At 34.8% G+C, this 137,665-nt stretch overlaps 3 protein-coding genes across 5 annotated transcripts; 1 reads left to right on the top strand and 2 right to left on the bottom strand.

Annotated features, from left to right (window-relative positions):
- Positions 1 to 15,978: 15,978 nt before the first annotated feature.
- On the bottom strand, positions 15,979 to 76,191 carry LOC123672909 (inhibitory POU protein). Of its 2 annotated transcripts, none has more exons than XM_045607244.1 (5): positions 76,123 to 76,191; positions 43,765 to 43,821; positions 33,765 to 33,938; positions 19,558 to 19,874; positions 15,979 to 16,712 (listed from the first exon to the last, which is right to left on the bottom strand). In XM_045607244.1, the coding sequence occupies exons 2-5, from the start codon at positions 43,792 to 43,794 to the stop codon at positions 16,265 to 16,267; spliced, it is 969 nt and encodes a 322-aa protein (XP_045463200.1). In that variant the 5' UTR covers positions 43,795 to 43,821; positions 76,123 to 76,191; the 3' UTR covers positions 15,979 to 16,264. The 2 variants fall into 2 exon arrangements, with proteins under 2 accessions (XP_045463200.1, XP_045463201.1); XM_045607245.1 differs by having other exon boundaries at positions 19,570 to 19,874.
- LOC123673430 lies at positions 66,823 to 68,249 on the top strand. Its single transcript, XM_045607911.1, has 3 exons — positions 66,823 to 67,467; positions 67,524 to 67,605; positions 67,912 to 68,249. The coding sequence occupies exons 1-3, from the start codon at positions 67,066 to 67,068 to the stop codon at positions 68,247 to 68,249; spliced, it is 822 nt and encodes a 273-aa protein (XP_045463867.1). The 5' UTR covers positions 66,823 to 67,065.
- A 39,408-nt stretch (positions 76,192 to 115,599) lies between the features above and the next one.
- Positions 115,600 to 118,376, bottom strand: LOC123672944. 2 transcript variants are annotated; one of them, XR_006746391.1, is made up of 3 exons: positions 118,151 to 118,376; positions 117,947 to 118,032; positions 115,600 to 115,814 (listed from the first exon to the last, which is right to left on the bottom strand). XR_006746391.1 is itself a non-coding variant. In XM_045607312.1 (2 exons), the coding sequence occupies exons 1-2, from the start codon at positions 118,286 to 118,288 to the stop codon at positions 115,650 to 115,652; spliced, it is 303 nt and encodes a 100-aa protein (XP_045463268.1). In that variant the 5' UTR covers positions 118,289 to 118,374; the 3' UTR covers positions 115,600 to 115,649. The 2 variants fall into 2 exon arrangements, 1 of the variants encoding a protein (XP_045463268.1); XM_045607312.1 differs by lacking the exon at positions 117,947 to 118,032 and having other exon boundaries at positions 118,151 to 118,374.
- Positions 118,377 to 137,665: the final 19,289 nt, after the last annotated feature.

The raw sequence follows: 137,665 nt of genomic DNA, 5'->3' as shown, positions 1-137,665 counted from the left end.
GAAAAGTCCTACTCCACCCACCGTTTTCTCCAGATGTTGCTCCCTCGGACTATCACTTGTTTCCATCACTAGCACACGGCCTGGCTGACCACCCCTCCAAAGATGACCAGTTTTTTCAAAGCAGGATTCGTACGCTGCCCGAAAAAAGAGAGAAAGTATTGGCCAGCGATGGACAATACTTTGAATCATAAATGTATAACCAGTTTTTCACAGTAAAGCTTCGAATTTTGGGAAAAAACGGCAGAAGCGAAGTTATACGACTATGTATTTATGGTCAGCTTTTGGTGAAAAGGAGAGATGGGAAAGATTTTAGTTGAATGAAGAAGAAGCCCTTCAATATAAATATGTGAGCTTTTTCTGTGAGCAAATACATAAACCAATCACTACACTTATTCGGGGAGATAGTTTCTGCTGGGGTTTATCTTTGCTTTTTCATCATAGGTTGAAATGTTTACATTTACTCTTCTAATACTGAGATTTTATCTACACAAACTCTATTGTGCAACAATTTTGCACGCTTCAATCCATGTTATACTACTGGAATTTTCGAAGACGCGGTAATTTGTCAATTAATCGTATACCATCGGTTGGAACGCGGATACGAGGATCTAGAGAGAATTTTCTGAAAGATTTTCAATAATTATCGAGACTTCAGGAGGGATACGTACCTAAGTTTTAGATTTCAGCCATTATTAGTTCAATTTGGAATTTGGAATTTAATTTATTTGTCGTGATTCTCGGTAAGTGTTGACATGACTATTTGTATTCAACAAGTAATGATCTCACCAGAACGAATTAATTTAATTTGAAACAGTAGTTTTCTTAAAGTCATCCATCTTGTCGAAACGTATTTCAGGTTTGGTAGGATCCTTTTTGTGTCAAACAATTTCAACAAAACTCGTTCTCGGGTTTATTTTATGATAAATGTAATGATTTCTTTATAATGTCTTGTTAAGAAATCCGAGAAGGAGTTGTAAATTCAGTTAACATATTCTAATATCGTTGATCATTTTCTCAAAGCATCTCCCGTGGGAATAAAACAACAGAAACCTCTCTTAGGATTGAAAAATATCAAGAAGTACTTCCTTGAGATTCAGAATTTGGAATAGTACGTACGCTAAACCACTTTAGTTCCTTAATCTGAAAGAATACCTGCGTAATACCTGGTATTATCACATCAACTTCACTGAATGGGGATTGGAGTACTATAGCTCCCTGATAAGATCTGGTGTTCAGAAGGCTGAAAATAATATACAGAAGAGGTTCCATCCTTTTAGCAGAGTAACTCATTAAAAACCGAATTGAGTTAAGTTTTTATTTAAATATTATTTGTTTAGTGTGAAAAGGATCGATTTTTGTATATTTTGATTTTATTAAATTTGTAAAAACCTGGGTAGGAGTTTGTTGACAAATAAGCCAAACCACCCCTAGAAATTAGTCTTTAGAGTCTCTTGGGCAATTGTAACGTTACAATTGTTTAAAGTTAATACTTTTCTGTATTGTTCTATCTCGAAAGCTATTAGGAGCTTAATTTTATTTATGATTTCCAGACTACTATGTCGTGACATTCAGACATCCTCTATATCCAATTCCAAGACCTGTTATTTCCGATATAAAAATCAGGGATTATCGATTTTCCTTCGCCGAACGAGGATCAAAGCGAAATAATTCCGAAATATGTCATTCTCAAAGACACCCTCCTGAGTAGTTCAAAGCGGAGCAGTTAAGCTAATGGCCGAACCTCTTCAGTCTCCCCCCACCCCATGCGACCGCTAAGTACTTCGCGATTGATTTGCGTGAGTGTCGTCAGGTGTGTGCGTGACTTTAGTGGGGTAATATTTCCCAACTTCGCCCTCTTCAACTTATTATCATTAATTTCCTTCGCCGAGAACTCCTCATGATTTGTCACTAAATGCCTCTTGAATTGTCCGGACGTAGTTTACGATGCCTATTTGCATGCCTGTCGTCCAACACAAGCGACTAGATCGATCGGAAATGTCCCCTCTGTCGGATCAAATCGAGATATGGGGGGAAATTGAATTTTTCTGGTCGATTTGAAAACATGTCGGATTGATAGGATGGTTACTGCCTAAGTGAGATGTGGCCACGCTAATTTGAATGTGTTAAATTTGGCATTGTCGGCGTTGAGTTTCACATTTTTAATGGTTATATCTATAGAACCCCAACATGGCTAGGTTAGGTTGTCGGATTGTGATATATTTTCAAATCCACAATTTTACTATATCGTTATTGATGTATAGGAAAACAGGGAGAGATGACGCACCTTTTGGAAAATGCGCCGGAAATCTACTGTTTTGAACTGATCGTGGTCCTAAAATCATAAATAATTCTTTGGTCATTGATATTTTATATTATAACATCAACATGAAAAAAAACATTTCTCAAAAATGAAATAAAATACAAAATTCTGATTTGGCAATCTCTCCCGCATCCCATGGATGAGACGACGCATTGGGTTTGGGCTCGACATAACAGGCTTACTTTTTGGCAATTGTTTTATTCCCACAGGGCATACAGTAGTTTTTACAGGATGTGCACGTGTCATAAAGCCACCTGCGTCACTCCACGTACTGAATCCATTCCACTGTAGATTTGGTATTTTCGTAGCGCTCCAAGCAACCTAAGCATTCATTCTCGTCAAAAGTTTCGTCGTCTATGGAATTGTTTGTAGAAAACGCACCATTTTCTTCGGAAGAAGAACTTACCAACGTTGTACACGTTTTATTCTAGTAAGGTTGTTTTTCATCAACTTCTTGGGTATGTTTTTTCTGATGTCTTTTGTGATGTTTTTCTAATTATTTTTTCTGACGTTTTATTCTTCTTACGGTTGCCTTCTTTTTACCTCTCCAATCTTTTTTTTATCTGCAATCAGTCAAGTTTTGTGCAGAAAAAAGCTCAAAATATTTATGCGTCCTTTTTTGTTCATACCTTCAGCTCGGGACATGGATACATCTTTGGCTTTTCGAATGCTGGAAGTGGAATTTTTTTTTGAAAATAGTGTAAAAAGTCGGTATTTTGGGTCTGAAATTAAAAACTATTATGCGTCATCTAACCCAAACCCATGGGATAGATGTTCAGGTTACAAAAAATTTCGAAAGATAGAGTTAGCTTAGTGAATACTGCTTTTATAATAACCCAACTTCAAACTAAATTCGTCAGAACGTCGACTTTTAGCGGATTTCTAATTAATAGTGGATCAAACTAAACACCTTGCAATCTTTTTAGCCTTTCAGGTACTTATCAACTATATATCACCAAATATCTTGTAAGTCTCTCAACATGATTTTTTTCCAACGGCAAGAGTATGCACCTGTCTTGTGCAACCGGCGCTGCGTGTATCAAAAACGCGAATGTTCGAATTGCGTCTTCTCTCCCGCCGCGTCATGTCTCCCTGTTTTACCCTATATTATATTGAATGAAATATATTTATTTGAGTGATTCCCGAATAAATATGCGAATTAACATATTTGGAATCCAATATTTTTCCTAATTGTTGAATTCATTTTAAACAAAATATTTTTTATTTGCTGTACCTATATATCTGCTGCAATCCAACTATCGAGAAACTGAAAACGTTACCGAAAGACCAAGAAGCTAGTGGACGCTCAAGATATACCACTCATTCACAATATCTGTTTCTGACTATGCCTATACGTAGAGAGCCTTTGAGTACTTGTCAAATCATGCAACAGCAGCTTTTAAACGCTTCTGGTCTTCTGGTTTCGATTGAAATACTTCATCGAAGACTTTGAGGCATTAATCTACATTATCGACGACTTTTGATATGGATTCCATTATTTCATAATCATATGCGACTGCGATTGAAATGGACCAATGAGCATGTGAATTGGAACAATCAATGAAGGTCTGCATTGTCCACACTGAGCCGAAATATGGACGTTTCTTTGATATTCGGCGTTTTCAGGTATGGACCCATCCTCTGGTGCCCAGAAATCACATATCGGTTCAGGAAATTCATCCGTCCAGAGGTGGTATATTTACTGCTTGGGGAGGCATTTGTTTAAATGGACGTACATAATTGTTGGTTCTTGATGTCATCATTAATGTGCAAATTCACAATAAGTAAGTTAATGACAACATTATTCCATTTTTTCATGCTGCTAGTAGGCTGGATTTATTGTTTTTAGAAGATAATACTTTAGCCCATCGTGCGAGAATTGTCCATGATGCTCTGGAAATCCACGATATTCCGTACTTGGCCTTGCCTTCTTGATCGCCAGACCAAAATTCCATTGAATCAGTTACAAAGAGCTTCAGATTCTCATCAAACATATGCTTCAAGGAATTCAGACGACTTTTACTACAACCCTGGATGGAAATGGATTGGCAAGCTGTGGTTGATGTTCGAGGAGGAGTTTTATTGTTTCAATTGTTCGAGTGAACTAATTTTGTACTACAAATATTGAAAATGAATTTTCATCTGGAACTTTGAAACTCATAAAGGAATGGGTAAAAATAATTTAGATAAGTGAGTAAACATTTAGATCGATCATATTTAAAAAATTGCTGAAGAAAAAAGAACATTTTCGAAAGAGTTTCTAAAGCTCTGAATTTCTTAACTTTTATGTAGCAGTGAATTCTATGGAATTCACGTGCTACTGTTACCATTCTTTATTGATCCATTCGATTTATGTGCGCATTCCACTCCATTTTTCTACTTAATCGTTGATTTTGTTCACTTTACATGTTCGCCCTATGTGGTCACTTTGTTCTCTGTATTGTATTTTTTTCCAGCGATTCTTCGTGAGACTTTATTTCTCCAACCTCCAAGACCCTTCTGGTTGTTGCTGCATCTGGTCTGGTTTCAGCTGTGTAAGTCATTATAGGTCTAACGGCAGTTTTATGAATTCGTGCTTTAGTCTCGATATGTATATATTTATGTTTCCATATTGTCATTCAAGCAACCAGCCACCCTCAGTGCTTTGTTTGTTTGTCTCAATTCCGACTTAACATCACCATATCCAGAGAGCTCTATATATGCCCAGTTATTTTAACTTCATCTTCTGCTGTATTATCTGATCATCGACAGCAAGTTTGCACCTAATTAGTATGTTCTATTTGTTTGGATTATTACTTTTATTTTTCGATATCTGAGATTAAACCAACAACAGTGTTCTGATCAACTCGTTCTGACTTTTGGTAATGATTCATTATCTAGATCCACTGTGTTCTGTTTGTATCTGAATTCAATAGCAGCAGGATAACATTCGTGAAGGTCGTTTAAAATCGATTATTGGGCCAGACAACATTGATGCTATTCTTTCTATTTTCTTGTCCTCCATAATATTTGCTGTGGGAAATGCCGTAACGTTGAGATAATATTTTTCATATCCAGTCTACCCTCAGGCAACAAATTCCGATTGCAATAATTAAAAAATCTTGTCAACATCATCTTCACTTTTGGTCGATTTTGTCAGGTTCGTTTTGGTTGCGAATCAGCTGGAAGGCTCGAAAATTCTGCCCAAAATCTGTCAAATAGTTTATTTATACTTTATAGGGAAAACTTTTTTCAAATGAATATATCACCAAAAGAACCGGTTTGATTTTGCAAGTTATTGAACGTAACTCATACATGCAGATCTCATATCTATGCTATTTCTGGGTTTTTCTTCACATAAAATATAGCATTTACGATGGAAAGGTTATTGCCTAGCAAATCCTGGTCCCAAACAATTAAAATAAAGTAGATTATAACACGTCAATAATGATATAAATATGCATTGTTGGTAATTTCAAAAATTGTATTTTTTAACATCAAGGTTAAACATTAGGGGGAAGTGGGGTAGATTGATACAGAAAAATTGAAATTGAAATAATATGTGAATAAATGACATATTTTTGATTAATTTTCAAGTCAACATTTAGCTAAATGTATATATATTATAATGCCAAGGGTAAAAATAGTTTAAGTAGTAGAAGAAAATTATTAGTACGTGTTTTGTAAAAAATGGCTTTTGAATCATTCTGCCCCACTAACGGGGCACTTAGATACATCACTTGGGGCACATTAATACAAAGTGGAGGTTGCATGAAATTTGATAAAGTATAACACTTTTATAAAAATTATTCTTTATTATTCTGAAAATATTGTAATCAGTCTTACAAAATGCTTGAAACTTAATTAAATTAAGAATTAAGAACGTCTGATTTCTTCACAACAGACTATCCTTTTATTCAAACAAATAAATCTCAGAAAACGAAACAAACACAATCATATAAAACCTCTTATACGTTAACAAAATAGTAAACTCAAGTAATATTATTAAGAACACTTGTATTGCTACTTTTATTGCACATTGTATGCGCTTAAATTAACTGAAAAAGTATACATAGAAGATGTTCGAGCTGTGCCCTTCGTACAGTTTGGTTTAGACAAGTGTAAAACAACATCTCTGAAATCAACGCTTGCTTGGTCTTCTACATCAGGGAAAACAAAAATATAAGAACTTTGATTTTTTCTAAGATATAACACTTGGTATTCAGTCAAACTGTATTTAGAAATGACTTTAGCTACATAATGAACTACAGTTTTCTTCTTTTCAAATTTAATAAGAAGGAAATCCCCAATATTTATATTTTTAGGATTAGGGATTTCAAACTCTCCACCTTCTTCACTTTCATCTGACACTTCATCATCGTCATCATCACTTAATTTCAATAGCTCATTCTCACTAGAGTCCGAATCCGACATTGGCTTCAAACGAAGACATACTCTTTTCTTTTTAGATTTTTTAGTTCGTGTAAGTCCCAATAAATTTCTTGCTGTTTTCAGCTCCTTTGCTTTTTGCTTCATCAATTTAACTTCTCGTTTTCTTTGTTTTTCCTCATATAGGATTTGTAACCGATTTTTTTCTGGTGTGTCAGTATAAACCCTGGATTTTCCTTTTTCTCTCCTTTTCTTAGATGTCTTTTCATTCAAAGCCTTTTTTGGATATGGTCGTACAGCTGCTGGAGACATTGTGTTATCATTAGTCTGACAGCTTGTTCCTGCCTTTGGAAATGGTGAAACGTTGAGAGGTGGACCAATATTCGCAGATGTATCAAAATCCGATCGGTTATCAAAAGGGTCCTTTTGTGTTTGGTCTCTGTTGCAGCTTTCATCCAGAATTTCTTCATTTGGACTTATTTCCAGCTCCACACAATCTACTTTCTGTCTCTCTATATCCTGGTTATTTTCTTTGTTTTCCTCTTGGAAACTCTCACTGTAAATTTCTATAGGTGCAAAATCGTCATCCCCGAATGCGAGTCTGTTAAATGGCCAAATACCTGGCTTTGAAAAGCCGCTTGTGATGTTCTTGGGTGTAAAAGACTCCAAAAAGGCAGATTTTGAAAGTTCTGCAATGTTATATATGGATATGGTCTTACCAATATTTCGAATGTGCCAATCATTAAATGCTGTTTTTAGTTTGCTTTTGAATGGACCAAAAACACTGACATCCAGCGGTTGTAATTTGTGTGATGTGTGTGGTGGCAAAGAAAGATAGATAATCCCATTGTCACGACAATAGTTGACAGCTTCAATAGAAATGTGTGACTCGTGGTTGTCGCAAATAATTAGAATTGGGTTATCTTTAGAGCATGAAGTTTGTCTTTGAATGTGTTTAAGAACTTGTATGTACAATTCTGCCGTCATCCAGCCGCTCCTGTTTGCCAAACCAAGACTGCCTTGGGGAGCCCCATTTAAAAACGGGTCTTTAAAATGAACTCGAGGAAAAATATAAACAGGAGGAAGAGCAGAACCTGTTGCTGTGACTATTCCACAAAACGTTACCAATTCTCCACGTTCAGCTGACACAGTTTGTCCTACTTGCCTTTGTTTTTTATCAGCCAAAACTTTAGGAGTTGGTAATACTGTATTAATACCTGTTTCATCCAAATTGACAATACGATCAGGAGTAAATTTATAGCGTAACATTACACGCTCAAAATTATTAAAGAATTCAGCCACAGCAGTCTTATTGAATGCAAAACTTCTAGCAGCGCTTGTATTTTCAGGCTTTCTCAGGCTTAGCTCTTGATTTCTCTTTCTAAATCCTGCTGCCCAGTCTTTCCCCGCGCATTTATTTTTTTCCATGATTCTGGATATTTGCATCCCAAATGTTCTGCATACTCGTATGCTAATGTTAAAAGTTGCTGCAAGGATAACCCATAATGCATCTTGCTGCAAGTTAACAAATATTCGGAAAAAAGTTTCTCTTGCTGGGCAGTAAATACTTGAGCAACAGTATACTTTGACCCATACAAATTAGAAGATGACGATTGGTTTTCCTCTGAAGCTTTTCTGAATTTTTCAACACGATGCTGCAGAGTTGCAGGTTTGATACCATATTTTTCGGCTGCTTTTCTGATAGATAATACCTTCGATGCAACTTCAGATACGGCGCTCTTGATCCTCTCTTCATCTAAACTACGTCTTTCAGTCTTGGGCTTGTATGTGCGCACCATTTTCTGATGACAGAATAAAAAACTACCTATGTAATTTTAATTCGAAATATTTTACAATTTTATTGGGGCACATTGATACACATCAAAGTGCCCCGTACTTTGTTGTATCTAAGTGCCCCAAGAGATTTTTTTCAAAATGAAAATTATACAAAAGAAACTAACTAAATCATTTTGAATAAAATACTAAATCCATAATATTAGATTCCCCAACTTACCTTTGGTATATATAGATCCTCGCAAGATGGTACAAAACACCGAATAAACACTTTTATATTGCACGTCCCTTTTTAGTTGGTCGCACTCAAAACACGTTACTACTTGTAGAGCGCAAACGGCTGACTGTCGGTCGCCGCGAATTAATAGGAAGCGTTCAAACATTTCTATGAGCGTTTTAGAGATGGCAGCACTCGAATACATCCAATTGATTATTGGATAATGCCTGCGTATCTATGTGCCCCTTGCATCATTGTGCCCCCTCTCCCCCTAATAGTTGATAAAACAAGTAAGTATTTTGATCAGTAAGCGAATCATAAAAGATGTTGGTATTATCTTACCAACGATTACTTAAGTTAATGATTTCTTAATGACTCAATGTTTTTATACCCTAACCTAACCTAATAATATGATTTTCATAATCATAATAGGAAATTGATATAATATGTTTCGAATATTGGCTAGTATGTATTTTTTTGACTTGATGCCCAATACGTATTTGTGATTTTCGTTATGGATGAATAAATTATTATTATTAATATTATTACTTGGTTATCATCCATTGTTGATTAATAAATAAAAAGAATATTGGAAATATTGGACAGGATTTTATTATATTGTTTAATTTATAACAACGCCGACGTTTCGAAACAGTTCGTTTCTTTTTCAAGGCTAAAAAAAATAAATAAATATATAAGGTATACAATATGACATAATATGAGAACATGTGAGAACGTTATGACAAACAATATCGTACGCTTAATAAAATCATTAAGACAATTTTTCAAGGAATCAAAAATCTTCCACACCGCAGATAATCAACATTAACATCCATCAAGTTATTTCCAATATGACAATGACATAAACATACGATTACGATAAAAAATATTAAATTGACTTAACACTATTGATGTTGCCAGCAATCATCTTCTAATTATAAGCACGATTTATAACAATATAATTAGAAGATGATTGCTGGCCACATCAATAGTGTTAAGTCCATTTAATATTTTTTATCGTAATCGTATGTTTATGTCATTGTCATATTGGAAATAACTTGATGGATGTTTATGTTGATTATCTTTTTTTTTTCCTTTATATGTGCTAGGCTACATTGGCCATCTACACAACGATCATTTCATTATCTATAAAATTCTATTAACATTAACCAACACCAGACATGCCCAACATACATGACCTAGTAAGGATTCGAACCCGAAATAAATGTCTTACTTCTTCTTTATCATTTACCTGAAGTTGCATTCTACATGGTTGGGTCAATTGAGGAAGTTGTAGAAAAGGCTGAAAGATTAGCTAAGGAAGCTAACTAAAAAGCACTTAAGCACTGTGAAGTCTAATAATAACTTAGATTGGAATTTTCTTACATCTTGTATCATTTGATCGGAACCTCATCTTGTATACTATAAAAAGTGTATGATTTTATACTTAACTTAACTTATTATTTCTTTGAAGCAAAAGATGGAAAAGGTGAAATGGAATCGTGTCTCATATATTTTGCTTTCCTCTGTGTAATCAAGAATATGATCGGAGGAGGAAAAATAATGCCTGAAAAATCTAAGAAGCCTCCCCAAATACACAAAAAAATTCAGTCAAGTTCAGCAAAGGGAACGCCGACAATCCTGATAAGTATGTGTTTTCTAGCATCAATAAACAATCGTATACAGTAGATACTATGAGGGGGATTAGGCGACATCTGGATATTTATGAGTACAATGCATAATGAGGCACCTTGGATGGTTTTTGATGTCAATTAAATTTGTCGGTATTTCTTCCTGTTATTTCTGACCGAATTAAATCTCATTCGGTATTGAATTTCTCCAAATGTGATTTTTGTTAATCAGCCTTGACATGCAGTCCTTGACTTTTGGTTAACATGGTTATCTGAATTTATTCTTTCATTTTTTGCTCCGATTATAGCTTGATACTATTCCATTAATGATTTAATAATAAGATGTCTTACGAGTGAGTATTATGGCATTATACTATTGTTGAATAGATCTGATATGATCAAAATTTTCTCATATTATGTACTCCAATAATATAGTCAAGATATTCAAGGGAAGCAACGTTTACAATGAAACGTTAATGGGATTCAAGCAACTGGGTTTGAGGAATATGTGTTAGATGTTCACCCAACAGAAATGAAGTTGTAAATATTGAAACATACATCAGGTAACATCAAGATTTATTGATTGTGATTTTTACATGACGATACTACTTATTCTCCATATATTACATGAGAAGGACCAATAAAAAAGTACTTACATCATTGACATCTTAGGATGTTCCTACTGTAATTTTTTATTTTACATGGGAAGCGATAACTTTATTCTATTCACATTACTTTAAAAATTCAGTTGTATTGAAACCTCTTTTCATTTATTTTAATTATCTAAATCTATAATCTTAGCCTAAGGGAGATATTTACAAAATAGACTATTTACAACAGTTTTGTAGGATTCATTGGAACAACAAAGATAAATCAATGAGAATATCAAATGTGCTCTTCTAGAAAACAAAATGAAAGGTTGATTTTCAATGTTCTTGATCATCGGTTTAAATATACATACTAGTTTATTCCTAGAAGAATGATATGTGTTTCATTTACCCTGTGAAATTTGTTCCAATTTACAACAGTGAGCTCAAGTCATGAATTAATATCATTCATATTTATTGCTCCAAAAGAAGAAGTTCTTAACACATAAATAAACAGAGCTTTTGTACATAGATTATATTGCCTAAAATATTGCACTTGAAAATATTAATATAACTTAGTAGATATTATCACTACAATGTCCTTTACAATACTGACGATTCATTGTTGAATACTGTTTCAATTTAGGTACAAATGACTAGGTGGGTTTACAATTTTTACTGTTATATCCACGATTTATTTTGGACAAAGGAAAAAATATTCTTGGTGTCCAAATATAGTTACGATTTTTTTCTACGAATTCTTCAATTTTTGAAAAAATTCTGGTGGTTTATCCTGGATGTAACAGATTTGACTCTTTTGGAAATGGAGTAAGCATTTGAAAACTTTTTTCGATTATAATATAGAAAAAATGTTTTATGACAGTTTAATTTTATCTGTGAGTTGTACAGGAAAATGAATTGGGGAATTTAAAATTTATTCCAGTTATTAGCCATATCAGCAACCAACTTGTAGATCAAGTATAAGTCCGCTAGATACCTACTGAAATAGAAAACCGTTCGAACTGTATAATTTCCAATTACGAATTCAAAAGTATCCAAACATTTCTATCATTATAATCATCCGTCGACTAGCTTCAATGATGTCCCTGTTCATTGAATATTTTATAATATACGTGTGAACTGTCAGGATTAATAGTTTCTATCGATTCAAACGAGCATTCCCGTGTTTATTCGAGAATATTATTTTTCAATTCATTCACTCGGATTCCAACGAATTATATTCGGTAACATCGACTGAACTCAAATTCCCTAAACTAGTTGACAGTTAATAATTCGGACAATTAATATGACACTTTGGAATGAAACATACCGACGCAATAGTATATTTTGCAACGAATTTGAAGTTATATTTGCTTCGAAGGCATTTAATTATTATCTGATTATTGTAATTAGAATGGCTACGAATGAGAGATGAAATCAATTTTCTGTTTTTTAAAAAAATTCGGCAATTTATACTTGCGATATTGTTTCCAATGAATAAATCCACAATTTCGATAGTATTCAACTTGAATAAAGCAAGATGCGTCTTTTTTTTTGACAAAAAGTAGAACTCATTAAAGTGAATCACACAACCCTGTATTTTTCCTAAAAGTTATTTTGAATTAATGACATGCTCCGTGTTTACCGAACACGAACAGTATAGACAACTTGTCACATTTCGAATTTGAATCACTGCAATCTTTTTATCTTGGATTATTCAATATTTTACATACAGGGTGGCCACTTTTTCAATGGGATTGTATTGGTAACTTTTAAACCATAAGAGTTAGAAGGTCGGTCAAATGGAGAAAAAGTTGCATGCATAGAAGCATTATCAAGCAGTTCAAACAAATCGAGATTATCAGGGCCGGATTTCGAGATATCATAAGAAAAGTAAATTATGTCATTTTGATTTTTCTTTTTTTCCCACTTCATTTCAAATATTATCAAAAAATGTTACAGGAACTTTCTATTCGACAGTAAATTATCCTCAATTTGACGTAACCAGATTTCGTATCCAACGTTTCGTACTCTCTGGGCCACCCTCAACCTCATTTTTTTCAATACGGACCTGCATATTTTATGACATTTTTCGAAATAACTTTTAACGCTGAATTCAACGATATATCATACTATGTCATTCAAAGTAGATTTTCAGGTGATTTTGACCCTTATCCAATTTTCTTCGGGTCGGATCTGTATTACCTTCATTTAGTTTAATTAACAACATGCAATATGCAATAAATTTCGATAAGAAAATCAACTTACCCATCTTGAACTAAATGGAACATATTAGAATCAAAGCAAGAAACCAGTATACTGGTTTCTTGGTTCTTCTTTTATAATAATCATTTGAAAATTTCAATTCATAATAATTAAACGAAAGTATCATTTAATGAAAGAAAAATCAAATGATTATTCGAAAGTGAATGAAAATTAATGAAGTAAGTGTTCGAAAAGTCCACCATTTTGTAAAATGCACTTTACGGTTCTGGAACCCATACTTCTTATACATTTGCTTGTTTGGTCTCCTTGAATACCTTCCAAAACATTCTCAATTTTCTCGCGAGGTATCACTATTGTTGTATTTGTCATTTGAATCGTTGAAACAAATTACAGAATCGAACTTTATTTTGAGATCATTACGATATAATTTTTGCAAGGCTTGGTATTCAAATTTAAAATCATTGTATTCGCGTCTCTTGACTATTTTATTACAAGCAGTTTTTTAAAAATTCCATTCATTGGCCACAGTCCTCGATTTTTTTTCTGGGTTCGATTGAATTTGGGTCAGAACATTGATATCGTTAATAGACTTGTTTTTTCTTACATAAACACCATTAAATTTGGATAAGGGTCAAAATCACTCGAAAATCAACTTTGAATGACATTGTATGATATATCGTTGAATTCAGCGTTGAAAGTTATTTCGAAAAATGTCATAAAATATGCAGGTCCGTATTGAAAAAAATGAGGTTGAGGGTGGCCCAGAGAGTACGAAACGTTGAATACGAAATCTGATTACGTCAAATTGAGGATAATTTACTGTCGAATAAAAAATTCCTGTGACATTTTTTGATAATATTTGAAATAAAGTGGGAAAAAAAGAAAAATCAAAATGACATAATTTACTTTTCTTATGATATCTCGAAATCCGGCCCTGATAATCTCGATTTGTTTGAACTGCTTGATAATGCTTCTATGCATGCAACTTTTTCTCCATTTGACCGACCTTCTCACTCTTATGGTTTAAAAGTTACCAATACAATCCCATTGAAAAAGTGGCCACCCTGTATATAACGAGGTTGACTCAAGTCACAGTATCATCGTAACCTTTGTGAAATTGTATTATTGGTAATATTGTGTTGAATATGAGTAAACAATTTATATTAATTCAAGGACAACTTCTGAGAATTATGTGGATCAATTTCGATGATAAAGTTTTCAAACTCCGTTCGTTTTATTTTTTATATGACCGTTTTCGAAGTTTAGGTTTTTTTCGGTGTTCACTGCAAGACCAATGTTGACCACATTTTAATTTTGGATTTTCAGAGAAATGAACACATATTTCCTTAATTCGTATTCTATGTCAGTTCTAGTGAAAATTACTCACGATGTAAGGTAATATTATTAGGGTTTATTCTATTGATTTCATTCCAATTTTATCATTTTGTATATTTTCTACATAATGTCCCTGAATTTGGAGTACAAATGAAAATGACATTTAAGAAAGAAAAATTCCTATAAATGTGGGCCCGCAATAGTTTTGTTTTCGAGATACAAGGTGTAAAAGTTTGAGTTGTTCTCATAGTACATTTCCTTCACAAGGTATTTAACTTAAATTTGGCATAGATATTCAAATTTGAAGTGTCCATAATGTGGTAGGAAAAAGTTTGTTCAACTTAATCTTATCTATCTTAATTTTGAATGCAAATCAACAGGGTGAAATTTTCTCTGGAACACTGTCCTTTTCTTTCCTTCAGAACCTTTTTTTAGTAGACAACAGGTAGTTTAGAAAAATGTTGAAAGAAATATTTGGTCCAGTACTACATTTTTTGGTTTTTGATACTGATTTCAAGCCAAAAAATTCAATCAATTATCTAATAATGATCAGGAAACGCCAAATTATAATAACATTCACTGATTCACTCATTGAGCTGTGATGAATGAATAAATAATAAGTTTTGGTCCTCATTCACCCAATATATGTATAGAGAATATTAATGAAGATTCGACTAACTGGTATAATCACAAAAAAATGGGATTACACCCTGTATCTCGAAAACAAAGCGTTAGAGAGCAATGTGTTCGGACTTCCTTTTATTAAAATTACCCAAGGAATTTTTCTTTGTACCCCCAATTTAGAAAGTCCCTACATAGACCATTTCTGATTGAATTGTTCATTTTGACGAGTTCTACTACCTTTTGAAAACACCTTGTACCTATTGCTGAATGCCCGAAAGTCCTGAAATGTGAAAATATGCCATATTTTTCACAGTAAATTAAATCCTATTAAAAGAATCCTATACATCACACACCTTTGATAAAATTTGAAACTAAACAATCATTAGGAATCAGTCTTGTAACACCCAACAAATTCAGAACAGCTAATCACATTTGAAAATTATCAGTTCATCATCAGTGCCAACTAAGATGTCTTAGACACTGGTGTGCTTATTTACTCTTGAAAAACCTTAAGTTTAAAGTGGTGACTTTTGAAGGGACTAGGATTTTGATGGTATTGGTCCCTTTTCACTTGATTTCCGCATCGTTTCCTGTGGCGCTCACGTCGTCTTTCTGTCAATGTCTTAGTTTGGAGGTTGAATCAACAATAATGACAAGATCAACGACTTTTGATAGAACAAATGACAACTTTAAAAAAATGTCGTTGATTGGTCAATCCTTTGTATAGCGCTACCTTAAAAAAGAAAAGGGACCAATGCAGAATCGAGTCGCCAGAATTATCTTAAACAAAATCTAATCAGTGAATACCTCAGTATTTTAGACATCTTAGTACCAACTATGGAGATTGATATGAACAAAACAGATATAAAGCCTTGAGTGCAATCATGGCACAACAGCGCCACCTACCTGCTCAGTCTTGAAGAATTTTTCAAACAAGTTTGTTTGCAGTTGCAATTGACTGTTTTGATTTTCTCTAAGGTTACTCAGACTGACGAAAATTGTTTTAATTTCAAATTAAACTTTTCCGATTTCTGTTTTCAAATGCTCAACGTCTTCCCTCCTCGAACCACAGAGTGGTTGGACCACAACAATTCACATGATGATCACAAAATATAATTTTTCCCTATGGCTAATTCACCGAGTAACCGAAGTTGACGTCTGGTCAGTGTTGCGCGGCGAACTTCATTCGTTTCTGCTTCTGTCTCTGGTTGCAAAACCATACGCGCACCACGTTCTTCTTCAAGTCCAATTTTTCGGCGATGGCGGCGATTTTTTCGCCAGACGGTCGCGGTTGGACGGCGAAGTAGGCCTCGAGGCTTCTCTTCTCCGGTGCCGCTATAGAAGTTCGTTTTCTCTTCTTTTCTCCGGCCGGTAGAACGCTAGGAGCATCGGGGTCTCTTCTCTTATTCTTGGCTTGAGCCTCCGCTTCTTCCAGCCACGCTTGAAGGATTGGTTTGAGCGCTATCATGTTGTTGTGGGACAGGGTTAGGGATTCGAATCGACATATCGTTGATTGCGACAAGGCTCCCACCCCTGGAAGTTTGAGGTTAGCCAAGGCCTTTCCAACGTCGGCTTGGGTCACTCCCAGTTTTATCCTTCTCTGCTTGAATCTAAGAAGAAATTGGAGATGAGACTAAGGAATCATCCAATAGCGTTCTTTGAAAATTAATCAAATTTTTATAAAAATTATTTTGATCTAAACGTTTGCTCTATAGATATGTAGATTTGCTCTAGAAGTATCCAACAATTTTTCCGCCTAATTCTAATAAGAAGGGTGAACCAATTACAACTTTCTGAAACACTCTTCACAAATAATAGTATTTTTGAGTGGAAAAGTTTATGATGGGAAGAAATTTGAAATGAGACAAAGAAATAATCATAGAATGTTCATTGAAAACTGATCAAATGTTTAGAAAATTCTACGAGATATATCATACCAAACGTTTTTTCTATATACATTTGGTCTAGAAAGTATCCAAGTATTTTTAAACTAGTCTCAATATGGTGGGTGATCTAACTTAAATTTTCTGAAGTGAAATATAAGCACACTTCACAAATTACAGTATTTATTATTTTTGTATGGTTTATTTTAAATTTCTTTGCATCGACGATCTTTCAGTCGTTAAATCTGGAGGATCTATTTCTAGTTCTCTTTCAAATGGAATATTTGACGCCACACAACAATTCAAAATAATTGAAATTTGTTATTAACATTGCTTCATTACTACAAAACTACAAAACCTCAATTACGCTATCTGGCAGTACCTGAAAATTTTGAAGGATAATACTTGGTACACCCATTCTACTGAAAGAAACCACCTGTTCGGTATAGAATTCCAGCAAAAAGTAAATTTGTGTTTCTGTAGACTTAAGAAGTCGAATTCAGTTTATAAGATCTAAGCTATTAACAGGAACTTGGACAATAAGATCAGTCCCCTCCTTGAGTAGGTAAGAGAGAAGGTGATCCAATGGCAATTCAGTTTCCACAAACAAAGTCATTATAATTATATAGACCCGATTCGTCATTGTCACATAAAGCCATTGAGTACAAGTGAACGAAAAAAATTATTGTTATCAATAAAGTGATTGGTTCTGGAGTAACTTTGTATATATTTGTTTCATCTAACTAAGAATTCCGAAAATACTAGTTGAATCACCTCTTTTGTATTATCACTGAAGTTTTGCTTTGAATAGCTGACTAGAATTACATGCCTACACATAAACATATCTGTTTTTACCTAAGATTAAAAGTGTTAGAATATTAATGAGAAGGAAGAAAAAAAACAGATTACGATTACATTTGAAAATGAAGTCCTGAGGAAATGGAATGTGAAAATAATCAAACATAGTTAAGAAACATGGACATTACACATAGAAGCAGACATACGATAAAAAAGGAATAAAAGACTAAGGTGGGATATATCTCGAGGAAAAAACCTTTAGGAAGACCACGATTAGGGTGATAAGATCAAGTTTGACAGGATATTTAAAAAATTAACATTACTGAATTCGAAGCTAGATATCGACTGAGGTATGAATTTGGGTATAGGTATGATAATATGGGAGGAATAGTGGTATAAGGTGAAGACCAACTAGTCAGGTATCTGAGGTATCAGCAAATCTAATTGTGATTGTTTCCAAAAACATCATTCTGAATGGTTTCAAAAAGAGCCCACCTTATATATCTAGAGAGGTATTTTCAGCAAAATGAGCTTCACAAAAACTAGAATACTAGACCGCTAGACTTTTGTATGAATACTTTCTAGACTAAATACATTGATGTGAGAAGTGCATAAACCACAAAATCCAAAGGGTCTTCATACATGGGAATTATTATTATGAGTTATTTGAAAAAGTTATAACCGAAAAATATCAACAGAACCAACGCACCCTCAATATTTCCTAATGAAACATGAAACACATTAACTTTTTTCATTGATATTCTTAACAATATTCAAATTATGCATAGATGCATCTAGACTTCATAATTCATTCATTTAAGGCCTTCGGTTTTCTCTAACACCTAAAATTAATCCCTTGTTGAAATACCTTTTTTGGTCACATGACTGCACCGATAAAACTCGATACTGTTGAAGCGTAGTATAGAAAAAAATTGATCACAATTGACCACCGAAATCTTTAACACCTTCAAAATTTTTTCTTTGGGGATATGTGAAAGGTATTTAATTGATTCAGTCCTTACTTGATGGAAAATCATATTGATTTGGTGAAAAATAATTGTAAACACTTACTACTTTCCACAGTATTACTGTAGAACTGTGGAAAGTAGTAAGTGTTTACAATTATTTTTTACCAAATCAATATGTGAAAGGTCTATCCCAATGATTCACATTATAATTTGTTTATTGATGCGTACCTTACAAATTAATTGTATTTCAGAAACTGTTTTTCGTTTTATTTTTCTGCTTCAATAAAGTTATTTATTATTTTTTATTAATGCTTCACAATCGATTATCGATTCAAGACCTTAAAGAAGAATCCGTGAAATTATTGACAACATACAGCCAAAAATGTGCGAATTGGTCTGTAAATTTCCATGAAAAGAATATGGTGCTCCAACCGTAGCTATGGCGGCCATTGGGCTCATATTTTTTTCGATCGTTAGTTGCATACATCTTCTCAATAAGCATCAATTGCTTTCTCTGGTTTTCCACCTTCAGGTCAGTGGGCTGAGGTTTATTCATAACATACAAGCCTATAACGTAGTCACATCTAAATTTGGTGTCAACACCTGTGTCATTAGGTACTTTCTGAATACTTGAAAAGATGAGAGATAATGAAAAATTGTTGTAGTTTGAAAACAACTAATTTTGACATTCGCCCATTAAAATTTTTGTCAATATCTTCCCACTGTGAAATATACTCTTCTCACATCAACGCACCGAAACAAAACATCTAAAGTAAAAATATAGGAAGAAAAAAAATTCAACCAACATTTCTACAAACCTTTCGGCAAAGGCCTCCAGTTCCCTGGGATCGGTGTCGGCGTCGGGATGTAAGCCTGCAACGGCTGCTGCAGCCGCCGCGGCGGCCATGGCCGGATGGTGTGCCCCAGGGTGACCTCCGTGGTGTCCCGGATGATGGCCGGGCGCACTGTGGGCCGAAAGAGGACCGCCGTGGTGATGGTGATTCATCATGTGGTTCATGCCGTAGGAATGCATATGGGATGGAGTTTCAGACATTGGCGTGAGCGTCGTCATCGAGGAGGTGGATATGGGGTCGAGCATCTCCAGACCGTCCATGTGGCCCATCTGAAAAGGAAGATAGAGTGGTTATCAAATATATGCTATTTTCTTGATTCTAATAACAGTACAGTTTTGTTAAAAAAAACCTGAAAGTATTGTAAATTTGATGTGTTAAATTTTAAGAAATATTAGTTAGTTTTATGGCTCTTGACACAAAGATTCGTCAGTTACTCAGGTATTATTTGAACACGTTGAATAATTTAGAATAACACAGTTCTCTTTATACATTCATAATTTAAAAACTATTTATGTTCACTAGTTTATAAATTCTGATGGATTCTTATTAGTTCAGTCTCCTGCCTTTTGATTCCATATGTATAATTTTTTGTTGACAACTGTGGAGAATAGGTGATCATTATCTATGCAATGTGTTGTAGAAGTGGAGAATCTCTCATTTTTGGTAGAATGCATGTTCATTAAATCTAGTTTTGAATGAACATCCTGTCTGTTCTATGTGTTTCATATTGCAGATGAACATGTTAACTCATGATTTACTTCGGTTTGAGTTCTAATATTTTGCTTTCCAGTTTCAGTTTCGAAAGACAGTTAGCTACTTTTTCAATTACATCAACAACATATATGAGAGAGGAATGCATCCGGAGTTTATGGGTTAAGTTTTTCTACTTGCACTATAAAATATATAGAACAGACAGGATGTTTATTCAAAACTTGATTCAATGAACATCTAATGTATTTCACCGAAAATAAGCGATGCTCCACTTTTGCAACAAATTGCATACATAGTGATCATCCTTTCCCCACAATTGACAATACAAAAATTATACATGTAAAATCAAAAAGGAAAAAACTATTTAAAATCCATCGAAATTGATTATCTAGTATTTATAAATAGTTTTGAATTATAAATAAATAAAAAGGTATGATTGGATAAACAGAATTGTGATATTCCAAAATATTTAACGTGTTCAAATAATACATGAAACCTCACTCATTTTGCATATCTAACTTCAACTCCATCTTCGCCATTTTTTATGGCCTACTTAGTTTTTTTATCACCTTTTTTATAAACCCTTATAAATACCTACTCTGTATTGTAGAATCTTCAGTGTGATGATGAACTTGAAATTAGTTCGAAACTGCTCGATTACACAATGTTATCCCCAAATCGCTTTCACCACATTTTCGATAATAAGAACATAGAAATTATAAAACTTGTTTTATCTTGATTGCTATATTTGATTTTAGATTGGTCAAAAATGATTCATGAAAATTTTACTAGTAGGTGAAAATTGATATTTTTTCAGGAATTATTAATCCATGGTTTTATTTTCGTTTTTAATATAGATTTTTAGTTTCCGAAGAAAAATGTTCTACTTTCTTAAACCTGATGATATTTAGTGACTTAATATTACGAGGGAGAAGATTTAATATTTTATACTCTGATCTCTAGGTGACATTTCGAATTTAGAAGTTCTACGTTTGGGTATATATAATATTTCCTTATTTCACGTATTGTGGGAATGAAAGCTTGACAGTTCAATAATATTACTCTCATTCTCCTTCCATAAACAAGGCTTCTGAAGATAAAAATACAGACCAGTGTTAAAATGCTATATTTTGTAAATATTGGTCTACAAGAGGACCCCGGAGCTACATTGAAAATCAAACACAAAATCTTCTTTTCAATTATATAGATTGAAGTAATTAGCTGTCAAATTTTTCAGACAAATCGATCTATAAAAATTTATAAGAAAATTTTTTTTAAAGATATTTCCAACATCCGATATAACCTTAAGTTCCATAATAATGGAAATATTTCAGCCAAGATGTCAACATGCCAAAGCCACTATATTCCAATTTTCATTATCGAATAAATAAATGAATAAAACTTTATTTCCAGAAGAATGTAGAACATTATGGAAAAAGTCAAACAAAAACAAAGAATTCCATTTGGTTCTTCAGAAACACCTATTGATAAACCTTTCGTGAACAATCTTCTACATGAAAAAAAATATATGTCGAATATTCTCTGAAAAATTATTTTTTTATAATTCTTCTTCCAGAATAAACCGAAATTAACATCTAGTCGAAATGTGCTATCCCGGCCCTTGCAGCCCCAGATCCTGGATCCTTCCAACTCCTCCAGTGTGTGTTTATCTACTAACATAAAGCGGCCGTTTGTCAAATGTTACACACTAACATTTGTTTTTCGAGTATTTGCCCTGTCCCTTCAGCGTCGAGCTGTTGTATGCCGTCCTTTGTTTCTTTGTCATTATTGTGTTCGACTTGAGTGGCAAGGGACTTTGCATGTTGGACAAATATGAGTAGTTGATGTTAATCGCAGAATCCTTTTGGGCTGAATACATATGACGTGAATAACTCATAACTTTGACTCACATATTGTTTTCAAACGAAAGATTACAGGTGAGCTATATATATATGGTTATATACAATTGTTGAAAAGATGGTATAATACCACTTGATTAGTTAGAAAATTCAAATGCGAAACGGTTTCATTTTGATATCAAAAAAATAACGAATAACAATAACACGATAACACTTATTCCATTTTTGAGTATCTTGAATCGATTGTTGAATATTGGCATAGATATTATCCTTCACGTGGACCCAAAGAAAAGAGTCTAAAGGAGTTAAGTCACAAGATATCAATGGCCAAGAAACTTTTCTTGAAAAATTACGATTGTTCAGTTGCTTGTGCGGAAACTTATCTTGTTGAAAAAAAAATCGTTCATATCAATATCTCCCAATTTCGGCCTTGAAAAATCTTCAATCACACGCAAAGCAAGCCATTCACTGTTAACATTTGTACCAACCTCATTTTCAAATAAGTAAGTTCCAATCATACCACCAACCCAAAAAACACACTAAGCAGTGACAGTGGGGATGGAGAAGCTTTTCAACAATCATTCCTGGATTTTACGTGCCCCAAATGCGGAAATTCTTCCTATTAATGTAGTATCCGATGTGGAATTTGGCATCATCGCTATAGATAATTTTTCGATGGAAATCCGAATCATTTTGACTCATTTCCAGGACTCAATCAGCAAAAATACAACGTTGCTAGTGAACGACCACTATGAATTCTTAGGTTAACTGTACTTGAAAAGACTTGAGGGAGATTACCTCCGCGTGCTTTTTCGCATATCAGCCAAACTTTGGTACTAATTAATTTCCCCTCTGGCGCTCCTGCGATGACCAAACTTTTTAATGCTTCCGAAGTTATACATTCACTTCATCTTCTATCTTTTTTCAAAGCAAATAAGTAGAGGGCAACACTGTACGAGGACTTTCACGAAATTATAGTTTTACCTCTTTTGTTATGATTTTTGGTAGGTTTCTTTCACGAATATTTTGAAAATATATCAGTTCTTTGTAGAAACTAAATATTATCAATATTTTTGCGGAAAACGGAAAGATACAAAAGGTTTTTTTTTCACAAATTGAAAATATTCACTTTCCCTCATGAAGATTATTGGAAATTATGTGAAAACCCCATAAAAATCGTTGATTTGTAAGAAGAAATATGTATAATTTCGTTTTAAACTGAGGGTGTTTCCTCTCAAGGCCAAAGTCTTTTTGAAAAATACGGTGTAATATCGTGCAGAATGCTCATTTCCCAAGATCGTCCAGAAATCGATAAACCTGAATTTTCTTCAACACTACTGGCTCACTACAAGTCAAAAGTGCTTTAATTTCGCGAACGGTGACTGCAAAGTTTTTACCATTTTGAATTGAATTTTAACAATTTCAATGCGCTATTGAAACGTATTCCTTCCATTTTCAGAAATGTCGTAGGTTTAACTTGAAAAATGTCAAAAGATGACAGCTGCCCAGATAGCACGCTATTCAAAATGCAACCTCTTATCGGAAAACCTTTTACTATCTTCTCCTGAGCTCAAGCAACGGGCCACTAGATCTGCAATTCTAATTTACCTAAATTATAAATTATAAATATTCGACGTTATACTACTACAATGTACTATTTTTGTTGAAATTTATATTTAAGAAGTAAATTTAGGATGTCATTATATCCTAGTGGGGTATTTGAAAGAGCATAAATTCACTAAGCGCCAACAATTAATTTTAACAGTTTTCGGAATCCACCTGCTACATTCACGCATAGAAGTCGGCCAACTTGGCTTGTCAAGCAAAGTCGGCTATGAAATATGTTATTCTCTGCTATTTCTACATGTACCAAGATACTCGGCGACTTCTACAACGACTTCAGTACGGTACGATAGCGTACAGAACAGTTATTTGTTTTACCATGCAGCAGAGTACTAGATTCACTGCCGCGGCTGATAGTTCAGCCAAGGTAGTCAATCTACTTTTCTGCCTAATTTAACATATAATTATTTCTTCGATTGTTTATGATACATGTAGAATATCTTATTTGCAAATTATCACAATATCCACAATCTTTTTATTTTTCCTGTATTGATAAATTAAAATGGAATTTGATGGAAATCTCAATTGTTGGAATGGCTGGTTGGTTGTCAACTTATGAAATATATCTGACAGTTCTTTGGAAAAATATCGGATATTTTTATATTATGGACAGTTGATTGTCAGAAAATGTCGAATGTTTTATTCGCATTGAGAATAATCATTTTGCTGTCTATGCAGGAAAGTAGTTAATTTGCTGCCTTGGCAGGAAAAGTAAGACTTTGCTGATTGATGTGTCTGCAAAATCAATATTTGCTGTTGCAACGATTTTGCACGCTTCAATTTATGTTACGCTACTGGAATTTTTGAAGACGCGATAATCTGTCAATTAATCGTATGCCATCGGTCGGAGCGCGGATGCGCGGGTCTAGAGAGAATTTTCTAGAGGATTTTCAATAGTTGTCGAGACTTCAGGAAGGATTCGTACGTTGTCGGCGAGAATTGTGTCGGGATTCTCGGTATTGTAGTATTGTAGTATTGACATAAATATTTGTATTCAACAAGTAATAATCTCACCAGAATGAATTGATTTAATTTGAAACAGTAGTTTTTTTAGAGTCATCCATCTTGTCGAAACGTATTTCAGGTTTGGTAGGATTCTTTTTGTGTCAAACAATTTAAACAAAACTCCTTCTCAGGTTTATTTTATGATAAATGTAATGATTTCTTTATAATTTCTCGTTAAGAAATCCGAAAAAGAGTTGTAAATTCAGTTTAACATATTCTAATATCGTTGTTCATTTTCTCAAAGCACCTCCCGTGGGATTGGAACAACAGAAACCTCTCTTGGGATTGAAAAATATCAAGAAGTACTTCCTTGAGATACACTATTTGGAATAGTACGTACGTTAAACCACTTTAGTTCCTGAATCTGAAAGAATACCTGCGTAATACCTGGCATTATCACGTCAACTTCGTTGAATGGGGATTGGAGTACTATAGCTTCCTGATAAGATCTGGTGTTCAGAAGGCTGAAAATAATTTACAGAAGAGGTTCCATTCTTATAGCAGAGTAACTCATTTAAAACCGATTTAAGTTAAGTTTTTATTTCATTATTTGTTTAGAGTGAAAAGGATCGATCATTGTATATTTTAATTTTATTGAATTTGTAAAAACCTGGGCAGGGGTTTTGTTGCCAAATAAGCTAAATCACCCCTAGAAGTTAGTCTTTAGAGTCTCATGGGCAATTGTAACGTTACAATGTCAATCGGAGAAAAAATATGTATTGCTACAGCTGTTGCATTATACAGGGTGTGGCGTAATTAATTTTTCTAATCGTATTCTATGGAGCGACGAATCTTCTTGCAAAAAAGATGGCTTCTTCACTTGCATAATTTGCATAGTTGGCAGATCTCTAATCCACATCTAATGAGACAAGAAAGATCCCAGTACCAATTTAAAATTAATTTGTGGACTCGAATTTTTGATGGACAAGTGATCGGCCCATTTGAGTTGCACTAACAGCTGACCGATACCTTCATTTTCTAAGATATACACTGCCACTTTTACTAGAAAATTTGAATTTAGAAGACAGAAGACGGATGTGGCTGCAACATGATGGCTGCCCTGCACATTTCGCATGACAGGTACGTGATTTTTTCTTTTGTGGATGTCTTTTATTAGAAGATGTTTAGCGTTCGTTCGTGCAGAAGGCGGACATTTCGAGCACTTACTGTAATTTAAAATAAATAGTGAAAATATTACTGTGTATTATTTAACCATTATAAGTTATCATCAAAAATCCCTAAAACTCTCTTTCACTGAACTAAGTACCTCAGTTGTTATAATAAAACGTAGTCCGAGTACCCAATAAAATAATAACATGTATTATACCATTTCGGAACCGCAATAAAATAGACAATTTGTTTATGAAATGTTCACAAAGGTCTCAATACATTTTTTCTTCTCCATAACGACTGAAACTTAAAGAAAAAAGTAAGTGAATTTGCAAATATGAGGATTATCCTACTTTTTTTTCTAAATTATGCAAGATAGTAGGAATTTGGTAGTTTATCTCATAGTACAGCTATTTGAGAGTAAAATAAAAAACAATGCCCAAAGAAATAACAAGATTTGTGATCACAGCATTGAAATTAGTGAGTAAAGGTGCACTTTTTAGAAAAAAATGAAATTGTACGATATCTCGAAAACTATGATATTTTTACTGAACATAGCTTTACATTTTCTGGTCGGCCATGACCTCCCCTATTCGCCAGTAAAGGATTATCCATTAATTACGCCACACCCTGTACATATGTAAATCCATAATCCAGAAGGAAGTCATCGTGGACTTTCATTACGCAATCAGTTTTATCCGAATTCCTACAAACCCAACTTCCAGCCCAACTCAAGCATCAACTCTCATGCAAATATCTCAATTTAGTCTGCTCAAGCCAAGTTGACCGCCTGCATGTAGCAGTATTTGACGAGATCTCGCGTTTCAAATCCCATCCCGATCTAAAAAAAAAAAAACGACCGAAACCAACGGAATAAGGGAATCGAAGTACCATCGATCTTCCCATCCCTCCGTTTCAAGAAAACCCATTACCGTCCATCTGTATTCATCCGGACCCCACACATCGGATAGACATTCGGTTGGTGACCGTTCATTTCTGCCGTTTCCCGAATTCCAATGATTCAAGTTTGCCGCGTCCCAAAGGGCGCATATTTCATCATTACGCCGCGCATTGGTGTAAAGTGGTCATTTGAAGTGTAGAACACGGCCGGCCCGGTCGTTACTCCGCAGGGAGGCCGGCACTGCACCCCCGGGAACCCTCTCCTGGACCGGGCTGGCGACGGAGAGATGGCCTCTCTCTCTCCCGTCTCCCCGACAAATAACTAATACCGATAGGAACTCTGCGGGAGGTGTATTTATTGCGCGTGTTATGACAACAAAAGGAGCTAAATTGGATACGAAGGACCAGAGGACTGTTGCGATTTTGGGGTTCGATCTTGTCGATCGGGGCATCGATCAAATGTGACGTTAATTGAAATTGGAGAAGGATGAGGTCAAGTCGGAAAGTTTTGAATACCTCTACTCGTTGAACTAATATTCCACATTTGAATTATGTAAGTTAGTTGGTGACTTTTTAAATGAGAATTTTCTTCCTCAAATGGTCTCCATTAGGACGAAATGATAAAGGGATCGTTTAAGAGGACGAGCACTCAAAAATGAGAATAATAAATCAATTATCAATCATGAAGAATTGGAATAGATTTGTTACTTTGTATATGTATTGTTATGGATTTCCTCAATCAGAAATTCGTATCCATCAAATTTTAAGTAAAATCAAAATAATTCAATATTTCAGTTGGTTTCATAAATAATAATTGATTTTATGCATAATATTCAGAATTAGAAATAGTCGTTGAAATGTTTGTTATTAAAGTTAAGTTAAGTGAGAAAAAGAAAAGTTGAGTGACAATGTCATAGACAGTGCCATAGACACTACATAGGATAGAGGGGGAGCATCGAAGGGGGAAATGAAAAGATTTTTGATTGAAGAAGTCCATAACAAAATCCCCTAAAATTGGTTGACACTTTGAAAAAAAAATTAAGCAAATGGAAACAAATTTTTCATCTTCTTTCCATTTTTTTCTTCTTTCTGCTTTTGTACTTTCTTCTTTCTTTCTTCATCTTCCTTCTGTCTTTCTTCATACTCCTTCTATCTTTTCTAACATTATTCCTTCGAAATTTTTGCCACAAATACTTCTTGAAAACTTCTGGATGAATAACTCTACTATTCCTGCCATATTTTTTCATACTTTGCATTTATTGAAACATTTGGTATTTATATACATATTCGTATTTCTCTCCATTTCCACTAGTAGTTTATTACTTTTCTCCTGTTTATCTTCTATATATCATTTTTCTTGTTGTTTCCCTTTTCTAAAATTCTGTGTGAAATTTCTGTCATGTTGTTCAATTTTCATTATATTGTCCCTCGTATTTTCCTTACAACTCTTCATTTCATCCCCCAATTTCTGCATCGTTTTGTCAATAACTTCTACTCTTTCTTATTTTTATTTAATTTTCAGGTCAGTATTAATTATTCTTTCACGTTGTACCTTTATTTTATTAATATTGTCATCTTCAACTTCAACAAAATTTCATGTACATTTGTTTATTTATTCATTTGTTTTGAATGTTTTTTGTTGAATTCAAGTTTAAACTCGTCGATATGCTGCCTCATCAACTTGTTGAGCTTTGCCAGAAAAATATCAATTTCGATTGGTACTTCTTCTCTAGATGTCCCCATTTGATGAGCCATTTTATTATTATGGTTATACAGGGTGAGTCTTTGACTTGTACATATATTTTAACCCAAGATTCCTGAGGTCAAAAGAAACACTTTTTTCCTTTACCATTTTTTCCGATTCGGCCCGGTTAAAAAGATACAGGCTGTTGAAAATCGTTAAAAAAATGTGATTTTCGGCTATATCTCGTAAATGGTTGTATCGAAGGAAATGATCTTTGAAATATAGCTTTTTTTTGATGTGATACATCTTCTCCGAACACCAGATTCCATACACATTCTTCTGTTTCTTTGTTATGAACATAACATACCATAAAAATACCAGAAATTCGAAGAAACCAACTCTTAATAGTAATTTGAACGTTCATTGAAGAATATATGGCTAATTTGAAAAATAAAAGTATTCTTCATATTTTCTCGTACAAAGCGCCGTTTTCGAATAACTTGATCTTAAAAAAAAAAATTATCTGTGAAATTCAAAAAATTGGGTACTTTGGCTGAATGCAACTCTGTTCTATTGTGGAGAAAAAAACCACAGAAATGAATATTTACTATGAAGTCATGTCTCAGATTTAAGAATTGAAGTACTAGCCAACTTAGTTTGAAAATGAAGTTATTTGAATAAGCTCACCTCAACTCCTCGATTTGATTAAAAATCACTGAGCTTTGGCACAGCTCTGATAATAAGAAGATACTTCACTAAAATCAACATTCTTTTTGAAAAGTCCAGATTATTCATAAAACCCATGTTTAAAAAAGTTTTCACAAAATAGTCCCATTATAATGACAACAATCAATATCCCACTAAAGACTGCTGCTATCGAACAATACTGTATTCTTCTTCGGCTCATTCAAACTCACATCGAAACATACCACTAGGACTAGGTACATACTAGACAAATTTTCATGTGATTGAAATTGAATAATTTTATTCTTTTGCTATTCCATAAATTCATCCTAAGAGCTTATGATTGACATACTTCCAAGAGGGCCATAATTGTTTTAATGTGAAAACAAATTAGGTGAGTTGAAAGTAACCAAATATTCTATTGTGGATATTTACATTGAATACTTCTCATTTATTTTCAATGCCAAAATCAAGATGAATTAAGTCGTAAAGTTGGCTATAATGTAGGTACACATTAACAACAAATTTGATTACAAGTGGAGTCTAACATTTTCCATTGATTACAGAGCCAGAATATTTTACATATTTCCATATTTTCATACTGATGGTTTCAAAAATATTGATGCATTTCAATATTTTTATGAGATAGTTGGAACAAATCAAATGCTTCATTTCATAACAAATATCTTATAACAATAACAGTGTAAACTGTAAATGAAAATTTTAGGTTAGAACATAGATTATTCGAACCGAACTGCTGTGTTTATATTTGGCATCACTCGAAATTTGAAATTCAAACTTAAAACCACAGATTACTATAGTCTGTGTTAGATCTTTCATAGATGAATATTATTTATTTGAGATTTTAAGGTTAATTCTTGCACGAAAAATAAACAACGATATCATATAAATGAAATATAATGAATGAATGGATATGAGTATCAGAGCTAATATGAGTGGTAGCGAGCTCAATTCGTTATAATTATCGAAAATGAAATAGAAATCAAGAGAAGAATATTTAATCTTTAGCGTCAACGAAATTGGAATAACTCATTTATTTGATTATAAACACTACTTTGTTCAACAAATGGAATGTTAAACGTGAGTTTATGATGGTTTTTCTAATTTAGTAGCTTATTTCCAAGGTTCAAGAGGTATATCTTATGCTTGAGAAAACTTCAGTGTTCCGGTTTTCAGGGGTGAATTAGCTCATTTTGAAAATTTAAAATGGCTATATCTTTTTAACAGGGCCGAATCGGAAAAAATGGTAAATGAAAAAAGTGTTTCTTTTGACCTCAAGAACCTTCGGTTAAAATATATGTACAAGTCAAAGACTCACCCTGTATAATGAAAAAATTTTAATATAAAGTAGAATATCTGATGTGAATTATGTAAGGCTGAAATTTAATGTATTTCAGCCCCACATTGGGCGCCAATTGTTATGGATCTCTTCAATATGATAAGATTAGAATAGATAAGAATAGATCCAAACATAAATGAATTTCTACTTAAAAATAACTCTTTTCCCAGGTGGGTTCAGAGAAAAATATACTTATAAACTTATTAAAAATTCTAATTTTTCTAATTATCTGCTTGACGTCTCCCCTTTAATTATTTTTTCTCCGCTACCGTGGATTTTTAGTTTTCATTTCCTTCTTCGATGCTCACCTTCTATCTATGTATTGTCTATGGCACTGTCTATGACATTGTCACTCAACTTTTCTTTTCCCAAGTATATATCAAAATAAAAATTTGATCGATATTCTAAATGAGAAAGTGGGTTATTTACGTTTACTTTCGTAACCACAAGATGGATAACGTTTTACCAGTATAGTTATGAAGTAAATATTGAAGAGTGTTTGGGGCTCAAACATTTTTCAGAGCCTTAGCTAAGAATATTACATTGGTTGTTCGAAACCAATTATCAAGGAATTCCATCAATTCAACACAAAAACTCGACAACCTCTCAGACTCCACGAAACAGCCCCAAATTCATGGCATCTCCACAATCGATCATCCCACAACAAACAATCGCCAAATTGCGACAACTGTCCCTCTCTAATCCTACGCTCCAACCCTTCCAGACCGAGGCGATTCCTCATCCACGCTTCATTACGGCCATATTTCGTCATATTTTCGAGTTTACACGCCCGATATCGATAATAAAACCCGAAATTCCCCAGGCCCGCATGAAAAATCGTTGGGGGGTGGTGTTGTTCCAGAACGTTTGGCGGAATGAGCAGCTGATACGGCGTGAAGTTAGTTACGGAAAGTCATGCTACAACGTTTTAACGGTCCCGGGGGAACGCCGTGAAAATAAGCGTTAGCACGAATGTAAATATTTATGTCGATTATTTCCGACCGAATGTGGAACGTACCCCCATCGGAGGAATGTTTTGTGCGCGCCGTCGGTTTTATCGCACGACGGAATTGGGAGCGTTGCGACGCCGTTTCGCCTGTAGCTGCCGTGAGTTGGCCGGCCGTTGGGAATGTTTCATTATGTTCTGTAATTTGTCACGGAAATCGATAGAGGAATGGAAGGAACAATTTTTCGTATTAAGCAATTCGTTGTGCGGTTAATAGTTCGTGATGAATAATAAAAATAAACTCTGGTCAACACTCGAAACTTCATCGATAGTTTCCCGGACTCTTGGGTAGTAGACACAAAAAAATAAGAGACGAGTCAAAAGTGTTTTAGTTTCGTGAAATGTGACTACAAAGTTTTGACCATTTTCGAATTGAATTTTAACAATTTCAATGTGCTATTGAAGCGTGTATTTTTTTATTAATGACGTAGGTTCTACAAGTAAAATGTCGAAAGATAACAGCTACCAGAAAGCAGGATATTTAAAATGCAACCTCTTATCGGAAAACCCTTTACTATCTTCTCCTGAGCTCAAGCGACGGATCACTTGGTCACTGGCATTCTAATATATACAGGGTGTTTCCTAAACATGCGGCAAAAATTCAGGGGGTTGTTCCTTGGACTATTTTAAGCATGTTTTGTCCTTGGATGATTTTTGAAAAACCTCTTTGTTTCAAAGATACAGGGCGAACAACATTTTTCATATTTTTAAAATTAATAATAGTTTAAATAAAAATGCGTACCGCACTGTGTTTACTAAGTAGGTACAATTTATTTTTAAATTTGTTTAACAACATTCCAATTACTAAAAACGGCCAGTTTTTTGACTAAAAATTGATAAGTGCAGATGGTAAAGGAATACAAATTAAACACGGTTTTCATTTGAATTCGTTTTGAGATGTATTAGCAATTTTTAGTCAAAAAACTGGCCGTTTTTAGTAATTGGAATGTTGTTAAACAAATTTAAAAATAAATTGTACCTACTTAGTAAACACAGTGCGTCATGCATTTTTATTTAAACTATTATTATAATTTCAAAAATATGAAAAATGTTGTTCGCCCTGTATCTTCGAAACAAAGAGGTTTTTCAAAAATCATCAAAGGACAAAATATTCTTAGAATAGTCCAAGGAACAACCCCCTGAATTTTTGCCGCATGTTTAGGAAACACCCTGTATACTTGCACCTAGCATAAATATTCGACGGTATACCACGTTAATGTACTATTTGTGTTGCAATTTATATTTAAGTAGTAAATTAAGGATGTCATTAATTCCTAGTGAGATTTTGAACGAGAATAACTTGCAGGATGGTTGTATTTCATTCTGGTTCAGTGAATGTAAATACTTTCATATTTAATTAATTTGCAAATCTTAAGAATTCATACCCATATCACGACTGGGTAATGCTATAGTCTCATTTCTATATATTTTATTCGATCTGCTGAACAGAAGTTGAATGTCTAAACTTCCTGGTCTTTTAGTTCTTGATATATTTATCCCGAAGTTCAATCTTGGTGGAAACAAATACTGAATTAAGTTGCAAAGTGGCATGACATGCAAAAATAGAATTACACTACCTATTTTCAAGAAAATATAATTCACTTTGTCAGAAAAATGTTGTTAAGGAAAAGAAACTAATTATTAAAAAAAATTGAAAGTACCGACCACTGCACATTCCAAAAAAAATATCTTTCTAACTTTCAAATGCCTTATTGAACAATTTCAGCCGAGAATGGAGAGATCTCTACATGATCCGGCCAGTTCGACCCAAGAGAAGGCTTTTTGCGTTTTTTCGATATTCTTCTTGAATTTTCTATAGTTATGAATGATCATCAGTGTGAATTTACTTCTTTTTAGAATAATATATTCAAAGTGATATGTTTGAAGTACAAATGGGGTGCAGTGACAAACTCTACACAGAACCCAACTAATACTCCTATGTCTAATCTTCTGAGGGTTTCCTCAGAGTCCTATGAAATCGGAATAGAAAACATTGAATATATATTTACAATATTTCTACATTTGGTGGAATATATTTTCTAATGTTTTTTTCATTCTATAATAAAGTTATACTTTGATTTAATTTTTGTTATAACACTGGTTGATTGCATATCCGCTCAAAACTGAAGTCTACTCTTAACTCCCTAATATTCCGAATAATGATTTATCATGTTCAGGAGAGTTCGTGGTATAAATTCAGATTAATTGATATGTTACCTGATGCGGTCTGCTAACAGGGGGTGGTGCGCCCATGGTGTGGTGGTACATCATATCGTGCTTAAGTTGTGGCAGTCCACCTGGTCCCCCAGATCCCTGATGTTTGATGTCGACCGCTGCCAATGCTTCCGCCCTGCTGATGAGACCATCATTCAGTCCGGAGAAGAGGTCACCCTGAAAATTAAACATATTTCTTGAATCTGCACAAATTGAGGAAGTGTTTAGAAAAATCTTAAATATGCAATTTGAAAAAAAACTTTTATTTTATATTTATTTACATTTGGAACTCTGATCAATTATTGCAGATTTTCAATTTCGGGGATGCTGTATATTTTGCTGTAATTACAAATTTTTTCGTACCTAGCCAATTAAGTTTTCTGAAGAAGCCTACTAAACTTTTTATCGAAAGATACTCTGAGCGCACTTCATTACATGAAATTTATTCCTAGATAAAGTAAAAACCCCTCTATCCGGACTAATTGTTGTCGTTAGGTATAGAATGTTTGCGAAAATTATGATTTATATATTCATTGAGGAAAACCAAAATAACACTCAGCAACACATGTATTCATTAAAAAATAAATAAATTGACTAGATCATTCCTGACTTAACGTAGGTGCTTGTCCTATTTTCTTTTTATTAACTTTAATAGAAATCGTTTGTTTTTCGAATATTCATATATTGTGAATCGTGCATTTCAATCTTTCCCAAAAGATATATCAGTTTCATCGGGATAGAAAAGAATAAAAATTTCCATTTTACCAGGTAGTTTTGCAAAATGGCGTATGCGCCGGGGCTTAAATTCAGTGAATGCTAAAAACATTTTTCATTATGTTTCATGAATTGATGCTATATAACTAAATGTTATTGAAAGATATGGAAACCTTCTGAAATTATATGTCAAATTTATCAGTTTTGTGAAAACTTATTGGATCAAATAGAAAGAAACCAAAGAATTGTCGATTATTGGTTTATTATTTCAAATGATATTTTTATTTCTTACCATTGTAAGAAATACAATATTTTTGTACAATTCGAAAGTTCTAACATTTAGAACTTTCGAATTGTACAAAAAATTGTAACCTCTCTTGAAAATATCACTGTGTTTGGATTGGAATGTTCGTAATTCAAATATCTAATAACACACCATGGATTATTTTCTTTTGTTCGGAAAGGACTCCAAATCCGGAGACTAATCAATGAAAAACAAATTGTGAGATAAAAAAGATGCAACTTAAACGGAATCAAACCGTGGCCACGATATTTGTACGACGAAACAAATTAAATTAAAAGATTCATTCATATCATAAGAAACATACATTATATTTTTTCTAAGTCAATCTCTTTTTTTTTTTGAGTTTTTACTTTGCATTGAGAACATCCACAGTTATGTTATAATTATTTCATTATTATGATAAGTTAAGAATCTTGAGGTATTTAGATAATGAACAAAAAACAAAACACGAAAATTACAGAACAATTTTCAAGATATATTTCTTGATTCGATTTTTAGATTGTATGCATTCCAAAACGCAAACTGTGTAAATTTCAAGTGGGTGGAATATTTTTTCGAACAACGATTCCAAAGGTAAATAATTTCTTCATTATTTATTCAACAAAGTATTAAAAACAAGAAGCAATACTTCATAATAAATACAATAAAAATTTCAATAACGGTAATTTGAAAACAAAATAATGTAAATAACAACACAATAAAAGAAAACTCAATATAATGAAACAAATATAATTTTTGGTCGATATTATCATATTTTTTCTTCATTATTCGAGATATTTTGTTTTTGGAGAGAAAATAATGAGTCATAGTATGAGTTTCATAATTTCCCTTAATTCTGCATACTAGATTTCTGTTTCAGAATGGATTATATTCTATTATTTTAATAGCAATCAAAAATTCTTTGGGAAAAAGTCGTTATCAATTCTTAAATTATCAACAAACATCGATTTCAACAAATCTGTCGACTGACACAATATAACGGTTTGTTTCGGTCCGATTGACGACGGGACCCGAAAATGGGAAGAAACGGCGAAAGAAGAAGAGCAGGGAGAAACACAGTGCAATCGCGATGTAAATATTGAATCACCCCGGCGCCGAACTCCGAACTCAAGCATGCCTGCTTCGAAATTTATGCGATGGAATTATGATAAAATGATACGTTAAATTATTTATGATTTTTTCACTAACTTTCTCAAACGTTTAACAGACTTTAATATTTATGCGAATGAGGAAGTGCTCGGCTTTTCCGAGCTGCGGTGAGGATGTTTCGGTTTTGTGGATCTACGAGTTGAAAGAATATTGACAGGATGGTTTAATGGATGTACTGACTTCTATACTCATCTATCATCAATTCAAAAATCTAATTATTGAAAAATATTTTTTCTTTAATTATGTAGCAAATCAGTTCATTCTGCCGTGCCTTTGTAGAACAAAATAGTGCGGGGATATCTCAGTTTTACACATGGTTACACTTCATTTGAATATGTTGTTACTCGAAACTTTCCTTTCTTCTACACTTGTATTATAAATAGCTATTTCTGTGGATGTGGGTGAGAAAAATTTATTTCTCTAATTCTGTGGAAAATCCGTTCATTTCACTTCATCTTGTAGAACAAAATGCGAGAATATCTCTGATTCACACAGATTTCCTGGTAATATTTTATTATTATATGTTAGTACTCGGAAATTTCCTGTCACGGTTCTATCTATTATCTGTCAAATTTATGATGCAGAAATCATTTCTGTCAGTGCCAACCAACATTTATCAATGCTCAAATCATAAAACGATATTTATGGAAATTTTCCATTAATTTCGATAATAATTCAGTGAATCGAAGAAAATAATGTATAATACTCGTACAGAAAGCTCATTCTATCACTCGTGAAACGATATCTACTGTATTATATTAACAGGAAATTCATTCTGTTTGGATTTCGTTTTGAGAGTGTAACGACTGAAGAAATACTCAAATTAACTAATAGGTGTGTATTCAAAATTGATGCAATTATTTTCACAATTTATTGGATACACAAAAAGAACTGAATTCAAAATATGTATCTTTATCAAATATATTTTCAAAACCTGTTGAATTCTGCAAATCAAAACATTAGTGAATGGGCCATTATCAACTTAATTTCAATTTTCCACAGCCTCCCGGGATGTCAATATTTCCAGAATATATATAGTGACTGATGTTTGATCGATGGGATCACAAAATCCGGCACACAGAGATGTATGAAATCGGCCCTCAAAAGCGATCCCTGTCTTAATATCCCATTTCTTTCAGATGTCCGTTCTTTCGAAAAACCAGTATAGTTTTAATAGGAAGAAAATGAATATAGCAACCGAAAATATCCCTTTTATGCCGCCTCGATTGAAAGAAAGATTCCAAATGTGATAAAATAGTATTATACTCAAAAAGGGAGATCAAACGTACATATTAAACTACCAAGACAAAGTAAAATTGTTAAAATTATCAACAAAAAGGGTGAGAGTTTTTCCACACACAATTCGTAAAACTATAGCATTTTTGGGTCGTTGTAAAGCATTTTCTCAACCGGCAATAGTCAAATTGGAGGAAAAATTTGAGCTATCGAAACAAGTAAGGGATGAGAAGAATTGAAACTATGTGCGTCGCGCTCATCAAGAACAACTGAGAATGTTTTCTCCGTAGTGTAGACAAATACCCAGGTTTGTCGATTCCACATTGATCCTAGGAATTAAACCTTCCGCGAACACCATTACACTTCATTTTGTGTAAAGACTTAGGTGTTAAGGCGTTTAAAATACATTCAACAACGAAACAATCGCAATTTTGCGAGAAAATCTGACCGTATTATTTCTCTAAGAGGCGAATACAATCGGCCACCTCTAGGTTTTTTATTTAGGACAACGTGAAAGATAAGATCTTTGCCAATGCTCCACAATCGATTCAGACCTTAAAAATGGAATTTGTGAAGTTATCGAGGACATACAGTTGCAGTCGCAAATGTATGAATTGGTCATAGAAAATCTCATATAGAAGATCAGCCATTTGGCTGATATCGTTTTCCGTCGTTAATGGCATACCTTACTAGACATTCACCAAGCCAAGTATCTTGATATTTCAACCAACTACTTGAATTGAAATTCATACTAGCGACAAATTACATACTTGAACTTGACTTGACTGATTTGTAATGAACACGAGTTAAAATGTCCACTAGTGGGCGCGTGGCGTTAAATTTAAGTCTGTAGCGCTTTTTTCAAATATCTGCGTTTCGTATCAATCAACGAACATATCACCATCATCATTTCATAATAGCCTCCATAAACCAAACATAAATAGACTCACACTCCCCCCAAAACTCCACAGGTACAGAAGGAAACTGATGAAGAGTTATAATGAAAAAGACAAGTGATAATCGACCGTAATCCCATCGCCGTTTCCCATTTGTTTCGGTGGCAGGGCGAGTGCGCCGTTGATTTATCTTGGGTCTCAACCCATTTAACAACTGGGTTATGTTTTCCCATTCATCTTCACACTGCGTCTGCAAGTGCTGCTGCTCAACGGCAGCAGCCCCACTTCCTCCAATTATCTCATCTGGGACTGCGATCCTAATTTTCCCTTGCTGTTTATTAGCTTTGTGATTAATCCACGGAATCGGACTGTATATCAACAAGTGAACTGGTCGGTGATGAAAACTTTGGATGTCTTTACGCGGTACATACAAGTTTAGTTTGGATGCTTATTTAATGGATTGGCCTCGTGGAGAAAACATGACTTTGGGGAAAAGAATGTCATTAACGACGCTTTGGTTGAAACAGAAAAAAGCATATTTCCTCCGTTAAATATAAAATTGCGCCAAATGAAGCAATTTGTAAAGGCTCTTGATAATAATGGGTCATTTTTGGCATATGTAGGGGTAAAAATGCATCAGTTGAGCACAGAAAGCAGGGATATTTGACGGCCCACAAATATGACGATTAATTAAGGTTCCTGCCTTTATAAATTCAATGAATCAAGTTGAACGAGGCTTGGCATCATTTTTTGCAGTTGTAGAAAATTTTCTAGGCAAAAATAAAGCTCAAAACTATGTTAAAATGGTTAAGAAGATTTTTAATACTTTCAATTCCTTAGGGTGCAATATGAGTATTAAAATACACTATTTACACAGCCACTAGGACCGTTTTCCAGAAAATTCAGGAGACATGAGTGAGGAACAAGGTGAAAGATTTCACCAAGATATCAAAGTTATATAAGACCGCTACGCTACCAAGGAAGATGAGACTTGCACATGATGGCAGTTTACTGCTGCAGTTTAAATAGGAACTGTTTGAAAAAACATTCAAGAATGTCGCAGAAAATACGTTTTTGAAGTGTTGAGTGACTATTTGATTTCTTCAATGTTTTTTTTGTCTGTAAGTAGAACATTATATTGTATTCTGTAAAACTAGAATAAAAATTTCGTATCTACTTTTATTTACTACACTTACGGATTTGAGTTAAAACAATGTAACTTATATTTCTTAAGAAATTGAGCTCCTGGGTAAAAATGAAAACGTTATTTGAATTCAGGACATCAACTTATTAGAGAATCCGCTCAAAAGACCTCGACACCAAAACAGCTGTTTCCCTGTGAATAAAAAACAAAGTGACTGAAATCTGGAACTTTACCTGAAGGATCAACTATTAGATTTTTGTTGAAAACATTACAAAAACTCCATTCCAAACGCCATATTTCCTTGTCACTTTCATTAGATTGGAGGAAAATATTAATTCATAAAGTTTTGCGTGACTTTAATCTGGCATTTCTAGTATCTGGGAGGTAAGATACAATTGGAAATGAATTCGTGTAGAAATGAAATTTATCCCAAAATTTCTTGACTGCAACATATCTACGAATATGAGGAGAAAGTATATTAGGTGCAGTGAAAAGGAATCCATTATTTTCCAATAGATGGTATTATTTAGCTGTATCTCACGTGATATAAGTCCGATCGGGTTGCACTAAATAGCGTTAGAAAGATGAGATTTCGTACTACAAAATCTTTTATGACAGTTTTGTGATTAGTTGACTCAACTTTCGTCGATACCGTTCCAGTAATTTCGATGTCAATAATGCACCACGCACTGAAAGTGCAATTGTCGAAAATGACGATAAAATCATGGACATTGTCGAGTCCGACCGTCTTGTAAGCAATGCTCCAATTGCCCAAGAGCTAAAGATTGCACAAAATACCGTTTGGAACCAATTGCATGAGGCTGGTCTCAAGAAGATCCTCAATGTATGGGTTCCACACGACTTAACGCAAAATAAAACTCATGGACTGAATTTCCATCGGCGAATCGCTGCTGAATCACAATAAAATCGACCCATTTTTGAAACGGTTGGTGAATGGTGATGAAAAGTGCATCACTTCCGACAATGTCATGGTCGAAACGCAATGAGGCGGCGGAAACGGTGGATGCTAGGATTCACGGCCAGGAAGATTTTGCTGTGTGTTCAATGGGATTGGCCGGAAAATATCTACTAAGAGCTGCTCCCCTACAGAATAACTGTTAACTCGGAACTGTGCTGTCAAAAATTGAACCGTCTGAAGGAAGTAATCGCTCAGAAGCGACCAGATTTGGTCTGTTGACCAAATTCCTCTCCTATTGGAGAGGAATTGTGTTTCCTAGACCAATAATTCGACCTCTTTAAAATTAACTTAGCTGGCTATAAATTCGGCGTACTTGTGTTCTAGGCATTTTCTCAACATCGACTTTGGATCTCCTCGAACAGCTGGTTTGTTGTAAAATTAAAAAAAACTTGCAAAAACGACAACATTATTTGAGTAAAACAAATTGTTAACTTTAAAAAACCTTTACGATTTTCTTTTCCAAATTGAATCATTTACTCCTTGCCATACTATCTATGTTTTACCAACAACAAAAATTCAATTCAAATAGCTCCTTCTGGGTGTTGCAGTTTCTTTGCCAGTTAGTATGTATATAACCATGAAATATGAATATGTTCCCGCACGTGTTTTTTCGACAAGGTATTGCAGAATGAACGAATTTGACACAGAATTAGAGAAGTTCTGTATCCACTAACTGCATCAGACACAATAAAGATGCAGTAACCTAAGTGGTCTAATTTCAAGAATGATCAAATACAAAATAGTTGATTCCGAACAATTTTCGGGTTCGAAAAGTCGCAGAACTTGGCAGGAATTTGCGTTATCCAGAAGTTGGCAGGCAAGTTGGGACAAGGGCAAGACAGAGGGACTCGACATCAGCGAAAGTAGAAAAACACGGCGAGCACCCCCTACAGCTGCGTAAGTTTGTTCTTACGGAACATCAATTATTCAAACTGGGGCTCCACTTGTTAGACCGGGGGGGAAGAATCGGCTTCAACCCCGCCGCCTCCGCTTCCGTCCCGAGCTTCATTCGAAGTTTCCGGTGCTCGACTTATAATTCCGGTTAGAAGGAGGATAATGATAAGTTGGAATTTTATCGCGTAAAAAAATTTACTTATCGGAATCCGTGGAGGAAATGGAACTCGTGCCAGGTTTGTTATTATTTCATGAATTATGCATAACGGTGAAAGTTACGTAAGTCGGGACGACTGGGAGGCGTGCCTCCGATGGGAGGATCCGTCCGAAGACGGAATGAAATAATTTCAGCCAACTTCGACGGAGTTGGGGTATTATTGTCGTGTCGTGAGAAATCTTCTTGTTGTCGTATTTATTATGCATTATGGCGACGTTTTGTGACTTGGTCATTCTGAAAGATATATATGGGGTTGAAAAGGGTAGGTGTCAAGTTGTCCCCTATCAATACGTAATTTTCACGAGAATCGAAACTAGTCAGGAGCAAAATTCTATTCTTGGTATTTCCAGTGTCGGTTTAAGGTCCTTTTGGAACCTGGGCGCAGAAGATAGACGGACCTCCTTGACGGTCTTGTCACTCGTGGATTTTTTGGATGCGCTAAAAAATAAATTAAAAGTAAAAATTAAATATGTCTCGGTTCGTCTAACTTATAAGAACATTCTGGTTGTATTCATTATCATTTTTATTGTGGTTTTTGGTAATTTTCTATTGACCTCCTCCTGAACTTTCTTGTTTTTCCTCTTTTCTTTTCCTGATAGAGGTCTGAAGCTCAGAAATGTAATATAGCGCTATAGTCCAACAGTCAGGGATCGTATTCTCGACAAGTGATCTTTCAAAACGTATACGTTCATTCAGTGTTCAGAGCACTGAAAGCATTGAGCCCACATCGATTCTTAGAGACTTGCCACAATTGGAGCACAAACTATTTTCATTGGTCCAAACCCTTTCTGTAGTAATGTACCTACAAGAAATAGTTTCAGGAGAAGGAGAAAACCAAGAGAGAAGCACTCTGGCGGAATCTTCCTGGGTTGGATCATTCCAAAAAGTTTCTTTTAAACTTTGATACTGCGGGATATAAGAAATATATTAATATCAACAAGAAGATGTTACACCTCCTCACTGAATTCTTTACAGAGCATTGACGCTTGAATCAGCTGCACCTCAGGAGAATGACGAATGCAGATTCTATAAGGAGGAGGAATAAACTAGGAAGCACCTGGTAACAGAATGCCACACCATAGGTAAAAACACAAAAAATTCGAACAAGAAACATGTAGAAGTGAGGAAATAACCTCCTTGAAGCAATCCCAGATACTGGAGTTCGTTAGAACTCTGGAGTGCGAGCTGTAGAGTACGACATCTAATGGCCAGTACAGTTCTGGTGGGGGACACAACAGTCCATAAGGTCGCGGTGCAATGAAACCCTCATACAAATCTAAAATTTCAAAGCATTTGTTCATAGGACTTTTCTCTTAAAATTACCCTTTGAATCTTTCATTTTCTTTTGTACCTCCAATTTAGGAACACACTCACCCTATATACATAGATATGAAATTCTGGCATTTCGACGTTCCGAAGAATGCAAATACATGATGGTCCATATTTTAGAATAACTTTGGCGTCGAATAGAACAACTCTTTTCATGAAAAAAAGTTCATATAAACATAAATCCTCACAAGCTTCGTTTCAGAGATACAGTGTGTTAAAGTTTGGCAAAAAAACAGTTTTTTACTTATAACTCTAGTATTATTACATCCATTGTTTTGATTTATAAGTATTGAAATCTAGACAATGTAATGCTTCGAATTAGGTAAGTGTCTCCGACCAGTATTATCAAGTGGCGTAGATATAGAGGTGCGATGATCCTTTTCCTATTAAAAAATTAACATCTACAATAAAAAAATTTAAAATTTTTTAAGTGTTTAGGTGTCTGACAATTGTTTTTTTTTAAATGTTCAATTGAATGCTATCTGAAAGCGTTATAATACACTGCGTCAATTTTTGTACTTTTATTTATCACTAATGGAAAAATTTGAAATAATTAATTTTTGTAGATTTGCGAGAAAAGTATTTACTTTTTACTCTCAAAAATGATACATTTTATGAAAAAATCAACAGATTTTTTTTTTAGTAAAGCTGTGTTGATTTCAGAAATGAAATAATTAATAATTTTCTGGAAAAAAGACAGTGGTGTAGATTTTCAATAGGATAAGGATCATCGCACCCATATATCTAAACCACTGGATAATTCTGGCAGAAGACACTCACCTACGAAACATTTCATTATCTAGACTTCAATACCTAAAAATCAGAGCAATAAATGTAGGTAATAATACTAGAGTTATAGGTGAAGAACTGTTTTTTTTTTCAAACTTTAACATGCTATATCTCTTAACCGAAGCTTGTTAAGATATATTTTTATATTAACTTTTTTCCATGAAAAAATTATTCGACGCCAAAGTTATTGAACTTAAATCTGGACCACTCTGTATAATTATTGCTGTCCATTGGAGTCAAGTGATAATTACAATCATTTGTGCCACCTAAATGAATGCTGAAAAACTGATATCTCAACATCTGCTGGGTTCGCTAGTAATTAATACAAATAAATTTATCTTGTTCTACTTACGTTATGCCTAGGCGACCAACTATTGCACATAATGGAAGCATCCTCCAATATCCGACTCTGCAAAATGAAAAAGAAGCATGTAGTGGCAATTCCCAAGAAATTTATAGCAAATACTTGTTACACGTAATAAAGATATATCGTCAGTCAGGGCGAGGGAGCATTAAAATTAAGGCCCTTTTGTTCGGGATCTTCAGACACGTTTCACACAAAAGTGGCCAGGTCTGGATTCAGTCACGGAATTATATACTGTACTCGATTAAAAAAAAACACCAGGCTAGTCTATTCTTCTCCATATCAAAAGTTTTTGCGTAGGCTCTAATTGTGGAATAATTAATAACAATTATAAGATAGATGGTTTTGCACGAATATTTATTGCTGAGAAAATATTTTCACGTTTTCCACGACTTCGATAGACAGATCGAATGCAATTAGCCCAATTCATCATTTTCACATGATTGGAATTTGACATTTCTAAATTTAGCATTCAAGCATGAATTGTTCTTGGATTATAAACATCATCATAAGTGTTCTCATTGAATGAGAGTTAACCGCAATATAATTGGAAAATTTACCCTTATGGATAACTGTTCTCTAACTTTCTTTGGTATTGAAATAAATTGATTTTATTCAGGGTGGACCACGTCGATGGTACCCTGAACGAAGGTCTACCATATACCTGAAGGTAAGATTTTATTGAAATTTTGGTTTCTTGTATAGGCACCACTGCTTCATTACCAAATTTATTCAGCGGTGTTGCCATATATATCAAAAAGTACTAACAACGATATTTCAAATGAAACACCCTGTAGGTATAGGTATTATACCTTTTTATGGTTTGTCGTAGCATTTTCCCTGTCTCTATCTCTAACAGTTTTCGAGTAATTGATTGATTTACTTCGTTTCTGTGCAAAACAGCTTCAATTAAACATTCATCACTTCGGTACTCGGAATCCTAGATAGCTGAAATTTCGGGTATATATTACCAATATCTCGTTTATCATTTACATGAAACAAAATACATCTCTAATCAAACTGGGTTCTTCAAGAAAACAGTGAAATGATAAAAAAATGCGTTTTTGAAATTGAGCATATTAGCTATAAGCTGTATTGAAGGAAAATTTAATTTCCTTTCATATAATATTTCCTTATTCTATGACTAAATTGTGAAGTTTTTTTTTTAACGAATATTTCACGGAGAAACGATTCAACTGGAATGCAATAAATGATTTGAACAAGTTATAATGAAAATGTTTCTTCTGACCATACGATCAAAATTGTAGTAATAACATTCAGAATGCTCAATGAGATGAGTATGCCGAATTAGAACCAAAGAAATTCATGCACATTGGTCTTGAAGAATGAAAATTGCCATCAAATCCTCATTTTTGAAATTAATGCTATCTACTTATTTGAATCGACCATCAATTGAATATTCGTAAGTAATATCATTAGGGCATCTAATTTTTCCGAAAAGAATCGAAAAAACACGTTGCTAAGTAATATTTTGACAAGAAGCATGAGTGCTGGTGGCAACAAAAATCCGAGTCGAAGACGAGGATTTTTGCACCTGCACGAATGCTTTTTGTCAAAAAATATTACGTTGCAATGTGTTTCTTCGATTTTTTTCACAGGAAAAATTAGATGCCCGAATGGTATTTGACAAGACTATTTCCTGAGTAACATATTATTCTGCATGCATTACCTATGTAGAGGTATTAATTTGAAAACTGAAAAACAGATACTCAATTTTATTTCATCCAAAATACTACAAATTTAATTATTTATGGTACAATTAAAATATAAATTGCAATTTTGGTACACGGTAGGGGTATTGTTTGAAACTTTTGTTGATTCATTGAAGATGTGGGGTGTAGGTACATCATTAATGTAATCTGTTGAGTGAGAAGCGGGAGGAGTGACTGCAGGATCTTCTGTTTTCTGCTTTTTAGCTGGAGGTTCTGAGGCGTCACTTCTAAGGGTGTTTATGATGTTGGAGTAGTGCTCATTATCCATTTGCAGATAAGGTTTAATTGAGTTGGCTGAACTGTGGCCAGTAATTTTAATTAATTGTTGTTCACCTACCTCTGCTTTAGCTAAGTTACTGACTGCTGTCGACCGCATAGAGCGGTTTGTTATTTTTATTCCTTTTGTATTCAATCCTGCCTTCTCTGCCGCTTCTTTAGTCCATTTCGAAAGTTCATTTTTTCCCACTTGAGTGTTTTTGTACCATCCACTTGAAAGTTCTTTGTTCCATGATGGGTTAATCGTTAAGAATAATCTATCAGTTGTTATTCTAGATGAACGTTTAACCATCAGAATTTTAAATAGGCGGACTGGACAAAAGGTTGGGTTCTTCGTGTTAGGGACCAGCCATTTACTTTCGGCCATTTTTTTTTCTCCACCCTGTGCCGTTTTATTGAAGAGAGGATTATATTCTACTCTTCCTAAAAATTTGGATTTTTGAAAATCAGTTATTATCAGTTATTATCCCAGAATTATCCACTTCCTCTTTAAAATAATGAACTTTGCAGTTTACTGCTTCTCCACCTCTCCAGGCAAGTTCCACTGAAGCGATATGGTAAAATTTCCGTTGGAGTCCTGCTGGAGTGTTTTCATCCCATAATGAAACCATTGCATAATACTCATCCAATTTCAATGGAGCAGAGCTGCACTTCCTTTTATTTGCACACGTCTGCAAATTCCTTCTTTTCGCATTACGAGCTTCCCTACTAGACTTAAAGATAATGTCTTTAAATGGGTCAAAAATTATTTTCCACTTCACAAAATACATTTCTTGCATTTTTTTTGCAACGGTGTTCCGCATTGTCTTCACAACTAGTTCTTTGTAATTTTCACCGTTTTTCTTCTTCATATTCCACGCCTAATCTTTCAGAATTAGGTTTAGTTGTTCTAAAGTTGTGTTTTCCATAAGTTCATAGTTCTTTGCTTTGCAGAATGTCATGAACTGTTTCCATATTGAAGTATGAGTATTATACGGTATACTTTTCTCAATCGCCAGATCAATATTAGACAAAGAATCGCTTCCAAAGCGACTCATTTTCACGATATGAACTGACTAACTAGCACTTGACAATAAAATCAGAAAAAATTGTTGAGCGTCGTTTTCTGGTGTCCTTGGAGATTATAATTACGTTTGTTTTCAAAGGTATTGTAATTTTTGGTGACAACAACTGTCAAGTTTTGCCGCGGGTAAACTCGAATAAACTGCTGACAGGTCCTGCCAAACAGTTTTTCCACCTAGAAACCATTTGTAATTCAAAATTGCGCGTTTCTGATTGGTGCAAATTACGACGAGGGAAATAGTCGTTGATAAATTCAACTATCGGTGATGATAGTCAAATTATCATAATAAAAGTTCTATAACATTTCATGTATCTAAAACAAATGTATCTTGGTATTGCCATTGATAAAGTAAATTGAGTTGGTTGAGTTTAACGCCCCACGCATTTATAACGAGATTCCAAACGAAATAAAAGAGATACAGAATGCTAAAGAACGAAAAGGCAGAATCAAAGCATGGAAATGAATGAGAAAGACAGACAATATTTCCATTTGCTTATCAATCCTTAATAGATGATTCTGGGCAATAAATTACATTTGTTCCTGGATAATAATATTGGTAAGTACTGGTGATCCTTGATTTGTTAGTTCTTACATACTTTTTCTTTATCTTTTATCCTCATGGAAATATGGAGGAAGTTTCGGTTCATTTTTGTGTTCGCAGCACTTCATTCTTTTTTTTTTATTTTTTTTTCTCTACTCATTGGCTACTATGTAGAATTGTAAATTATTAATCGCATACAGGCTCTTGCCTCTGCGATCAATGTTTATGTTTGATAAACTATATTATTATTATTATTATTATTAACGAATTTATGTGAAGGACCAGGCAGCATCAGCCTAATGGAAACATCGTCAACAATTAATTTTTCTGAATTTTTGTCATTTTATAGAATATAATCTCCTGAACAAGAAAATCAAAAGGGTCCAAATCAATCATATGACTAGTTTTCAAGATGCAGGGTGTCGAAGTTGGAAAATAACATTTCTTTAAAGTAACATTTCTCGTGGGAAAACATCTCGAATGAAACACCCATCGCGACAAATATTGCTTAACTATAAAGTTTCAATTTTAGACTTGTTTTTAATAAAAATCATTATAAAATACGTGGTGAGTCCAACATTATTCAAAATATTAAATTAATTTTACGGCATTCAGACAATTTTTCAATTCTGGAAAAAGTACCACCTTGAGCGGGACTCGAACTCCAACCTCCGAATTACTAGTCCGATACTCTTCGACTCTTAGTAATTCGGAGGTTGCGGGTTCGAGTCCCGCTTGCTTAGGTACTTTTTCAAGAATTGAAAAATTGTCTGAATGCCGTGAAATCAATTTAATATATCAATATACAGCCGTTAAACCATTATTTATCTATTATTCAAAATGAAATTCACCCTGTAATTGAAAAATTAATTCGTGTAATTTTCCAAGTTTTTGTCATTACTCTCAGTTCGAGTACACTATTAAAATTAAATTTGGGGCACCCTCTACAATGTTTTTTATTGTACAATGACAAAATAACTAGTAAGTAAGTGATCGCCAACCGTTACTGTGTACAACTTTTTCACAACTTTAGTAATAACGGTCGCCTTTTTTTTATATTATCCTTTCTATCTCGAAAATTGGTCATTGGTCATTATAATAGTGTACTCGAACTAAGAGTTATGAAAAAAATTGGAAAATTCCATGGACGACTTTTTTAATTACAAAGTGAATTAGGAACTAAATGAATTTCATTTCAAATAATGTTTGACTCACAACATATCTAACAATAATTTAAATATTAAAAACGTGTCTAGAATTGTTTCCTTAGCAAGCAATATTTGTCACGCAAAAGTGTTTCATTCAAGATGTTTTCCTACGGGAAATGTGAAAAAAATGCCATTTTCCAACTTCGACATCATGTATCTCAAAAACTAGTCATAGGGTTGAGTTGGATCAATAGACTTTCTTATTCTGGAGGACATATCCGACACCAAAATTCAGAAAAATTAACCGGTGACAATTTTTCCATCAGGCTGCTGTCTGGTCCTTGTGATTGAAAAATCCATAACACTACGTCCACAAGAAGACTCCAAAAAAAGCTACAGACGCACTAATACAACAAAGAACCGACGTTATTCTCGCCCCCCTGAACCTGCCCTGTCTACCGAGCGAAGTAGACGCCAGCCACGCGTCAAGATCCCCTCAGGACACTCGGAAACGATATGCACGTGCCGAAAAGTGCCGTGTAATCAGGCTACGATTCGCTCATTGAATTAGTCGCAGCCATCGGGATAATCGAGAGCGCTACTGACCTCAACCGGTGGCCGCAGTTCGAGCGCCCCTTAATCGACTGTCTCGTTATGGATTCTGATGATGTCCAACAACGTTATGGACGGAAGCACGGAACGGACGCATTTGCATTCGTTGAAATCGATGCTCACCTCCCCCACCCCGCCCCTACGGTGGATCAGATTGTGTTCTGGTTGTCGCCGCGGTGGCTTCGTGTGTTTCCCGAAGAAATAATCAGATATTTATCGATGGGAGGGTTGGGCGCGAAAGATACACGGGTTTTTAGGTTTATTGAAGGAATATATTAGCTGATGACATATGCATACATTTGAAAACATAATTCTTCACGAATCGTCGAAACGACCTTAAGAGGGATTACCACCACGTGGCTTTCCGCGATCATTCAAACATCAGGCACTCATTCATTTCTCTTCTGGCGTTCCTCTGATGACCAAACGGTGTATGGTGTTCGAATTAATTTAATTGAGTAGGTACTACCATAGTATAAGGAAAGGATTCCTTTTACTATTGTGTGGATGCATGCATAGATAACAAATTACCTACTATGAAATGTTTCAACAATTCATACTCCATTCAGAACAGGGGCGGATACAGGAGGGGGGCACGGGGGCCATGGCTCCCCCCTCACAGACCTTATAAATATAAAAATGTATCCTGAAAAATCGAAAGAATTGCGTGGGCACTTAGGAGGGTGAAAGATTGGATATGATCTAGAATGGTTGAATGGATCTAAAAATGTTGAATGGATTGGCATTAATGCATATACACAGGATCATTTGCAGCAGTCTGAATGTTGAAAATATTATCTAAAGATACAATAGTCAAAAAAATAGGAGACTAGAATTTGTTATTAAGTTTTTAATATTTGATCATATGTTTTTATTCAATAGTGCAGTAAAAAGGAATCCATTATTTTTCCAACAGATGGCTTTAGTTATCTGTATCTCGCGTTGTACGAGTCCGATCGGGTTCCACTATATGGCGTTATAAAAACGAGATTTCGCTCTACAAAATCATTCTGACAGTTTTGTGATGAGTTGAATCAGTTATGTCTGAGCGCGCCACAAAGATAAACACAAGCAAAAAAAATACGATATATTTTATAGTTTTTCTTAGATAGAGGCAAAAATACAAGGCAGCTGAAGATGTGAATAGTGTTTATGGACCTGATACTATAATAGTCAATCATGTGCAATATTGGTTTCGTCGAGTCCGTTTCGTAGTTTCGATGTCAAAGATGCACCACGCACTGAAAGGCCAATTGTCGTAAATATCGATAAAATCATAGACATTGTCGAGTCCTGTTTCGATTGCTCAAGAGCTTAAGAGTGCACAATAAACTGTTTGTAATACTATTTGCATAAGGCTGATCTCAAGAAGATGCTAGATGTATGGGATCCACATGAATTATATATAATAAGTTTATTTACCATAAACTACATACATCCACAGAGTCATTTCGACTGTACGTGGTAGGAATTCGTTTACAGGTTGCAAACTTAAAACTAAATGATCTATTCTGACAAAACATCACTTTGTGTAAAAAAAAAACAAGATTTTCTATTTAAGTCGTAATCGGTTTAGAAAGTCACAATCGGTATAAAAAGTCATAATCGGTTCAACAAGTCGCAATTGGTGTAATAAAAAGTCACAATCAGTACATAAGGTCACAATCGGAACAAAACATTGAAAAAATTACATACTGCTCAGGTTAATGATTCCGTGAATAGTTTTTTTATCTGTATTCAATATCCATTGTTTAGCACTTTTTTTGAATTTCACATAGTTCTTAATTAACATGAGTTCTCCCGGAATGAGATCCATCAATCTTGGGGCAATATGTGCGTAGTACCGCTGCCCAATTTTTTTTTGCTCCTAGGCCTGCCATATCTATTTTCTCCTCTTGTGTTGTAGTGATGCTGTAATGTATCCATGGGAAGTTTTTTCTTGTATATATCGCATACAATTTTGAGAGTGTATATTTGCCGGGCGTCCAAAACTTTTGACAATTCATATATCAGGTGGCTGGGGTAAGTAATTTCTTTTTGATACATTATTTTCAAAATGCGTTTCTGCAATATGTTGACTTTTTTCAGTTGATTATCATAGAGCCCACCCCATCCCAAAATTCCATATGATATTTGCGAGCTCACCAAACCATCGTATAATATATGCAAGTTTTTTCTGTCCTCCACATATCTTGTAACATATTTAAATCTATACAGCAATCCTCTCAGTTTTCTGTTTATATATTTCACGTGCTCATCCCACTTCAAATGTCGGTCTATAACAATGCCGAGATATTTTATAGAGGCTGTTTCTGGAATAGATACTGTAGATGAAATATTCAGTTCTTTGAAATTTGGTAATCCTGGGGTGTATGACGTGAACGGCAGGTATCTGGTCTTTTCTACATTTAAAGTGAGCAAATTATATTGAAGCCATTGCATAATTTCCGAAAAGTCTACCTCGCTTATGTGTTTGAGATTTTCCCAAGTTTCACCTTGATGGAATACGGCAACATCGTCAGCAAACCCAACCATTTCCCCTCTAGTCCGTAGCTCGAATAGGCTATTCACATATATCAAAAATAATAGTGGTCCAAGAACAGTTCCTTGAGGAACTCCATAAGTAACCACACGCTCTCCACTTCTATGTCCGTTAATTTCCACTATTTGTTTTCGGTTAGACAGGTAACTCTTCATCAAATTATATGCGACACCACGAAAACCATATGCATAGAGTTTATCTAAAAGTTTATCATGAGATACCGTATCAAATGCTTTCGAAAGATCTATAAAAATTCCCAAGCAAGGTTGTTGTTCATCCATACAATTATAGATCTTTCCTATCAGAGCCTTCAGCGCATCCTCTGTAGATTTACCTTCCCTAAACCCAAATTGATTTTTTGAAAGAATCTCATATTTCCCCAGAAATTTCACCATTCTTACCTTCAATATTCTTTCAACTACCTTAGCTAAGGTGCTCAGCAGTGTTATGGGTCTGTAGTTGTTTATTCTGGATTTATCTCCATTTTTATAAATCGGTCTTATAATGCCGATTTTAAGTATGTCCGGAAAGATTCCCTCAGATATATAAAGATTCACCAGATGTGACAGAGGTTGTGCAATTTCTCTTCTTATCCGTTTTAAGGTTTCTGCTCGCAATCCATCAAATCCCACTGCCTTTTTCGATTTCAACTCAGCAATTATTTTTTCCACCTCAGTAGGATCAGTCGGGGAAATGAAGAACGAATGCGACAAAAATGGTATTTCAGGAGGGATTTTTTTTGGCGATTGAATTTTCTCAGCGTAAGACCTGCCCAATGAAGTGTAGTAATTATTGAATTTCTCAGCAACATCAGTACTATCAGAGATTTCATCATCAAGAAGCTCAGCAAACTGAACATCTGGTTCGGGTTTCCTGTCATTACATAAATCTTTCACTTGGGCCCAAAGTGCCTTCGAGTCAGACTGTTCATTATGTATATATTCTTGCAAGTATTTTTTCTTTGCTCCAATTATTTCATACTTCAATCTGTTTCTGACCGATACATATTCCTGTTGAAGAGATTCATCGAGTGGTGTTCTTCTCAGCCTCATGTACAGTGAATTTTTCTTATTTATCAACTTGAGCAAAGCAGGTGTCATCCATTTCTTCCGTCCGACCTTCTTGTTATTGAATTGAATTGTCTTGGTGTTGTCTTCTATATATTTTTTTAAAATGTTAATAAATTTTTCCGTTTTATAATGCACATCTCCTTCCCCATAGATCTCTTTCCATTCCTCATTCAGCAGACCTTCCCTCAAACCTTCATAATTGGTGTATTGTTTACACTTTCTCTTACACATTTTCTCGGATTTCTTAGAGATTTTCAAATCAGCACACATAATGACTGGAAAGTGGTCAGTTATCAAACATTCCAGGACAAGTCCGTTAAGCTTATTGTGTTGTGTATTCACTCCTTTAACAAATATGTGGTCAATGCAGCTACCGGTTTTCGGACGGGTGCATCTGTTTATTATCGATTCGAACCCATAAGTGTACATATTATTCAAATATTCCTCAACGACAATTTCATCCGATAAAAGATTAATATTGATATCACCTGCTATAATATGTTTATTGCATTTTTCCGTTTTATGAAGGTAGTTAGAGATTTCTTCGTTGAAAATTTCGATTTTTATCTGGGGAGATTTATAAATAGATGTTATCTTTACTTTTTGATCTTTTTCCCCCACGTCCGTTTCGATCGCAGCTATTTCCCCAATCATCACTATTCGGCTAGAATGTTTAATATCCTCCCTAACGTAAACCACTATTCCATCATTTCTATTGTACTTTCCTTCATTATAAATACAGTTGTAGCCATAAAATGAAAAAGTTCTAATTCGTCTATTTGAAAAGTTTCCGTGAGAATGAGTATATCAAATTTATGTGTTGAGTGCTCTAAAAAGAGAGTAAACTCTGCAAAGTTCATCAGTATGCTCCGGATGTTCATCTGTAATATTGTGAAATCTTTATCAATGGCATATTTTTTTAAATCCTCAGCATCTCCGATGACTTCGGTTACGAAATTTTCGTTCTGATATTCCCTTACGTATGAGTTCATTCTGGCAGATCGAAAAACCAATCAGATCTCCAATGCTATTCAGATAGTTCGAACGTAAAATATTGTATACATATATGAGTAATAAAAACAAGGCCAAAAACCCACTCCCAAATCTCCTCAACAAAAACAAAAAATAAAGCAATACAACAGTCCCAAATATAATAGCAATCTACCACTAGAATTAAAGAGTCAACCCCACTCAGCAGCAATAAAAACAGTGAAATTTAGTCCAGCTGAAAAGTATTTCACAGCTTTCACTACACTTAGGACAACACTTACTGTTTAGTCGGGTTATTTCTCAATTTCATTCCACGCGTGACTGGTAGCCCTGGGGAAGCTCTATTCAGGTACAGTAAATTTTTGGCATGGGTCTTTAGAGTGGGTGTTTTATTTGATGCCTGTGCAACAGCTGATGGCTCATTTAGAATAATTTCTTCATGGCTATGCTCAATCTCGGTTGCATTATCTACTCTAATTGGGGTTTCAGGGGCGCTATTCGGTCTCTTTGTAATTTCTTGCTGTTCCAGCTCATCCAAAGTATATACTTCTTCTCCTATCACCAGAGTTCTTCCTTTAATGTAAGATATGCAAGAATAATTGGCCCTTGCTTCAGTTAGATGCTTCTTGAGTTTTCCGAGGTCATCCCGCTGTTGAGAAGTCAAATCACTTTTTATGGAAATTCCAGTGCCTTTTAGTTTCTTAGCATTACTCAAGATTGCCCTCTTTGTGGAATAAGACACGAGCTCCACCTTTAAAGGACTTTCATCAGATCGTCCTAATGGATAGAAGTCACTAACATCTTCTCCCTTGATCTTAATATCTAGCAAGTTTGATAGCTTCTGACAAAGGTTATCCGCAGTTATATCAGTCGTCTTTCCTCCGATGCCAAAAATTATTAAGTTTTTCTTATTTGATGATCTCTCTACTCTCTCCAATCTTACTCTTAAGGTTTCGTTTTCCCTTTCCAAATGACTAACTTTGCTCTTAAGTTCCGTAATTTCGAGAAGCAATCTAGTTTCGCTGGCCGAAATGCTATTCCTCAGTTCGTTTTTGGTTGATATAATTTCATTTTTTGCCGATATAATTTCATCGAAAACATTTTCCAGCGTTATACTCCTTCCTTGTTCTGACATCATCAATCAAATATGTCAGGCTATGTTCACCTTTAGTTATTGCGACGAATATCAACAACTTCTTGAATGGAATCGAAAATAACACTATTATTTCTTTTCCTTTATTTTCTGGGACCGCCTACAGTTAACTGAACCAAAAATCTTTACTTAATAACCTTCTCTTCAACTTATAGTAAAATTCAAATTTAGATTCTGTAAAAACCGTATTATTTTCGCTGTTATTAGTCAGAGATATCACAATGCAACCGCTTTGATCGAGTATACACAAACATATACGCAAAAAACATATATACGCAAAACACCGCATGGACCAAATTTCCACTGCGAATCACTGCAGAATCGCAACAAAATCGCCACATTTTTGAAACGCTTGGTAACTGGTGATGGAAAGTGGATCATTTACGACAACATCAAGCAAAAAGGTTCGTGGTCGAAACGCGGTGAGCCATCGGAAACGGCCGAGAAGATTTTGCTATGTGTTTAGTGGGATTGGAAGGGAATTATCTACGAAGAGCTGCTCCCCAAGGCAGAACTGTTAACTTAAAACCTCTAGTTATCAAACGAAACAGCAGATATTGGACCTAAATTGGATCATTCTAACTATGATAATTGAAACCTTGTTCTTCATGCAAAAATAATGGATTTCTTTTTACTACTCCTTTTACTTTCATGCGCCTGAGTTTTCTTGTGAAATAAATTTACATATGTTTATGAAATATGTGGAATTTTTTGAATATAAAAAATTTCGGAAACTGAATATGATATGATTTACAAAAATACATCTTTCTATAGAAAAACACTTGAACCAGTAGGTACCAACAAAAAAATTCCGCCATTTTGCTAACCTATATGAGCCGTGACTTTCTATGCCCCCCCCTGAAACATCGCCTGGATCCGCCCCTGATTCAAAAAAAAATGCATTGTTACATTTATACAGTGGCGACGCTAGGGTGCCCAGGGGGGGCGGGCCGGTCAACCAAATAAAATATCCATTTCTGTGGGTTTTTTCAACAAAGTTGCATTTAGCCAAAGTACCCAATTTTTAGAATTTTACAGTTAGCATTTTCGAAATCAAATTGATCAAAAACGGCGCATTGTACCAACGAGAAAATATGATGAATATTTTTATATTTCGAAATCATCAAAAATTCTTCAATGAGCGTTCAAATTACTCTTAAGAGTTTCTTTGAATTTCTGGCATTTTTATGGAATGCAAAACTCATAATGAAGAAACTGAATTATTTTGATGCAATTTTATGTTGGGAGAAGATGCATCATATCAATAGAACTATATTCCAAAAATAATTTTTTCGATTGAACCAGTTGAGAGATATAACCGAAAAAAAATTTTTTTTTTGGATTTTCAACAGCCTGTATCTTTCCAACCGAGCCGAATCGGAAAAATTGATAAAAAATAAGTGTTTCTTTCGACCTCAAGAATAATCTACTGTTGAAATATATGTACAAGCCAAAGTCTCACCCTCTATAGTACGTTTTATCTACGAGTGCCTATAATGAACAAAAAAACTGAACCGAAAATATCCCTTATTACATTTAAGTGAAATTTAAAGCTGGTATTTGATGTGTTTGGCCGAAATGAGTGATCCAAAAAAAGGACCGAATTTGGTGGTCAAATAGCTTCAAAATGAAGCAATCGTAGATGAAATTATTAATGACTTGGATTATTATGTTCATCATCCGTATCGTCAAATGTGTTTGGGATGTTATCCCACCCTCAACCCATCATCTGGTCCATTCTTGGTACCCACTTGGACTAGCAAAAGACGAATAGAGGAAGGATACACTGGTATACGAAGCATAACCGAAAGACAAAGATACAAAGAAGCGAAACGCCCTAGCGCAGAAAAACAAAGTTAGTCCCCCCATTACTAATTCATACGTTCAATTAAAATCCAAGGGGTTAAAACGGAAACGAGGTCCGTATAAAGCAGCTTCACACTCCTGAATTCTCTTTGGCAACGTAATTGTTTCTGATGAAATTGTGAAAGTTGTTTTCCGGAGAAATTATATCAAAATATGCAGATGTAAGTAATGCACTATTGCCCCGAGGAGATGCATTAGAGTTGTTGTGATCGCAAAAGGGCAAAAAAGGGGCTTTGATCGTTTGAGTTGGCTGCGAGGTTGGATGCTAGAAGAATAACGAAAAAAGAAAACTATGGGGAGAGAAAGATGAATAAGTGAAACCTTCTTCAGAGAAGCCTTGGCGTTCTTGGCAGAACAATGAACCTAAATTATACTTTTATAAAGCGTTTTCCAATGAGAGGTTTCATTTTGATATTAAAATAAACGAGTAGGTATATAAAGAAATAGATCTCTCGCTCAACACTTGGTGAAACATCGTTATTAATAAATAAATAAAAACACTTGACTATACGTTCACAAATTTAATAAAATATTATATTACGTTGACATGCATGTTTCGGGTTTTACCCCATTCTCAAAACTAAACAGAATAATAAACGGTACAAATTATACATCAAACAAAACAGATGTTAACACCGGAGATAAGCGGAACTCCAGCTGATCGTTCACAATTGGCAATTTTTGTTTATGTGCTGAAGATATTTCTAAACATTCTAAAAGATCTAATCGCTTACTTTTCTCTCCTTCGTGTAAAATTTTGGTTTTATTGAAATCTATAAAATGGTTACAAGAGATACAATGAGTTGAAAACCCCGTTGTGGATTTATTTTGTAAAATAGATTTTTTATGTTCTTCAACCCTAACTTTGAGAGAACGACCGGTTTGACCAACATAAAAAGCAGGACATTCGTCACAGAACAACTTATATACACCACTTTTTTCTGAATCACTTAACTTATCCCTACCATCAGAAAACATTGATCTCAAATTTTTCTTGTTTGTACACACAATATCAACTCTGTTTTTTCTTAATCTATTACAAACTATGTCGCTAATCTGTGGAATATAATTAATATATACAAATCTCTTCATTTGATCTTTAGGTTGAGGTGGATAGATACAAGTTAAAAGTTTTTCACGTTGTTTTTTCAATATTAATTTATCTATTATGTCAGGAGAGTAGCCGTTGTTCTTTGTTAATAACTTTAACAACTCAACTTCTTTTTTGAAGTTATTCTCCGATAGAGGAGTGGAAATAAGTCTGTGCACAAGGGAATGAAACGCAGACATTTTAATTCTATAAGGGTGTGAACTACTATTATGAATGAGAACATCGGAAAAAGTTGGTTTTCTGTAAATATCAAAATCAAGATGGTCATTTACGATTTTTATCTGAATATCCAGGAAGTTGAGTGATTTATCCACATTTTCCAATTCCAAAGTGAACTGAACACCGTCATAAAATGAGTTAATAAGCTTTAGAAATGATTCGAGTTCTGAATCCGAGCCAGTCCAAATACAAAATACGTCATCAACATATCGCTTCCAGTACAGTACATATACAGTCAGATTATTATTCATTATGGAAAATATTTTCTTTTCCAAATGTGTCATAAAAATTTCACTGAAAAGGGGGGATGAAGGAGAACCCATTGGTAGACCATCTAGTTGTTGATAAAATTTCCCATTGAACTTAAAATAGCTCTGTTCAAGACATATTTGTAGTATTTTCATTGTTTCTTCAATTATTTCCGTACTGAGTGAAATATTGTCATGGAGTTGTTCACTGACTAAATTTTTGATTTCTGCAGTCGGTATGGATGGAAATAAATTCACTACATCGAATGAAATCAACCTGGCATTTGAGGGAATTTTGAGGATCTTTAATTCGTTTGTTAATTGAACTGTATTTTTGATAGAATAAATAGGATTATGTTGTATCATACCTGGTAACATCGAATTCAAGAATTTACAGAGCTTCAAAGATGGTGCATGAGTATATGAAACAATGGGTCTCATCGGACAATTTTCCTTATGTATTTTAGGAAGAGCATATAATAAGGGTATTCTGGGGTTCATTATGGTCAGAGGGAAACTCACTTGAGATAACAAGTTAGGGCAGCTCTTAATTGTCTTCTTCACCGCAGTTTGGAATTTTGATGTAGGGTCAAACTTCAATTCTAAGAAATTATTAGAATTCAATAAACTTTCAGTTTTTATCAAATAATCATTTCTGTTCAAACATGTGACTGTATTGCCTTTGTCAGCTTTTGTTATGATCAGGTCATTTTCTGAGGCTTTCTTTTTGATTTGTTTTAAAACCAATGACTCATTTTTATTATCTTCCACGGTAGCTTTTGATATTATTCTCGCACATAATGATTTTTCGAGATCTCGATTTTCAGGAGGTTCAATTTTATTTAAAGCCAATTCAACATTTACTGCAAATTGTTTGAGGTCGTTTTTACTGAACACATTCGGACAATGTTTCAAACCTTTTTCCAGCAATTTAATTTCAGTTTCTTCGAAATGTACGTCTGTAAAATTTTTCACTTTTTCGTAAAAGATTTTGTTAGTTTCACTCACGTAATTCAACGAGTTAGGTTCGAATTTGTCCACATTATTCACAAGAGCTTCAAGTTTTTTAAGTTGATTTTCATATTGTTTATGTCCCAAAATCCTTACTTCTTCTCTGATGGTAAAATCCAAATGGTCGAACTCAGCAGGGCTAATGCGGTAAGTTAATTCACTGTGTATCACTTTCAGGTGTAGTTTGTTGTTGTCTCTTATCTTATACCACTTTTTCATCTCCAGCTTGATCCAAGTTCTAATTGCGGATTTTAAGGCAAGTTTTGCCTGGGGTGAATTGTTTTTACAACTGATCTTCATATATTTCATGCATGTCAACGTAATATAATATTTTATTAAATTTGTGAACGTATAGTCAAGTGTTTTTATTTATTTATGAGTAGGTATATATTCAGTTGTAATATCTCTAGGACATTGATAATAGACGAGAAGACGAGCTAATTACATGACAATCGAAACCAAGATAAGAGCTTGAGCAATTTGTCAAAAAATTATAAGACATTTGTCAATGCCAAAGGGATATAAAGCAGAATTTTTTTTTAATTCATGACTTTATTAAAATTCAATTATAAACATTAGATTTTTCATTGTTCTCTACTATAGATGATCTATTACAATTATGCATCATTAAATACTATATTGTTAAACGGCCAATCATAATGCTTTAGTCATTATAGTACTTTCTTGCAAGAGTTTGCACAAAACGTTTCACATTGTCTTTTTTATAATCGGTCCCGTCTTTTTTCTCATATTGACTATTATAAAAGATTAGGCTTTTAGTATCAACGTCAATTTTTTTAAACTCCTATGTTTATTCAATTCATATTCTCGTTCGCAGTAAAAATCCTTAAATATTCCCCCAATATATTTGGGAATTTTTCTTTGATTATCGCATTTCTACTACTAAAAATATATCTATGACATTCATGATGATATTTATAAATATGATATATATTTGATTTTTTGTCTGTAAACCGTTTACTCTTCCCGTTATTACACTAACCTCATAATATGTCAAATTTTTCGAATTTGGCAGATGAACCCAGAACTTAGATCAAAAAATAACATGAACCACTCAACAAGTTGGTCATTTTTCATAACGGAAAATTGTGAATGCCATCTTATATCAGTTGTATCATCATTATTTCAGAAAAAAAAAGATTTTGAGATTTCTTCAATTCTTTTATTCACAACATAAGCAACCGAAGAGATTAATTCATTTTGTACGGTTTCAGATGTACCAGGAAAAACTGATCTACTGCTAATATCATTGCAAAAGTACGGCCAACAAAATAATTCATTCAAAGTTATACTGCCAGTGCGCCAGTCGTACATTCCATACTGATTTGATTTTCCGACCACATCCATTGTCACAAGACATTTACTTAGATCTGGAAAAGGTCGCTTTACTTAATTATGTATAATTTATCCTAATAGGAACCACTCCAAAAGATGTTACTGATTTATTAAAAAATTTACGAAATCACAAGTATTTCGAATATTACCAATTATCTTGAGAATTTGAGACGATTCACTCGGTCCCGCTAAATCCATTTCACCTTCCTTATGGTAGTAATTAAGTTAATTAACACGAGACACAGCCAATCACAACAAAGCGAAAACTAACCCGATTTCCCGCTTCCCGAATAGTGCAGATAATTGCAGTTCGCTTTGCAGCATCGGCATGCCTCAAATCTATTTTGAAAGCCGCCTTCAAAAGCGTAGGAATATTCTCGGTTTCTCGCCGCGCCGATGTACCTATGTAGATGAAGCACTAGACAAGGAAACGCGGTAGGCATGCCTCAGACCGTTTACTTCTTAAAGAGAAAGTGATATAAATAAACAAGAATAGTGAGATTGAAATGGATATTATGGAAAAGAGCAGGGCCGGCGTTAGGGGTGAAACAGTGAAGCGACTGTTTCAGGTGCCTCTTTTCGAAGGGCGGCAATTTAGCCCAGTTTGTGGTCGCCCTTTCATATTTCTGAAAAAATATAGTCTTTATTCTTAGAAACAACATGATGTTGGTCCGCTTTGCTGCGTTTATCCAGATTCCCTGCAATAAAAATCTCCAAACCGTCTTTACTAAGCCGCCTGTTCAATAAATAACACATGGCAACCCAACCAATATAATCAGCATTGCCTATTACCCTAATTGAATGAGGGATGGAATGTATTTCATAAAGACGAAAAACAACTCTCCGAATTACGTGGAAGTTGTTTACGCATACAACATATGGAAAATTCCTACGATTCTGAATTCGAAACTAGTTACTGATAAATGCTAAATGTTTTCAGCGGAACATATGTTTTTAATCCCATTTAGTTTTCGAAGCTTTGCATGCCTCACCGCCCTTTGTATCTTGTGGTGTATTAGGTAATCTTCCATCGATCGTACGCAGTGTCTTGTGAATGTGAGAATCACATCTATTACTTACGCATTGTTCATCGGCGTCGAAAAAATCCAGGAATTTATTGTAGGTAAAAGTGTCCGAAAAAAAAAATCAGTGGAAACGACTTCGAAAAGAAACGATTAGCAAAAATGCTAGAGAAATCAAAAATGGCGAATTATCATCGGGGCAGGTGATGTTTTTTGTTGGGGGGGGAGGGGGATTTATTGATACTTTTTCACCAGGGGCGCCAAGAAATTCTTTGCTTCACAAAGACCCAGTGCCGTACGGAATGGTGTGAAATTGCGGTTAAAATGGATTAATAAAGTATTCGATTAATACGTGTAATTTCCAGAATTCATTTGATAATTTATTTGGTGATGATAGCTTATACAAGCAATCCAATACAAACTATGATATGAAAGAAGAAAGATATTGAAGTATGTGCTCTCGTTTTTCTATTCCTTAGTCGTTGCCTCCTAATCTAATCTAATCAATTTTTTTTTTCATCTTGTCAACGTAGCAGATTTAATGTCCTCTTCTGTCCGTGTAATCTAAAATCTATGTTCCATACAGTTTTTTGTTGGGGGGGGGGGGTGATTTATTGATACTTTTTCACCAGGGGCGCCAAGAAATTCTTTGCTTCACAAATACCCAGTGCCGTACAGAATGGTATGAAATTTCGGTTAAAATGGATTAATAAAGTATTCGATTAATACGTGTAATTTCCAGAATTCATTTGGTAATTTATTTGTTGAGGATAGCTTGTACAAGCAATCCAATACAAACTATGATATGAAAAAAGACAGATATTGAAGTACTTATGTGCTCTCGTTTTTTTATTCCTTAGTCGTTGCCTCCTAATCTAATCTAATCAATTTTTTTTTCATCTTGTCAACGTAACGGATTTAATGTCCTCTTCTATCCATGTAATCTAAAATCTATGTTGCCATACCTACTTAATTTTCGTTTCAAAAGGAGAATTCATTATTGAACACACATCGTTCTCAAGGACAATGCTCCCTGACATAAACACATCAAAACAAGACGCAAACGAAATAATGAAATGATGTGCATCAGTGCGGGGGGGACCGAAATCAGTGATAGCGAAATTATGCCACAAAACCCTTCGCCCCGCCCTACGTGCGACCGAAACCAATCATCTGTTGTGTTATATCGATCGCTACGTCACTTCCTCACCCACTCCAGCGGCCATTTTATCCCCGCTCTCCGAAGGGCTTCGATCCTTTGCTTTGGTTAGAGTTTTGTGCCACGCGTTCCCTTTTGCGGCGGTGGCACGGTAATGAAAATTTCCGTTTTGTGCCTTCGTCGTACAGTTGAAAGTTCGTTATTTTATGTTATCGGATAAATTATGCTTTGTTGGTCATTAAATTACTTTTTTCTACATTCATGCAAAAAGCAAAACTTTATTGAACTATATTTAGTGGAAAAAGAAGTTCTTTATTGCACTAGTGCAATAAAGTTTTTATTGCACTCATCTGTCATTCTACTTCAACGTGCTGTCATCATGACAAACAAATATTTCAGCCTGAACTGAAGGAAATAACGATGTACAGTTACCAAGTGCTAGTACGTTTACAGCAGTAACAAATCAAGAAGAGGATTTAAAAAGTACTTCACTACGAAATATTCATATTGAAAATTGCACCAATTGTTCATGCACTTTCAATATTGAGGGTAAAAATAAAGTTTGTGTTAAATTGTTCATAACGTATTAGTTCCTGTTTCAATGCTAATCGATATTAATAATAAAGTATTCAAGTTGCGCTTTTCATTTTCCTACACCTAATACCGCACCTCAATAAATCATTTTTTGCTTTTTGCATGAACGTAGAAAAAATGTTGTATGCAACTCGTGCAATAAACATTCACTTTTTGCACTCGTTGCATAAATAACTATTTATTGATTTGACGGGTTGATTACGATGTAGGTAGGTGTAGGTATACAATTATATGTATATTATGAGATTTTCAATGCCAAGTGAAGGTCATTACGGGTCCTGGTACCAGAAATACGTTTCTTCTACGAACTGGCGATAAATGCAGTTCAGCTGTATTTTGGATCAGGGCCGCCGCCAGGACCGGCAAACAGGGCCGCCGACAGGAGCGGCAAATCTGATATTTTGCCGGGGCGCCAAATTGTAGGGGCGCAAAGTTAGTCAATCAAGGTAGACATACTCTTTGAAACAGAAATGTTTTTTTAGTATCATGCAGTTTTCAATTTGATAAATGACGTCAATAATAATTTACAAGGTAAAAAAAAAAGTTTGGCTTTATTTTTGGACCTCTCGAAAGCCTTCGATACGGTGTCACACAAAATTTTATTCGGTAGACTGGAGAGAGTGGGCATTAGAGGCGGTCCCTTGGATCTATTGAAGGATTATTTATCTGATAGAATCCAATGTTAAAATAAATGATAAAATTAGTAATCCTAAGTTTATTAAATGCGGAGTACCACAGGTACTGTTTTAGGGCCATTGCTCTTTTTAGTATATGGGAGGTATACTGAAGGACTGTAGTGTAGTCTCGTATGCTGATGACACAGTGTTGTTGTTTGCGGGTGACTCGAGGCCGCAAGTCTATGACAAGGCTGAACAGGGTCTCAAAGATGTTTATTGTTGGCTGAGCAATAGCTTGTTGAGCCTCAACTATAACAAAACTTTTTTTATGACATTTAGTGCCACGTCAGTAGATCAGTCGATTATAAGTGAAATCAGAGTCCATAATAAAAACTGTTCAGATCAGGATAAAAAAAGTTGATAAAATAAAGTATCTTGGGGTAATGTTGGATAATCACCTAAAATGGGAGGAACATGTTGCTCTCTTAAATAAAAAAATTAGAAATATATTCTATAAATTTCATCAACTCCGTGAAGTTTTAAACTATAAGTTGCTGAAGTCATTATACCATGCACTGATTGAGTCGAATTTGACATATTGCATTGTAATATGGGGATGTGTCTATAATAGCACCTTGAAAAAGCTATCAATAACCCAGAACGCATCTTTGAAAATATTGTTTAAAGGACCATATAGGTTATCTTCAGAAGTTTTGTATAGTGACCTCAATGTGCTGAATATCAGAAATCTTTATGTTCACTCAGCTATTGCATATTTTAATAAAATTAGTCATCCGGTTGATATGGCACTGAGAAAATATAATACAAGATCAACAAGGGAAAAAACTTTCAGCGTTCCGTTCAAACCTACAAACGTCACCCAAAGATTCATATCATACTATGGTCCAATTCTCTTCAATAGGCTGCCTACAGAGCTTAAAAATAGTTATCAAGATCCTAGAAGTTTTAAGATCAAAGTAAAACAATTTTTATTAGCGCACCAGAGCTTTTTTAATGAACTTTTCTAGAAAAAAAAATCATTTTATATGGTTTCATTCTGGACTTTTCCTCCGATCCGTTCCTGCCGCCGGGCTGTTGCCTTCATCTCAAAGCCTATGAATTCAAATGTAAATTTTTTGGGAAGAGATACTTAATTGGCACACAAGATACATTTCTTTATGTAGCTTAGGTCGATTTTTCTTCCTCAATATATACTCATAAAATTTTGTTTCATTTTAAAATTTATAAGAGTTTGTAATTGTTGTAACCTACTTCTGAATAAACTTTCTTAGATGTCTTTCTTCTTCTTCTTTCTTCTTCTTAGTAGTAAAATAATAAAATTTTCAATAACCAATTTTTCCGAAATCGAATAGGCTCTCTCAACTATATTTATGAAAATACAAATAGGTACTAAAGTGCACCTTAGATTTAGATTTAATTAAGGAAGTTTCGTTTCACTGCGACCTAATGATCTATTGTGCCCCCCTCAGAGCTATTCTCTCCATAACGTGATCTACAGGCTAATTCCTCACTTCTATTAGTTTCGTGTCCAAGGCAGGTTTTGCGTTGGTTAGCGATGGCGGGGCATTCCGTCACCAGGTGATCCGGAGTTTCTTCCTCCTCCCCACAGAAACTGCACTCGTCGATTTCTGTTAGACCCATTCTCATGAGGTGTTTCCTAAGGCGGCAATGCCCTGTGAGGAATCCAGTAAGGAGGTGTAGCATATCATATTCTTACTAAGATCCAGATACTTCTTGGATCTTGTAGAGTCAAAGTTTCGAAGAAAGTTTTGTAAGTGATCCAAACCAGGAAGATTCCGCTAGAGTTCTTTTCTTTCGGTTGCTTTTCCTGAAACTCTTACTTGTAGGTACCACAGAAAGGTTCCGGGCAGATGAAAGGAGTTTGTGCTCCTTTTCTGGCAAGTGTGTTGGCCTCCTCATTCCCTCTGATTCCCGAGTGGCTGGAAACTCAGACTAAAAAGACCCTATTATTCTTACCCATTTCAATAAGTTTTCTTCGGCACTCCAATACCATCTTAGAATCGATGATATGTGAGCTCAGAGCTTTCATTGCAGCCTCACTATCGGAATGTAAGTATCACTATGTCGCATTTCTGATAGTTTCTGGCTATGTTAATTTCTACACTTTTTTCTATTGCAAGAATCTTTGCCTGAAAAACACTTAGACAGTGGCCTAGTGATATTGCACTTTTAAGAACTATGTCGTTTCTTACTATAGACTCATAAAGCGTCGTATTTTCGAACAATGCAGGAAGTTTTTTCATGAAATCGACAAAACGTCCTTCGATGAATTTGATAAGGTGATTTTAAGTTAGAAGAAGACAATTTCATGTGCAATTGAAAAGATACGGAGAATGACCATATTTTCAAGTATTCACAAACATTTGGAGATTCTGGCGATAATACCTGTCACCACATGTAGGTACCCCTGAAAGGACTTTATCTTCTAACAAAAGCCTCAGAACTTATTGAAGAAACTTCAGAAGCCAGAAAAAAATTTAATGATTTGGCTTTGATGACATTCCATTCTTGTGAAAGCTAGGAAATTCAATTTAATTTTATAGTGAGGTCTTTATTTCTATAATGGTTTTCTAATGATAATAGTATATTATCATATAAGTATACCGCGGGACTGAAGTAGTACATTTAATCCTGAAGGTAAAGTTTATGGCCCGACCGCAGAGAGGGCCATAATTTACCTGAAGGATTAAATGTACTTCAGTCGCAAGGTATATACGATACTTTTCGTACTTCCGGTATGATTTTATTAATTATTTCAATAATTTCAATCAGTTTTTTCTCTCTTCAACTCATTTAATAAACTGTCTTTAAAATAAGTTACCATAGTAACATTGCGTTGTGACAATTATAATTTAGAAACATTGTCATTACTAGTGTCATTGTAAAGAAACATTGTTATTGATAATTATTGGTATCATGAGTGAAGAAGGTGTATCTGATATTGATAAAAGAGCAGCCGAAGTAGGTGAAGAATTGTTACCACCGAAATCTAGAAAACTATACGAGCAGCAGTACGATGCTTTTAAAAAGTGGTGCCGCTTAAAAAATGTGAGACAACCTACTGAAAATGCGCTGTTAGTCTACTTCAATGATAAATCAAAAGCGGTTTGTGCCTCAACTCTCTGGGCACATTACTCAATGCTGAAATCGGTTATTAACATTAGAGAAGATATTGATATAAGTAAATTTCCAAAATTATTAGCTTTTTTGAAGAGAAGAAATGAGGGATTTAAGCCAAAGAAGTCAAGAATTCTCACGTCTGAGCAGGTAGATCAGTTCTTACGGGAGGCTCCGGATGATAAATATTTAATGCTTAAGGTAAATTTGGAAATTTGTTTATATTCAGAAATTTTAAGAAATCAATTTTTTTGTAGGTTGCACTTATTTTGGGCGTTGCGGGAGCTTGTCGTGGACAAGAGTTGGTTGATTTAGAAATCGACGATGTGAGAGATTTGGGCGATTCCTTCCTTATTGCGATTAGAAACACCAAAAATAAAATTGACCGAAATTTTGTGATCAAAAATTCAGAAAACAGTGCCATCAGTTTTGTGGCGATATTTCGAAAATATGTGGCATTGCGAAAGACAGGGACACCTCATTCAAAATTTTTTGTTCAATACATCAACAAAGAATGTACTACGCAAGTAGTAGGAAAAAACATGTTTGGTACATTTCCACGGCAAATAGCAGCTTTCTTGAAATTAGAAAATGCGACGTCTTATACGGGACATTGTTTTAGACGCACATCTGCGTCTTTGTTAGCTGATTCGGGAGCAACAATAGACGTGCTGAAGAGACATGGAGGATGGAAATCCTCCAACGTGGCCGAGGGATATATTGAATCGTCTATTAAAAATAAACAAAAAATTTCAGATAAAATATTTGGTCAAGTCGCCGATTCGTCCACTATAGTTATGTCACAGTCCTCATTCTCGCTTCCTGTTTCCGCAGGATCTTCGAAACAAACACCAGTTCAATATGAAAAGGACCTATCTGTTACTCGTCAGTTACCTGGTGCATTAACCCAGGAAAGACTGGTCAATATGATGAACTGTCACAATATTAATTTGAATATTAACGTTAATTACCATTCTAATTAATTATATTTTTCAATAAAATATCCCTTAAATTCGTTTGTTTGTGATTTAATCGTTCCGGGAGTTTCGTCAATATTTAATCCCGGAGGGATTAAATGTGACACTTTAGTACCTGTCACAAGGGAGTGAAGTTGTCACTTTAGGCCCGGAAGTACGAAAAATATATAACTTATATATTATTAGCACACTTTTCTTTCTTTCACTGAAACAATTTGATGTTTTCCTAAATGAAACCGAAAACACACCACACCTCTACCTGAAATGTTTTTCTGGCTACAGCCTGATGTATAGGCAGTGCACGTGAGAGGATTTTACAGAGAGTGCCAAACCCCACAAACCAAAGACTTTGAAACATTATTTCGCTTTTGAAGGATAGGTTAGGTAAGGTTAGGTTAGGTTAGGTTTTGAAGGATAGTTTAGGGTTATCAAACTACTTTTTAGACTAAGTTGAAGAGTGCCCAGCACCCTTTGGCACTCTAGAGGTGCTATCTCTTCGGAACAACAAATGAAGGTATTCTTGCGATAACTAAAAAGGCTTGGGTGGAATCAGAGAGGAACTATAGGGGTACCACAAAGTATGATGTCGCTAACTGTGAGTTCTGTCGTTAATATAATTATTGAGAAGGCCGATCGGTAGATCTACTTCTGATGAAATTTTGCAAGCTAACGAATTAGTGCAAAGTACTTTTTCCCATTTTCAAATATTACAACCTCATTTTCAACTATTACAACCTAATCCGCGGATAGACAGATTACTTGGAAAATTAAACGATAACCGAAATTGTTTAACTGGAATGGAACATTATTTTTATAAAACCGTTTTTGATTCGAAAAGTGCCAATTTCCCGCACTAGTGCGGAAATAGTATTAGTAGGTATATTGTGCACCAAGTAGGGAAATTTCAACTTTTTTCACTAGTGTGGAAGTTTGTGGGTCGAGCCCTTTCATAATTGTTTTTCGAGTATTAATTATGGAAACAAGATTAAAAACGTATTAATCTGATGAGTATGTCATATTGATGGCCAACCCCAACTAAAGAAGGCAGTTGATGGATGAAATCTGATGAGAAGCTACCAGAAGATATTTTAGGAGCAGCTGAGGAAGCAACTATGGATTTATTGCCTGAAACATCTAAAGAAAGGCACGAAGGAAGCAATATGATATTTTTTTGAACTAGCGCAAAGATAAGAATGTGAACTGAGGAAGTATACTTTTGGTGCTCAATGAAGTACTCTATCCAAATACACTTATTCAATGATTAAATGTTTATTGAAAATTAAATCAAACATTCATATAAAGTCTTTTTTCAATGCGTAATACGCTTGTAGAAAAAATTAGTCCTATTTTGAGGGGAAAGTATCTTTCTCTAATTCTGTGGTTATTCCGTTCATTCTTCCACATCTTGTAGAACAAATTCGTGCGAGAATATATCTGAAACGCACAGTTTTCATGGTTATATTTTATTATTCTATGTTGGTACTCCGAACTTTCCGCCACGTCTTCATCTGTCAATTCATCAATTTGCCTTAAAGAAATCAATTCTGCCAACCAACATTTTTCAATGCAAAAATCACTAAAATATATTTATGGAAATATTTCATTAATTTCAATGAAAATGCAATGAATTAGAGAAAATAATGTATAATACTCGTACAGAAGGCTCATTCTACCACTCGTTCATTCCAAAACTCGCCACTTCGTGGCTCGTTTTTGAATTTTGAACTCGTGGAAGAATATCAATGCCTTCTGCACTTGTATTATAAATAACTATTCCAGCACTGGCTTGTCCGAACTCCGCTCCGCGTATCAATCCAGTGCGGGAAAGTACAACTTGCCGCTCTAGATAGAAAAATATCTATTCTGCTATAGAATATTCTCAACAATCAGAACAGCTGTATTCCACATTTCAACATGTGTTACTTCCGAGCAGAAGGATTTGCTTGCAAGTAAAATTAAAAAAAATTAAAATTATTAATACGGATTCAAGGATATGTTTCAATTCGACCTTTTACTAGAAGCAAATGCTTTTTCTACTTCCTATCACCGTTGGGCTAACTTTTTTTCATCGATATAGCTCTATGCATAAAACATTATTTTGATTTTTTTTTATCTACCTATCATACCTACTTAAATGTAAGTCTGACGGTAGTTCTTGAGTGACACTCAAATAAGAACACCATATCATCGATATTTCCACCCATTGTGGGAACTATTTTCAACAGAACGTCATAGTGTTAATGCACTGGTCAGCCGACCGGCACAATCTCGACCATTCCGAGATTTGAGATGAAATAATAATAAAAATATATCATGTAGTGCAGAATATTGTCGCGGTACGTGTTCTCGACCATTCTACCCTTCCAAGATAGTTTGCATAGTAGTGGTATAGGTCAAAGTTTTCGCGCTAAAAATTAGTTTATAATAGTCTATCATAGAAAAGGGTTCTTTTTTCGTCCTCTCTTAGAAAAGTGCTTTGTGATATATGACCAGAAAATAGTAATTATTTCTTATTTTGAATGAATTATGTGTGTATATTTTGTTCCATATCAACTATAAGATATATTTTTGAGTGTATTTCAATCAAGAAGCAAATAAATATATATTTTTGTTCAATACTCGGCGGTCCCGAACTGGTATTGGAAAATTTGTATCTTTTATTTCTCGACCAAATTGGTCGAGAACCAATATGTTACTTCAATAATTGTTTATTTGAACCGATATATTTCTGTTGGATCATTTTCGTTTTTTTTTTCGATACCTTGATTCATTTATATATCTTCTTTCTGAATATTAGTTTGCGGCCACCGAATTAACGTTGAAACACTTATTTCTACCCTTTATTTATTCGCGGTCGAGAACCAATTTGATTGTACTTAATTCTCGACCACTGGTGGTCGGTCTTTTATATTTTATTTACTCATTAGTTTCTAAATAGATATTAAGAGCAAAATAACCAAATAATGTTGTATGAGTTGCTATTTTGAAATATTTATAGAAAGTGGAAACTTTAGCAAAATAATTTTTTTTTACGTTCCGAGTGTTTCTCACTTGATTACCTCATCTGAAACCCATCTGAGTGATAGGTAGTGATGTCGATGGTACGGTACGAAAGTGAGTACTATTCACTCATCTCGCTCTAAAGTTTTTTATAAAATTTTTAAGTGGAGCGGCCACTATTATTGGTGGTCGAAAACTAACACAAAAATGGTCGAGACCTCTGCGGCGTGGTCGAGAACCGAGGGTTGTTGAGATTTTTTATATGTTTTCACATTTCAAAGTTTGAATGCGGAAAGAACGCTCAAAATTATATTACAAATCATTTAAAACTCGCCAAAGAATCGATGAACACCAACACCATTAAAATTTGATGAGTTTATGTGTGAAAAATTCGTGCTCGAAATCGATGTTTCTGTTAACTGGTCGAGAACCAGTGCATTTACCCTATCAAGTATAAAAAAAAAACTTCCAATCTGACCTTAATGAGTCTAGTTGAATACTTTTGGTCCGCCTCATCAGAAATTGCATTGAGAAACGAAAAACTCCCTTCCCGCGTTTTAGCTTTTCGCCATCGAAAAGTAATCAGAATCGAACGATAAAGATTCAACGCCGTCTGAGTATAAATAATTCCCGAGATCATGAATGTGTAATGCACAACTGAATATTTGATAGGTAAAGTACACTGCCATGAAGTGCTAATCATATATCTTACGTGATGGTATACACACACTGGCACACAGACGACTGATCTAATTCTATCGGAACTGATTGACTTTTTATTCGTCGATTTTTATTTATGAATCGAGGTTTCCGCACTGGGATTCTTGAATGATTAATCGCCAGCTGAAATTGGATGTTATGGGCTTATAACGAGTTTTGTATCGGATGAATACCTAATATGTTATGACAGTGGAAATGATATTTTTAACGGTATACATACAGATGGGGTGCGACTATTTGGTTGGTTATATCAAAGGTTCAGTATTTGCGAAAATTTAACTTTTGGAATAAAAAATATGTTAATTGGTAATACCAAACTGGCGGTTTTTTCAGTTGAAAGGAATCAGTGGCGATTGTCATATGAGGCAGATGAGGAAGTGCCTCACCAAATAAATTCTGAAAATTATACGTTTTGATCGAATTAATCGAATATTTTATTAATCCATTTCATCCTAAATTTCACATCATTCGGTACAGCACTGGGTCTCTGTTCCATAATATCTATTCTCAATCTCACGATTGTTGTATATTCATTATCTACTTCCTCTTCAAGAAGTAAACTCTTTGAGACATGCCTCACGTGATTCCTCGTCTAGCTCGTTATCTAAATCGACACAGTTTGAAATCGAGAAAATTCTTACTCCTTTGGAGGCGGCTTCTTAAGATGAATTTGAGGCATGCTGCATGTCTCGATCCGCGGTCATCTCCTCGAGAGGACCAAAGGGCGAACTGCACTTATTCTGTATATATATTCGGGTTATCGGGAGCAGTAAATCGGGTTAGTTTTCGCTTTGTTGTGATTTGGTGGTAGCGTTTGATGTGTCTCGACTGTATCGTATTCGTTTGTCTCCGTGTTCTTGTGAACTTTTTTCGAATCGTGTTAATCGACTTAATTACTACCAGAAGGTGAAATGAGTTTTGCGGCAGAATGAGTCGTCTCAAATTTCCAAGGTAAATGAAAATATTCGAATTACTTGTGATTTTGTAATTTTTTAATGAATCGGCAAACATTTTTTGAGTTGTTCATATGAAGATAAAGCGACCTCTTCCACATCTAAGTAAATGTCTTGTGACTATGGATGGAGTCATGTCGGGGATTTCAAAATACTTGGTATAAAAAGTCAACTGGTTTACTGGCAGTATTACTTAAAATAGTTATTTTTTAGGCCGTACATTTGTCGTGCGGTTGCTTTTGTTGTGAATAAAAAAATTGTAGAAATCTCAAAATCTTTTTTCCTGACAAGTAGATGAAACAATTTCTCGTTATGTAATATATGATCAACTTGTTTAGTGATTCGTGTGATTTTATGATATAAGTTATGGACGTCCTGCTGACGATTTATTTCAATTTTTATATGCCAAATTCAGAATTATTTTTCAAAATTAGTGGCTTAAACATATGATGGGAATGTCGGTAGGAGAAAACGGTTTACAGGTAAGAATCAAATCATTAGCGATGTTCACACATTGCTATACACACGTATTCAATTTGGTTTTAAGCAATGCGTGCTATTCATTTCAACAAGTTAAAGATTTTTTCAACCCTTTCCGGATTTTTTTCATATTATCATCTATCATTAAAATATTTTTTCTGTAATGATTATTATTATGCAACTGACAAAATGAAGTTCACTAGAAAAACTTCTTCCGTAAACTTAAAATACATATGTATATTACAATAATAATAATTTTTTTCAGATGTGCCTCACCACCTTATACTGTCACTGGCCTCCACCGAATGGGTGTGCCAAGTATAATTCTTTCAAAACTTTCGGGTAGTACAATCTGCAGTTTTGGCGCATATAAGTTAACAACCTTAAGAGTGGTTTAGACCTCGTGGCATTCACGTGATCTGCCAAAATTTAACTAGTCCTCTCTTCTCAGCGTTTTTGAGATCCCACCACTTCTCAGGATGAGTGATGCAATCTCAATTCTTTGATTTAACGTCCTCTTCACCACATGCAAGAATTCAAAATACCGTTTTTACGTCTTCATTTTAAATTTTAGAACAACCGCTACACCTATTATGCACGCTCCTAATTCATGTTATGCTACTGGAATTATTCGCAAAGCACGGTAATTTGTCAATTCGTCGTATGAGATTGGTGGTCGATGAAGAGCTACAGATATTCGTAGCTATAGAGAGGATGGAGAGAATTGTCTGGAAGATTTTCATTAATTTTTTAAACTTCAGTAAATATACGTACATGTATGGTGAAAAGTGTTAGGATGAACGACACTTGGAGGAAAACAACAAACAAACGGAATCAACAACAGAAGCCAGACGCTCATTTGTGGCCTTAGGCAGACCCAAAGGGTTTTCAGGCAACAACCAACGTCACCACGTAAGCAGCTATAGCTACCTGCGTGACATCCGAGTCTTTTTACGCATGTTTGTTGTTCCTGAACTCAGATGTCACGCAGGTAGCTATAGCTGCCTACGTGGTGACGTTGGTTGTTGCCCAGAAACCCTCTAGATCTTCCTATCCAAGTCTGATATGAGTTGCTGGCTTCTCCAAGTGTTTTTCATCCTAACACTTTTTCTCCGTACTGATAAGGGCCGAAAGTCCGAAACACACGTGTCAACGGTTTGGTCAGGTTAGGTTAGGTCCGGAAATATTTGTTGACAGATGAGAATACGGGATTGACGTATTTCATGGTCTGAATGTGCATTCTTGAATACTTAAATCTCAGTAAACGGTCTTGAAAGATTTCAGAAAAATTTCAACCAAAAGTGCGCATTTCATTATTTCGTAAGTAGTTCAATAAGAGAAACTCCTTTTGGTAAAAAATACTCACTATTGCTGGATCACCATAAATTCAACGACCACTACCACACTTCAATCAAAAAGGGTAAAATCCCCTTATTATTATTCCATATGGCAATCTGACCAGATAATGATGTGTTTTCTATGGTATTACAAAAACATCTCGTCGAAATTCACATTTTCACGGTACAATACTGTTCGACACCTTCCTTCCTCTTCAAATTTCACTAATTATATGCCTGCTCCAAATCACCCTTCGCACAAGGGTGGGGTGCCAAAGCATTATACAGGGGACTCCCGAACCGCGTATACAGGTGTATCATTCTATTAGTAGAGTGGCAAGTAGGGTGACAAGGCAGAGGGACAGATAGAAATCTGGGAATCATCATCAGATGCTCGTCGTATCGTAGTGACCATATGCTCTTCCCTGTTACACTTGAGTGACTACATTATGCACCCCTCTGTATATTGTGGGCACACATCACAAATCAATTTTCCAGTCGTTAAAAGGATTAGTCATGAATATTTGATTCGTTTTTTGGATGCCGGTATGTATGTTGGTATTTCACGCAGAGCTGGTCAAAGGTGATGCTGATTTTTTTATGTTTCAATTTCAACAGTGATAGTTTCATACATATTATTATGTTCGATTTCCAGCGGACTAGTAGAATATTTCTATTTTGCTCCTGAGAAACTCCCAGCTAAAACTTGGGTGATTCATTCTGTTTGATGACATATCTCTTTCATAAATGCCAACATAATAATATGTATGAAATTCTCAATTGTATTTCTATATCGAAAGTAATGATTTTATATTTGAATTGAAAAATCTTCATCAAGTATAGGCTTCTACAGGGTGTTTCCATATTGAATGTCAATATTTATGGGGGTGGTTTTTGGGCCCATTTCAAGAAAAAACTTCATATGAGATACAGGGTGGTAAAGTTTTCAGTCAATAAAAAAAAGAATCCCCATAAATGTTGACATTCAATTAGGAAACACCCTGTATATAGGTATAGAAAGATGGAATTCATTTAGGTCTTAAGTTCAACTCAATGTAGAAATTTATAGGTTTGGAATTTGATGAAAATTTGGAACTAAAAGGTCTGATAAAAAATATTTTAAGCCATCTGAAACAGTTACAATGAAGTTAAACGCGTTATGTATCAATTAGTAATGAAAATCTCAATCAACGCAAAAAGTTTTTTATCAAATGATTACAAAAAATAGGTATAATTATAAAAAAAAATTCCGAAACGTAGGTCAGTCTTCATGTTAATGCAGTTATACAAATTATAGGCTATTCTTTTTCGTGAAATGTAATTTTTAGTATATAGTTTTTGGTTTTCATGTCATCAATAAGTGAATAAAATAGAAACAGGAATATTTACCTTGAATTTCGAATATGGAAATATCTCTTCATGTTGGTTCTCCTGAAAAATAAATTAATTATGAGTCATATTTTCCGTTGAACATTCAAAATCAGAAACAAATAAATAAGTACACTCCATAGGTTTATATAAAAGCTACTCATTTTCAATATTTTAGATGATCTATCTATGAAGTTGTTGGAGAAAAAGTCACCATGTCATTCAAATCCTCAAGAAAATAAAAACAAAAATTAATCAAATTATTTCATTTTCGAAATATATCATGTTTTGATTCTGAACTGAATATGGTGTAATTTTGAAGAGTAGTGAAAGTGAATAATAAAAATATACGAATAATCCAGATAATTCACAAAATGTCATTTGTGTTCCAGGAACAATCAACATTATTTACAATAATGATAAATTCCCAACATTTTCACAATTTTATTTATAATATTTTTTTCAGTAGGCGAATTGTCACACAAGTAGAATACGCTTTAGGAGCTCACTCAACTACAACAAGGTATAATAGTAACTGTTGGCTGCTAAATCTCAATTCTGCTATCTACATAACTCAATTTAAGTTTATCAATATTTGTCGATGATTCAGATTGTTGTGTATTGCAGTTCGTTGAGGTGATCCTTATATTTTTCATTAGTTGTCCCTGCTTCTCTACAGGGTGGCTTTTCGTATATTTGAGTTTAGTTAGTTTTTTTAAGTTCCAAAAAGGCATTTTACATATCAGATTTTATGAGAATCGTACAACTGTTTAGTCTATTTAATTTTTCTTCATTACTTTGTGCTCCTCAACTACAGCCACTACTGTTCGGAAAATTGTAGCAGCATTTTAGAAGATTTCTTGCAAAAAAGTTTTTTTTTCTAAGACTCTTTCATGATTATTTGCAGTCGAAAGAAATATCAACAGAAGAATTGAGGAAAAAGATAACACATTCAATCATAAAAAGTACCTCAAAATGTCCTCTAGCAATATCATCAAGTAATATCGATCCCCAAATCGTTGTTCCTGATAAGTTTCTAATTATGCCACGTCAATTCGATCAATTCCCCATAAATAATTCAGCAAGTCGGCGTTTTTTCAATCAGAACCACCAATTTCACCATATGCCATCCGGCAAATCACGGATTGTAATCCGTTCTGGTCTTTTACGATGAATATAGGGTAGAAGGAATAATAAAATAATTTGCGTGCGTGTATAAGGATAGATACAACTGGACACGCTAATGAAATGTCCAGTAATTAGGTTATAAAGCACCGGCGAAGCCATATGTTGGTTTATCTGGACGCAAATGTTGCTTGCGTTTGGCCAGTTTTGTGGTATTGTGGTCGGCGTAACTCACCGCTGAATGACAACGCTCATATTTTTTAATGGGGATGGGGAACTGGCGAATTGTGGAAAATATATGATGATGAATATTTATTCATTTATGGACAAGCCATTTCACATATTATTACATAATAATTAACAAAATTATCGAAAGAGAAAAATATCAAGAAAACATCAAATAAATCAAAAATTGATAAAAGAGAAAAAATATCAGCAGATATATCAAATCACTTTGAAATATCTTTGCAATTGAATGATTGAGACTGAAAAAGATCTATCTCCACCGAACCAGCAGCTCGCATTACTCTATCGAGAGGATTGTGCCTTGAGTAGTTGGTTTTGCCAAATTGAAGATTAAATTGTTCCCAATTACTGAGATTGCCTTGAGGAACATTCAAATTAATTTTTGTAAAAGATGGGGAGAGTCGATGTAATCGTGCAAAATCTTATATACGACCTCCTTGAGTTTCCATGAATGAGTAGATTAGAGAACAAAAGATCTACATGGTCGCAGTTCCCGGAAGGCTGACCGAACCACAACGACCCAGTTCAAATAATATATACAAGCATTATATCAAAATTGTGCCATCTCGTTTCAAGGGATGTAAGGGATATTTTGTTACGAATTTCTACGTATTGAACAGATTCAGAGGTTAATCGGCATTTGTGCCTTATCCAATTCAAACATTTATTTTGGATCCTTTCAATGGATTGTTTGTGTACACGTAAAGAGATGACCATATTACATAAATGAATATTCAACAATACTTTTCATATGCCCTATGTACATTGTATTTATGGAAGAGACACTAAAGTCCTATATATGTCTTTTGAAGCAGCCTATCATTTTAAAAGCTCTCGTTGATACTCTGTGGTTCTCTGTGTGCTCTGCTAAACTCAAATCAGTATCCAGCAAGATTCCAAGATCTTAGACTATGCTGACCGATTGAAGTTGGAACGCGTTTACTGTATAATTCAACAATATTATTGAGTGGTTCGGAAAACTCGCATAGTCTCCCACTTGTTTATATTAATTTCCATTCCGTTTCGAATACACCATTCAACAACGTTGTCGATATCTCTCTGAAGTAGTAAGCAATCATTCAGGGAATTTTTAAACCGAAATAATTTCAGATCGTCTGCAATAAAAGAAAATCACTAGATTTTATAACATTCGTTGATGAAGCATAAAAATAAAAGTGGCGATATAGGCGACCCTTGTGGAACTCGCGAACTCAGTTCAACACCGACGGACAATACATCAGAAATCCTGACGTATTGTGTCAACCCAATCAAACTTTCCGGAATCCACTTGAGTAAGGTTGGCCTGAAGCCTAATGATTTGAGTTTGGTAATAAGTAGCCAATGGGCAACATATCAAAACGTGTAACGTGAAGTCTGTCTCCTCTTCTATATTCAGCATACACAGTCGACATACCCAGTCTGACCAAACTCCTCTAGCCATATACGAAGATGACACTCATATCATGACCAGGTTGAAACCCTCCAATTCGCAACCAAATACCTTTAGGCTGTCTGGAAGAAGCTAATCAAAGTGAACACAAAAAAAAAGCGCTGCGCTTTTGAAGATTAGTGAAACCATTCGGTCATTTCCGAATGTATGGACGTGATATCCCCTGGAAACCCCACATCAACCATCACCTGGACTATGCCGTCCAAAATAGTAAAATTGTACTTGCCAAATTGTCTTCGCTGCTCTCTCATCGCAGCAACAAGCTTATCTTGTACAAAACCATTGCCCGTTTCATTATAATTTGTGCTTCAACGTTTTGGCTAGGAAGTTCAATACATTACAAATCATTTAGAATACATCTCTTAGGACCGCCTGGTTTGTTCGCACTACCCAATTCCATCCTGAGGCGAACCCACCACCGTTGAAGAAATTTCTTCATGAAACAGCTGTCAAAACTCTCGGGAGAATGAAAGAATACCCCAACTGGTAAGTCAGAGAATTTCTCGAATACGACTAATCTTTCAACACCCAGATACCAGAGTCTAAATCTTCTACTTCAAATCTAGTCTTTCGATGAACGTCAGTGAATGGTGTATCATTCAATCTCCCTAAAGACGTATTCAGTCGATGAATCTTTTCTAAAAGCTTTTTAAAGGTGACAAGCAATCCCAATAAAGGATTTTCCAAGCAGCAGGTTAGATTTAGTAAGTTAGAGTCTCACTCTGTTCAACCTTTCATGAGGCAGTTCGTCCATGAGGATTCCCCCTGCTTCAACAACAAAAAAGTGGTCTACACTGGACAATTTTTGAGGCTATAGTGCGGCGGCCTTACCAAGTTTTTTCTTCAGTGTTCGCTGGCAGATTTGCCTGTAGTTATCAGGTAAATTAATCTTACTTATAGAATTCGAGTGGAGTGTGAGTATAGATCTAAATATCATAAATTGTATTTCGGTATAATAAAGTTTATCTCAAAATCATACTGTATAGACCTGACCTATATAAGATCTTCAATATTTTACAAACACGTGGTATGTACGAATATCGAAATACCAGTGAAGAAATCACCTCCCAATCTCAATCAATCCTTCCTAAATAGTTGAAGTTATCGAATCTATAATCATCCCAACGACGAGCCAAGCTCACAGCTCTCCTGAAAAATCCAGAGTATATTTTCACATGAAAAATGTATGAGCGAACTCAATCCGATATCGCGAGTGAAATGAAGGGTTTTCGTGTCGTCGCGGCCCTGTTAGAGGCGGTGTTTCATCAAGAGGATCACGGAATCGGACGTCTCTAGTTATTAACCTAATACGATTATTGCACGACCAACGAAACTTGCTACTCTATGCTAATCTCGTTGATGCGAATGAAAGAAACGTTTTTTTAAATGTCATTGTTAATGTACCTCTTTACTCTCCTCATTCTAGGAATCTAATACAGTATTGAAACAATCGGAATGTACATAGTGCTCAATTTTCGCTTATTCAGCAGTTTTTTTTAAATTAGAATTTTAGGATTCGGAACCAAAATTTTCCAATTGAATATTTTTATACAGGTAGTAACATGAGTCATGGCCTATTGGTGAATGCAGGTTATCCAGGCCTTACAGAAAAGTAGCTTCTTGTGTATCCTAAGACTGTTTGTTTTATGAAAATTGGCCTAAATTCCTGATATCCATAACCTGGAAATCAACTGTCCGATTTTGTTAAAATTTTGTGAATTTGTTTTTTTCATTCAACCCTTCGAAACGTTCATGAAATTTAAATATTTCTAGGGCAGCATTCGGATTATTGAGTTTTTTCATTCAGACTCCGAAATCTATGTTTTCACACATTCTAGAGAATGTCATCATTGCCATGAAAAAATACATAATTTAATATAATATATTCCATTTTTACTTTGAATGGCAGACCCTTTTCAGAAGATTAACAAAGTGTTTTATGTAATTTTTTCTAATTTAGTCTTGTTCTAGTGATAATATTTGATGTTGTCAGCTGAGATTTTAAATTTTTTAGCTTTCTATTCAACTTTTCTTCATTCCGCTACTATCAGCACCTACCGAGTGTTGTAACACGCTTTAAAAATATAAAATAAAAATTAGAAGTATGCACGTTCAAACTGTGTTATTTCACGTGGACTCTATAAAAAAATTGAAGATATTAAATCACAAGTAAGGTTCAATCACCCAAAATAACACTTTGAGGATGAACAGGCTTTTCAAAAATGATTTTTGGATTTTCCGAACCCCAAATGTGACAATTCTGCTTATTAACGTAGCATCCTAGGTGGAAATGGACCTGATCACTGAAGATTATTTTCGAGGAAATTTCGGATCATTTTGATGCATATTGAAACGTGTATCTTTCCAATTTAGTAATTTACTCATCAAATGTCAAAAAGATGCCAGCTCTAATAGTGACAGCTGCCCAGATAGCAAATCATTCAAAATGAAATCTCTATTGGAAAACTCACCAAATTTTTAAACTGAAAGGTTCCATAGCCACTACCGAGGCCACTACTTATATTGATACTAGAAGTATTATCCAAACCAAGAAAAGTTGTTGATCAATAGTAATTCTAATTCTTAAGAATTAAACAATGAAGAAAAAAATTTTAAAAATGCAAACATTTCAAAAAATTATATATCAAAAATTGAGAAGTTGCACAATTCTGCAATAATTCAATATTTTCAACAATAACTGGGAAATAATTCACATTTCTACATTTCATTAATTTCTTCGAGAATTTTTCTTGTCATAATACTCTTTCAAAATGAAGAATGAAATTTTTATTTTTCTCCACATATTGAAGTTCATTCCACTGAATTTTTTTACAATGTGAATAATTTATGATTCTCTCCAAAACTTGTCGAAACCAGTTTTCTTCAATTAAGTACTATATTCTCCGATTTTCTGAACATGGCACTCACTTAGTTGAGACAAAATAAATAATCAAATTCATATCGACTTAATCAAGCCTTGAAAATTATCATGATGCTCAAAAAACAAGACCTTTATTATAGTCTTAATTAAGACTATAACATTATATACGGGCGCTTAAGAGTGTTTTAAAAAAAAGAAACTTTAAAGTGCGCTTATTCATATCAGGCAACGTTGAGGTTTCTGGAATCTCTGCTGACATGATAGTGTCGTTATACCATAAAGCAACTGTCAAGGGAAATTAGGTAACTCTAAGATTCTGGGGCATTCTGTTATTGAAGGAAATGAAATAGTCTATGAAAAGAGCATCAAGGTTAACACCTTTGACTCTCAGCCATTTGTTGACTTGAAAAAGACCAATATAAGGGAGCGGTCCAACAATGGTAGTTCTACCATAGAATAACCTTCTGGGGAACACCCTTGGTCTTTCTCATGTAGAGAAATTTGAGGTGCTTTCACTGACTAATACTAGAAAACTCTTGAAGCTGCCACGAGCTGAGCTTCGGTTAAGGGTGGAACTGCCGACATGCCATTGTCGTTGCAAATATTTTTCGTAGCGCATGAAAAAGTTAGCAGATTAGATTTGCAGGCTCTGTACGATGGAGATAGATACAGCTGAACACATGAATTGGCTTAAGAACGACTCATGTGAGAAAGTCAGTCATAAATACTCACGAGGCAACAGCCAAGGCTCCTAAGGATATTATCAGTTTCGTCAACATTTCGGCTTCCTTGGGTTTGTATGAATGAGTAGAGTTAAGAACTAAAGATGCATGTGGTCGGAGTTGCCGGAAGGCTGATCGAGCAGCAACGACCCCAATTCAAAATAATAATAACGAGATTATCTTCTATAAAAAAATAAATAAATTGTTCCAAACTACGAAATACAAGAACATTTTCGTGCACACTTACTCAGCTTTGGAGAGTCACCAAAACCTAGGACTATCAGAATGAAAACCACTTGACTCAAATTATTTCTATGAATATAGGACTCATATTAAGAGTCTAAGGGCCAGTTGCATCATTTGCCTGAACATTGATCAAAAATTTAAACGTTGATTACTCTATGATTTCTCAAGAGAAATCAGAAATTAATCAATGTTTAGGCAAATGGTGCAACTGGCCCTGAAACTAGACCAAGTTTCTTTCGAAAGTTCAATTGAAACAGCTTTCAAAGTTCTATATACCTTTTACAATAAAAATGGAATTGATTTATTTCGATCCGATTATATCGCCCTACAAAATTGCCCTCCTAGCAAGGTGAAGAAATGGACACAGCTATTCATCCCAATTATTTATCCTTCTCCTCTTCATATCGCCATCTGTCCAAGACTCACCTCCAACCGACTAATCTTCCTCCACCTAGACAACTTTACTTCCCCGAATTTAGCAGGAGCATCTCCCAGAGGTGATATAAATTGTGGCCGGCAAGAACCACTAAAGTTGTTAAATGAATTTACGACCACTCCACGTCGGACTTTGGTCATTACCGAATTTATAGGGACTTTATGTTCATTCCCCTGCGACGACTCGATCAGATAAAAAGAATGTTTAACATTGGATATTTGCCGATATTTCATCGGTTATAAGTCTGAGTGGAAGGGCAGGAAGTTTTCTATTTGGATCGATTTTTGTAGACCACTGGCGATTTGAAATGGAATTTTTCGTTTTGCCCTTTGGGCGCACATATTATGTATATTCGACTAATACTTCTGTAACACTATGGACTCAAATAATTGTGGTATGTCACCATCATCATTAGTTGCTGTTGAATCCATAGTCATTACATTCTGACGATATATACACACAATTTTATACTGATGGCTCCAGAAATACCAGAAATATTGAAGTGAGTGAAGCAAATCAATATTTCATATGGGATAAATGTTACAAATGTTTTATTTATACATTTTATAAGATAATTGCTCTCTGTCTGAATAAGTACATTACATAGAAATTCGTTTGGCATCCACATAATTTTTTGGAAAGCAGGGCACGATTAATCAATTATCTTAAATCTCTTGAAATTATGTGAGGAAATTCGATATTTTGTTTCTTTGAATTTGATAATGTTTTTTTAGTATAACATAACTTCAAAACTAAACGATGTGAATATCTCTGAGCACATAGCAAAGCACACATCTGAGCGTATATACAGGGTGTTTCCTAAACATGCGGCAAAAATTCAGTGGGTTGTTCCTTGGACTATTCTAAGAATATTTTGTCCCTTGATGATTTTTGAAAAACCTATTTGTTTCGAAGATATAGGGGAAACAAAATTTCAGATAATAACATTTTATTATGAAAAATTACATGAAAATTCAACTCAACCTACAAAAACTGTTGAAAATGACCACCTCTAGCCAGCATACAAGCATCCAATCTTCTCCTCATTGACTGCCGAACCCTTTCAAAAACACCAGGATCATTTCTTATTAAGTTACACCCAGCAATGATCCGATTTCGCAAGTCTTCCACATTTTCTACTGGAGTGGTATAAACTAATGATTTTAGATGGCCCCATAGGAAATAATCTAAGGGGTTTAAGTCCGTTTCTAGTAATTGGAATGTTGTTAAACAAATTTAAAAATAAATTGTACCTACTTAGTAAACACAGTGCGGTACGCATTTTTATTTAAACTATTATTAATTTTAAAAATATGAAAAATGTTGTTCGCCCTGTATCTTCGAAACAAAGAGGTTTTTCAAAAATCATCCAAGGACAAAACATGCTTAAAATAGTCCAAGGAACAACCCCCTGAATTTTTGCCGCATGTTTAGGAAACACCCTGTATTATATTATAATTTTGAAGGGAATTTTTCTTATGGGTGTCAAAAGTGGAGTTTGCAGGTTTCCAGGGGAGGCATAGCTCATTATGAAAATTTGATCTTCATGTAGGCCGAGTCGGAAAAAATGGTAAAGGAAAAAAATTTTTCTGATGATCTAAGGAATCTTTTGTTAAATATATGTACAAGTCAAAAACTCATCCTAAATAAGTAATAATTTCAATGTTACCTTTTTATCCTTGTAATGAGATTTTCGTGGTCTGTTAGGATTTAATAAATAAATATACTATTTCATTATTTCTTATAGCTCCGAGAGACAGTAAATAGTAATGTTTTTGGATATTTTTTCGGATTTTCTATGATAACGATACCTGACATTTTTCAGCGGTTTACAGTGGCTTTCTTTGATGCTAGAGTAGAGCGGCCTTACGGGGATGCTCCTTCCTTATTGGCTCACTATCTGTCGGCTAATTTTCGAATTTTATGGCTAGTTATATTCGTTCTTTTTAGGGCGTCGACTAATAAGGAATTGCTGGTATCCCAGTGCAGTGCATTTCTGGTGCTTTCTGTAGAACTTGAGGCTAATGTAATACGTCTTGATTCCTTGTTGGTGTCTGCCGGCAGATTTGTTGAAGTCTGCTGTCAGTTATGATCGTTCCATTTAGAGAGCTGAATTTGAAGTGTCTCAATGTCATGGGTTTCTTGTTTTCTTTCTTTGTACTGACACCTCACATTTATCTGCAGCGTACAGTTTATAGTGTACAGCGGTTTTACATGCAGGGGTGCGCATTGGCTCACTCATTGACATCAGATTTGCTGAGGTCTCTTGCTGGTTATAGGAGTTCTTATTGGAAGCCTGTCTACTTGTGAATTATTAGTGTGTCAGAGTTTTCTCTATATTATAGTTGTACTTGTACTTTTTATGCTTTCAATATCACCAATTTATTACACTCTGATATCATGTGTTCGAATGAATCATTCAGGAAATTGGCAATTGCCAACACTCTAGTTCACATCTGAACCCTTCTCCACTGTTCAAAGGCAATACGGTGGCATTGAAAGACTAGTCAAAGTGCTACAGCCTTGGTTGTCCGAGTAGTTTTATGAACCAGACCGGTGTGCCTCGTTTTTTCTACTGATGAAACCAACTCACACATTTGATAAAAACTTAACACTGAACTGATCTGGCAAAAGGTGGAATTCCCAGAATTTCAAATTCAAATGTAATGTGCTAATGTGGGCAGCATTCGGCAAGCTCAGTTTCATCTTTAGGGATAAAACTGTACCAGTACAGTTAAAACGTTGAACTTTCAACAGTTGTATTTTTCTCTAATTCTGTGGTTATTCCGTGCATTCTTCCACATCTTGTAGAACAAAATCGTGCGAGAATATATCAGAAACGCACAGTTTTCATGGTTATATTTTATTATTCTCTGTTGGTACTCCGAACTTTCCGCCACGGCTTTACCTGTCAATTCATCAATTTGCCTTAAAGAAATCAGTTCTGCCAACCAACATTTTTCAATGCAAAAATCACTAAAATATATTTATGGAAATATTTCATTAATTTCAATGAAAATGCAATGAATTAGAGAAAATAATGTATAATACTCGTATAGAAGGCTCATTCTACCACTCGTTCATTCCGAAACTCGCCACTTCGTGGCTCGTTTTTGAATTTTGAACTCGTGGAAGAATATCAATGCCTCCTGCACTTGTATTATAAATAACTATACCAGTGGTAACTTATGGTCTAGAGACGAAAAAAGTGGCAAAACAACTGAGAGTAACTCAAAGAACTATGAAAAAGACTATGCTTGAGTGTGAGCTTGAGAGACAGAATGCCAAACTCGGAAATACGTAGAAGAACTGGAGTAACCGACATCATGGATAGAGTGGCTAGGCTTCGGTGGCAGTAAGTGGCACATGTAACAAGGCAAAATGTGCAGAAATGGTCAACAAGGTGACATTTTGGAGATCTCGAGAAACCAAGAGAAGCGTAGGAAGACCCAGGAAGAAGGAGAACGACAAATGACATAGAAGCATGGAAGAAACTGGAAGAGACCTATATTCGACACTGGATGAGTGAAGGCTGAAGAAGAAATGTAATTTCGTATTCCTTGCAATTGAGCACTTGAACTGCCAACCGCTATATTCATTCAATTGATCGAAGTTCTTTCAAGCCACCACTTGATCTATCAAACGACAGCTAAAAAGTGAATACATCGAAATAGGATCTCTAAATCATCTCCGATTTTGGCCCACCGTTTTCTATAGTAGTCATAAATTCACGGTGCCCACAGCCTGTTGAGCACATAAAAGGGGTGACACTGTCGGCGTAGGGTTGCAGGTAGGCGAATAATGAAATAACAATTTTCCCCTTCATCTCTGCATGCGTCGGTGTCGCACATGCCGTCCCGACGGCTACTGCCGGCCGTCGTCCTCCGCAATGATGTATATCGATTATCAATTACTCATTTTTCAATCCCGAACCGACGGACGGCGTCGCCTCTGAGATATGTTGGGAGGACGTCGTTCCTGCTACGTTCCCATGAAGGTGAATCTGTTCTCGACTGAAACGGTCTGGTATAGAGAGATTCTCAGTTTCACACAGATTTCATGCTTATATTTCATTATATGTTGGTACTCAGAACTTCACTGTCACGGATTTCTCTAATATCTCTCGAATTTGTGCCCTGCCAACATATTTCAATGTAAAAAATCACTAAACGATATTTATGGCAATATTGTATTAATTTCAATTTTTCAGTGAACTGGAGATAATAATGTTTATCTACTCCTATTGAATTATATATTCATTATTCAACTGCTTTTCATCGATTAATAGTATCTATTAACAAACAGCGTGAGTTATAATAACTCACTACTATAACTCACTATAATACATCGGAAAAGATGGCTCTGTGTTCCTATACTTCTATTCGATTATTGAGGGGAGGAATGTCACTTTAATAATTTTTACGTTTTCAAATTAGTTTCATTACAAATTGTGAATGTTTTGCTGAAAAAGTTGATTCAGATAGCGAAGATGAATTTTTAATCATATACAACTTCAGAAAAAAAGGAAACAGCTAATTTATTGCCCGAAAAATCCCAAAAAGATATAAACATTTTCGAGATTATTGTTAAGTTTTGATCAAGGTTCATAGAACTCAGCGCCGCCATTGTCCAAAGATTCACCCCTGAAGTTAGTTATAGATAATTCCGCGCACTTTATTTGTGTGCTACGCGCAGTCGTCCTTTAATGACGGCTGGCTATAATGATAATTTAACTATGGCCGTTTTATCTGTAGCACTTCTATGTTCTTAACCCTTTTCGATGGTTCGACAAAACGGTCGAGGGGGGGTAAGAGATCGAACCGTCACTTCAATTAATTCGAGTTCAAGTCAGTCAGACATATTCAACACACAGTCTAGTAAGTACAAGTCAAGTACAGTATAGTATAGTTCGTCGTTGCTCTCGTCCCTTGAGACACAGTGTTCAGCTTGCACATTTCAAGTTAGTTAAATATTGGCCTAGTCGCCACGTGGTTAAAAAAGACCCTTCAGTCGGTCAAAATCTTCGTTAGTACCCTAGTCGGTAAATTGATATTGGATAAGTGCGTGGAACTGATTCATAGTTTTCGATAACTAGTTAAGCGAATCTTGTAAAGTGTACATTGTGTAATTGTATATATAAATCTACTTCAATAAATAGTGTGGAAAATTTCATGGTCCTTCGAACTTCAACAACCCAGCACCTAACAGTCCAATTTATGTATGGATGTTCTCATCTAATAGTTACATAATTTGGTCCTTCGAGCCGGATATAAATTTGATCCTTCGAGCCGGAAATAAATTTGATCCTTGGAGCCGTATATAAATTGGAGATATCCCTGAAGAAATTATCAACTTCCACAATTGAAGTATCACCCACGTGCCTGAAGCAGACATATTGGTTAACTTAGAGGTTAACTTTATCAACGCATGCGCAAAGTGTGGTTAATTCTTTCGCAACAAGAGGTCGCTGTCTACGACGTATCGTTCCTGTCCAGAATCCATTTTGGTTCCAGTGCAAGCAGTTTTGGAGAGTGATAAGTCAATTTTAGAATATTTATTTAGTTTATATATAATTTTTACAATTCTATATATTTCCTTAATTATTTCTTTTGTTCAAAATGTCTAATATCGATAATTTGATTAAACAAAGAACCATACTTAAGAGTAAACTAACTAGAATGGCCAATTGGTTCGGCCAAGATAATAATAAAGATAGAGAAGAATGTAGTGCTCGAAAATGTCAAATAGAGCAAATCTTCAAAGACTACGAACTTGTTCAAACTCAGTTGGAGTTATTTGACTCTGCCTCATATGAAGAGGACAGAGATATTGTAGAAAATAAGTATTTTAAGGTTATATCTATGGCAACGAGAACTATAAATCAGTTCGAAAACTCGCAAAGTCAAAATCCTAATCCTTATCATGCTAACACGTCGAACAGAACGAACAAAAATAAATTTTTCAAATGTCTTATGTGTAATACGGATGAACATAAGATATATTCGTGTAGGAAATTCATGAATTTGTCTCATAACGATCGTCACAGTCTTGTGAAAGAAAAGAATGCTTGTCTGAATTGTCTTACGTTGGGTCATAGTGTACAATCGTGTTCTAGTCAACACACATGTTTCAATTGCCATGAAAAGCATCATAGTTTGCTCCATTTCAATAGGACTTCAACTCGCCATTATTCTAATGAAGTTCCTAATCCAAGATCCAACAACGAAGTATCCAGATCAAATAATCTGTCACAAATTCAGAATGAATCTCTAGCAGTTTCTCATTTGTCTACTAGTGCTCAACCATTCATTACAACTCGTAATGAAAATATTAGTCCAGGTCAAAACGTGTCTAGTCTTTCATCTCTATCTTCTAATGACCAAGTTCCTTTAGCTACTGCCTGTGTAAAATTATAATATGATTCATACAACAATCAAGTTATTGTTCGTTGTTTGACTGACTCCGCAAGTCAAACGTCTTTCATAACTGAAGATCTGGTCAACAGACTTCATCTCGAACCTTACAATCAAACTATTCAAATTTCTGGCATCTCACAAAGTTGTTCTATGTCAAATAGAATGATAGATCTAACAATTCATCCATTAGTATACCCTCATCGAAAGATTAAGGTCTCCTGTGCTATCCTCAAGGAGATATCTAACCAATCTCAACACATTTTATCTTCAGCAGAAGAGAATGCTGAACGGATATTCAAAAACAAAACCATTCGGTTACCATCGGGTAGATTTCAAGTTGACCTACCCTTCAAACCTCCAAACGAACCATTTAAATTAGGTGATTCGTATTTGCAAGCGAAGAAAAGATTCTTGAATCTCGAAAGAAGACTACAAAATAATCAGGAACTGAAACATCAGTATTCGGAAATTATAAAGAATTATATATCCCTAGGGCATGCAAAATATTTCTTCCCTCATCATTGTATAATGCGTGAGCAAATCCTCACAACTCAACTTCGAGTAGTTTTCGACGGTTCAATGAAAGCTTCATCTGTCTTTTCTATTAAAGGTTATATAGTACGACCCGACTTGTTCGATATTTTAATTCGGTTTAATAAGCTCAAATATATCATGATTGCTAATAATTCAGTCACTTCAAATCTAATTACAGCTAAAAGTCGTGTTGCACCTTTGAAAAAATTTACTATACCCAAGCACGAACTAATAAGTGCACTACTTCTGTCTAGCCTTGTTTCAAAAATATCAACTTTAGTACCAATTCACTTACGAAATATACATTCTATGAATCTATGGTATGATTCGGAAATAGTAGTAGCATGGATTCGATCACATCCATCACGTTGGTCTGTATTTGTGTCAAATCGAATTGTGCAAATTCAGGACAATTCCAAAGATGCTACTTGGCGACATATTCGATCGCACCTGAATCCTGCAGATATACTTTCGAGAGGGTCATTGCCATTACAATTACTTGTCTCAGATTTATGGTGGCAGGGTCCCGATTTTCTTCTTCAATCAAATCTAGATCTAACACCGCCGCTTAAATGGCCTTTAGCCCGTGTAGTAGAATTGATTCCCGGAAAAGATTCACGCGTTCGCATTGTTCGTGTTAAAACTCAAGGAGGAACATTCACTAGAACAATCACCAAGATATCTCCACTTCCATTCTGCACGGAAAACATTGACAATCAAGTATGATTATCAATATGACTCTTTCTTTACTTCCTTTATTTTTTATTTATTTTTTGTTTATTTTATTTGTTCCAAGAAATTATTTCCTTTATCACTACATCAATTTTTTTATTTTTTTTTTTTTCTCATTTTCACTTTTATCCTTAACCTGGACGGTTCAGCCCGGGGAGTATGTTAAGTTTTGATCAAGGTTCATAGAACTCAGCGCCGCCATTGTCCAAAGATTCACCCCTGAAGTTAGTTATAGATAATTCCGCGCACTTTATTTGTGTGCTACGCGCAGTCGTTCTTTAATGACGGCTGGCTATAATGATAATTTAACTATGGCCGTTTTATCTGTAGCACTTCTATGTTCTTAACCCTTTTCGATGGTTCGACAAAAAGGTCGAGGGGGGGTAAGAGATCGAACCGTCACTTCAATTAATTCGAGTTCAAGTCAGTCAGACATATTCAACACACAGTCTAGTAAGTACAAGTCAAGTACAGTATAGTATAGTTCGTCGTTGCTCTCGTCCCTTGAGACACAGTGTTCAGCTTGCACATCTCAAGTTAGTTAAATATTGGCCTAGTCGCCACGTGGTTAAAAAAGACCCTTCAGTCGGTCAAAATCTTCGATAGTACCCTAGTCGGTAAATTGTTATTGGATAAGTGCGTGGAACTGATTCATAGTTTTCGATAACTAGTTAAGCGAATCTTGTAAAGTGTACATTGTGTAATTGTATATATAAACCTACTTCAATAAATAGTGTGGAAAATTTCATGGTCCTTCGAACTTCAACAACCCAGCACCTAACAGTCCAATTTATGTATGGATGTTCTCATCTAATAGCTACAATTATTGTAGCAGGAAAGTAAGTCGACGTTTACAGATAATGTTATTTTGACATCGTTTTCTATGACAACTATAAATAGGTCTCCAAATAATGCTAACATTAAACATTCTAACTACGAATGAAAATTTAAATAATAATATTAACCTGTACAAATTGTGAAATCTTCTATCATTATGAGTAATGAATCCATAAGTTTTACTGACAGAGGAAATGAGTTGATTCAAGTGTGACAAAAAAGAACATTGGCTGTCACACAACACTCCCAAATCAGTTACACGGGATAATACATGATTATCGATTCGATAATTATATATCTTAGTATATGACATTGCATAGCACATTCGGCGGCAGCCTATTCGTTTCACACCTTTTAAGAGAGTATCAAGTGCCCCCTGCAATCGAACACAATCAGCAATAGAGAATATCCTACAGAAGAGCTTCAAATCATCAGCGAACATCGAAATAGAAATGTCTTTATCATCGAGAATATTATTTATGAACAGAAGAAAGAGCATGGGTCCCAAGTTAGAGCCCTGAAGAACGCCAGATATAGCATAAAACTCAAATGAGCCAGAAATTGTTGAAAATAAGTGTCGTCTACATTATTATCTTCCAATTCTGGTCAAAGAAATCAATGATCACAGATCCACGCAGGCCATTTACCGTAACACAACCCAAGCAGCAATAGAGAATATACTACAGAAGAGCTTCAAATCATCAGCGAACATCAACATATAAATGTCTATATCATCGAGAATATCATTTATAAACAGAAGAAAGAGCAAATCGTATCGAGAGTATCGAGAACTCATCTCAGGCTGCATATCTGAGGTATACATTAATATTTTGTGGTAATGTGCATGGTGTTCCTGATAGACAAAGATGTAGAATCATGTTGCCCAGATTCAGATCGTTTCAAGATCATTCATAGTCCTCATTTGATTTTCGAAGAAAAATTTCAATTTGAAATTCTTTACCTAACCGTTCTTGGAGTCATATTTAACACGACTGAAATATTCGACCCTCCAAAAAGACGAACTTGCGACATGGTGAATTGATTAAATTCCGTCCATCAAGTAGAAAAATGGGAAAAGTTATGTGAAAAATTTACCCAGTCAGGCGAAGGTCTGACGGAACATTTAATGAAACCTCGTTATTGAGTTGATTAGATTTTTCAGGGTTGAACTTTGGTTATTCATTTTGATTTTCATGAATTCGTCTAGAAGTCTGTCCCATTAAGACACACAACACAATTCAACATAATTAGTCCTAGCAAAATTCAGTACTTCTTAAAATGTTTTGTTTCAAATCGTACTCATATTTTCTCACATCCTCACTCTGGTGAGAATTAAACTTGAGTATGCCTCTTTCATTTGGCAGCCTACTTATTCCTGTCTCTCTCATATAGAGAAGAAGGTGTCTATCAGGGGCAGCTTGTCCTATGAGGCAGGTGAGGCACTTCATCACCAAATGAATTTTGGAAATCAGACGTAATTATCGAATTAATCAAATATTTTATTAATCTATTTCAACCTCAATTTCACATCATTCGGTACGGAACTATAGGTCTCTGTTCCATAATAAGCATCCCAATCTCACGATTTTTGTAAAGGGTGTTTTTTTTTAGAGCTATAGAACTTTAAATTGCAATAAAACAACGATGGATTATTCGATTGACATGAATTTTATTTATCCGCAAGATAATCTTATGGCATTACATTTTAAATATGATTTCTGGCATATGACCGCCACGGCTGGTTCGGATGTAGTCCAATCTGGACGTCCAATTTTCGATGACTTTTTCCAACATTTGTGACCGTATATCGGCAATAACACGGCGAACGTTGTCTTCCAAATGGTCAAGGGTTTGTGGCTTATCCGCATAGACCAATGACTTTACATAGCCCCACAGAAAGTAGTCTAGCGGTATTAAATCACAATATCTTGGAGACCAATTCACAGGTCCAAAACGTGAAATTAGGCGGTCACCAAACGTTTCTTTCAATAAATCGATTGTGGCACGAGCTGTGTGACATGTTGCGACGTCTTGTTGGAACCACAGCTTCTGGACATCATGGTTGTTCAATTCAGGAATGAAAAATTTAGTAATCATGGCTCTATACCGATCACCATCGACTGTAACGTTCCGGCCATCATCGTTTTTGAAGAAGTACGGACCAATGATTCCACCAGCCCATAAAGCGTACCAAACAGTCAGTTTTTCTGGATGTAACGGTGTTTCGACATACACTTGAGGATTATCTTCACTCCAAATGCGGCAGTTTCGTTTGTTGACGTAGCCATTCAACCAGAAGTGCGCTTCATCGCTAAACAAAATGAAATGGACGAAATAAAATTGCACTATTTGCAAGCGTTATTCAGGCGTGAGTCTATTCATGATGAATTGCCAAACCAAACTGAGAATAAATCACTTGACGGCTGTTGAATCGGTCGCCAGCTTGAACAGTAATGCCAACTTAAAGTTATATACTTAGAAAAAAAACACCCGTTAGTTCGTCTTCGTGGCATATGTTAGTATTGGTCTGATGCATGCCTTATTATGTCTTTATTTTGTGGTGTAGTGGGGTAGTTGGTGGTAGTGTTGATTGTCCATATCTACTAGAATGGCTTAATCTCTATGATGCAAGGTTCAACATTAGATCTGGGCCTTCGTTTTATTTGGTCCCTCGTTGGAATAAGTGAATGATTCGAACGTCCATTCAGCATATGTGTAGCCTAATGGTCATCTTGTGATATTTTCTTTGACAATTTGACCAATGTTGAGCAAATACCTCTCATTTGTATCAAATAGTGGTAATTTACTTTCGAGCTATAAATTTTAATTTATTTTGTTAATTTTTCTGTAATGGGGTTTTTTAACAATAGAAAAATGAAGCTGCTCATTTTATTGTCTCACCTACGGACATTTTCTTTTTTATGGGAATATAGTGATTATGATGTTCGCCAAATGTCTTCTATAATTTCCTGCTTTTCATTCCTTCCAGAAATCCAAAAATACGAGTACAGTCTATATTGACGAAATATTCCGACCCCAAATTGAGACTTCACCATAGCATTTAAGTGACCGCAGAAAGCTCGTTAGAGCAGAGAATATATCGAAGCCATTGGAAGTGAATCCCTCAAACGGCAAAACAATAGCGTGGGTAAAGTGGTCTAATAACAGTAGGCCATGGGGGTCTAAGTGACGTATAATCAGGTGGCAACACTTGTGGCTTTCCCACGGTGCTCCTCAGTTGCCAACCTATTATTAATATACTGTTACTGCGGACAGTAATTATTTGTGTTGGCTGCTTCATGTCCTGCGAGGCTATCGTCATTTCTTTTCGTGACATGCAATTTCGTGCTCTCGCGAAGTTCCAACTATCATTACCATCCAGTGAAAAAAAGGAAAACTCGATATAGGACAACCGTGAAGTTTCAACGCTCTGGACGAAAAATATTCGAGCTCTATATTCGAAAAATCAATGTGCTTACTATGTCGGTAGGTTGGCATGTCGTTCTTTACACCTGACATAAATTTCACACCATCTGGCTCATCAAGCTAGAAAAACTGCAGAGTGATAATATTATAATAATGACAATTCCATTATATTGATGAAGTGATCACCAATCAAGAAATTAGTTTGATGAAACAATGACAAGTAATGAATTATGAAGTGAAAGGACATGAATTATTCAGAACAGAATGTGAAAGATTTTTCCGCAATGGTATATATATCTTCCACGTGGACCCAAAAAAATATAAAAGTGTTAAATCACAAGATCTCGGTGGCCAATTATGATCACTTTTTCGAGAAATAACGCGGCCAGAAAACTTTTCTTGCAGAATTGCGATTGTTTCGTTGCTTCCTGAAAATAAACGTCGTCCACATCAATGATTTCCAATTCTGATCATAAAAAAATCATTAATCATAACTCGGTAGCCCAATACATTTACCATAACAGTTTTCGAATGAGTATGGTTCAATTACACCACCAACTCAAAATCCTCACCATAAAGTGACCCGTTGAGGAAGAAGAGGCTTTTCAACAATCTTTCTTGAATTTCCAAGCCCCAAATGCGACAATTCAGCATATTAACGTTGCTGTTCAGTACTGTGCGATTGGCAACATCGCATCGAATATATCGCTGAAGTAGGTACCTACCACTTGAAAAGGTTCGACCCCAGGCAACAAAACACCCCATGCAAGAGACAGTTCCAACCGTAATCTCGAGTCAACCACCCACAGTCTAACGAAACACAACCAATTAATACTCTCTACTCAATTCTATCCATATATATAAGCGTCAGGCTGGTGCAACTTGTATGTGATCTGTGCATCAATAAACACCTATTCATAAAATTAGAATTTGTGTTTCAAAACAACCACACCCCAATTCAGTTGCCTCTGACGTTAAAATGGGCCTCATCAATGAAGATGATTTTTCTATGAAAATCCGGATGATTTTGATGAATTTCAAGGCCCAGATCAGTAAAGATATAATGTCGTTGGTCATCGACCCGCTTCAGTTCTTTAAAACCTAAGTCCAAAATGAGCTGTAATGTTGTTTATGGAATGCCTAATTCCCAAGATGAACAATGAATCGACAAACCTGGGTTTTCGTCAGCACTACAGGCTCCAGCATCATTATTTTCATTCCCAACTTGTCTCAACTCAAATTTTTCCACCAGTTTCACTTTTACCGGCCCAGAAGCTTTACTTCGACCCAAAAGTGCTTGTGACTGCAAAATTTTCACCATTTTTACAATTTCTTTGTGTTGTTAAAGCAAGTATCTTTTTAGTGATGGGGTAGTTTTTACTAGTCAAATGTCAAAATAATACAGCTTCAGAAGTGACTGCTGCCCAGTTAACGGGCTATTATAAAATTAATCCTCTTATTAGAAAACTCTTCATGAGGATGCAAGATATGAACCAGACTAAACCAAGTTATGAGATATGTTCCCAAAGAAAATTTTCTATAAGACTGAGTCCTGTTTATAATGCAGTGCATTTAAGTATACAGATGAAACCTTAGCCAAAAACTCTCTCTCCCCATATAATGCAGTGGATTTAAGAGTACAGATAAAACCTCAGCAAAAACTCTCTCAACATATAGGTGCAGTGAATGGTTTATGTATTTGTTTGCAGAATAAGCTTTCTCTTCATCCAAACAAAAATGTCTACATCTTTTCTCTTCACCAACGCCAACGGTTGATGACATGATAATTAAATCTAAAAACAAAATGAAGAGAACCAGAAAAGAGTACTAAATGTTAGTTTCCATTATATTGTTTGAAGTTAGCGGCCTATTTGAAAAAAAAATCTGAAACTGAATAGATAACTTGGAAACCACCATGAAATTTATAAATTGGACAAGTATTCACCAAGTGGTCCATGGTTTCTTCTTCACCACACTCACAATTTGGGGCTATCAATAGAATGCCATTTGAAGAGCATACTATTGCAACGACCATGACAATATAAAATACAACAAATTTTCCTAGGAAGATTGAAACCTATAACTTCCTCTGAAAGATCAACGATAAAACTTTTGTTGAAGACATTACAAGAAATTTCATTGTCACTTTCATTAGATTGAAGGAAGGTATTAATCCATAAAGGTTTGTGTGATTTTAATCTTGTAGTTCTAGTATCTGGTAGGTAAGATACAATTAGAAATAAGTTCGGGTAGAAATGAAAATTTTCCCAAGATTTCTTGACTGAGACCTGTCTACGAATATGAGGCGGAAGTATACATGATAGCACTGTCCATGAGAGTTAGATTAGATTTAATTAAGGAGATTTCGTTTCACTGCAACCTTATGATCTATTGTGCCCCCATCAGAGATTTTCTCTCCATAACATGATCTAGAGCTCGCCTTCCAGTTCCAGAGTTCTGATGAACTCCAATATCTGGGATGGCTTCAAGAAGGCTAATTCCTCACTTCTACAAGTTTAGTGTTCAAAGCAGGTTTTGCGTTGGCTATCGGTGACGAGGCGTTTCGTCACCAGGTGAGTTTCTTCCTCCTCCCCACAGAATCTGCGCTCGTCATTTTCTGTTGGACCCATTCTCATGAGGTGTTTCCTAAGGCGACAATGCCCTGTGAGGAATCCAGTGAGGAGGTGTAGCATATTCTTACTAAGATCTAGATACTTCTTGGATCTTGTAGAGTCAAAGTTTCGAAGGAACTTTTTAGAGTGATCCAAACCAGGAAGATTTTTTCTCTTTTGGTTACCTCTTTTTCCTGAAACTCTTTCTTGTAGGTTCATTTGTCTGTTCCGGGTCGATGAAAGGAGTTTGTGCTCCTTTTGTGGCAAATGTGTTGTCCTCTTCATTCACTCTAATTCCTGAGTAGCCGGGATTCATGAAAGTTAACAACAAAATGAAACAACATCCCTCTTTCTGGGTAAAGCTTCTTTTCCAATGATAACGATAAAGGTTGTTGTTGCAAATAGTATTTTGAGTTTTGAAACTCTGAACCATACTATATTTTTCACTGCAACAACGCATAGATAATTTCGGAGATATATATTCTATGTTTTGAGGAGTTCTTTCAAATGAGGTGAAAAAAAAAATCTTATTTAAAATCAACAGTAATTTTTTTAAAGCAGTATATGCCAACTGATCCGAGTATTCAATGGAAATTCCTCCTCGGTTTGATTCCAACCGAGTATAAAAATCCCTCTGCTGGTGAGATCGGCGAAGTAACGTCGCCGTTAACTGAATCCGTTAACTAATGCATGAGGTGTTCCGATCCTACGACGTGGTTCAGTTCAAACGCACATTAATGATGCAACGCCATGAGTAGGCCTCAGCACCGACGATCCCGTAAGCAGACGACCGCGTGCTGTTGACAAATAAACCGTTGACGTTTAACGATCGCATCCCTAAAATTTCCTGCTTTTTCCGCTCTCGAACTCCGAACGACTTGCCCAGTTTTTTTTCACCGCCTAGCTCCGATCGAAATTTTGCTATACAGTCCACGTTTTTGGCAACGAGGTGTTTCTTCGTTGTGTTGGTATCTTTGTTTTTTCAGTTCAGTGTGAGGTGATCCATAACATAGAAGACTAAAGGTACATAGCTGTTCCACACAATCAATCGTTGACCTAAAATTCAACTATCAGTATCAAAATACCGAATAGTATTAGGCTAATTGAAAAGTCCCCGGTCTGATGCTCAGATTGCGGTGCTAGTATTAAATCCGTATGATTTTTAATTAATACCAACCTTCATACGATACGTGTCAAAATTTGACAACAGTCCGACCATTAGTTTGTGAGATATTGCGTTGTGAGTGTAACTACTTTTGTCATTTGAAAAAAGATGGAAAAAAGGAATTTCGTGTACTGATAAAATATTGCTTTTTGAAGGGAAAAAATACAGTTGAAGCAAATCTTGGCTCGATGCCATCATTGATAGGTATGCTAAGTTTAAACGGGGTGAAATGAGCACCGAAGACGGCGAACGCAGTGGACGCCCAAGAGAGGCTTGCACCGACGAAAAAATCAAAAAAGTTCACAAATTAATTTTGAATGACCTTAAAGTGAAGTTGATCGGGATAGCAGACATTGTGAAGATATCATCTGAACGAGTACATCATATCATTCACGAATATTTGTAAATGAGAAAGCTGTGTGCAAAATGGGTGCCACGCGACAGTTAGCTGAGTGGACTGCACACAATAAACCAAATTCAAACCGAGGAAAAACACAAGAGTCAGCTGGCAATATTATGGCATCAGTATTCTGGTATTCAAAAGGGCCAGACCATCAACAACGATTATTATTTAGCTTTATTGTTATCGTTTAAAGGATGAAATCGTCAAAAAACGGTCCCATTTAAAAAAAATTGTGCGGTTTCATCAAGACAAAGCGCCGTGTCACAAATCAATGAAAACAATGGCAATATTTCATGAATTGGACTTCGAATTGCTTCTGCGTTCACCTTATTCACCGGATCTGACCCTAAGCGACTTTTTCTTGTTCTTAGCCCTCAAAAGAATGGAAAGAAATTCAGAAATTTTAAGAAGTAATCACCGAAACTGAGGCCTATTTTGAATCGAAAGACAAATCGTACTACAGAAATAGTATCGAAAAGTTGGTAATCGCTATAATCGCTGTATCACCCTCGAAGGCAACTATGTTGAATAATAAAATCGAATTTTGCCATTTTTTTATGGTAGACCGGGAACTTTTCAATTGGCCTGTTAGTTGTTCCGCACAATCAATTGTTGAACTAAAATTCAACAATCGTAATCAAAATACTGAATAGTACCTTTATACCTACACATGGATTTAAAAGTTTTCATCACCCTATATCTCCGAACTTTTTTCTGTATGAAGTATATGCTAGTCAATTGATTAGCATGTACATATACAAAACGATTTAAATAAACAGAATCTATGTTAGACCGGAATTGGCATACGCAATAGAAATAAGAGCTGACAACAAAAAAACGGAAAATATCCTTTGAACAACGGAAATGAAACGTCTCAGGGTACACATTAAAAGATCCAAAAAGAAACTCGTACATAATTCACGAATTCAAGGTGAAAGATATAATCAGGTAGGGACGTAAACGTAGAAGAATCTGGAATGATCACTTGGACAGGATGACTAGAGGAAGACTAGTCAAAATCGTGCTAGAGATGGTGTACCACGCCCCTCAGGAAGACGTCCGAATAGATGGAAAATTACTGGTCTTCAATATATCAGGATTACTGAGAGTTGAAGAATACATGCCTAAGGCCTACAATACGTAGAAGAAGAAGAAGAATTGATTAGTTTAATGTGAAGAAAGGAATTCCCTAGGCTTGTTTCATATATCTTTGGAGTGCTGGTAATACTATGGTCGGATTCTCCGGACAGTTAGGCAGATATAATAATTTTGTCATTGATTAGTGACACTCCTTCTACCACTTCTTGGTCTATAACGAAGAAAATTAGTCAGGAGATAGAGATTCCATGTCCGGGGTACGTCAATTTGCGAAACACCAACTCTATTAGTCACAAACCTTTGAGCATGGTCTTCTTCAATTAGAGCCACAAGTTTCGAATGACCAATCCCAATTATAACTTTACGATTCATGTCTGCAGTCAAAATTGTGAAATTCAACTTCTTTTATCAACGAAATAATGGCACTGAAATTGTCATCTCTGAAAAAAAATGTGAACATACGATCATCACGTGCTAGTAATGTAGTAATTCATGGCAGCTCTGAGGGGGGCTCCAGCAGGCTGGAACAGGTAAGGGAGGACGTGGCGCTTGTGCAGTCGCTGTTGAAGGAGTGTAATGTTCCTGATCAAGTTGTTACTCCCATTAGACTCGGAAAATTCGATCCCACCAAACAGGTACGATCTCGTCCCATGAAGGTGCGTTTGTCTTCCCCGGAGTTGGTTTCTGTGGTGTTGCGCAGGTTTCAGAAAGTCAAGGATAAATATGCGGGAGTATTAATAATAATAATATTTATTAATCCTGTGAGACATATAACAATGTATAGGACAAGTCAATACAATTTCAACGGCTTTATCCAAAATTACAATAGTAAGATTTCTTAACATTTATTTTTTTATGTAGTATTTTCATCTTGAATATCTCTTCACATTGTTCACTTGTATGATTATTGAGACTTAGGGTTCTTCTTCTCTCCTTTTTCGCTGGTGAAAATAATGAACTGTGGATCTATTTGGCCAATTCGATTCTATCATCACTTTGTCATTTTCACCAGTGGGAATAAGGACTTTAAAAGACGAGTAACTATTTGGGAATCGTGATTTAATTGGCTTACATATCACTTCAGAGAAATTCTGCTTTAAAAACGTTGTAAGATCCTCAGCTGCAGTGTTAGGTTTAAGGTTTGTTACATGCAGTGCCTTGTATTTCTTGATCCCCTCTACAGCTGATGGACCCGAGAATGTTCCTGTAACTAATGCAGGACGGGAACTTTTTCTATTTCGTTTTCGAGAAACTTTTTTCCATTCATTATTTACCTCACCATCAAAGGAGATGTTTTTGATATCTACACTCGTACTGAGACTGACCTGTTTATTTAGAGGAGGATCCTGATCTTTCTTTATCAATATTTTCTTGTTCATACTTTTTATTTCAGGTGTTTTATTTTTGTTTACTATTTTTGACATTGTTGGCGCTTCTGCAAGTGGAGATCTCGCCTCACAAATTTCTGCCGTGTAAGTAGATAGCATTGTAGCCTCGGGAGCATCAGTTACAGTATGTCGATCACGATCGCTTTGCTGAACCTTAGCGTTATTCCCGTTGCCTGCGTTTGTTTGTTTATTTAATTTTTTGTTCAATTGTGTTATAAGGGAATCTTTTTTTGTGATGTTATCTTCTAGGATGGAGATTTTATAATTCATTAATTCGATATTTTCTTCCAGTATAGAGTTTTTACTTTCCAGTTCGGCAATTATCTTAAACAAGAGTTCTTGTCGGCCTGAATCTTTATCGATCAAATTAGACGGAGTTTTCACTTGTAGGTCGGTTCCGACAGCTGTATTCATATCTGAATTGTAATTAACCTTCTCGCCAGTCGATGAAATCGCAAATTTCTGGTCACAACACTTCGAAATTTTCAATCCACAACTATTATGAAATACTTTAGTGCATGAATTACACTTTACACTAATTTTCGCAATATTTCTTTTGCAATAAGCGCACTTGTTTGCAATACTTGGAAGATCGTCGCTTACAACATCGTTATCTGTTGAAGCCATATTGCATACCTCCATAACTCCGGACAGGACTCCACAGCAGATGGGGATGTTTAAGGCTGTTAAGGCTGAGATGGAGCTGCGCGTGGCCGAGGGTGAGACTGGTCTCAAAATAAAACATGTAGGGGGTGTTCCTACGATAGTGAGCTCTGGCTCGAAAAACTAGTATCTTCCAACAGGAATATTTCTTCTGTTTCGGCCGGTGAGCGTCCTGGTGTTTCTATTTATTACCAGAATTCCAGGGGGCTCAATTCTAAATTACCTCAATTTTTCAAATCAGCCTGTGAATATACATATGACATTATTTGTATCGGTGAGACGTGGCTTGGTGACTCGGTGACTGATTGCGAGATAGTTCCGCCGGGATATAGTGTGGTGCGTTGTGACAGACAGTTTCTCAGGGTCGGCAGATCTCGTGGAGGAGGAGTGCTGGTTGCACTTTCAGATGATATTTCTTACAAAACGTTGAATACTGAATTCTTGACTGATCGTGTTCCGCTGATTGATGTGGTTTTGTGTCAGTGTACTTGTCCTTACGATTTCATCATATGCGTGGTTTATGTTCCTCCTGATGTTTCTGTCTTTCAGCTCGAGACCTTCACATCTGCCCTTGAGATGAGCTTTCTTGGAAAGACGGTCGTATTAATCGGCGATCTTAATATTCCCAATTTTAGTGTTGGGCCTTCTTGTCCTAAGTCGGTGCTGCTCAGAAATTTTTGTGACCTCCTCAAGTTGCAGCAGTTCAACTTCATCTACAACAGAGACCAAAAATTGCTTGACTTGGTCCTTGCAGGAGATACTGTCGAGGTGTCTGTGGTTCATTCTGAGTCGCCCTTTGTCCCGGAGGATCTGTATCATCCCGCGCTGAGCATGATTGTGAGCCGAAGCTCCTTTAAACGCCAAATAAATTTTCCAACACGCAACAATACGTTTTATAACTTCAGGAAAGCTGATTTTCCGGCCTTGCGTTCGTCACTCGGTTCCGTTGATTGGAATATTCTCCAAACATTCAATAATGTTGATGACGCTCTGCGCTATTTTTATGATAAATTGTTCGAAGTCATAAAAGATCATGTACCTACTGTAACTTATGCCTCTGGGAAACGCTGCTTTCCAGTGTGGTTTACTCCTGACTTGAGGCGCAACATCCGATTAAAGAATTATTATCGTTCAAAATGGCGGTCCACAGGAAGAACTAAATATCTCCGAGATTTCAGGCGTTTGCGGTCGTTGGTCAAGTCTGGAATTTCTTCGGCGTACGACGATTACTTGGCTGAGGTGCAAGGCGATTTGGAGTCAAATCCTTCCTCTTTCTGGGGATACATCAACCATAGGAAGAGTGGCACAAGAATTCCTGGTGTATTTCATAGCGACGGAATATCACATGACGATCCAAGAGATATAGTCGATTTGTTCGCAAAGCATTTTTCAAACGTTCGTATGCCGGACGCAGTCAGAGATTATAGCGAAACTCCATTCTCCCAATTCCCTCCAGTTGTCTTGCCCTCTATAACTGAAGATGAAATTAGATTTATTATGGATAAATTTCCTGATAAAACAACTGCTGGTGACGATCAGCTACCCTCATTTTTCATCAGAAACTGTGGCACTGTGCTTGCTGAGCCTCTACATCGCATAATCTCTGTCAGCTTGCGTACTTCCATTTTTCCCACCTTTTGGAAGAGAGCCCGAGTAGTTCCGATTTTCAAAAAAGGCGATAAATCACAAGTAGGGAACTATAGACCAATTTCTGTGCTGTGTAACTTTGCTAAAGTATATGAAGAAGCTTTATACGCTAATATCAGTCATAATGTTAGACCACATGTATCAGCAATGCAACATGGTTTCATGCGGGGCAGGTCTACGGTCACGAATTTGGCAACATTGTCGCAGTTTATCGCGGAGACTCTGGATGATGGAGGTCAGGTCGACGTAATTTATACAGACTTATCACGAGCCTTCGACTCGGTTGATCACCGTATGTTGCTGAATAAACTTTCTTTTTTTGGCCTCAGTCCAGCATATGTCGACCTGATGAGATCTTACTTGGAGGGAAGAATGAGTCATGTGTTTTATAATGGCTTCAAGTCTTTTGAATTTTGTCTGTCATCTGGTGTGCCGCAAGGATCTAATCTTGGACCATTGTTATTCATAATTTTTATCAACGATCTTCTGGCTCGTCTCAGTTGCTTAGCCTTGGCCTATGCAGATGACTTCAAACTTTACCTGAGGATACGCGGAATTGCTGATTTAGAGCTGCTCCAGTCCAGCTTGGAGTTAGTTAATGTTTGGTGCTCGCGCAATGGACTCATTTTAAATATACAAAAGTGTTTTAAGGTGACTTTCACGAGAAGCTTACGTCCTCTCACCTTCAATTGTTCTATTGGTAATTGTCTTATCGCTAGTGGAGATCGGTTTCGCGATTTGGGGGTGTTATTTGATTCGACGTTCAGCTTTGTTCCTCACATCGAGGAGCTTTGTTCTTCGGCTAGTCGATCTTTAGGCTTTGTGTTCCGGTGTTCCAGGGAGTTTCCTGATGTTTCAGTCGTCAGAATTCTCTATTTTTCTCTTGTCGTCAGCAAGTTGGAGTACGCCAACTTGGTTTGGTTTCCGATATACAGTTCCCACCTAACATCACTTGAACGCATTCATAGAAAATTCTTGAAGTGTGCTGAATATAGAAAGACCGGCAGGTATCCTGAACGTGGTGCGGATTTGTCGGAGATCATGCGGGAGATGCGAGTTTCAACGTTACAGGAGAGACAGAAGCAACAGTGCGCTAAATTTGCGCAAAAGCTTGTCACTGGAAGAATTGATTCACCTCATCTACTGTCCAGGGTTGACATTCGTGTACCAAGAATTGAAGCGAGGACCACATCAACTTTTCGACTCCCTAAACCTCGGACTAACATACTTGAGCAGGCTCCGGTCTATCGATTGTGCAGGGCTGCTGATGAACTTAAGTTTAATTTGTTTTTTTAGTTCGGGGCGGTTATTGTTTATTGTTGTATCATTGAATGTGTAATTTTGTTTGGATAATTGTTCATATTATTCATTGCCAATATGTTACCCTGTTATTGGGAAATTTCCTGTTGGGTAAAATAAACTTTTATTATTATTATTATTATCATGATTTCACCGTGAAAACAACGCTAAATACTGATATGAGAATACATCACTCTTATCTCCTACAAAATACTAATTCAGATAATCTAGATCAAATAATTTCAAACACGCCAACGTGTACTCCTCTTCCCTCAAAACAATGTTGGAAAAGGAATTGTTCAAATGACCGCATCTATTACTTTTATTCAACTAATTTGATTTAATTTCGTTTCCTGGCAATGGATATCTATAACACCAAAACGTATTTTAAAGGTCAAATGAGTCAACGTGATGAAATAATGATTTATTGATTAGAGTCAACATCGACCAAAAGATAAAACTAAACTCTCTAAAATTAATATTTCAATTGTAAATATCGATTTGTATACCGATTTCACAGAAGAGTAAGAGGGAAGACCTAGGACTACCTGTTGAGGTTGCTATTTCTGTGAACCAGAGAAACAATTTATTTCAATTGGCCCACGGTGTCCTCAAATGAAAGTTTGTAAAATGAATGTACAAGTTGTAAGTTTTTTGATCTATAAGACACTGATGAGAAAAAATTATATTAAAAAATATAAAATTCTGAAACGTGAGTCCTTATGTTAATTTAGTTATTCAAATCATTCATTTATTCATTTATTGATCATTTACTCAATTTGTATTTACAGTTTTGAATATTTTATTCGTATTTTGGTTGGTTTTCGTCAATTGGAATTGTATTTCTAGACAAAAAAAGTGTATACCCAAAAGATATATCAAATATCGAAGTTTTTGGCTCAATGATGTCATGATTTTGATATTAATACCAAGCCTATGGCTGCCAATATTGTAAAAATGGCATATCTATTTATTTACAGCTAGTTGAAAATGAATGAATTGAATTGCTCAATCTTGTAGGTATTCGACACAATAATAACACGAACAACTATTTCGACAAAATAAAACAAAGGGTAGAATAAATCAAAAAACAATTTCGATATACTGTGAAACAATGAAATCATCAACGTTCAATGTTTTCTATCCCAATTCTTCTAGGCCTCAGTTAAACCTCTCAGAAGCTTGTAAAAATCAGAATAACCAGTTATGTTTTATGTAGGATTTGCTACCATCTTCAATCGCCAATTGAGGCACATTATTGTTGACAAGTACCCAACAGCTAAATGATGAAAATTTGCTGCACATCTTCATAAAAACATGCATGAAGATGAAAAATCGCAAATTGATCCATAAACTGCCATCTCACCTCACTCGAGAACTAGCATGATTCAAGCCCTATATAAGAGGGAAACACCTACCCTCCCCTATGATACATATGTATCCAAAACAAACGCTTCCCTAACTTGCGACTCTGCTCGAGTGAGATCCATTTCTCTCAACCGCAACTCGTATCGATAAAGCGGGTTCCAGAAGTTACTACCTCTCGGCTGATTTCACTTTATTTTTATTGTGTCTCTCCCTTCTCCTCCTTATCCTCCTCGTGTGTGTTTACGTGTATCCATATATCGAGCCGGCTGGGGCAGCAGCTCTACAGATTTCGACGTGGGATCTGATTCCCGAAAGTTTTGACGCATGTGTCAAGGATGTCAGGGGTGATCCTGATAGTTCAACGAGGGGTTGGTGCCAAGTGCATGTTAAGTTTTACTTATTCATTGGTTTTTTTGGCACCAATAATGGTATTGTTGAATTTCAACCTTCAATACTTATAGAGTGAAATTGATCGAATATCGCTTATTTTTGAGATCAGCGAGTTAAAATTTGAGATAAGTAGATGCTGACTTTGGGAAAAATGCATTTGTACTCTACAAAAGAAAAAATATGAAATTGATCACAGCAAAAATCAATTTCTGCAATTGTGAAGACACAAGCCATCTAGTTTTCAGGATCAACAGAAGCAATAAAAGCAAAGCAACCAGCCTTTCTATAACAGTTGAAGTTAAAAATATTGTAAGCAGGACTAACATTCTGGGATATTCATAAAATCATTCATGAATTTCAGAGTACATGGGGAACATTTGAGTGAGAAATTGAATCACATAAATTTTGCCATTTGAATATCAAGGACATACCTACCTGAATCATAAATAACTAAAAAGAATGAAATAAATAAGAAATGGTTATAATACAAAAAAATAATAAAGGGAAATTATCCAGCGGTAGTATAATAAAAAAATTTTTTGAGCAAAATAACATCTAAGGAGTTTATGGCTTCTAGTTGCTGCTGTATTCTTACTTAAAAACAAAAAAGAAATTATCTAAAGATAATACAAGCACCTTATACTTTCAATACAAGAACGAAAAATTTAGTTTTTCCAATTTCAAGTGAAAAACACCCGCATATCATTCTATGAGAAAATTGAAATCATATGCCAAATAGCATTAACAGCAAAAATAATTTAGGGCATTCAAAAATAAGGTAAAATCTTTGAGCTTTATGAACTAGGAGATTTCTTCACAGATTAAAAAGTTAACCACTATTTTGTATTTGAACATTCATTTCCGGTGAGCACCTTACTTATTAACCTCATTTGACATGAAAAAATAAATTATTCATCTACCCTATTACCCTAAAAAGTTAGGTACAAAACTTAATAAGCTTTTCACCACTTTCAACTTTGGTATCTAACAAGTATTTTCCTTACTAGGAACGATTTTTGAACTTTGGGTTTCCAATGAAAAACCTGTTTTATTCACTTCCTTAATTTTTTTAACTTCTTCGTCTTTTTTTTCAATTTAGGCACTTGGTATATTTAATATAACCTATCAAGTTTTGGGTCCATTTAAGATTTATTTCTGATTATTGATAATTCGTTAATGACGATTTCTCGCATTTGCCAAAAGAATCAACCAGAAGATGGATTATCTATAACACCAATCTTGACTAAGATTGGTCAAGTTTGGTGCACAAATTTTCGGTATGTGGTAGTTTCTCTTATTCTAACGAATTCCAATTTTTACATTCAGGCAATAATAGGAAAAGATTAAATCTTCTAGATTCTTCAGAAATTTTTTTTGCCCATAGAAAATAGCTTCCACACGAATATGAAAATGACCCGTTGAAATAAAAGCATCATCATTCTGTTGAAGACTACAGGAATAAGAAGCTCCTTCTAGGTATGATTTTTATTCAAATTATACCTAATATTTGTGAATTTGGTATTTGGAGTTTAGAACATGAGTTAAAAGCCAAAACATTTATTATATTCAACCATAATCGAAACTTGTGAAACAAAAAGCAAAGTTTGATTTTTACCTCAATACTTTGATCCATCTAGTAAAAATTGAAATAAATAATTGGTTTTAAAAAACTAAATCATTTACGGAAAAAACTAAAATAATTCAAGATCTATTTTGAGTTGTAGGTATATCATTTTCGTTCCTCCTGAGTTCCGATAAAATTTCGAAATAATTATTGTTTCCTCAAAAAAATTAATTATGTAAAGAAAAAATATCGATCAAAAAAGAGAACAACCACTTCGAAAAGCATCAAAATTCCCTCTGAAATTTAAATTACAACTTAAAAGGCGAGCGCTATCAGTGGAATTTAGTGCACGGCCCGACGCCGACAATAAAATTCCTGGAAAAGGAGATGCACTTAAAAAGTTTAAATTTACAATTTAATTCCATTCGCAATAATGTACCCCATTGTGAGAGGATGCTGGGATGGCGGTGGGAATTTAAGGGGCTGCTAGAGGTGGCAGAGGAAGCACGCACTTAGTTGGGGGCGTAATAAGTTGGAGTAGCTGGGTTTTCCTCGTCGTAAACATTGAAAATTATCTAGATGATCCCTTAATTTTCATTTCCCGATTCGTTCGGTGAAGATGCTCGGAAGTAGTGGGGGAATTTATATCTTATGTCGTCATTGTTTCACTTTTAATAGAATCGTGGGGTGGGGAATTAATTCCTTTCGTAAAAGGAATCAAACAAGTACATGAAAAGCATTCGAATATTAGTTATCTAATATTTGTCTAATAATTATCTCCAAAAATTCATTTGAAAATTGAAAGTCACAAAAATTTCCATAATTTATGTTATGTGTTGTTTATGTTTTGAATAAACACAAAAGTTAATTTTAAAATCTTTCGAATGTTCCAAAATTCCATATCCCAAAATAATTTTTTTTAATGACTTTTTGGCATCGACTCCTAAGGTAATTAGTCAAAAAAGGCGGAAACACGAACATACAAACAAAAAAACATAAATATAGAAAAAATCATAGGAGTATAGAAAAAACCATAAAATGTACCTATAGATAAAATCGAGGAAATATTATTACAATGAAAAATTTGAATAGAATATCAATGAATATACAAATTTGAATAGGAATTGAATATATATAAAATATAGATAAATAGTGATATAAATATCCAAAGAATAAATAAATACATAAATGAATCAAAAAATAAATAAATGGACACAAGTAATAAATTGACATGAAAATATTACACGAAACATATAATATGTATAAAATGCAATAGTTTAACATTAATTTCGGGGAAAAACGAGTTGAATTATTTTCAATAAGTGTATTTGAATAATTTTGAAATTCCACGTAGGAAATTCTACATTTCGAAAACTTATTTTCAAAATTGTCGTAGCACTACATTTTACTCTATTATATTCCATAGTTAGTTAGAGACAAAATTAATTAAAAGAACAAAAAAATTGTAGGTATTCAAGAAGACTTCATATGGGTTACTTACATCATAAGTTATCTTGTGGTTACATATCACATATAAAAAAATCCAATTTAAATAAATTTTTCTTTCTTGTCTTAGTCAAACTGGTTCATCTCAACTCAATTCAATAACAACCTAGTCCAAAGAGTTGTTCAAAAACCTAAGAATCCATTGAATGAAAGTCAAATTCGAAATACATATTTCTACTTCGTTAATATCTCCAAAATTGTGGGGTCTTACATAGGACTAGGCTAGTTTTTCATTTAAAAATTATCAAAATCCACGTATTTCACAAAGATTTTATGCATCTTTACTATGCCATATCTTTCTATACATATACACGTTTTTTTCTATTTAATGACGAAATTATTTATATTGCCAACTAAAAGAAAAAATATAATCTTCAAAATTGCAAAATTGTAAGAAAGAATTAACAAATCAAATACTCGTTCGATGAATAAGGACACGTTTCGAAATTTTTCAACAATTTTTCTCCGTCAGAGAAACAGCAATTGAAATTTGATCAGATGTCTCACCAAACTGAATGGTACAAGTTGTTTGTACGAATAGAATCACAGAAGATAAGACCAACTCAACATAAAAAAATCAAAAAATTTTTTTCTTCTTTCTATGAGACAAAAAATACAAATATTTTCCAGAACCTCATGTATTTCAAGTAGCAATCAAATAAAAGTTCTGTAGAAATATTGCACTGTCAATTTTCATTATCACACTAATTTATTCAATATATAGGTACGGCATATAGGTAAATATCCATTATTTTCATGAGAATTACTTCAAAGAATTGGGAATTTGTATGTAATATTTTTTTTATATTTATGAAGTAGAAGTCCGAGCAAATTTCTACCAACGAATCTTCTTCTATTTTCTTTTGTCAAAATACAATATGATAAATAAAATCAGAGAAGGATTTGAAAATTCCTCTTTCAAGAATTGAATTATTTCCTCGAAAAGTACTGACCAGTAGTGTTATTTCTATGTGATTATCAACAATCAAACGAATATTATAGATAGGTAGATAGTTAGATAGAAATAATTTATAGAATTCAATAAATAACTCAACGTATTCCACTGAAAGATAATTATCATATCATATGCCGTAAAAGTTGTTCAAAACGTCATTCAAATTCCAATCTAACAAAAATTGTTATAGTGTTAACATAATATAAGTTAACATAAGGGTTAGTATAAAGAGTTAGAAATGTTTCAATTCTGAATATTGTATTCAAAGTAACAAAGATTTTACAATAGTTAAAAAAGACTCATCATATATGTGTATATGAACGGGTTTACTTCATATAAGAAATATGTATATAAAATAAATAGTAAACAACATAGCAGAAACAATATAATGAAAGGGAAAGAATTTTTCCCCAGAAAAAGTGCTTGTTTCTTCGCAAATGGAATTCAAACGACCAAACTGAGAATATTAAAAAAAAATGCCCGATTGAGACAAATGCAAAACTACATTTCTGTATTCATTGTATTCATCGTATTTTATGGCTGTCAAGCGACAAAATTATTTGACAAATCAACTCCAGAAATATTCATAATCTAAAATTAGTGCTTTGACTTTTTGCTGCAATGAGACAAACTACATTAAAAACAATTCCTTCAATATGCTACCAGCTCAAGTAGAAGAGCTGAAAGTACTTTTTTGTAGGCTTACGATCAGAGGTAAAAGTAACATGTGTGTTATGAAACACCAACATTACCAAATGACATTAAAGAAGCCGACGTTAGCGAAATTAAAATCTCCAAACTGACAAGTGCCTTAGTTTTTGGGCAACAACAGAAAATGATATGTATCCTGCAGATTCAGCAGACTCCGTCATGTTACACTTATATTGGAAAATTTAGGATTTAGGATTTATGATAATAGTGATTATCCCTCAAGCAACTCTCCGCCAAGGTGCCGAAAAGTGTGAACCTCATGAATATTAAGATCAAGCTTACCGTCGGATTGGGCATGCACCGCCTCGTCATCGGCTCAGGACTCCTGTACGTCGGCGAGTACCTGCCAGCGAAGCACGAGCCCGTCGATGTGATCGGTCCGTGAAGTCCAGTGGGGCCCTTCGGGCCCATCATCTTATCCGGGGAATACATCACTAACAATTACAGTCACTAACAACAACCTACCATACCAGGATAAAAACAACCCGACCAAAAATTCACATAACTCGCGCGCGCACCTGAAGATGCAACCTGAGGCTCGAAACGTCGACGGCTGCTGAGAATTACAGGGGATGAAAGTATGATTTCGGTCAGATCATGCGGGTGCAGATACGGGTATTATGTTACTGGCCTTCGGAGTGGTGGATGCCATTGAAGCGGCGCTCCGTGGGGGTTGGGAGATTGCGTCGGCGCCAGCGTCGGGACGTCGAGCGTCCCCGCCTCCAACCGTCATATTCGAGCCGCATTCGCCTCGTTCAAATTAGTGACATTTTGATGGGGTATAGATTTTTCCCGAATTATTATGAAAAGGGTTATGATGGAAAGAGTGCAACGGCGAGGGATTGGGAGAAGGAACGACTCACCCCTGTATAGCAGATTGCATGCGTATAGCTTGTTCCTGGAATGAATTAATGCACGCGCGGAATGAATAGGCCGATTTGTTGCATCCACTCCTCTCGCGTCGTTCGAGTAATCATCCCTTTACTTTAAAGGGTTTTATTAATATCCTATACATATAATATAATAATAATACTACACTCTTTATCTTCGACTTCTTCGTTTTGAAACTATTTGACCACTGAATTTAGTTCATTTGCGTTACGTAATGAAACTCAACACAACTCAAATTTCATTACGTAATGCATTTTTTCGGATAATAATTCAGACACTTAAAAAACTTACTCAATTACCCGTACTGCTTCTTCTGTATAGGATGGAAGTATTTTAGAACCATTTGGACAAAACACATTCACTAAAAAGGCATTGTTTACAACGTCAAGTGGTTGTCAATGTGAAAATAGTTATTTTTGTATTGAGAGGCTAAAATGAGTGTTTTTTTTAAGGTACCTCTTCTGGAATGAACCATGAAAACATTAATTTTATACACGAAATACTTGAGTTGCTCATTTTTGACTTGAATGTTTGAGATTGACTTGAGTTTGACTTGAAATTAAGTCAAACTCAAGTCAATCTTTCTGACAAATAATTCAAGTCAAATCTAACAAAACAATGGTTACAAGTTCGAAAATTCAAACAGTTTGTCAAACTAGTTTGAAAGAGTTTGAAAAATAATTTATTCAGTAGAGATGCCTTGAATGCGTAAAATTAAAATAAAAATAGGTACAACAAATAGCTACATCAATTTAAAACAAAAAGAAAATGCATTGTTTCAAACTTTTTTTTCAATCCAATCCAATTTGTCACCTCAAAATTCTTCTTGAAAAGTGAAGTTCTTACTTCAGTACTTCTTACAAATTAAGTGAATTCTGCGAACAAGAAATCTGGCTCTAGATCCCCCTGCTGATAAAAATTACAAGTACAGGGTGGGCAAATAAGCGAGGTAAGCGGCTATATCCCAGGAACCACTCGTCGTAGAGACTTGCGGTAAAAAAATTTACCACTAAAGAAAACAAAAGAAAACACTGGAAATTGTTTCGAAGTTCATACCTCCACCGCTAGGGGGCGTAATAGCTATCGTCGAGTAGAAAAATGCATTTTACTCGAAAATCTTTCATATTAAGTTGGAAAAAAAATATCATCACTGTAAACCTTGGAAAATTCTCTATCTGTTTGAATTGTCACTTTCGATTTTGCGACATCAAATAAGGGTGGGGGAAAGATAGAAATCTGACTGATTGAAATGTCTGTAACTTCAGTTTGGCTCAACATTTTTGAGCAAATTAGATCTTATTTGAGAGACAACATCTTGTTGATTAAGGAAAAAATATACTCATAATGAATTTGATTCAGCTGCTTCCGATAGGGAGCGCTAAGTCAGAAGTTAATTGTTTTGTTCATTTTTCTCTGAAATTTCAAATGTAATGATAGGATTTTCTCAACAGAAACAAAAATTTCATTGAATTTGCATGAAAAAACCTGAAGGTCGCACAGCGATAATTTCAGGCGGTCAGAAGTTATGGCCCAAAGAAGATATTCTGCAACTGATGCAATTTGCGGAGTAGCAGAATACAGGTTCAAACTTTTTTATTTAAAAAGTTTGATTTTCAAATCAAGTCAAGTTTGTGAATAACATCCAACTAGTTTCCCTTGATATTCATCTGTTCAGGAGAGTATATCATCTGTATAGCTGCAAGTTTTGTTGGATGGTATGTTACTGAAAAGATTATTTGTAAAAATAACGAACAGTACAGGACCAAGAATGGACCCCTGAGGGACTCCAACCTGTATCGATCGTAAATCCGAAATCTCACCATTCCATTGCACTGTTTGTGATCTATTGGCTGAATATGAGCTGAAAATCTTCAATTATTTACCTCGAACACCATATTATTCCAGCTTCTGCAGAAGGACACCATGGTTTACACTATCGAAAGCTTTACTGAGATCGGTACAAGGCATTCCCACTTTTTTAAGCTTCTCATAAGCCTCCAAAACAGTCTCGAGTACATCAATCAAAGCTGTTATTGTTGATTTTGATTTTCTGAAACCATGTTGACTTTTTCTCCAAGAAATTAACTAGACAATTATTTAGTACAAGCTCAAATACTTTGATATCGCGGGAAGAATAGAAATTGATCTATAGTTAGAGCACTGCTCAATGTCTTCTTTTTTTACAATCGCTGTAACTATTGCCCCATTCATTGTTTGAGGAGATATTCCCTGCTCAATACAATCGTTCAAGATTCTACACAATGCCGTTTTCAAGAATGGTGAACATCGCTTCAGCAGAGACACTGATATTCCATGGATATCCTTAGAATTTTGAGAGCTTTGATTGAACTTTCAATATTCGTCATGGTCATTGAAAATAAAAATAATGTGTCCGAATTATTCAACTTGCTGTTTTTTAAAAGAGTGTTCGAGGTTACAAAATTTGTGTTCACTTTCTCTACTATATTCCTGCCAACCATTGTGAAGAATTTTGTTGTTTGGTCTCATACTTTCGCCTACACGGGTCACTCCTTTCATTTTACATTTTTTCAAATATAAACGCATTTAAGCATTCGAACAGGGACTCAGACATCAGCAAATATCTCTTGATATGGCTTATTATCATGAATTATGCGAGTATCACCTTTTTTTTATTAGAATAACCTTTTTTTGAAGTGAATAACTGGATTCTGAAAAATGGAATAACCTCATTCCTTTTAGTTATGTAGGTCGACAGTCACTATCATACTTTACGGAATATTCATATCACTTGAAATGAAAACACAATTCAGAACTGCATAATTTTACTAAAAAAAATATTTGTCAAAAAGATTTGGTCAGTAACAATAGCAGAAATCACCTTCGGCGTATTTCTCCATATAGGACTTGAGAATTTCAACATAATTATGAAAATAATCTTCCGTGATGAGTTTTTTGAAAGATGGAAACAAGAACATTGTCATATTGAGAGCTATCACAGGCCATAGGACGTATATAAAAAGCTGCAACAAAAAAAAAACTTTAAAGAATCGAAAAAATTCAAATCCCATCGAGATATGGAAATTTCAGTTCAAATTCATGCTGGAATTCTCGAAGACCTTTTTTTCTTATGTTCTCCATATGAAGTATAGAAGGTTTTTTTTCAAAAAGTTTTTTCTGCTTCAAATTCAACAATGGCCGTACTTATTTGAATTCAAAACAAGAAAGTTATGCTTTTACATTTGAGTAAAGTCATTTTCCAACCAATTCATTATTAAAAATCAATAATCCTTCATCAATTTGAACTGTTATTAAATTCCTTATCAGACGCTTTCCATATTGAAGAGAGTAATCTTAAAATTTCAATTCTTAATTCTGATTTTTTTTGTAGGTGAGCCTCCAGGTATAACTATTGTAGATTGAATCAAATTAATTTCAATTGGAAGCGTACTAATAAGAAAACAATGTGTCACATCGAAATTGAATATATACAAAATTGATTTTGGGTCGTGAAGTGTGTTTTCTACTTGATAAGTTACTCAATAATTACTCTTTCCGATGTGACACCTTTAGCTGAAGTAAAAACACTTATGATCCCAGAATTTCATTTCACTTTCAACGCCGTTTTTGCAACGATACTGTTGTCTAAATGTCACAAACTAGAATGCAAAAATTATCTTCAACACCAATTTTAATATACACTATAACTTGTGCTACAACTTTGCTAGTTGGAGAAGTAAATGAAGAGTTATTGACATAAATTGAAGTAACGGGTGCTTTTTTCGAGATATATAACTTCAAGTTAGCATTACTGTTCAAGATGGCGACCGATTTAACAGCTGTCAAGTGATTTATTCTCAGTTTGGTTTGGCAATTCATCATGAATAGACTCACGCCTGAATAACGCTTGCAAATAGTGCAATTTTATTTCGTCCATTTCATTTTGTTTAGCGATGAAGCGCACTTCTGGTTGAATGGCTACGTCAACAAAAAAAAACTGCAGCATTTGGATTGAAGCTAATCCTCAAGTGTATGTCGAAACACCGTTACAACCAGAAAAACTGACTGTTTGGTGCGCTTTATGGGCTGGTGGAATCATTGGTCCGTACTTCTTCAAAAACGATGATGGCCAGAACGTTACAGTCAATGGTGATCGGTATAGAGCCATGATTACAAACTTTTTCATTCCTGAATTGAACAACCATGATGTCCAGGAACTGTGGTTCCAACAAGACGGCGCAATATGTCACACAGCTCGTGCCACAATCGATTTATTGAAAGACACGTTTAGTGACCGCCTAATTTCACGTTTTGGACCTGTGAATTGGCCTCCAAGATCTTGTGATTTAACACCGCTAGACTACTTTCTGTGGGGCTATGTAAAGTCATTGGTCTATGCGGATAAGCCACAATCCCTTGACCAATTGGAAGACAACATTCGTCGTATTATTGCCGATATACTGCAACATATGTTGGAAAAAGTCATCGAAAATTGGACGTCCAGATTGGGACTACATCCGAGCCAGCCGTTGCGGTCATTAGCCAGAAATCATATTTAAAATGTAATGCCACAAGATAATCTTGCATGTAAATGAAATTGATGTCAATCGAATAATCCATCGTTGTTTTATTGCAATTTAAAGTTCTATAGCTCTAAAAAACACCTTTTAGTATTTAAACAAATCACTTCTGCTTTTATTCATTTCAATATCTAAAAATTCTAATCAGTGGTTGAGACATAATAATTTTAGTATAATAATCAGATTCAATGGAAAATTTCATCTCATCTATTATTTTGAATTATAGATGTAGGAATTTAATGATTTGATTAAAATGAGTTATCTATATCTAATTCACATTAATAACTTGACTATCAAGGAATATATGGATATGGTGTTTTCAGTTTCTTTCTTTTCTCGAAAAAAGCTTGAAAACTTTTTATTCATAACATCCAGTACAATAGATCGATTGGTGAAATTTGCATGATCTTTTTGAATCTACATATTTGATGACTTTCAGCTTCCCTAGATAAGGATATCAATAAACTCATTTGAAAGGAAATATAATTCGGTTGCGAATAGTGTCGTTATTTCAGCTTTGAAGTATAATACACAGAGATCTCGAAATATTTCATACGCCCTATCTAAAATATTACCTCCAATGGAAAGCGTCTGAGATTATTGATTATTGAGAATCGCAGTCTCCCATTTTGCCGACATTTTTTGCTATCGTTAGGAATTTCTGAAAGAAATAACCACGCAAATTATTATTGAATGAATCCTGAGGAATATCTCTAAGGTTACGCTATAATTGAATAAAATACTCAGGTATCAGATAAATTGAAAAAATTCTGCCTCACCTGTAAAAACCAAGAAAGTATCACCCAACCTCCAATGCAACAAAGACCAGCAACTATTAGAGCCTGTGTTTCTTCATTAACTGACCACTGTTTTGACTCATCATCGGAACTGAAACAAACCTCTACTGGTTCAAACATTTTCGCGGTGAACTCAAATTTTGATTCGCAGATTTACTGAACCCAGAATGACATACTGTGACCGTTGAAATTCGATAAACGTCAATCATCGATGGTTGTCAAAAATTTTAATGAGAACTAATCTATGGGAGAGAAAAATGAATAATTCGAATAGAATTTTTTTTTTAATTCTGGGTCAAATAGCAAAACTCAAAGTAGAACTTTACTTGAGACTAATTCAGAACCTTCTTACGTACTGTAATTTCTATGTGCATTGATATTGTTGCAAAAGTCGATTGCTATAAAATAAACGATTAATCGGCGCATACGTCATTTTGCAAATACTACATAGAAACAAATGATCTTGCATCATCAGAGTGGCGGCTAGTGACGCATATAGGTCAATTTTAACCATCTACGCGGCCAAAATTGGATTTTAAAAACTAACGATAATCATTTAAAACAAATTATCGTCGATTAGAAAACATTCCTAAATCCCTCATTATAACCTCCCCAGGTACATCCTGAGCGTGCACAGATAGTTGGAACTTGACCATCAACCAGTGCGCTCTTCTTCGAAATCATAGAGTTTGAAACAACAACAAATTTGAACATAAATATTTCTTTACCGGTGTCAGTTTTTGCAGTGAAAGTGATGGATTTCGATAACCCTGGCAATATTCTTCATTTCTAATATAATTTACCTAGCCTCAATGCAAAATTCAAAATTAGTATATTTACGTAGTATATAACAAAGAGTGTTTTCTTAAACAAATTGTGAAGTAACTTTAAGCTTCAAAAGTTAATTTGTTGTAGTCCTCCGTTGAACCCCGTGATTATTCTTTTTTTATCATGAAGTACCATCCTTTCCTTAGTAAATGTTACAAAAACTTCCTGCGGAAATTTGCAGAGGATAAGAATAGGGCGATTTTTAACGACATAGTTTTTTTCAACAAAAATTTAATTTTTTTTATTATTCCGCTAATCATTGTTTTTCGTTATTGTAGAAACTGCCGGAACATCAGGTGTGAAAACTGTTACCTGGAGTTACCTTTATGGAATAATGAAAGACCAATATTTACCAAATTTTGAAGCAAAACTGGATTATCTGGAAAATCACTTACTATCGAACTATGGCACTAGTGATGATAATTTAAAACAAATTAAACAACGATTTTAATACATGGAGAAACTATCATTGAAAAAGCTTTGCTACCAATAGGTCAATTGTTGGGGGAGGCTGCAGAAGCGCATAATAAACATTTCCGCGTATATCGTGAGAATTTCGCTAGAAAATTTTCTAGAGAACAATGCAGCCTTGATGTATATCACAGATAACTATTGACTTCGGATCCATTGATAAGCAGTCTGAGGCCCAAAAAAACATCAAAATCAAAAAGTTTTCGTCCTGAAACAATAGAAATGCTATTGCCGGCAGATTCCAACTCGAACCCGATTCAGATTGCGAGGAAGATGACTCTTTAATCGAATGAAAATATTATTACTGCACAAAGATAATTATATGTATTTTTTATGTTATTTTGCGGAGAAATTGTTTCACTCAACGTGAAAATGAAATAAATCCAACATTTGTTTTGAATATCACGGCTTTTCATTTACGGAATCCCAAAACGACTTTTTTTTTCTATTCCAATGTTTTTTATTTACATTTTACGAGATGAACTAATCAAAAAATCTTTAATCAGATATAAAATACTGCATAGAAACGATAAATACCGAATATAAATGAAAAAAGTGAGAAAATATTTTTGGCCGCGTAGATCGTTAAAATTGACCTATGTGTGAGGGTTAAAGATGGTGAGGCACATTGAAAACAAATATTATTATTGTAATTAACATACGAATATATATTTCAAGTTTACAGACAGAGTTTATATAGTTAACTTTTTCAGTTGCATTAAGAAAATGTTTATTACTAATACTTGATTGATGATAATATATGGTGAAAATCCTGAAAGAGTTGAAAAAAACTTCTACCTGTTGAATTGAACTGCACGCATTACTTAAGAGGTAGCTTCCTCCAAAGATCTGGTGTTTAGAAGGATGAAAATGATCTACAGAAGAGGTTCCATCCTAATAGCACAGTAATTCATCGAAAACTGATATAATTTAAGTTTTTATTTCAATAATATTTGTTTAGAGTGAAAAGGATCGATCTTTGTTTATTTAATTTTATTAAATTTTTAAAAACCTGGGTAGGAGTTTTGTTGCCAAATGAGCCAAACCAGCCCTAGAAATCTGTGTTTAGAGTCTCATGAACAATTGTAACGTTGCAATTTATTTGGTGAGGCACTGCCTCAGCAGCCTCATAGGATAGGCCGCCACCGCATCATCATCAACTTTTTCTCAGTGCCTCAACTTTGAAGAATACAAAAAATTAATATTGAGAAACCGGGGCCTACTAGATTCGAGTTACAATCTACGACCTAGAAATCTCTGACGATTCTCACATCAATTGTAACCTTAACGTCAGATAAAAAACCGACTAAATCAAGGCTACGAAGCACACCCAGTAGATACAATCGATAAAACGATGTCAATTTGTATTTACGCCACAACTAATATAATTTTTCGAACGTTCATTTGATACATTGATCCAACGAAATCAGTGTAAATCTCCTGATCTCATCATCCTCCGATGAAGTCTGCCGATTAGCCTCTATTACATCCTCTTCCTTCCTACCCCATTCCAATCAAAAGATTCCCATCTACGGTTGGAAAATGGCAGTAGCAAAAAGGCTTGCTCTCTCTCGGCTTCTGTCAACTCAAATGTGGATTTATACGGTCTATATTAGATTACATATACCCCAAGATCCGCTTCAGCGCACCGATAAATAAACACAGGATCTTCAATTAGGATTCAGTCTGAAAAATGCTTCCATTTCCTCGCCCCCTGTTAGGTGCTACCCGCGGGAAATGCGCCAGTGATATATTTCTTCTCGCCGGATTGGCCTTGTTAAATATCCATTCACAATAAGATGGGCTTAAATGTTGACTTATCATTTCTATAAATATATTCTTTTGAATTAAATAAGTCAAACAGTAGGTATACTGTATACATAAAGCATACTTTCATCAATCTTCAAAATTTTTGAAAGTATGCTTCACAACAGACTTTCAAATTTTTTTTCATATTTTTGATGTCTTCCCAAAATGCCAGCACGGCTATTTTCGAATTCCCTAATGTTGTTGAGGCAGAATACCAATTGGTCTCTTTTTAGATCTATTGAAGGCATTTGATTGGGTAGAACATAAAAAATTGTTGGAAATATCAGACAACTGTGGAATTAGGGATAACCAGTTGAAGTAAATGCAGGTTTACTTAACGGACAGAAATCAGAGGGACATTGTTGGTCTTGGAGATGAAACCGTAATGACAGAGTTATCACAGTTGGTTTACCACATGGTAGCATATTGGATCCTTTGTTGTTTGTTGTCAATCTAAGTCTATCATAGTATAGAAGAATGAATTGTAAAGCTGTGACGTTTGCAGATGATACAAACTTTCTTGTTAGATTGAGGAGTTTGTCAGCACTTGAAGGCTATGTGAGAGATTTATTAAAACTTGTGGAACAGTGGTTTGAGGATCATAACTCAACTTTGAATGTCCAAAAGACAGATTGTATAATTTTCCATAGTGAACATTCTAGAATAAATTATCCTCAATGTGTGCATACTGATGATGACGACAATGAATTAAGAGATCATATAAAATTCTTAGGTCTTAGACTTGATAAGTACTTGGAATGGAGTGAACATATTAATCACTTAAAAAGTAGATCATTGTGCTTGTTTCACTCTCTTGATGCTTAGGAATCAAATTAATCTTAATATTCTTATGTAGGTTTTTTTCGCGAATTTTCATTCAGATCATCTTTTGGTATTGTATTCTGGGGAAGTTCTTCATGTGCAAAATCTGTTCTTGTAATTCAGAAGAAAGCACTGAAAACTATGCTTAACATGGGATACAGGGGTTTCATGAAGAGGTATTTACAAAAATAACAATATACTCACCGTTCATGGTTTGTATTATAAAAAGTCTTGATATTTTTTGTTGAAAACATCACTTTTTTGTATCATACAAATATTTGAGTAATACAAGGACAATCATTTCTTTCAACATACAACAACTTTAAGAGAAAAAATTTTTCAGTATATGGCCATAAATTTGTTTAATGCATTACCACCTAAGTTGAGAAATTTTTCTAGATTAAAACAGTTCAAAAAGCGGTTATATGATCTGATATTGAATTGTGAAGCGTAATGTGTATATAAATTCAGGAACAGTAAAAACGATTCTAGTCGTACATAATGTTTATTTGTTGAAGTTCTCAAATAAACTTTATTATTATTATTATAAGTGAACATTTTTGACTTGTTCCATATTTTATGCTTTGTGTAATTCTTTGGAATTGAAATTAAAGTAGAAGTACTACTACCACTAGAAAGGTAATACATTGTGGAATCAATAACTTATCTCGAAATGAATAAGAATTCGAGTCCCAAGTCCATCCACTTTCGTTTCGAGATCCATACTTTTCCGAAATATCAATATCAAGTTTAGCTTATGCTACTCTCACACTTTGATCCACAATATGACAATATAAGGGGTAGTAAAAAAAAATCCATTATATATGCATGAAAAAAAGGCTTTAATTACCATAGTTATTATGCCTCTCTCATAGAAGCCTTTGTTCCTATTGGCAAAATATTGAGAAAGTCGATTTTCAAAAGCCTCTGTTGAAATGAATTTTTCACCAGTAAAATTGTTCGCCATGGATAGTAATAAATAGTGATCACTTGATGCCAGGTCTCGGAGCTTCAGGCGAGTCACTATCGATATGTGTAGCCTGGCGTTATCCTGATGGAACATAATTCCATTCCTATTGGCCAAAGCTAGCCGCTTCTGGGCGATTTCTTCCTTTAGACTGTCCAATTGTTGACAGTACAGTTCCGAGTTAACAGTACAATTATATTCTGACACTTATGAAGCAGTAGATCCCTGGCTGAATAGAAAATATTTTTTGATTCTTAATTAGGAATCAAAAATCAGAAGAGATTTCTCAAATCTTGCTTAAAACATCTTCTCCAAAATCTGTTCAAAGTTTCAAATGTCAAGTATCACTATCCCAAGCCACATAACATCTAAGTACAAACATTCCTTTTCAAATCAGGCCTCTTTTATTTATAATGACATCGATTATAATATCAAAGCAACATCATTAAATGGTTTTAAATTATAATTATCTCGAAAAAATTTTTGAGGTGTTAAAGAATAAGATTGCTGATTACGAATCTTGAAAGGATTCTTTTCAACAAACTCGACTCAAAAAGGTCAACAATCATACCATAAAATAACTGCTTCGGAAGTTTGTCATTGAAATTTCCTCAAAATTTTGAAAACATCTTGTATCTCGACAACGAGAGTTCTGAGATAACTTTAAATATAAATATTATTATATAAAATTAAATATAATTTCTCAACTCACACAGTTACATATGTCTTTTATCTCAGATTTGTCCCATTGGTCCCCATAGAGATCCCATATATTCAAAAATATTTTCTTTATCCCGATTCGATTTTTTTCAAAGGAATTCCCTTTCGTTTTTTCTTCAATGACACCTGAGGACTGGATATTCTAATGGGAACACTAAAATAGTATCGGAAATCCCTCGTGAGCAACAAATGGGGCAACGATTATATTCGATTGTTCTACATGTCAGGTCACATGACGAGCACGTGGCAAGACCCCCATCTTTGATCGGTGATGGTACTCCAAAGTGTGTAATTGTTTCCAGTGTGATCATTCGATAAATTTAATGCTCCACTCAAGTAAGCGTGCCGCAGCGTCGGCAACACCGATATAAATCATACCAAAGTCAGTGGCGTAACATACGAACTCTTTGACATCGTATTTATTCTCTGGAAAATATTTTTTCATTCAATCAATTATTATGATCCTTATATGTTTCTATTTTATTCATAATGATGCGAATTATTAATGACCACTTAGGTACATGAATTTCAATCAAACAGTAAATATTTTTTCTCATTTATAGTTTTGAACTTTTCGGGAGCAAATCTGTACGTACGCTATTAGCTGTTAAAATAAAAAACTATTTATTTTGTTATACAGTATACTGGTAATATATAGTCAAAACGTTGGTTGTTAATAGAAGACCTCTATACTGAATCAAAACAATGTTTTGTTGTTTTTCGTTCCGAAAAATCTGAAACTTTGGAAGCCTTATAACTTTCGAACGACAGAAGCTTATGGGTCGATTTTTTGAGTCATATTCCATCCAATACTTCATAAAAATTATAAAAAAAGATATCGTATCCAAATCAGTGAAAACATAATTAATTCAATAGTTTCGGAGATTGTGAGTATGGACAGACAAACATTCTATTTTATACTGTGTCACTTGAGCACTTCCTTTTATCACCGACGCTAATTTTGTTTTATGAATTTTCGAAAGTATTTCTATTGTTCTATTAAGTATTAGATAGGCAACTCTTTTTAATAAGAATAAATTGTAAGTCTTGAAATATATCACATTTGGAAAAACATCAAAAACATCAGTATAAAATGGAATGAAAAAAAAACATTGAGTTCAAGAATAGAATGCTTCAGCAGAGATCGAACATATCTATGAACCACTTTTAAATTATGTCACAAATTTTAAAAATGTTGTATTTATCTTGACTCGCATTCATTGAATTCATATGTCTAGTTCTTCATTTTGAATTGTCGAAGCTTAACATAATTAAATAATAGCAATGATTTATCTATTATGAAGTTTCCAAAATGGTGCTTTCGTATCAAATTTTAATTTGCTTTTTACCTATTGACATTTTAACAGCTAACTACATAGCTTTCAAAAGTTTAAAAAATAACGACATACATAATTCAATTCGAAATTCTTCTGCTGAACGATGAGAGAAATAAGAATAATCCAATTTTCATTCATCAAAGACCAAAGCTTTGAACTACGCTACTGATGACATAATTTCTCTTCTTCCAACCAGAAGGGTGTCACGTGTATCTATCGTTTGGACACACTTGCAATTTGTACGTTTCGAAAAAATCGGACAGTAAGTGTTCATCCACTTTATTGATAAGTGACACCTAGATAATCATCTCAACTTTCTGTTCGTCATTCTCGTTTATGAACTTTTATATAATGAATTGAAATTTCTTGTATACGGTGGATTGAAACGTTATGAAGCTGATTCAATGATTTTTGTATGTTATTAGTTTTTTTCTTCTTTCTCAATTGACTTTTTTTTAGTTATCGTTCTTTCTCGGTGAAGGTTTATGCAAACATCTTCGGACAGTACAGTGAAGCTAACAGCAAATGACAGGTATTAGGAATTTCTGTTTAATATAGTCGCCAAACATATCTTACAAACGTATTGCCATTTCCTTATTTACAGCAGGTGCACATAGAATTGTGTTATTCCAAATTCGTTCTTATTTTCATGGAAAGTTTTGTTAAATCTTGACGTTTCATTTAAAAATGTCCAATATTCGAAGCACTTTCTCGGACAGTAATAATGAAATTGATGAAAAAATTTGAGAAATGGGACAAGTTAGTGATGTGAGGAATCGAAACCGTATACGTCGATCAAGAACAACTGTAGAATATTGCTGCTGTAGCCCGTAGTGTTGACAAAAACCTGCTTTTTTCAGTTAACACAAGAACTCAAGCTGATTGATCACTAACAACGTCGTATCTTAAGTGCTCGAAATGCATCGAAAAATCATCTTTCAGTCGGAGACTACGTCAATAAGAAAATTTGTCGCATTTGGGTCTTGGAAAACCGCAGAATGATCGTTGAAGACTTTCTCCATCCTCAACTTGTCACTGTGATTCAGTTCATTTGCAATGTCGTACCTTGGATCGAATTCATGAAACATGATGTTACTTTCTGAAGGAACTGAGACCCATAATATGAAATATTGCCGTAAGTTACCGATATACAATTCAAAAATACCGCCAAAAACGTCTTGACGAAACATGGCGGACTTTTGACAATTTTATGGCCAGTTGTCGCCACTGTGGTAATGTAGTCACTGTACACGTCACTCTCTAGCGAGGCATCGGTGAGTTCATAAAGGATTCCCGAATGTATGCAGAGATACCTCTCCACGATTGTGTGAGAGAGAGTGTCTTTGGATGAAACCACTGGATAGCCCAACTGATGAGCCCACCTGCTTACTTCTAAATTAAAGAAGAAAACTTATTAATAACTTGCAGATCTTTGGGTACTCTTTGAAAAAACATAATACACTTGTATTCGGTATTCCTTTCGGTCAGAATGAGTTAGATTGATGTGGACGACGTTTATTTTCAACAAGACGTTTCTACCTGCATGCCGCAAAAGCAATGAAACAATTGCAGGGAAACTTTACTGGTCGCGTTATTTTTCGAAGAGATGTCCACCGAGATCTTGTGATTTCACACCTTTAGCCTTTTTTCTTTAGGGTCACATGATAGACAGATGAGTATATAATAATGCTCCATAATCGATTCAGGACTTTAAACATGAAATTCGTGAAATTGTCAAGGACATACAACCCCAAATATGTATGAACTGGTCATGGAAAATTTCATGAAAAGGATATGGTGCTACAACCATAGCCGTAACGACCATTTAGCTGATATATTTTCCATCGGAAATAGCACACCTCTCTCTCCACAATGAAATGAAAATCCATTCATTTATTCTAAAATATACTCGTTTTTTTTTTCAATACCAAAATAAAACTTCCTGTTGAAAAACCCTTCAGGATTATCAAATTTGGAATTCAATATTTGTCAAAATCTGGAAAATAAACATTGAATCCATCATTAATGGCATACACCCCCATTCACAATGAAATAAACATCCATAGATTTCTCTGAAAATATACCTACTCTTTTTTTGTTCAATATCAAACTGAAACCTTTTATTGAAAAATTAAGCAATTTGTCATAGGACGTAAATAGTACAGAATCTTTTATTGAAATACCCTTTATAATGAAGATCTCCTTAATGGCTGCTACAAAAAACTGTAGAAAACCCTGTCGGAAAGAAAAATGTCAATGACAAATTAGGGAAACTCCAAACTCAATTTTGGAAAATCTCCATAGTTTTCGTTCGAAGTGTCAATCATCCAAAGCGTGCGACAGACAAGCCAACCCTTTCCAATTAAACGAATCAAAACGTTCAACTTTCCACTCGGGAAAACTCCGACCGTTGTGCGACACAGTTAGACCTGAAAGTTTTCCATCTGGGAAAATGGATTTTCGCGATTTCCCTGATGAATAACCCTAATTGAGATAGCGAAACAATTAGTGACGTCACTGATTCGACTAATTAGCCAGTGGCTTGTTGTCACGTGGCCTGTATCACCCCCTGGTGGGAGAAACGTGCGGTAAGCATTGCTCTGTCACTTAGCGATATTTCCCCGAAGGATTACTCTATCACGATCTGGAAGACATAAATAGAATTATCGGCAATGTTCTCTTTTGATGTCGGTTCGCCTAACATGGCTGGATGTTAGATGTGTACGGAAAAAATCAAATTCTGAGTGTTGGTTACATGGAAAAGATTCGATTGGTTTCGCTTCATGTGAGAGGCCGTCGGAAATGTATACAACATTCGCAAAATTCACCATAATTGGTTTCAGTTATCGAATATAAGGTGTACAACTTTGCTTCCGCGGTTTTTCAATAGAGGGCTGTAGCGGTAAGTGATAGTCTAAATAAATAGATCGTAGATGTCATACAATAAGCTTAGGTTATTTGTAAACATAACGCCATTGAAATATTCGTCAATTTGTGTCTGCATCATAAAGTTATTCTCGATTGAACATGACAGCTTACGAGCCAAATTCCTGTCTTTTGTGGAAGATTTTAATTTTCTGCTTTGATATGAAGACATTTACGGCTGAGGCTCATCGAATGCTCTCACATACCTATGATGATACCAATATTAATGAAAGAACATGCCGAGAGTGGTTTCAACGCTTCAAAAATGGTGATTTTGACGTCAAAGACCAGCATGCCGGTGGAAGAGAGAAGGTTTTCGAAGATGCAGAATTGGTGGTATTACTTGATCAAGACTTCTGTCAAACGCTACAAGAATTGGCAGGATCTTTGCGTCTATTTTACGGTCAACATAATCGGCTTAGTGAGAAAGCAATTCGTGCAGTTATTGATCGTTTTCGCAGTTATTTTACTCATCTCGATTCAAAACCATCAACAAGACAAAGAAATATGCGTACCGAAGAGAAGATTGCTGATGAAGAAAGCGTTGATTAAGACGTCGAAATGTCGATACGTCGCGGTTCTCGGCTTGTTGGCCTTTGTCCTTCTGTAACGTGAAAAATTGTACTTAAGGATCTTGGTTTCTGTGGTATCTGTGGACAATTCGACTGTCAGTGTCATGTTATAATATAATGATAAATATTCCATTTCGATATACTTTCTTGAAAGTTCTTGAGAAAGTTTGCAGTTTCCAAAATTGTCAATATTTAAATACATGCCGACAGATAAAATGCGAAGTCTTCGACGAATCAAAAATTCGATAGATATTTGTCAAAATATTGAAATGAACATTGATATCATCGAATACATTTTCCTCAGTTCAGGTTCGTTTGAAGGGTTTGTATTATTGATTCAATTGGATGAATGTTACTTTATTTCAGGAATTTTTCTTTTATTTTCCACAAACTATAAAACTACATTCTCTTTCGTGAGAATTTGAATCTATTGCGACAGCAGATGGAACTACAAAAGAGAACAGAAGCTTCATCTGATCATCAATAGGAATACCGATATTCGTAAATTGTAAACTTTAAATAAACATGAATCACCCATAGAGCCAGAACAGATAGAAAAACTCCTTATAGATAATTCATAATTGGCTTTATTACTGGAAGAAAAGAGCCAAGTTAGTCAGATGATGGTTGGCGGCATCATTATTTCTTTTGAAATGTGGAAGGAGCTGCAGTTTTGGTGAACAAGTGGCAAGCACTATCGAGCATGCTGACTGATTTTTGTTCCCAAAAATCAATCAGCTAAATATCGATGACATTTGGTTCCAATTAGATTAACCATACAATACTCTTAACCATCAACTTATTGCAAAATCAATTTGGTGACAACTTTATTTCCAGAATCGATTCTGTTAACTGGCTCCCTCGTTCGTGCGACTTAACGCCTCTCGATCTACTTTTATGGGGCTTTGTTGAATTATTGGTTTATGCCGACAAACCAGCAAATTTTGAAGCCTTAATTCAAGCCACCGTTAACGCCATACGGCCAGATTTATTGTGGAATTGTGAAAAACTAGAAAATTTGGAAAATAAATGCCATGAAACTATCGACCAGATTATAATAATGAAAAATTCATTACAAACAAATTTCTGTCTTGTATTATTATTTGAATTTCTCAAGCTCTTAAAAAAACAACCATTATAATGAAATCCTTAATTTATGATAATGTTGATTCAGGTGTAAATGTACTTTTCCGAATGCCAACTAACTACTACATAGATACATAATTCCCAAATAACACAATTCTTCTAATAATGATAGTTTGATTCAATCGGTGTGATTTTTTTTGGCAATTGAATCAAAGAAAAACTTATTTGAAAGCACAGTGCATATTATGTTACCAATCGAACATTCATATATCAACAAATCCCTCCAACGCCGACTTTATTTAAATAGCAAACAAACATAAAAGACAAATTTCGATATTCCCGTCGTGATCTATGCCCCGTCACAGACGCACATATACATATATAGATGGTTCGGAATGCATATTTTATGGCCTCAGCCCGGGGAGTCGCGGCACCAGGAGGCCTATAACTCATATTCGGCAAATCGTACATCAGATGTTTCGCTCGTCGCCTTTCAAAATCTGTGATCTATTCGCATCTTCCTACTCCCCGGATGGACTCGGCCTCTCTTGCCGTTATCATATTTTAGTAACCGATCGTCCTGTGAGATATCGAAGGACGAATATCTTCGCTCTATGCTCTCAATAATGCATACGCAAAATGCGTCAAATAAACAGCGTCGACTGCTTGCTGATGTATGCGCTTGGAATCCGGAACAACTTCAAGGGACGTTCTCACCTACGCTTATTAAATAATTTGGGGAGATTCACACTTCACTTTCCCCTAGAGGTGAATCTTATGAATAAAAATAAGCGAAAGTATTTTGGATGCCGAACGAGTGGCTGTAGAGTTTTCTGGGAGATTATGAGTCAATATTTCGAAGGAAACATTCGACATTGCTTTGAAGAAGATCGGAAAACGTTCCATAGTTTTTACTATGGTTTGTTATTTCCTTTCATGCCACAGAATATCTTAACCTGATTTTAATACAACATTGTGTAACTACAGCTTTTCCAATTGTAATTCAAAAAGCATGAAATGGAATCCAGAATTCAGAAAAGCATATTGAATTTCAGAAGATTTTTGTAATTCAGAATTGGAAGTCGATATTCAGAATTGGGAAATTGAAATTCAGAATAGCAATATGTAATTCAGAAACGGTAATTTGTATTTCAGAATAGCAAGATACATATAATTCAGGAAAGAAAAAGTTAGTTTCAGAAAATATAAGTTGGAATTGTGATTTGATAATTTGGAATTCAGAAAAAACATGTAATTCATAATTGGTAACATTGATCTTTTGTTCATAACCCTACCTATTCATATAAATCCAATGAGGTCGTCGATACTATTAACGAAGCCGACGACATCCTTAGGAGCCTTGCCTATTACTGCGTGAGTATCCTGAACTAACTTTCCTATATGAGTGGTACTTAGGCTACAGAGCCTGCAAATCTCATCTGCTGACTTACCCATGCGGTACAAAAGATATTTGCACCGACAATGTCCTGTCAGCAGTCCCACCATTAGATCAGCCCGTGGTAGCTTCAAGAGCTTGCTGGTATAGGTCATGAAAGCACCACAAATTTATTTGCCTGAGCAAGACCAGAAGTGGTCCTCCAGAGGGTTATTCTATTATTCCATTGTTGGACCGCTGCCTTATATTACTCTTTTCCAAGCCCACTGGACTAACAGGTCCTGATACTTTTTCGCTTTCATCGGCTTTTTCGTTTCCTTGAAAACAACAAGGACGGGCAGCCATATCTGTGTAATATCGTTTTTTTCGAGGTATATAACTTTAAGTTGGTATTACTGTTCAAGATGGCGACCGATTCAACAGCTGTCAAATGATGTATGCTCAGTTTGGTTTGGCAATTCATCATGAATAGACTCACGCCTGAAAAACGCTTATAAATAGTGCAATTTTATTTCGAAAATAATGGTTCTGTCAGTGCGGAATACGTATCGCGCACTACGTCCATTTTATTTTGTTTAGCGATGAAGCGCACTTCTGGTTGAATGGCTACGTCAACAAACAAAACTACCGCATTTGGAGTGAAGCTAATCCTCAAGTGTATGTCGAAACACCGTTACACCCAGAAACACTGACTGTTTGGTGCGCTTTATGGGCTGGTGGAATCATTGGTGCGTACTTCTTCAAAAACGATGATGGCCAGAACGTTACAGTCAATGGTGATCGGTATAGAGCCATGATTACTAATTTTTTCATTCCTGAATTGAACAACCATGATGTCCAGGAGCTGTGGTTCCAACCAGACGGCGCAACATGTCAAACAGCTCGTGCCACAATCGATTTATTGAAAGACACGTTTGGTGACCGCCTAATTTCACGTTTTGGACCTGTGAATTGGCCTCCAAGATCTTGTGATTCAACACCGCTAGACACTTTCTGTGGGGCTATGTAAAGTCATTGGTCTATGCGGATAAGCCACAAACCCTTGACAATTAGGAAGACAACATTCGTCGTGTTATTGCCGATAAACGGCCACAAATGTTAGAAAAAGTCATCGAAAATTGGACGTCTAGATCATGCGCGGATCCAGGACCCACTTTTGGGGGGCGGGGAAATTCTAGATTCTTCCGCCATTTTGGGACGTCATTTTTTTTTGCCGTTCATTAATATGGGTTTCCACAAAATGCATTGAAGGTGAAATGAATAGAATAAAAAATGTCCCCATTCATTTACTTGTATTTTCACATTATATGAAGTAACAAAGTGTATTAATTTTTCGATATTTTCCATGTCACTTGTGTTCAGTAGGTTATGTCATTTAATCATGGAAAGATACAAGCTTTCACTTCAAAATGGACCACTTTTTACTTCAAAATGACACTAGGTTCATTCAGCATGAAAGAAACCGAATGGATTGAATAAAACTCCAAATAAGCTTTTATACAGGGTGTTCCTAAATTGAAGGATGGGCACCCAAACTCTTTGTTTTCCATATACAGGGTGTTGAAGTTTGATTTTTTCAAGTTTTTTCTCATAGCACCTGTCCTTTACAAGATATTGACCTTGAATTTGGCATGGATATTCTAATTTAAAGTTTTCATTATGTAATAAAAGTAAAAATTTCAAACTATTCTCTAGTACCTAATACTCAGAAAAATCCAAATTATAACGAAGATCTAGTTAGTAAGGTATGATATAGCTATGAATAAATTCATTAAAAGTGGCACTCGCCTTTCAGGCTCGTACCACAAACTTCCACACTCGCGAGAAATGTTGGACTTTCCCCACTTGTTGCACAATATACTAATCTATCATAGAGGAGAATAATAAGATTCAGATGACGAGATTCAGTTGAAAACGACATATTTAGTAGTTTGCTCCCATTTTTATCGAGTATTTTCGTTAAGCGGAATTCCAATTTAGAAATTCTACATATCGATATTTATTTTAGAGCATCAAATTCGATATTTTTTTAATATTTCGCATCATGAATTCGACCACACGAAACATATCATGATCTAGTTGCATTAGTCAAAAATTCTGATTTATCGTGACCAGAACCTGTTGAAAACACCTGTTGATATTTGAAAGCAGCCGTTGAATAATATTAATATTTTATTGTTTTTATTTATTTCTGGAGCTCTCAGCAATATTGAGTCATAACTTTTATTTCGATGTCCAGAAATTCAAAACAGCTACATAGGTATCGAAAATATTCGATATTTATTTTAGAATGTCAAATTCGATATTTTTTAATTTTTCGCATTATGATTTCGATCACAGAACACCTATTATGCTCTAGTTCCATTAGTTGAAAATCCTGATTTATCGTCACAATATTCAGTTAAATACGACATATTCAGTTGTTTGCTCCTATTCTTATGGAATACTTTCGTTATTAATTATAATATATATTATATATATATATATATATATATATCAGTTTTGAAATTCTACATATCGATATTTATTTTGAAGTATCAAACTACTCAAACTGATTTCGTTCTTTAGTTGAACGTTTCGAAATTCAACCTAAACAATGTGAAAAGAGAATATGATTTTTATTTTCGTTCAATTATATCTGATTTATTTTATCACCCTGGTAAAAATGAATATTTTAAAAAAGGGTTAAACTGTCGTTTCATATTTGTTGACAGATACATTCCAAGAATTATTTATCTGATAATACATTAGATAGTTGAAATTTTTAGAATGGCCATCAACCTCATTAGGTAAGTCATTATAAATATGACAAATAAATATTTTAAATGTACCTACACTCTACACACATTAAGAGTACCTAAGTCAAACTTTTGTTGGTTATCTGATGACGCCACGTTCATTAAACCATTATTTAACTTTCTAATAGATAACATAGGTATCCATAAGAATTTGTGAATAAACTAAATTAGGTCCTGATACCAGCAACTAAATTCTTATTGTTCAGAGGTCAGTGATAAATAAATACCACGAAAAAAAAATTAGTAAACAAATAGACATTTTAAAAAAACTTCAAGAAAAGCGTCTAACTTTTTCTGCTTATCTGATCACGTTATGGTCATTAAAGCATTATTTAATTATTTACTGATAGATGGTTGAATAATTCTCATACTTTCTTCTTTAAGTTATTCAACTATCTGTTTGTAATTAAAAAATGGACTAATAATTTTTTATGCATGATGTTATCAGATAAGTCACTATTGTTTGATGACTTCTTAAAAGTTTTTTAAAATGTTTATTTGTCAAGCTATCATGGCTCATGAAATGATATTTAATAATAACTTACTAATAGATGGCTGTAATTCGCTGTTTGAAAGGTACAATATGGTTATTTTCATTTCAAACACATATATGTATATCTAAATACATATTAGACATTGGAATAAATTTTTTTCCTTTTCAAATTACTCGATTGATCCTAGATAAATTTTTCCGATGAAAAGCTACAATGAGTTGTATTATTTACTTCTTGTCACAAATTTCATAGTTTTTATATTTCTCCCCAATGAAAAAGGTCACAGACATAGACAAGATAATTGCCTTGAGTCTGAATGAAAAAAAACCAACAATAAAACAATCATTTATCTTTTCAGAGGCAATTACGAATTTCTTGTATAAACGACCTCAAACTGTCTTTGGATTATTGTTGGATTTCGTGTTTAAACACCAAATCTTGCGTGCTTCAGGTAATTATCAAAAACTGACTGCACATATTTCAACCATCTCCAATCAAATAGACCGATAGTAGGAGAAGCTCACACGCGAATCAGCTCAAAAAAACAGTAGGAATGGCCTTTATCTGTGACTTCAAGGCTGTGAGAATTTTTGATTTAATTCTCGGAAAACAATTTTTTCATTTTGTTATATTTTATCCTTATTCTAAATAATACTGTGGATTGGCTTGGTTTCTACTTGTTCGAAATTCATTTTAAATCGAAAATTAAATGACAGCCATTATATTTCATCTTTTTTTTCCGTATTCCTGGTACTGTATGCATAATGGAAACTGTTTTGGAGGAAGCTTACCTTATGGTCATCAATATACATACCGGGTGTTATAGGATCATGGTACACACCCCTTATCTCCCTTAAATTTGAAGGTTATAGATTGAAATTTAGGATAATAATAATAATAATAATAGGTATTTATTTCCAGAATTGTATGTACATTACAAAATGAAAACAAGTCACAAATTCCTTACAAAAAAATAAATCAATGAACTAATATATCTATGATATTTGTACATGACGAAAGTCTATAAAATCATTCAAAGAATATGGTTCACATTTAATTAACAGTTCGAATAATTGTCTTTTGAAGAGTTTAATTTCTTTAATGGATCTTATTTTTCTAGGTAAATGATTGAACAGTTTCATACTCATTTAGTAATTATTATGCTCTGTACTCGTTAGTCTGTGAATAGGTAATAGATATTCAATCATTCTCCTGGTAGGATTCACATTTTTACAATCCTGAAAATAGGAACTGTTCTCAAACAAAAATAACAAGAGTTTATAGATATATAAACCAGGGGAAATTTAATGAAGGAAACATCACTCTTAAATTAAATTTCCCTGTTGGTTTCTTCTTTATTATCTTCTTCATTTTCCTCTCCACTTTCATCACTTTCTTCATCTCCTTCATCACTGTCCATCTTGTCGAAACGATGTATATTGACATTCTGCCAATTTGTATCGAAGATAGTGAAGGTACTTTCGAAAATTAACGTTGTCCTACACATCGGACAACATTTGGAAGAACTGGAGCACCACCTGTCGATGCATTCTTTGTGAAAACAATGCCTGCAATCGGTTAGGTACAGTTCTCCAGTCAACCTACTCAGACATACGCTGCAGTCTTCTTCAAAAGTTATACCCCTAGGAAACGTCATTTTTTTTTGCCGTTCATTAATACAGGTTTTCACAAAATGCATTGAAGGTGGAATGAATAGAATAAAAAATGTCTCCATTCATTTACTTGTATTTTCACATTATATGAAGTAACAAAGTGTATTAATTTTTTGATATTTTTCATGTCACTTGTGTTCAGTAGGTTATGTCATTTAATCATGGAAAGATACAAGCTTTCACTTCAAAATGGACCACTTTTTACTTCAAAATGACACTAGGTTCATTCAGCATGAAAGAAACCGAATGGATTGAATAAAACTCCAAATCAGCTTTTATACAGGGTGTTCCTAAATTGAAGTATGGGCACCCAAACTTTTTGTTTTCCATATACAGGGTGTTGAAGTTTGATTTTTTCAAGATTTTTCTCATAGCACCTGTCCTTTACAAGATATTGACCTTGAATTTGGCATGGATATTCTAATTTAAAGTTTTCATTATGTAATAAAAGTAAAAATTTCAAACTATTCTCTAGTACCTAATACTCAGAAATCCAAATTATAACGAAGATCTAGTTAGTAAGGTATGATATAGCTATGAATAAATTTATTATAAGTGGCACTCGCCTTTCAGGCTCGTACCACAAACTTCCACACTCGCGAGAAATGTTGGACTTTCCCCACTTGTTGCACAATATCCTAATCTATCATAGAGAAGAATAATAAGATTCAGATGACGAGATTCAGTTGAAAACGACATATTTAGTAGTTTGCTCCCATTTTTATCGAGTATTTTCGCTAAGCGGAATTTCAATTTTGAAATTCTACATATCGATATTTATTTTAGAGCATCAAATTTGATATTTTTTTGATATTTCGCATCATGAATTCGACCACACGAAACATATCACGATCTAGTTGCATAAGTCAAAAATTCTGATTTATCGTGACCAGAACCTGTTGAAAACACCTGTTGATATTTGAAAGCAGTTGTTGAATAATATTAATATTTTATTGTTTTTATTTATTTCTGGAGCTCTCAGCAATATTGAGTCATAACTTTTATTTCGATGTCCAGAAATTCAAAACAGCTACATAGGTATCGAAAATATTCGATATTTATTTTAGAATGTCAAATTCGATTTTTTTTAATTTTTCGCATTATGATTTGGATCACAGAAAACGTATTATGCTCTAGTTCCATTAGTTGAAAATCCTGATTTATCGTCACAATATTCAGTTAAATACGACATATTCAGTAGTTTGCTCCTATTTTTATGGAATACTTTCGTTATCAATTATAATATATATTATAATTTCAGTTTTGAAATTCTATATATCGATATTTATTTTGAAGTATCAAACTACTCAAACTGATTTCGTTCTTTAGTTGAACGTTTCGAAATTCAACCTAAACAATGTGAAAAGAGAATATGATTTTTATTTTCGTTCAATTATATCTGATTTATTTTATCACCCTGGTAAAAATAAATATTTAAAAAAAGGGTTAAACTGTCGTTTCTTATTTGTTGACAGATACATTCCAAGAATTATTTATCTGATAATACATTAGATAGTTAAAATTTTTAGAATGGCCATCAACCTCATTAGGTAAGTCATTATAAATATGACAAATAAATATTTTAAATGTACCTACACT

This window comes from Harmonia axyridis, chromosome 2 (genome assembly GCF_914767665.1).
Source record: "Harmonia axyridis chromosome 2, icHarAxyr1.1, whole genome shotgun sequence".
Classification (NCBI taxonomy): domain Eukaryota; kingdom Metazoa; phylum Arthropoda; class Insecta; order Coleoptera; family Coccinellidae; genus Harmonia; species Harmonia axyridis.
This window is presented reverse-complemented; position numbering and strand designations above follow the sequence as displayed.

Excerpts from the sequence above, each read along its gene's own strand:
- LOC123672909 (XM_045607244.1), bottom strand. The coding sequence starts at position 43,794 with ATGTGCAATAGTTGGTCGCCTAGGCATAAC. Across the intron at positions 33,939-43,764 it reads GTTGGTCGCCTAGGCATAAC|GGTGACCTCTTCTCCGGACT; the intron begins GTAAGTAGAACA and ends TTTAATTTTCAG. Across the intron at positions 19,875-33,764 it reads CTGTTAGCAGACCGCATCAG|ATGGGCCACATGGACGGTCT; the intron begins GTAACATATCAA and ends CTTCCTTTTCAG.
- LOC123673430 (XM_045607911.1), top strand. The coding sequence starts at position 67,066 with ATGAGTGAAGAAGGTGTATCTGATATTGATAAAAGAGCAGCCGAAGTA. Across the intron at positions 67,468-67,523 it reads ATAAATATTTAATGCTTAAG|GTTGCACTTATTTTGGGCGT; the intron begins GTAAATTTGGAA and ends ATTTTTTTGTAG. Across the intron at positions 67,606-67,911 it reads CGACGATGTGAGAGATTTGG|CTGATTCGGGAGCAACAATA; the intron begins GCGATTCCTTCC and ends CGTCTTTGTTAG.
- LOC123672944 (XM_045607312.1), bottom strand. The coding sequence starts at position 118,288 with ATGTTTGAACCAGTAGAGGTTTGTTTCAGTTCCGATGATGAGTCAAAA. Across the intron at positions 115,815-118,150 it reads TACTTTCTTGGTTTTTACAG|CTTTTTATATACGTCCTATG; the intron begins GTGAGGCAGAAT and ends TTTTTGTTGCAG.